The 128757-nt window shown below is 41.7% G+C and overlaps 5 protein-coding genes across 6 annotated transcripts; 2 read left to right on the top strand and 3 right to left on the bottom strand.

Moving 5' to 3' along the window:
• Positions 1 to 2764: 2764 nt before the first annotated feature.
• Positions 2765 to 31283, top strand: ccnjl (cyclin J-like). Its single transcript, XM_021624209.2, has 6 exons — positions 2765 to 3073; positions 3684 to 3785; positions 10131 to 10341; positions 26744 to 27043; positions 28637 to 28796; positions 29445 to 31283. Exons 2-6 carry the CDS (start codon positions 3717 to 3719, stop codon positions 29929 to 29931), a joined length of 1227 nt encoding a protein of 408 aa, XP_021479884.2. The 5' UTR covers positions 2765 to 3073; positions 3684 to 3716; the 3' UTR covers positions 29932 to 31283.
• Positions 31284 to 35844: 4561 nt separating this feature from the next.
• LOC110537810 (gastrotropin) lies at positions 35845 to 37334 on the bottom strand. Its single transcript, XM_021624208.1, has 4 exons — positions 37049 to 37334; positions 36619 to 36794; positions 36077 to 36166; positions 35845 to 35968 (listed from the first exon to the last, which is right to left on the bottom strand). Exons 1-4 carry the CDS (start codon positions 37113 to 37115, stop codon positions 35918 to 35920), a joined length of 384 nt encoding a protein of 127 aa, XP_021479883.1. The 5' UTR covers positions 37116 to 37334; the 3' UTR covers positions 35845 to 35917.
• A 4864-nt stretch (positions 37335 to 42198) lies between these two features.
• On the top strand, positions 42199 to 60321 carry pwwp2a (PWWP domain containing 2A). Of its 2 annotated transcripts, XM_021624206.2 has the most exons (3): positions 42199 to 43395; positions 52304 to 54230; positions 57707 to 60321. In XM_021624206.2, exons 1-2 carry the CDS (start codon positions 42254 to 42256, stop codon positions 54201 to 54203), a joined length of 3042 nt encoding a protein of 1013 aa, XP_021479881.2. In that variant the 5' UTR covers positions 42199 to 42253; the 3' UTR covers positions 54204 to 54230; positions 57707 to 60321. The 2 variants fall into 2 exon arrangements, with proteins under 2 accessions (XP_021479881.2, XP_021479880.2); XM_021624205.2 differs by lacking the exon at positions 57707 to 60321 and having other exon boundaries at positions 52304 to 56254.
• Positions 60322 to 60666: 345 nt separating this feature from the next.
• Positions 60667 to 78646, bottom strand: ttc1 (tetratricopeptide repeat domain 1). Its single transcript, XM_021624207.2, has 8 exons — positions 78559 to 78646; positions 67673 to 68261; positions 67425 to 67485; positions 67226 to 67338; positions 66703 to 66739; positions 66256 to 66404; positions 61482 to 61536; positions 60667 to 61052 (listed from the first exon to the last, which is right to left on the bottom strand). Exons 2-8 carry the CDS (start codon positions 68237 to 68239, stop codon positions 60916 to 60918), a joined length of 1119 nt encoding a protein of 372 aa, XP_021479882.1. The 5' UTR covers positions 68240 to 68261; positions 78559 to 78646; the 3' UTR covers positions 60667 to 60915.
• A 9037-nt stretch (positions 78647 to 87683) lies between these two features.
• adra1ba (adrenoceptor alpha 1Ba) lies at positions 87684 to 103655 on the bottom strand. Its single transcript, XM_021624204.2, has 2 exons — positions 102675 to 103655; positions 87684 to 88980 (listed from the first exon to the last, which is right to left on the bottom strand). The coding sequence occupies exons 1-2, from the start codon at positions 103642 to 103644 to the stop codon at positions 88439 to 88441; spliced, it is 1512 nt and encodes a 503-aa protein (XP_021479879.2). The 5' UTR covers positions 103645 to 103655; the 3' UTR covers positions 87684 to 88438.
• Positions 103656 to 128757: the final 25102 nt, after the last annotated feature.

The raw sequence follows: 128757 nt of genomic DNA, 5'->3' as shown, positions 1-128757 counted from the left end.
CTATTCCTTTTTAAATATATATATAAAAATAAACATTGAACATCTAATAGTCAAATCATAGAGTAATAGCAGGTGAGCTGGTCCTACTCTTTTTTGCAATTTTCTGGTATTTTGTGGTGGAAAACTGAGTGGGTTGAGCAAAACACATAGACCCTGTTACCCATAGATGGACAGGCTAGAAATGTTTTAACAGTTCATTTTTTGGGGTGAAGCTTGCATTCAATTGCTACTCCTTGTTGCACACAACAAGCTTCCATTCTCCCTGTCATGAGGACATTTATGGCTGATTTAAGAAGAAATCGTCAACCCTGTTACTTTATTTGGCACTTAATAGGAACTTACCATAGTCATACTTTTTTATTTAACCTCTTGAGATGGGAATACCTATTTTTATGAAGTTGAACATGTGCTATTTATGACAGAATGTTAACATTTTGTGAAATCAATTTTTTTTTTTTTTACCAAGTTACACTTCTCAAAAGGCACTGAATTGTTGGACGACCTAGAACAAGTTACATTTCTCAAAAGGCACTGAATTGTTGGACAACCTAGAACAAGTTACACTTCTCAAAAGGCACTGAATTGTTGGACGACCTAGAACAAGTTACACTTCTCAAAAGGCACTGAATTGTTGGACGACCGAGAACAAGTTACATTTCTCAAAAGGCACTGAATTGTTGGACGACCTAGAACAAGTTACACTTCTCAAAAGGCACTGAATTGTTGGACGACCTAGAACAAGTTACATTTCTCAAAAGGCACTGAATTGTTGGACGACCGAGAACAAGTTACATTTCTCAAAAGGCACTGAATTGTTGGACGACCTAGAACAAGTTACATTTCTCAAAAGGCACTGAATTGTTGGACGACCGAGAACAAGTTACATTTCTCAAAAGGCACTGAATTGTTGGACGACCTAGAACAAGTTACATTTCTCAAAAGGCACCAGATTGGCGAAACAGCCCAGAACTTTGATTTTAAGTTGATGTAATAATGAATAAATATATACGTAAGGACACATAGTGGGCACATTATAGATATATTCACTTTGATAGCTATAGTATAAAGTGTTTCTTTTTTTGCCAGTTTTGTCTTATTGACTGTTGTTGTAGCAGTGCTGCTGTGGGATCATGAATCAGCAGTTGAGAAATCCCCCTGGGTTAAATGTGTCATGGTGCTGTGCCAAACGTCCCTGCTGGGCCATGCGCCTGATGGGACACGACCATACCAACCATACCAAGAAGACAGGGAATGGACATTTGGTCCAATTTACCATGGCAGCGCCAAATAGTTTGGTGGCATGGCATTCACAGCATTTCAATGAGCTATCTGGTATTGCTGTGTGTGCTAAAGCCCCACTCTGCTAGATGTCTGTGGTGTGCATAGCCCCAGTCCCTGCAGATCAGCTGGGATCAACTGTAACACTATGGTGTTAACTTATGTGTCTGGCGTGACTGAGGGGGTCTGTATGTGGGAATGGCCCTACAGTGATGGACAGGGTATGATTACTCCTGCATTCTTCACACCTTATTAGTTTGCATGCTCTCTTGCACTCTTCTAAACAAATACAAATTTGAACACATTTCATCAAATTATGCAGACCTGGTCCAATGGAAAATGCCTGATACATAACCCTACAGATCAGAAATGTTTAGGCTTTAACAGTCACATTCTGTTAAAGGTCCCCAAAGCACACACATCACTGGGTCGCTCGTCTTTTCAGTTCGCTGCAGCTAGCAACTGGAACGAGCTGCAACAAACACTCAAACTGGACAGTTTTATCTCAATCTCTGCATTCAAAGAATCAATCATGGACACTCTTACTGACAGTTGTGGCTGCTTTGCGTGATGTGTTGTTGTCTCTACCTTCTTGCCATTTGTGCTGTTGTCTGTGCCCAATAATGTTTGTACCATGTTTTGTGCTGTTGTCATGTTGCTACCATCCTGTGTTGCCGCCTTGCTATGTTGTTGTCTTAGGTCTCTCTTGTCGTGATGTGTGTTTTGTCCTATATTTATATGTTTTTTATAAAAAATTTAAAAAGCCCAGCCCCCGGCAGGATGTATTTTGCCTTTTGGTAGACCGTCATTGTAAACAAGAATTTGTCCTTAATTGACTTGCCTAGTTAAATAAAGGTTAAATAAAAGAAATATGGCAACAGACTGTGCAATCATGGAAAATATGTATGTTATTGTTGTAGAAATCCAAACAAACCCCCCCCCCCACACACACGCACGCACGCACACGCACGCACATGAACATTTACTCAGCAATAACATGAAAGTATCTCTCTAAAAACGCAATAAAGTATGTCCAGGATGATGAAAATGGATCCATGACAAACATCGATTAGTTCATGTGCCACCTGTTGGTCAAACAGAGAAATGGCATAAGAGTCATAATGTAGAATCATAATGTGGAATCATAATGAATTATAATGCCATTGTCCTACATACATGGTCTGACTGCATTGCCACACTGATGCAGGTTTTGGTGTAATTCCTCTAGTTCACAAAAATAGGATATAGATTATTATTATTGAAACATATTATAATAAGTTTGTCCAGACATATAGGCCTACGACCTGTACCACCATCGTTCAATAGCTTAATGTATTTTCAAATAGGCCTGATCTCCCCAGAATATAAAACACGAAGTTCAAATCCTGTAACAATGTAGCCTACAAGTATGGATGTTACATAGAATATCCACCCCAATATTATTTTACTTGAGGGCGCTATCTTTATATGCAGAGACCATTCCAGTTTTTCTCCATACTAAGAGGGAGAGCGGCGTGTGGTTAGTTGTCTGACCGAGTTCCATTGAAAGCGAGGATCACATCACAGGGGGCGAATGAAGAGGGGCGTAAATAAAACCAAACATAATTCAACCACAATATCCCGGTCTTTAGGTGTGGGTTCATGACGATTAAACTAAGAGTTGGTTATTTTGCTGATATTTTCCTGTTGGGAAACTGTCGGCGAAGGATTTAATCTCAGATTGCGGCTGGTCTGAAACAAAGGGGTCGGGGACTCCGGAGTGTTGCAGTGTTCAGTGGTAAAAGCAGGTTGAAAGGTAACGTTTTAATAGATATTAGCCTAAAAATCCAACATATAACTAGTTTTGCACGTTGTGGACTAACCTTTCCAACAGTTTCCGTTGTACAGTCATGTTGCGTTGAACAATTCTCAGAAATATCCGATTGGTAGTTCATAACTTTCTAGCGGTTAGGTGAATTGCCACGCGTGGTAAATTAAGCCAAGTAACAATTTATGTGAACGAAGCCGACAATTTACATGTGTCTGAACATTAGCATACCTTTTGCAATACCGATTGTGAGTGAGGTGCTTGCTTTTTAGATTGGCTAATGTTGTAGGGTAGCCTACATATTCATTTAATTACCCAAGTGTAATAAACTGCAATCCGCTAGAGCACCTGGTGGTCTCTTAACTCGATGACTGCACACGTCCAACATACTACTATGACAGTTTGAGTGTATTATTTTTGCTGCAAAATCCAAATGGTTTGGGTACCACTGAAATAACGCATTAACTCATACAACAATTCAAGTTAAACGTGTCAGTTTTCCTACATTTGCCATGATGAATGAGATGATACCAGTGATGTAGAATCGTTTGGACAGGGATCTAATCAGTTTCTGGACACTGCTTGATGTTTTCCTCAGGGTGGACCGTGGGCACGACTCACTACTGGCAAGATGGAACGGGAGGGGCAGTGGTGGAAGAGCCAGCTCGCTGCAGACATCCACCAGTCTTTACGAATAAAGGTGAACGTCTCATTCTTATTCTTTGATGGTTCTTGAAATCTTTTTCATCCGCAGCAAACATGGTGCTTAGTTGAATTACACAAATACCATAACAAATACAATTTCCAGTAGTGAGCTCATCTATTCCTTGCTGTCTTCGATGCTAAAGTGTGAATGTCACCTCCCCCTGTAACGATTGAGGTGGTTAATCCCTGTCTGATTATCAGAACCTCTTCCACAGCATGGGACACATCTTATGTTAATGGTGCACATAGATGCATTTATCTAACTCATTGTGTTATTCTGTTTTGTAGATCAGGATTTCCACCATCCATCAGGGATTGACACTTAATCTGTGAACAATGATAAACTCCAAAACGTCTTGAAATAGAGATTATATTGAACGGTCATCCTAAATGGTAATTTGTCAAATTGACAATGTTTATTTTGAGCAAATGCTGGGCATATGAAGAGGTTTGTTCTAGGCAAACGTTGGGTTGTTGTTTGTCTGTGTTGACTGGATTATAGGGAGCACAGAGGACCTGACTACTCCACTCTGCTGCTTTTTGACTGTAACACCAGTGTGTTACACTTAAGCAATAAGGCCCGAAGGGGTGTGGTATATGGCCAATATACCACTGCGAAGGGCTGTTCTTATGCATGATGCAACACGGAGTGCCTGGATACAGCCCTGGTTTATTGGCCTTGTACCACAAACCCCCGAGGTGCCTTATTGCTATTATAAACTGGTTACCAACGTAATTAGAGCAGTAAAAATAAATGTTTTGTCATACCCGTGGAATACACTTGGGAAATTGTGTTTCCACTGTGACTGTGAGGACTTTTGTGAAGAGCAGAATCAACAACCTCAGCATAATTAAAACAGCTTCTTTGTGAGAAGGTGTAACCTCACAGTTAGCCAATGTTATGTAAATGCCAGCTGAAAAGTACCAGTGGCCTTGCTTTGGCCCCAACTTAGAGCAGGCCCGCCGGAGCTAAGGCTCAGTGAGACACGGGTGCCGGCCCGCGTAGTTCCTCAGTGGAAATGTGCCAACATGGCTCGCTCTGGCTGTTTGTGGCTGTTTATAGCCCGGCTGTATATCATGCCCACTTCCTGTAGGAACTGCTAAGTGGAAGCTCTTTGTCTGTATGTGGAGCATTTGCTTTTATCCTGATTCCAGTGCTGCTCTCTTGCCAAAGACTCAACATTATTATACTGAACAAAAATATAAACGCAACATGCAAAGTGTTGGTGCCATGTTTCATGAGTTGAAATAAAAGATCCCAGAAAGCCTTGTTCTGGGGACAATAAAAGGCCACAACACAATGCCACAGATGTCTCAAGTTTTGAAGGAGTGTGGAGTGTCCACCAGAGCTGTTGCCAGAGAATTGAATGTTCATTTCTCCACTATAAGCTGCCTCCAACGTCGTGTTAGAGAATTTGTCAGTATATCCGATCAGCCTCACAACCAGTGACCACGTGTAACCTTGCCAGTCCAGGACCTCAACATTCAGCTTCTTCACCTGTGGGATTGTCTGAGACCAGCCATCCTGACAGCTGATGAAACTGAGTAGTATTTCTGTCTGCAATAAAGCACTTTTTGGGGGAAAAACTCAGTTTGATTGGCTGGGCCTGGCTCCCAAGTGGGTGGGCCTATGCCTGGCTGCACCCTTGCTCAGTCATGTGAAATCCATAGATTAGGGCCAAATGAATTTATTTCAATTTACTGGTTTCCTTATGTGAAGTGTAACTCAGTAAAATCGTTGAAATTGTTGCATGTTGTTTTTATATTTTTGTTCAGTACAGATATGAAGTCCCTCTCGTCCTGCCTGTTATCCAATAGCTAACCTTAAACACATTGACCTAAAACAGCGACAGATAATGGGGCTGAAGTGATGTATGACTTTATGCTGACATTCCTTGTTCATCGTCATGGAATGCAATCTCCAGAGCTTTGATGTTGACACGCCACCCTAGTTTGAAAAAATCTACATGCTGGCCAGATCTGATTTTATCACCAGCTATTCAGAAATAGAATGTGACAGGCAAAACCTCACACACAGCATTTTCTTCACTGAATAAATACTTCAGCAAATGGATGGATAAGCGCTAAACCAGGTGATTTTACCACAGGGACAGTGTGAAGTAACCCATTACAACTGCTCTTGTTACTGAAATTGACTACTTTTTCCGAGTACTTGTACGTTTTTGAGGAATTTTGAAAGTCAGTCATTTTACTTGAGTAAAATTGTATATAAATAACAGTACTTCTTCTTGAGTAGGATATCTCTGTACTCTATCCGCCCTTTTTAAAAAAAAAAATTGCTTTGAATGTTTAAACCCTGTCAAACTGCAGCAACCTTGTACTTGTTCATATGAGTTATATTTTAAAACTAAACTAATTGGGGGGGGGGTCCTTTACATGTACAAAGAGACAAGAACTGCGATTGAACAATAGAACTAACAGGTCTGAGCTTGCTTTACGCAGGCTTGCATCTTGTAGGCCTTTGCATCTGTAATTGAAAAGTTACTCACACAGTATGTCATCACTATGGTGTTGATTAATTAATTCCAGTCATCAAGTCCAGTCTAGTTTGGGATTGAAAAGGCCTAGGTAGCCTAGCCACCCAAAGTTTGAATATAAACCAAATTTCATCACATTCACGTTTTCTATTAGCACAAATAAATGAGCCTGTTTTAGGCTATAATTACAGTACATCGCTTAGTCTATAAATGCATGACGTTACTGCTTCGGTTTCCCCTGGCCAGAGGGGATCAGATTACATAGGCTTCTCTAGGCTACCTGCAGCTGTGGTTTGTTATCAGTAATCTACAGTTGATCAGACTGAAGAACAGATTAATTGAGCACGAGTTGACAAATCATGAGGAAAATGTATAAAATTGAATGTGCACAAGACATCGCTCTACTGCTGTATATGTACAATTATAAACTGGGTGGTTCGAGCACTGAATTCTGATTGGCTGACAGTTGTGTTATATCAGGCCATATATCACGGGTATGACAGACATTTCTTTTTACTGCTCTAATTACATTGGAAACCAGTTTATAATAGCAATAAGACACCTTGGGGGTTTGTGGTTAAGGCCAATATACCACGGCTAAGGACTGTATCCTGGCACTCCTCGTTGTGTTTTGTGTAAGAACAGCCCATAGCCGTAGTATATTGGCCATATACCACACCCCCTCGGGCTTTATTGCTAAGGTATATCAGTCACCAGTGACTTCATCAGCTGCCTGTTGCTAGCTCGCTTCGCTGACAAACACAGGGATCAAATTTTTGCTAGCTTTCTGATGTTGTGCACTGATAAACAGCGTGTAGCTTCAGTTTGTAACTTATTTACGATAGTTTGACAGCTTGCTGATGAAGTTGTAGACATGTTCCCAGCAGTCAGTCCGTTCTTCAACATGTTTCCAAAGCACGGATCGCTACATCCTAACGTTGGTCGGCTAAAAGCAAAGTGCAGCAGAAGACTCGATAGGAGCACAGAATTTTTCCAACTTAATGACTATGACGTACAGAGTGCTTATTTATATCCGTGGCAAATCATTTTAAAGATGCACATTTCCTACTAACGTAACAGCATTGTTGTGTAAAGTTTTCTGTCAAGTTTTTATATTTCCCTTTATTAAGATGTCCGAGGCCTGCTGGTGGTAGTTCTGTGATAACTGCACTGTGATTTACGTTTTGTGGAAGAAAAAACAACTTTGTTTTTTCGGGTTAGGGGATTTTTTTCTGAAAGTTAATGTCCCAATTTTGTTGAAACGTTCATACCTGTACTCTAAACAATAGTGCTTTGTCCCTTTTTTTCTCAATACTTTTGTGTCTATTTTTTATTAAACCAAATGAAGTGCTGGGGCAGAAGACAGTTCACCACACATTTGCTGGCGGCCCTGCTGTGCTGATCTCTGCAACATGGACAGATGGAAATCGCCAAACGATTCTACAAATTAAAAAACGTATATATGTATGATATTTTGAGACAGAATCTTTACATTATTATTATTACGACATATGGGTAGGACATTTCAATACTCGTTCCACCCCTGCACAAGGGCATGGTGTTTTATGAGAGCTTGATGCACAAACCATTCTTTCCCACTGACTGTTGCTATGGAGGCCTTTACCTCTGTCGTCTACTCACCGAAGGATGTTCAATGTATTAATAGCACTTCTCTGCAAGAAGACAGTTTTTTTTTTTTTGCTGGGCTGTACACTATATGACTAAAAGTATGTGGATACCCGCTCTTCGAACATCTCATGCCAAAATCATGGGCATTAATATGGAGTTGGTCCCCCCCTTTGCTGCTATAACAGCCTCCACTCTTCTGGGAAGGCTTTCCACTAGATGTTTGAACATTGCTGCAGGGACTTGCATTCAGCCACAAGGCAATTCCTCCTCCACCAAACTTTTCAGTTGGCACTATGCATACGGGCAGGTAGCATTCTCCTGGCATCCGCCAAACCCAGAGAACTTGTTTCCACTGCTCCAGAGTCCAATGGCAGCTAGCTTTACACCACTCCAGCAGATGCTTAGCATTGCGCATGGTGAGCTTAGGCTTGTGTGTGTGGCTGCTCGGCCATGGAAACCAATTTCATTTTTTAAAATGCGCTACAGCACTTGGCAGTCCTGTTCTGTGAGCTTATGTGTTCTACCACCTTGTGGCTGATCCGTTGTTGCTCCTAGACTTTTCCACTTTACAATAACAGTATTTACAGTTGACCAGGGCAGCTCTAGCATGGCAGAAATTTTACAAACTGACTCTGGGGTAGTGGGTGCTAAGATTCTGATGGGTTTAATAACATCATCATACTTGCACAAAATGATTGTTGAATTGTGGAAGGGAATTTATTAATGAATTGGAAATTCAAAATCACTAATGTTATTGTTCCACTTGTGAACTGCATTATTGTGTCTTATTGTGTCTGTGTCTTGTGAACTGCATTATTGTGAAAATGCAATAAGCAGAGCAGCAACAAACGAAGCAACACAAAAGTAACCCCTTCAAATTAGTGGATTCGACTATTTCAGCCACACCTGTTGCGGACAGGTGTATAAAAATACGAGCGCACAGCCGTGCAATCTCCATACACAAATATTGTCAGTAGAATAGCCTTACTGAAGAGCTCAGTGACTTTCAACGTGGCACTGTCATAGGATGCCACCTTTCCAACAAGTCAGTTTCTCAAATGTCTGCCCTGCTAGAGCTGCCCCGGTCAACTGTAAGTGCTGTTATTGTGAAGTGGAAACGTCTAGGAGCAGTAATGGCTCAGCTGCGAAGCGGTAGGCCACACAAGCTCACAGAATGGGAGTGCATAGTGCGTAAAATGTCTGTCCTCGGTTGCAACACTACCGAGTTCCAAACTTCCCCTGGAAGCAACTTCAGAACAAGAATTGTTTGTCGTGAGCTTCATGAAATGGGATTCCATTGCCGAGCATCCGCACAGAAGCCTAAGATCACCATGCGCAATGCCAAGCGTCAGCTGGAGTGGTGTAAAGCTCGCCGCCGTTGGAATCTGGAGCAGTGGAAACGCGTTCTCTAGAGTGATAAACCATCTGGCAGTCCGACGGACAAATCTGGGTTTGGCGGATGCCAGGAGAACGCTACCTGCCCCAATGCCAACGGTAAAGTTTGGTGAAGGAGGAATAATGGTTGGGGGCTGTTTTTAATGGTTTGGACTAGGCCCCTTAGTTCCAGTGAAGGGAAATCTTAATGCTACTGCATACAATGACATACTAGACGATTCTGTGCTTCCATATATGTAGCAACAGTTTGGGGAAGACCCTTTCCCGTTTCAGCTTGACAAGATCGGTGTGGAAGAACTTGACTGGCCTGCACACAGCCCTGACCTCAACCCCATTGAACACCTTTGGGAGGAATTGGAACGCAGACTGCGAGCCAGGCCTAATCGCCCAACATCCCAACGCCCGACCTCACTAATGCTCTTGTGGTTGAATGGAAGCAAGTTCCCACAGCAATGTTCCAACATCTAGTGGAAATCCTTCCCAGAAGAGTGGAGGCTGTTATAGCAGCAAAGGGGGGATCATCTCCATATTAATGCCAATGATTTTAGAATGAGATATTCGACGAGCGTGTGTCCACATGCCTTTGGTCATGTAGTGTATTTCACAGAGTTTATTGAGCAATATTTTAGGCCCATGGTCAAGAATGGGCTGCAGTTTCTTGGCTGTGATTGACATTTGAAAGTGGAGTCTTTGCACATGCTCTCACATGCCTCCTGACACGGTGCTGTATTTTGTCTGTATACGCAATTCAACTCTGCAGTCTGCAATATCCTTACTCCCTCTCATCCTGTCTCCTCTCGTTTACCTGCTTTCCTCAGGAGCTGAAGTTGCCCACCTACAAGTCCCACTCTCCTCAGATCGGGATGCGGCGTTACTTTGCTGACCTGCTGGCTGTCCTCAGTAACCGCTACCAGCTGTGCCCAGCGGCTCGCCACCTGGCCGTCTACCTCCTGGATTTGTTCATGGACCACTACGACGTGGCAGTCCGCCAGCTCTACATCATTGCCCTCTCCTGCCTGCTCCTAGCAAGTAAGTCAGCTACTGAACTGCTAACAATAGATCTGGTAAAGATGGAACAGCAGTAGGAGTATCTGTGGTACGCATCAAATTATAGTGACAAGTTTCAGATACTTCAGTTATAATGTCCTTCCTTTTTTGAGTAGATTTTGGTTGTTTATCCCGCTCTTTTACAGAAAGTTATATTTAAATGTTTTCCACTACATTTTCCACTACAGATGTTTTTAATTTTTTTAAATAATTTTTGATGTGGAAAGGAAAGCAGGGAGAGTGAGCTGCACTACAGCCTATAGTGGGCTTTAAGTGGCTGTAGCTGCGTGGTTTGTCTGAGACATGTTTGGTGACAGCTGTGTGTTTAAGAGGCCATGCCCTTCCCTGGTCCCTCAGACCTCTGTCAGTCACCAAGGGAACTTATCACATGTACAAACCATGAGGCCTGCGTTACCCACAACCCTTGCCGGCATAGTAATTATAGCTGTTGGAGAGAAGAATCAAATCAAATTTTATGTCACATGTGCCGAAATACGGTGAAATACTTACTTACAAGCCCTTAACCAAAACTATTTTTTTTTTAAACGGCATTGAAGAAAATATTTACTAAATAATCTAAAGTAAAAAGTAACACAATAATGAGGCTATATACAGGAGGTACCAGTACCAAGTCAATGTGTGGGGGTACAGGTTAGTCGAGGTAATTTGTACATGTAGGTAAGGGTAAAGTGACAATGGATAGGTAATATACAGCAAGTAGCAGCAGTGTAAAAACAAAGGGGGGGGGGGGGGTCAATGCAAATTGTTAGGGTAGCCATTTTAATAATTGTCCAACAGTCTTATGGCTTGGGGGTAGAAGCTGATAAGGAGCCTTTTGGACCTAGACTTGGTGCTCCGGTTACCTCTTGAAGTGGGGTAGCAGAGTGAACACTGACTTGGGTGACTGAAGTCTTTGACAATTTTTGGGGCCTTCCTCAGACACCGCCTAGTATATAGGTACTGGATGGTAGAAAGCTTGGCCCCAGTGACGTACTGGGCCGTACGCACTACCCTCTGTAGCGCCTTATGGTCGGATGCCGAGCAGTTGCCATACCAGGCGGTGATGCAACTGGTCAGGATGCTCTCAATGGTGCAGCTGTAGAACTTTTTGAGGATCTGGGGACCCATGCCAAATCTTTTCAGTCTCCTCAGGGGGAATAGGTGTTGTTGTGCCCTCTTCATGACTTTCTTTGTGTGTTTGGACCATGATAGTTTGTTGGTGATGTGGACACCAAGGAACTTGAAATTCTCGACACGCCGAACAGCCCCGTCGATGTCAATGGGGGCTGTTCGGCCCTCCTTTTCCTGTAGTCCACGATCATCTCCTTTGTCTTGTTCATGTTGAGGGAGAGGTTGTTGTCCTGGCACCACACTGCCATGTCTCTGACCTCCCTATAGGCTGTCTCATCGTTTTTGGTGGTCAGGCCTGCCACCGTTGTCGTCAGCGAACTTAATGATGGTGTTGGAGGCGTGCTTGGCAATGCAGTCGTGAGTGAACAGGGAGTACAGGAGGGAACTAAGCAGCATCCCTGACGGGTCCCCGTGTTAAGCGTCAGCTTGGCAGATGTGTTGTTGCCTGGGGGCAGCCCGTCGGGAAGACCAGGATCCACTTGCAGAGGGAGGTGTTGAGTCCCAGGGTCCTTAGCTTAGAGATGAGCTTTGTGGAGACTTCTAGAGAATAGATGGAGTTGTAGACTTTATAACTGTCTATATCGGGGAATAATTGCCGTTGTAGTGAAACAAAATTTTTGTTGACCAAGTAATTATTATTATTAATGTTTTTTTTTTATGTTGGGGGTGGTACAGGTACATCTTTTTTTAAATTTTTTACGTTTATAAAACATGTACCCACTCACTCATGCTGCCACTCAAAAGAAGAAGAAAAAACTGCAAGAAGTGCATACAGAGTTGAAGTCATAATACATTCAGTATAAACAGGAAAAGAAAGAAAACATAAGTGGGCCTCTACCCCCAACCTCCTCCTTCTTCCACTCCCCCAACCCCACCCAGCCAACATTTTTCAATCCAACCCCCGGAAACCATGTTTCCCACCCCACCTAGCAACTAGGGTTGCTCGTCAGTCACTCCCCAGACTAGCCACCCCCTCCCGGCGACCAGAGAGAACCCTCCCCATACCACCCCTTCCCTGTGGTCCTGAACGCAAAGTAAGTTAAAAAGATTAAACTAGGCAGTGGGGGAAAAAGTACCCAATTGTCATACTTATAAAGATACTTTAATAGAAAATGTAAAAGTGAAAGTCACACAGTAAAATGCAACTTGGGTAAAAGTCTAAAAGTATTTGGTTTTAGATATCAAGAATCAAAAGTAAAATAATAAATCATTTCAAAGTGCTTATATTAAGGAAACCAGACAGCACAATGTTTTTGTTTATTTATGGATAGCCAGGAGCGTACTCCAACACTCAGACCTTATTTACAAATGAAGCATTTGTGTTTAATGAGTCCACCAGATCAGAGGGAGTAGGGATGACCAGGGATGATCTCTTGATAAGCATTCAATATGTAAAGAGTACTTTTGAGTTTCACGGAAAATGTATGGAGTATAAAGTACATTATTTTCTTTAGGAATGTAGTGAAGTAAAAATTGTCAAAACCCCCAGAAAACTATTTAAGTATACTTAAGTGCTTTACACCACTGGAAATAGGTACAGTGGCAAGAAAAAGTATGTGAACCCGTTGGAATTACCTGGATTTCTGCATAAATTGGTCATATAATTTGATCTGATCTTCGTCTAAGTCACAACAATAGACACACAGTCTGCTTAAACTAATAACACACAAACAATTATACATTTTTGTGTCTTTATGGAACACACCATGTACACATAAATAATAACGTGTTGACCCTCCTTTGGCAGCAATAAACTCAATCAAATGTTTTCTGTAGTTGAGAATCAGACCTGCCCAACGGTCAGGAGGAATTTTGGACCCTTCATCTTTACGCAACTGTTTCATTTCAGCAATATTCTTAAGCTGTCTGGTGTGAACCGCTCTCGGGGTCATGCCACAGCATTTTAAATCGGGTTGAGGTCAGGACTCTGACTGATCCCCCTCCAGAAGGCGTATTTTCTTCTGTTGAAGCCATTCTGTTGTTGATTTACTTCTGTGTTTTGCATCATTGTCCTGTTGCATCACCCATCTTCTGTTGAGCTTCAATTGGTGCACAGATAGCCCAACATTCTCCTGCAAAATGTCTTGATAAACTTGGGAATTCATTTTTCCGTCGATGATAGCAAGCTGTCCAGGCCCTGAGGCAGCGAAGCAGCCCCAAACCATGATGCTCCCTCTACCATAATTTACAGTTGGGATGAGATTTTGATGTTCTCCACAACCCCTTTCCAGCTTAATGCAAGTCAACAATTCTTAATCTTAGGTCTTCTGAGATATCTTTTGTTTGAGGCATGGTTCACATTAGGCAATGCTTCTTGTGAATAGCAAACTCAAAGTTTGTGATTTATTTACATTTTTATAGGGCACAGGTCAGCTGACTCCTGACTCCAATGAGCTTTTTTCATTAGCTTAGGGGCTCACATACTTTTTCCAACCTACACTGGAAATGTTTAAATGATGTATTCAATATAGACAAGAAAAATACAATAATGTGTGTGTCATTAGTTTAAGCACACTGTGTTCAGCTATTGTTGTGACTAAGATGAAGGTCAGATCAAATTTTCTGACTAATTTATGCAGAAATCCAGGTAATTTCAAAAGGTTCACATACTTTTTCTTGCCACTGCATGTTTGTGTTGGGCTTTATAAATGGTTTATTTGTATGTGTTAGGCTTTAGCTGAGATTATTCTTTACAGAGTCAAGTATATTTGTACAGGCCTCAATTGTTCCTTGACTAGGACCATTCATTCTCGCTGTCGATAATTTGAAAGTTATAACTTCTAATAATAAAGCTGTATTCACAGGCAAATTGGGATAGAGTGAGGTTATTGCCATCTAAAAGCTCAGACATACCGGTAGGATTGTCAAATGTTTGACTGCCAAGAGTCAATCTCTTTTGTGTTCACACAGCTAGCTAGCTAAGGACACTGTTAATTCGGCAGCTAACACAGGTAGCTGTTTCTTGGAAACTAGCTAATCCATTGTGATTTAATTATAATGTCAATACTAGTGGTTAACTAGTTGGATGAATAATTTAGTGTTGTGTGCATTGTCTGTGCACTTCGCTAGATACCATCCTGTAGCCTACATTGCATTTGAAACATGACTGGCTCATCCATAAATTTGACTGGAGTGCAGGGTGAGATTCCCAAAGGCTGAAGCGTAGACCTTCTTTGCTCCAGTAGTGCTCAGTTCACGAGCTCAGAGCATGCCCAGCCCAACATGCATTTGTAGTCTACTTGTGTGCCCCTTGCTTTAGCTACTGTCATGGAGTTTGCTAAATATTGCCATTAAGAAACTGATCAAACACACAGGTGCAAAATCAAGGTGACCAACAAGGATGAGGAGCCAGAGAGGGAGTGCGCTGATGTAATGTCCACAACTAAATAATCATTGTGAAATCTGAAAAGACGCATATCTCGAAAGCATGATGGTGTACTTACTACGCCCACTTACTGAAAGGAAGGAATGAGGTGGGTAGCTAACTGTGTCATTGTAGCAAAGTATTTATAAACAAAAAAATCTGATTTCTTAAGAATCCTTCATTTTTGTTCTATTATCTAGGCCTGGCATATTCCAACTTTCAAGGAGCTTTCCGTTTTGATTGGGTTATTTTTCCTAAAAACCTTTAGGCCTACCTATAAGGGTGTTTACCTCCACTGTACTCACATCCTACAATACCCTTGTCTGTACATTATGCCGTGAATCTATTCTACCACGCCCAGAAATCTGCTCCTTTAATTCTCTGTTCCCAATGCACTAGACAACCAGTTCTTTAGCCGTACCCATATCCTACTCATCCTCTGTTCCTCTGGTGATGTAGAGGTTAACCTAGGCCCTGTAGACCCCAGTACCACACCGATTCCCCAGGCACTATCATTTGTTGACTTCTGTAACCATAAAAGCCTTGGTTTCATGCATGTTAACATCAGAAGCCTCCTCCCTAAGTTTGTTTTATTCACTGCTTTAGTACACTCCGCCAACCATACTGTCCTAGCCGTGTCTGAATCCTGGCTTAGGAAGGCCACCAAAAATTCGGAAATTTCCATCCCCAACTACAAATGTTTCCACCAAGATAGAACTGCCAAAGGGGGTGGAGTCACAATCTTCTGCAGATATAGTCTGCTGATTTCTGTCATGCTATCCAGGTCTGTGCCCAAACAGTTCAAGCTTCTACTTTTATAAATCCACCATTCCAGAAATAAGTCTCACTGTTGCCGCTTGTTATAGACCCCCCTCAGGCCCCAGCTGTGCCATGGACTCCATATGTCAATTGATTGCCCCCCCATTTATCTTCAGAGTTCGTACTGTTAGATGACCTAAACTGGGATATGCTTAACACCCCGGACATCCTACAATCTAATCTAGATGCCATCAATCTCATACAAATTATCAAGGAACCTACCAGGTACAACCCTAGATCCGTAAATACGGGCACCCTCATAGATATCATCTTGACAAACCTGCCCTCTAAATACACCTCTGCTGTCTTCAACCAGGATCTCAGCGATCACTGCCTCATTGCCTGCATCCGTAATGGGTCCGCTGTCAAACGACCACCCCTCATCACTGTCAAACGCTCCCTAAATCACTTCAGCAAGCAGGCCTTTCTAATCGACCTGGCCCGGGTATCCTGGAAGGATATTGACCTCATCCCGTCAGTAGAAGATGCCTGGTTATTCTTTAAAAGTGCTTTCCTCACCATCTTAAATAAGCAGGCCCCATTCAAAAAATGTAGAACTAAGAACAGATATACTATTGAAGTCGGAAGTTTACGTACACCTTAGTCAAATACATTTAAACTCAGTTTTTCCACAATTCCTGCCATTTAATCCTAGTACAAATTCCAGTTAGGATCACCTCTTTATTTTAAGAATGTGAAATGTCAGAATAGTAGTGGAGAGTGATTTATTTCAGCTTTTATTTATTTCATCTCATTCCCAGTGGGTCCACTCAATTAGTATTTGGTAGCATTGCCTTTTAAATTGTTTAACTTGGGTCAAACGTTTCGGGTAGCCTTCTACAAGCTTCCAACAATAAGTTGGGTGAATTTTGGCCCATTCCTCCTGACAGAGCTGGTGTAACTGAGTCAGGTTTGTAGGCCTCCTTGCTCACACGCTTTTTCAGTTCTGCCCACAAATCTTCTATATGATTTAGGTCAGGGCTTTGTGATTGCCACTCCAATATCTTGACTTTGTTGTCCTTAAGCCATTTTGCCACAACTTTGGAAGTCTGCTTGGGATCATTGTCCATTTGGAAGACCCATTTGAGACCAAGCTTTAACTTCCTGACTGATGTTTTGAGATGTTGCTTCAATATATCACCTTGTTTTTCCTACCTCATGATGCCATCTATTTTGTGAAGTGCACCAGTCCCTCCTGTGTCAAAGCACCCCCACAACATGATTCTGCCACCCCCGTGCTTCACGGTCATTCAGACTGATCTTACTCCCTAATTTCACCAGAGGTGAAAACAGTGCCCCCTACCCTAGAGAAGTTTTAACAAGACATTTGTGGAGTGGTTGAAAAACTAGTTTTAATGACTCCAACCTAAATGTATGTAAACTTCCGACTTCACTCCAGACTTGACTGCCCTTGGCCAGTACAAAAACATCCTGTGGCGTACTGCATTAGCATCGAATAGTCCCCGCGATATGCAACTTTTCAGGGAAGTTAGGAACCAATATACACAGTCAGTTAGGAAAGCAAAGGTTAGCTTTTTCAAACAGATTTGCATCCTGTAGCACAATTTCCAAAAGGTTTTGGAGTACCTCCTCCCAGCTGCTCACTGCACTGAGGCTAAGAAACACTGTCGCCACCAATAAATTTACGCTAATCGATATTTTCAATAAGCATTTTTCTACGGCTGGCCATGCTTTCCACCTGGCTACCCCTAACCCGGCCAATAACTCTGCACCCCCCTGCAGCAACTTGCCCAAGCCCCCCCCCCCCTCCCCCCCGCTTCTCCTTCACCCAAATCCAGATAGCTGATGTTCTGAAAGAGCTGCAAGATCTGGACCCTCTCTTTCTAAAATTATCTGCCGCAATTATTGCAACCCCTATTACTATCCTGTTCAACCTCGCTTTCGTATCGTCTGAGATCCCCAAAGATTGGAAAGCTGCCGCTGTCATCCCCCTCTTCAAAGGGGGAGAAACTCTAGACCCAAACTGTTATAGACCTATATCCATCCTGCCCTACCTTTTCTAAAGTCTTCGAAAGCCAAGTTAACAAACAGATCACTGACCATTTCGAATCCCACCGTACCTTCTCCGCTATGCAATCTGGTTTCCGAGCTGGTCATGGGTGCACCTCAGCCACGTTCAAGGTCCTAAATGATATCATAACCACCATCGATAACTCTGCCAACTCCATCGATTAACTCTGTCAATCACCGCATCATCTTATCGGCAGACTCAATAGCCTTGGTTTCTCAAATGACTGCCTCGCCTGGTTCACCAACTACTTCTCAGATAGTTCAGTGTGTCAAATTGGAGGGCCTCTTGTCCGGACCTCTGGCAGTCTCTATGGGGGTGCCACAGAGTTCAATTCTCGGGCCGACTCTTTTCTCTGTATTTTTCAATGATGTCGCTTTTGCTGCTTGTGATTCTCTGATCCACCTCTACGCAGACGACACCATTCTGTATTCTTCTTGCCCTTCTTTCGACACTGTGTTAACAAACCTCCAGGGGAGCTTCAATGCCATACAACACTCCTTCCGTGGCCTCCAACTGCTCTTAAATGCTAGTAAAACTAAATGCATGCTCTTCAACCGATTACTGCCCGCACCCTCTCACCTGTCTAGCATCACTACTCTGCACGGTTCTGACTTAGAATATGTGGACAACTACAAATACCTAGGTGTCTGGATAGACTGTAAACTCTCCTTCCAGACTCACATTACGCACCTCCAATCCAGAATTAAACCTCGGATCTGCTTCCTATTTCGCAACAAAGCCTCCTTCACTCATGCTGCCAAACATACCCTCGTAAAACTGACTATCCTGCTGATCCTTGACTTCGGTGATGTCATTTACAAAATAGCTTCCAGCACTCTACTCAGCAAATCACAGTGACATCCAGTTTTTCACCAATGCCCCATATACGACCTACAACTGCGATCTGTATGCTCTCGTTGGCTGGCCCTGACTTCATATTTGCCGCTAAACCCACTGGCTCCAGGTCATCTATAAGTCTTTGCTAGGTTAAGCCCCACCTTATCTCAGCTCACTGGTCCCCATAGCAACACTCACCCGTAGCACACACTCCAGCAGGTATATTTCACTGGTCGTCCCCAAAGCCAGCTCCTTCTTTGGCCGCCTTTCCTTCCAGTTCTCTGCTGCCAATGACTGGAACGAATTTCAAAAATCACTGAAGCTGGAGACTCATATCTCCCGCTCTAACTATAAGCGTCAGCTGTCAGAGCAGCTTACCGATCACTGCACCTGTACACAGCCCATCTTCTAAAAAGCCCACCCAACTACCTCGTCCCTATATTGTTATTTATTTTTGCTCTTTTACACCACAGTGTCTCTACTTGCACATCATCATCTGCACATCTATCACTCCAGTGTTAATGCTAAATTGTATTTTTTTCACCTCTATGGCCTATTTATTGCCTTACCTCCCTAATCTTACTACATTTGCACACACTGTATATATACTTTTCTAATGTGTTATGTATGTTTGTTTATCCCATGTGTAACTCTGTGTTGTTTTTGATCGCACTGCTTTGCGATTAGCATCCCCGGTGGCTCTGCAAGCATGGAGAGGATATTCTCCGCTGCTGGCCTGCCCCCCCAGACGCCATCACATGAGCCTGAATTAATTTCTAAAAATAAATTCAAAGGCACTGTAGACTGAGTAAGGCATTTTTCGTTAATCACAGCCTATATACACAATTTATAGACTAATGATTGAATACAACAAAATGTTGTTTAAATGCTGAGCGCTTCATGTCCCTGACTTCCTACCAGCCTAGTGTGTCACACTCGCGAATGCTTCACAATGTATTTCTTTGTAGGCTATAGCCTTTAAATAATATAGCCTAAATAATTCATTTCCGTTCCTTCTTAGGCTCCTGACCTATTTAGAGTGTTTATATGCTGTTTAATGTGACGTGTTTGAAATGATGAGCGCTTCTTACCTTCACCTTCTCATGTTTTATTAAAATACTTTTCATTCATATCATATGGTTTAGTTTCAATACTTAAAAACCAAATGGTTGGTCCAGGTAGTCACAAAGATAGATGGTTGTTTGTTAAATTGTGATTTTAATGAATGGAGCGTCAATATGTTTTTCCTGTGAGTGCTGAGCGGTTGAAAAGGACGTGGAGACCCGGCCCTACCGCTCGATGAGCAGGATTTCTGACCGCTCAACTGCCCATATAATCTTACTGGGATATTATTCCATCTAATGAGATCGGATTTAATTGATTTGAGCGTTCTGTTAAAGTTTGTGCCAATGGTTTTTTTCTATGGGAGGAAATATATCTATCTACTCAAGTATTTAAAATGGGAACAATTGGGATTTCATAAGTAGAGATGGAGTCCTCACTCAGGGTCTTGAAGCAGTAGGGCTGATTTGGTTAGATTCATTTTATAACTTGATGTCCTTGAATTTTTCTATGATCATCAATGTGTTTTAGATATAGTAAAATATCGTCTGCATGTAATGATCTCTTCCCCCAAATTAACCTTTGTGAATGGCTCTGTTAATCAGTTCGAGCAACCGTGCACTTAATTGATTCCAAATGTTTAAATAGGAGGAATACCCATCCCATCCCATTTTAGTAATGCTCTCCAATGCTCTTTGAGTTCATTGAGAGAGATTTGGGCTCCCAGCGAGGTGGCTTCTGTTGAGAGATGAAGTTCTTAGTCTGGTTTTGATGTTGATTTACTATCCAAGGTGTACAGTTCTTTATAGAAGCAGGAGAATCAGATTCATTTGGGTTCTGATGGTAACTCCTCTCTTTCAGATGTAATTTCTGCTAAATCAGCTAATTGATCATTACTGCGTACCTTGTTGGCCAGTAAACGACAAAGACGATTGATTACCTTGGAAGTCTAACTCGATGGTTGGCAAATTCTGCTCTCTGTCTTATCAATAAATTATGTTCTGTCTTGACTTTGGAAAGAGTAATAGCTACCTGGAATGAAAAGTGTTTGTTGAAAACACTAATGCAGTGAACAACATTTCCAATTCTGACACCTTTTTTAATTGTGATTTATTCAACCCAGATGAAAATGCAGTTGCATTATTTTTAATCAAACCTTTGGTTGCATCCCATAGAATCCGGGGGTCATCGACTGAATTTTTATTGATGAATTAATTTAGTTTAAATTTCAAATTGATCACAGAATGTATGATTTTGTAGTAATGAAACGTCAAAACACCATATGTCGAATTTCTATTTTCTTGATTAAGGAAAGTAGAGTTGTAGATAATAGTATGAAAACAATTGAGGAGAAATGTTTTCTGCTTGTTTGAGTAGAAAGTGATCTCTCTTGCTTTCGGATTATGTGCTCGCCGGGCATCAATGAGTTTGTAATCAGAGAGTAAAGGTTATATGCTGGAGAACCTTGGTTGCGTGTGGCTTGTTGTTGGTCTTATTAGATTTGTCTTGCATGTCCAAAATAGCATTCATGTCTGTCCCAAAAAACAGATGGAATTGAGTTAATTTTAACAATATGCTGTTCAGTGAATCAAAAAAGAGTACATATTAATAAAGGACATTTGACTTCCACTATGGATACATTTAAGGAAAGTGATTCTGCCTTCTTGGTCTTCGCCTTCACCCAAGTTGGCGATTTTGAGTCTCTCTTGTATCATTGTGAATAATAATTAATAATAATAATATGTATTTTTTTTTTTTTTTTTACAAATGAAAAGCTGAAATGTCTTGAGTCAATAAGTATTAAACCCCTTTGTTATGGCAAGCCTAAATAAGTTAATGAGTGAAAATGTGCTTAACAAGTCACATAATAAATTCCATTGACTCACTCTGTGTTCAATAATAGTGTTTAACATGGTTTTTGAATGACTACCTTATCCCTGTACCCCACACATACAGATCATTGTAAGGTCCCTCAGTCGAGCAGTGAATTTGAAACCGATTCAACCAAAAAGACCAGGGAGGTTTTCCAATGCCTCTTCAAGAAGGGCACCTATTGGTAGAAGGGTAAAAATATAAAAATGCAGACATTGAATATCCCTTTGAGCATGGTGACATTATTAATTACATTTTTTGTGGTTTATCAATAAACACAGTCACTACAAAGATACAAGTGTCCTTCCTAACTCAGTCGCTGGAGAGGATGGAAACCGCTCAGGGATTTCACCATAAGGCCAATGGTGACTTTTTAAAACGGTTACAGAGTTTAATGGCTGTGATAACAGATAACTGAGGATGGATCAACAACATTGTAGTAACTCCACAATACTAACCTAATTGACAGAGTGGAGAGAAGGAAGCCTGTACAGAATACAAATGTTCCAAACCCTGTTTGCAAAAAGGCACTGAAGTAATACTGCAAAGAAATTAACTTTATGTCCTGGAAACAGTGAGTTTGGGGCAAATACAACACATCACTGAGTACCACTCTTTATCTTTTCAAGCATGGTGGTGGGTGCATCATGTTATGGGTATGCTTTTCATCGGCAAGGACTAGGCAGTTGTTTTTAGGATAAAAATGTATGGAATAGAGCTGAGCACAGCCTAAATCCGAGAGGAAAACCTGGTTCAGTCTGCTATTCAACAGGCACTGGGAGACAAATTCACCTTTTCAGCAGGACAATAACTTAAAACACAAGGCCAAATATACACTGGAGTTGCTAAACAAGATGACATTGAATGTTTCCGTGGCCGAGTTACAGTTTTGACTTAAATCAATATTAAATCTATGGCAAGACTTGAAAATGGCTGTCTAGCAATGATCAACAACCAACTTGACAGAGCTTGAAGAATTAAAAAAATAAATAATGTGCAAATATTGCACAATACAGGTGTGCAAAGCTCACAGAAAGACTCACAGCTGTAATCACTGCCAAATGAGATTCTAACATGTGTAGACTCAGTGGTGTGAATACTTATGTAAATGAAATGTTTCTGTATATAATTTGCAATACATGTCTAAAAACACACTATTGTGTGTAGTGAGGAAGGGGAAAAAATAAGATTTAATCCATTATGAATTGAGGCTGCAACACAACAAAAATGTGGAATAAGTCAAGGGGTATGAATACTTTCTGAAGGCACTGATATAAGCTCATTGATGTGTAACAAAAAAGCAGGAACCACAGGGAGACTCATCCATTGGTCGTTCCCCATCCAGAAGACCCTACTTGTAAAACCACCCCCTGCCCTGTACTGTCATTACGGAGTTGCAGCGTAATGTTGAATGGCAGCCTTACACATTGAATATTTTAAGCAGCATATTTTGTAGGTCTCAAGGTATTCAAAAATAAATCAAGTGAAACATAGGGGGTAGGTAGAAATACTCTGTAAGGTTACTGATATTTAGTTTAGCGAGACAGAAATCCCCTTGAGGTTTGTTGATGTTCTGAAGGAATTAATATGCCCACAGATCATTTTCATAATTATGTGTTCATTGGAGATTTTAGTGACAACTCTGCAATTGAGGATTTATTGAAATGTTACACAAGTCTCAGTTTGAGATGTTCCAAATGTTAGAGCGTAAGAAAGATCCCTCTTTCCCTCAAAGAAAGAAAGTACGTACTGCTGGGCCTTTTTCAGTCAATGTTTCTGGGTTGAAATATTTGCATTACAATGGAATGTTTAATGGCTAAATAAGGAAAAGTGGGGCAATTATTTTACCCCTTTTTGAAAACACACACACCCACACCCTCCACTGATCTGAGGAGGGGGCCTCTGCCTGAGTGCCCAGGACTGATCTCCAGAGGTCAGGGGCCAGGGGTTCTGCATTGTTGGAGCATCTGGCTCCAGGGGGAGATACATGAGGATTTAGCTGTGACCACCCAGTGAAAGGGAAAAGTGGGAGAGAAAAAAAAAAAAAAAAAAATATATATATATATATATATATATATATATATATATATATATATATATATATATATATATATATATATATATATATATATATATATATATATAAAAAATATGATTTTATTTTATCAAGTAAGTTGACTTACACATTCTCATTTACAGCAACGACCTGGGGAATAGTGGCAGGGAAGAGGAGGGGGATGAATGAGACAATTGTAAACTGGGGATGATTAGGTGGCCATGATGGTATGAGTGCCAGATTGGGAATTTAGCCAGGACATCCGTTTAACATCCCATCCAAAAGACGGCACCCTACACAGGGCAATGTCCCCAATCACTGCCTTGGAGCATTGGGATATTTGTTTTTTAGACCAAAGGAAAGGGTGCCTCCTATTGGCCCTCCAACACCACTTCCAGCAGCATCTGGTCTCCATCCAGGGACCAACCAGGACCAACCCTGCTTAGCTTCAGAAGCAAGCCAGCAGTAGGATGCAGGGTAGTATGCTGCTGAAAGTAGAGTCCTCCGTTGTTAATGACATATTTTTTAGCATCATGATTCCTGTAATAAAGGTGTCTTTCCTGACGCTTTACCTGATTATTATTTTTTTTTTGCTAGGCCAGGCTGATGTAATGAGCGAGCCTCTTACTCTCTTCCCCCTCGTGTATAATATTTCCAAATGCAATTGCGGGGGAAAAACTACTTTGGAAGCAACTCGTTTTCCATATTAAAGAGAAGTCTCTGCTTTCCGTGGGTATAATTTGTATTTCTCAATTATTATTATTTTTTTTATTGAGCTCCATGCACACTGTTTTACAATGAAGATACCTGATATGGCTTTGAAATACGGAGAGCGCGAAATTGCGCATCAGCCATCGCAAGTGCCCAGGCCTGATCTCCAGAGGTCAGGAGCCAGGGGTCCTGCATTGTTGGAGCATCTGACTCCAGAGGGAGATGCTTGAGGATTTAGCTGTGACCAGTAGAATCCTCAGTCGTTAATTGCATATATTCAAGGTTAATTTGTCGCTAGACCATATAGGAATGTCTTGTTTGCACGTTTACAAAATGTATCAAATCGTTTTTAATTTATTTTATTTCACCTTTTATTTAACCAGGCGGGCCAGTTAAGTTGTAATTTACAACTGTGACCTGGACAAGATAAAGCAAAGCAGTGCGATCAAAATCAACAAGACAGAGTTATACATAAACAAATGTACAGTCAATAACACAATAGAAAAATCTATGTACAGCGTGTGCAAATGTAGGGAGGTAAGGCAATAAATAGGCCATAGAGGTGAAATAATTACAATTGAACATTAACACTGGAGTGATAGATGTGCAGATGATGATGTGCAAGTAGAGATACTGGGGTGCAAGAGGATAAATAAAATGTGGATGAGGTAGTTGGGTGTGCTATTTACAGATTGGCTGTGTACAGGTACAGTGATCAGTAAGCTGCTCTGACAGCTGACGCTTAAAGTTAGAGAGGGAGATATAAGACTCCAGCTTCAGTGATTTTTGCAATTTGTTCCAATCATTGGCAGCAGAGAACTGGAAGGAAAGGCGGCCAAAGAAGGAGCTGGCTTTTGGGATGACCAGTGAAATATACCTGCTGGAGCACGTGCTATGGGTGGGTGTTGCTATGGTGACCAGTGAGCTGAGATAAGGTGGGGCTTTACCTAGCAAAGACTTATAGATGACCTGGAGCCAGTGGGTCTGGCAACGAATATGTAGGGAGGGCCAGCCAACGAGAGCATACAGGACGCAGTGGTGGGTAGTATATGGGGCATTGGTGACAAAACGGATGGCACTGTGATAGACTACATCCAGTTTGCTGAGTAGAGTGTTGGAGGCTAATTTATAAATGACATCGCCAAAGTCAAGGATCGGTAGGATAGTCTGTTTTACGAGGGTATGTTTTACGAGGGTATACTTATTTTCCACCATAATTTGCAAATAAATTCATTAAAAATCCTACAATGTGATTTTCTGGATTTTATTTTCTCATTTTGTCTGTCATAGCTGAAGTTTACCTATGATGAAAATTACAGGCCTCTCATCTTTTTAAGTGGGAGAACTTGGTGGCTGACTAAATACTTTTTTGCCCCACTGTAGGTCTATAACAGTTTGGGTCTAGAGTGTCTCCCCCTTTGAAGAGGGGGATGACAGCGGCAGCTTTCCAATCTTTGGGGATCTCAGATGAAAATTACAGGAGAGTTTTAACAGGCTAGTAATAGGGGTTGCAACAATTTCGGTGGATAATTTTAGAAAGAGAGGGTCCAGATTGTCTAGCTCAGCTGATTTGTAGGAATCCAGATTTTGCAGCTCTTTCAGAACACCAGCTGTCTGGATTTCGGTGAAGGAGAAGCGAGGGGGGGGCTTGGGTGAGTTGCTGCAGGGGGGTGCAGAGTTGTTGGCCGGGTTAGGGGTAGCCAGGTGGAAAGCATGGCCAGCGGTAGAAAAATGCTTATTGAAATGATCGATTATCGTGGATTTATCGGTGGAGACCGAGTTTCCTAGCCTCAGTGCAGTGGGCAGCTGGGAGGAGGTGCTCTTGTTCTCCATGGACTTTACAGTGTCTCAACTTTTTGGAATTATTCCTACAGGATGCAAATTTCTGTTTGAAAAATCTAGCCTTAGCTTTCCTAACTGTTTGAGTATATTGGTTTCTGACTTCCCTGAAAAGTTGCATATCGCGGGAGCTATTCGATGCTAATGCAGAACGCCATAGGATGATTTTGTGCTGGTCAAGGGCAGTCAAGTCTGGAGTGAACCAAGGGCTATATCTGTTCTTAGTTCTACATTGGGGCATGCTTTTAATGGGGCATGCTTATTTTTGTTTGAATAGAATGTGTATTATTTAAGCAATAAGGCTCGAGGGGATGTAGTACATGTCCAATATACCACAGCTAAGGGCTGTTCTTATGTACGACGCAACGCAGAGTGCCTGGATACTGCCCTTAGCCGGTGAATGTTGACAATATACCGCAAATCCCGGAGGTGCCTTATTGCTATTGGAAACTGCTTACCAATGTAGTTAGAGCAGTAAAAATACCCATGGTATACGGTCTGATTATACTACGGCTTTCAGCCAATCAACATTCAGGCCTCGAAAAACCCAGTTTATTATAAGTTATGAATTATACATCTATAAGCACTCTTCACAAACAAAATCACTCCATCTACAAAATGTGTTCAATTTTCACTCACCGTAACACCATCTCCCCTCCAGGTAAGTTTGAAGAGAAGGAGGACCGTGTACCAAAGCTGGAGCAGCTAAACTCTCTGGGCTTCATGTGTAGCCTGAACCTGTCACTGAGCCGGAAGGACCTGGTAAAGATGGAGCTGCTCCTCTTAGAGACGTTTGGCTGGAACCTGTGTATGCCCACGCCTGCACACTTCATAGACTACTACCTCCATGCCGCTGTACAAGAGGGAGAACTGCACAACGGCTGGCCCCTCTCCTCCCTCAGTAAGACCAAAGCCTTCATGGACAAGTACACACACTACTTCCTGGAAGTCTCACTGCAAGGTGAGGATGAGATTGTGGCAGTCATGACATTTTGTCCGCTGGTTATTGTCATGCAAAAGACTGCCGGTCTCACGGTTGTTGACAGTTAATTAACAGACATGTTTAGCATTTCCAGACCTCCATGTATACAAGACACTGCTGCGCGCCCTTGGAATATCCACATTTTAAAAAGTATATATCAATTCAATATACACCCTCACATTAAATCCATTATTTGTTTTAGGCAGATCTGAAAGAACATTATGATACGAAGCAAATGTATTTCAGAAGAATAGAATAAGAGTTGGCCTACTGTAGGCCTATGTTATCTGGCAATGCTCAATGCTGTGTTCATTTAGCTGACAAGATATGCGTACAAGTCCCGTTCCATGACTTTATATGAATTTATAGTAAGAAGAATATAATGGAACTTAGCTGAATCAAATAGAAAGGATATTTTTCCAATTCCGGAGTGAGGGTGCATATGAAGTGGCTATGTTGAGCGTAAAAGTGATCATTCGAAACAGGTCCGATACCCTCGATTTTAGAGTTATTTGGCAACTTCAGTTGTGAATGATAGATCCCTTAGAATGCCTTCGAAATCAAAATGTATATGGGCTGCATGATGCGACTGTAGGCTGTTGATGATTTGAGAAAGTCGCCCAAAAAAAAAAAGCTGTGTTCCTTGCCTCAGGCTTCACACACTGTTCTCTCATTAAGAGATCATATTTTCACCTCTCAGACTATTCTCAATGTAATCTTGTCTTTACTAATATGCAAAAAATAAAGCTGAGAAATACGTATAGTAGCAACTGGGATCCTCCAATTTTTTGTGGGAACCATCAAAACTCTGCTTTCACACAGGATTATAGAAATGTCTGGGCTTATAAGAACACTTATTTCACTCCATGCATCATCCACTGTTTTGAGGAGCACTATCTCACTGCGTGACAGATGATATTTCGCCCAAACTCTGTATGCCATGGGCTCTCCAACCCTGTTCCTGCAGCTACCCAGAGCTTAATTTGGGAAACCAAGTGAAATATGTTCGGGAACATCGATAGTAACATCTTTTCACAACGAAACATATTTCATTAAACGTTTGACAGGCCCTTTGTGTGCTCGTATAGGCTAGCTAGACCAATTATGTACCAAAGACATATCAGTTTCATGTTTTTCTGCCATGTGTAATATGCGTAGTATGCGGTAGGCTATGTATTGTATAATGGCACAATCATCATTTTAATTCCGTTTTTTTGTTCGGGCTTGGGCTCATATATAGGCCTATGCATAAGCTTTAATATACAGCTGGGTGTTTGAATGAATCATCACCTTAGAAAGCGCTGTCCATTCCGTTGTGTTAGGCTTTGAAACGACGTCCACATCGACCGTGTTTTTCCACTCAGTTTCAACCTGTTGTTGAACTTCTTTCTTCAAATTGATCATCACAATACAGTCACCGCAACAGCCCTGATTAGGAGTGCCCAAGAATGGATGTCCATAAAGTGACTGCAGTGGGTGGTCTAATGGGCAAGACAATTGCTCTCTATGGTGGGGCCATTCGTTGTTGAGTAAATGAGTGAGACTGATGATCTCTGTGTTTGTGCGTCTCAGACCATGCCTTCCTCGGCTTCCGACCGTCCCAGGTGGCGGCAGCCTGCATTGCGGCGTCCCGCATCTGTCTCCAGATCACCCCAAGCTGGACCACCGTTCTCCACCTGCTCACCGGATACTCCTGGGAACCCCTCACCCCGTGCATCGAGCTCATGCTTCTGTAAGACTCCACTACTGCTTTACATAATGTGCTGTACACACACATTAATCTGGTCATTAGTCGGATTCCGACTCATCTGTTTTGAGTTTACACTTCATCAGGTAGTGAAGAAGCACCAATTGAATTAGGGCTATGTATAATATTTGTGAACATAAAGGGGAAGGCCAATTCATCTCTATTAAACAAAACAATCTGAAAGTTCTGGAGTCCTGTTTTGACATACTATATATCATCTATTGTGAATTACTTTATTATGACTTTACATGATGATGACTAAAATGTATTCTGTTGTGTGATGCTGCTCAAACTTTTTGTTGTTGGGTGCCACCAACTGCAGAAGTTGGGAAAATGTTAGTCTGGAGCCCTGAACAGACAAAATATTTTGCTACGGAATCTGACTAATGAATACACCCCATGTTTACTGACATCTGCTTACACTTAGTTTATCCTCCGCCATTTCTAAACTGTGTAGTTGTATGCTTCCCATGTATGCCCCTTTCCTCCATTTTAATGCAATTTGAGGTTGAAGTTCTACAGCTTTTTCATACTGTCATTACCATTGACCCTTAGTTATTACCTCTGTGTGTTGTTTATGTCCGTCAGCTAAACGTCATTAAGTAATCATTTTCACTGTTTTTCTCCCTCTAGTGCCCATGACAACGATGTGAAACAAGCCAACAAATCCAAGTCCAACTCTCCGTCTGTCCAGAGTCCTCTCCAACCCCAGGCCCTACCCTCAACCTCCACAGTCTCTGTCTCCACCATGAAACAGCCCTTGTCTACCTCTCAGCAGCTGCTCTTCCAGACAGGTGGATACCAGCAGCAGCTCACCCAGCACTCTACTCCCCTTTCCCAGCTGCACATGCTAGGTGAGTCCCCGACTCTGGGCCCTGTCGGGTCTCGCAACTACCTCCAGGCCCACCAGAGAGGGCTCCTCTCAGGGTCGGTTTCTCAGGGAGTCTTCCCCTCCTACCCCAGCTTAGCCTCAGGGCTGCGCTCCTCCCTGCCCCTGCAGGGACCTATCTCCATGCAAGTGGCTCTAGCTGCAGAGCCCCGTCACTGCCTCCCCCTGTCGTACGGGGGAGGCTACCTGGGCTCCCATCACACCTACACAGCAGGCTGCTTCGACAGGTGACGCCAGGAGAGGGAGGACAAACAGAACCTGGGGCAGTCAGTGTCTTCCTCCATCCATTCTGACCTCATCCACTGGGGACAAAGGAAACCAAAACAAAGAAGCAATGTCAATGCAGATGTTGCGGAGGTCATAATATTGACCTAACAAAAGCCCTACCTATTTGAAATGAGACACTTTGTGATGAGCTGATTACATACAGTACATACTGTTTCCTTCACGTGACTGCTTGCTCTATACTGAGACTGTGAGGCTGGTTTAGCCACTGTGATTCTGTGGGACTGCTGTTTTTTTATATACTATTATCTTTCAATGCTGCTGCTTTAAACAAAATTCTGACTTTATGATCAGTGGAAAGTGGTCTGTCCTTGGTATTATTTACATGAACTATATAATTTCAGGGTTTGAAGTATTACTTGAAAGAATATGTATTTAAACAGCTGTGTAAATGAATTTCTTTTTTGATGTTGTGTTTTCTTTCTTTTTTCTACTGGGTAAAAACAGTGTGTATTGTAATGTAGGAGATGCCTTGCTATGATTTCTGGTCCATCTTTGGCCTTGGCTGGTGTAGAGTAGTCTCAATCTTGTTTTGCCTTTCTGGTGCCCCTGGAAGCAGATGGAGCCATGGTTCCCAGGGGAACAGCCACATCCATCCTCTCAGCACATCAAACCACAGGGGAAGAAGTGATGCTTTACTAGCTAGTCCCCAGGGGGGCAAAGCCATGCTTTCTCCTCAGATAATGTAAATTATCCTGACTGGTACCATTTCATCTGTATGTCTGACTGAAACCCAGGACAGTCACACAACCCTCACTGGAACAGCTACTGTTGCTGTCCTTGTCACAAGGACCTTGAGCAGTTAATGACACCAGGATCACGTTGGGAAGGCTTCTGCATAGGATAGCTTATAGTTCAGTTCCGCTGACATTCTCATCTGGTCATACTACTACTGATGTCCTACCTCACTCTCCAGGGTGGTTGCTATTTGTGTAGTTTTACTGTAATTTACTGTACCTGTAAAATGGACCATGCTTGATCAGATGTAAAGAGTGCCACCAAACATTTATCCTATAATATTAGCAAAAGTATAGTTGACCTTTAAAGCTGGGACCCTTAAGGGTGAAACTGCCACGTCTGTTTTGTGAAAATACAACAAAGAAGTTACTGCAAACAACAACCCACCCTCCCCCCCCCGGACACCATTGCACGTGCAATAGAACAGCTGTATAAGGTGCATTCGGAAAGTATTCACACCCCTTGACTTTGTCCACATTTTGTTACGTTAGTCTTATTCTAAAATTAATTGAAAAATAAATCTATCTATACACAATACCCCATAATGACAAAGCAAAAACAAAATCCCAAAAAAACTGAAATACTTTATTTGCACAAGTATTCGGACCCTTTCCTATGAGACTGGAAATTGACCTCGGGTGCATCCTGTTTCCATTGATCATCCTTGATATTTCAACAACTTGATTGGACATGATTCGGTAAGGCACACATCTGTGTATATAAGGTCCCACTGTTGACAATGCATGTCAGAGCAAAAACCAAGCCATGAGGTCCAAGGAATTGTCCGTAGAGCTCAGACAGGATTGTGTCAAGGCACAGATCTGGGGAAGGGTAACAAAACATTTCTGCAGCGTTGAAGGTCCCCAAGAACACATTGGCCTCCATCATTCTTAAATGGAAGAAGTGTGGAACCACCAAGACTCTACCTAGAGGTCAATCAATCAAATGTATTTATAGAGCCCTTCTTACATCAGCTGATGTCACAAAGTGCTGTACAGAAACCCAGCCTAAAACCCCAAACAGCAAGCAATGTAGGTGTAGAAGCACGGTGGCTAGGAAAAACTCCCTAGAAAGGCCAGAACCTAGGAAGAAACCTAGAGAGGAACCAGGCTATGAGGGGTGGCCAGTCCTCTTCTGGCTGTGCTGGGTGGAGATTATAACAGAACATGGCCAAGATATAATATTTAAAACATTAAAGAACAGAAGTTAAGTAACTAAGAGAGTGTACAGTCGTGGCCAAAAGTTTTGAGAATGACACAAATATTCATTTTCACAAAGTCTGCTCCCTCAGTTTGTATGATGGGATGGCAATTTGCATGTACTCCAGAATGTTATGAAGAGTGATCAGATGAATTGCAATTAAATGCAAAGTCCCTCTTTGCCATGCAAATGAACTGAATCCCCCAAAAAACATTTCCTCTGCATTTCGGCCCTGCCACAAAAGGACCAGCTGACATCATGTCAGTGATTCTCTCGACAACACAGGTGTGAGTGTTGAGGAGGACAAGGCTGGAGATCACTCTGTCATGCTGATTGTGTTCGAATAACAGACTGGAAGCTTCAAAAGGAGGGTGGTGCTTGGGATCATTGTTCTTCCTCTGTCAATCATGGTTACCTGCAAGGAAACACGTGCCGTCATCATTGCTTTGCACAAAAAAGGGCTTCACAGTGAAAGATTGCACCTAAATCAACCATTTAACTTCAAGAACTTCAAGGAGAGCGGTTCAATTGTTGTGAAGAAGATTTCAGGGTGCCCAAGAAAGTCCAGCAAGCGCCAGGACTGTCTCATAAAGTTGATTCAGCTGCGGGATCAGGGCACCACCAGTACAGAGCTTGCTCAGGAATGGCAGCAGGCAGGTGTGAGTGCATCTGCACGCACAGTGAAGCGAAGACTTTTGGAGGATAGCCTGGTGTCAAGAAGGGCAGCAAAGAAGCCACTTCTCTCCAGGAAAACATCAGAAACAGACTGATATTCTGCAAAAGGTACAGGGATTGGACTGCTGAGGACTGGGGTAAAGTCATTTTCTCTGATGAATCCCCTTTCCGATTGTTTGGGGCATCCGGATAAAAGCTTGTCCGGAGAAGACAAGGTGAGCGCTACCATCAGTCCTGTGTCATGCCAACAGTAAAGCATCCTGAGACCATTCATGTGTGGGATCGCTTCTCAGCCAAGAGAGTGGGCTCACTCACAATTTTGCTGAAAAACACAGCCATGAATAAAGAATGGTACCAACACGTCCTCCGAGAGCAACTTCTCCCAACCATCCAGGAACAGTTTGGTGACGAACAATCCCTTTTCCAGCATGATGGAGCACCTTGCCATAAGGCAAAAGTGATAACTAAGTGGCTCGGGGAACAAAACATCGATATTTTGGGTCCATGGCCAGGAAACTCCCCAGATTTTAATCCCATTGAGAACTTGTGGTCAATCCTCAAGAGGAGGGTAGACAAACAAAAACCCACAAATTCTGACAAACTCCAAGCATTGATTATGCAAGAATGGGCTGCCATCAGTCAGGATGTGGCCCAGAAGTTAATTGACAGCATGCCAGGGCGGATTGCAGAGGTCTTGAAAAAGAAGGGTCAACACTGTAAATATTGACTCTCTGCATCAACTTCATGTAATTGTCAATAAAAGCCTTTGGCACTAATGAAATGCTTGTAATTATACTTCAGTATTCCATAGTAACTGTCTGACAAAAATATCTAAAGACACTGAAGCAGCAAACTTTGTGAATATTAATATTTGTGTCATTCTCAAAACTTTTGGCCACGACGGTATGACTCGGGCTTATATGGAATATGAGCTTGATGTCTGTGTCATGAGTCATGATGCTGCCTTGACGTCTAAATCCAGGCTGGCCAGACATGCTGTTACCGATGGCCAAGTACATGTGGGTCCAGTACCCGGAATAGCTCAGGTTTGATGGAGTAATTAAATATTTTCCACTGATCACATCCTAACCACGATGCCTATCTGCTTCCCCTACTGCTTACAGAGGGCATGAAGAGGCCATGGCCCTGTCGTCTACTGGGTCTCCGATAACAAAACCATCCTCTTGCATACCTTAACTTTTACCTACCTCAATATGTAGTGATACCTATGTTTATTATTTGCTACTTTTTTCATTAGATCAAATGTATGTACATTTAGCTGACTTTAATATTTGATGTACTCATTTTTAATCATTTTTTGTCCAGTTCTTTTTTTTTCTCCGAACCGTTTTTTCCCCCCTCAGTAGCTACACATGTGCACGGGTTTGCTTCACACTGTTACAGCGTGGTAGCTACGGGACCTAAACAGCAGAGTTGAGCCTTGCTCTTCAACGCTCTTAGTAGTTGCGGAAATGTATCCACTATGCTGTTTACGTCATATCACTGACTCTACCTGTAACTTTTTTTTGTTGTTGTTGTTTTATGTGGGAATATATGAAGAGCTCAATGCACCATCAAAGACCAGTCTATATTGTGTGATATGTAGGCTACTGATTGGTCATTTTTAGTTAAGACTACTTTCAATCACACCGCCATCTTGTTTTAAAGCACACTTTCTTTTTTTTGCAAATGCTTTGTAGTACTTGTGTTAACTGCTTGGAAAGGCAGTGGATTTCTTTACCTGAATGAAAATGTTGCACATTGCAACCACCTAGAAGCATCAACTCTTGAAATCCAAATGGACCAACTATATCTACCCTGATGGATCAATAACAGCTATGTACATTTGTGCAGGAGAAGCACATATTGGGGAAGGGGAATTGGTGTTTACTCTGTCAAATGAGTTGCAAATAAAACAGTTTACAAAAGCCAGACTGACATGATCGTTTCTTCACCCTTTGTTTTTCATGTTTGTATAGAATATCCTGTAGATGTGTATAGCAAGTCTTTGAAGTCGATTAGCATACCCCCAGGGGGAATAGTTTAATATGAATGTCTCAATTCATTGCACATGAAAAGCTATTCAACGGGGGAAGAGGAGCTCCACCCTCTACCACTAACCCCCTCCCCAGCCTCCCCTGATGCTCCCTTCCTCTACAGACCTCAAGACAATGGAGGAGAACCCTATCCCTAATTTCTACCCTCCCTTTGCCACTAAACAAATAGTTAAGAAACTGGAGACTATTGATACTGTAGGCCTTGCAAAGTGTAAAGAAACTGTAAGTAATCATTGCAAATAAAAAATGTAAAACATGTTAGTCTCTCAAAATACAAACCACGGCTGAAAGACAAAATAAGGAAGTACAAGCCATGCATAGTCAAAAATATAATAACATTTGCCTTTAGAAATCTAACACTCACACTTGACCCCCCTCTTTTCTTTTTCAGAAATGGACATCTTCATTTTCAGAGGATTTCTGAGATGTGTTGTAACATCCTTTGTGTCCTGTGTTCATTCACTTCACAGATCATAAAGTTGTGCAACATTTTTCATTAGTGATAAACCGTGGGAGAGGAAAATATATTTATAATCCAATGACAGGAATGGGAGGTTATAGTAGCCCCTCCTTCTTTGGACGGATCGGTAGGGGGTACTGAAGGCAGTCCCAGGAGGTGGGAAGTGGGGACTCTGGAGTAGGCAAGGGGGGTTGGGTAATGGATCATTCTCGCTAGCTCTGTTTACAAAGCAGAGAGGGGAGGGGCTGGCTGGTTACAAAGAGAGGGGAACACTCATTCACCCCAGACGTCCCTTCATCTTGTCTATTGTTTTGTAACTATCCCAGAGAGCTTAATTGCTCTTAACTCAGTATGCATGCACATCATAAGAGAGTGTGGCACACAAACCTGTTGTTTGCTTGTTAATCTTTAATCCTAAAACCTAACAATGTACATCTATCATGGTGGAAATGGAAAATCCAACTGGTTTCCAGACTCTGTTCTACACACTGCTTAATCTTGATGTTATAGGGTATTAATCTTTCTAGCAAACTCTTGAAAACTATTCTTTCAACCTTTTATTAAAGTTGCTACTGAATTGTATTGTGTTTAAAGATAGATTGCCCCCCCCCCCCCCCCCCAATGGTTGTCCCATAATAAATGTAGTGACATTTGTCAAGAAGTTTTCCTTTACCATTATGTGGCAAACATCTTCAAGCATAGGAGAGACACAAAGACCAAGGCAGCAGGTTGGCTAAGCAGTCTTACTTTATTTACTCATTATTCCGTTTGTTTTTTTGCTAATGGCACGGTCACAATGTGTTTAGATCTTCTTGCTGGTTCTTTTCAGCACGACTGAGCCCGCGATTGAGGTCTAAGCAGGGGGAAAAATACACAAAACATTACTTGAACTGCCAAAATGAATTTTTTTCTTCTCCCCTCTAATATACACCATCTTCTGCAAAGTGCCACTTTTACTTACCTCTATCAGCTTTCCTCCGCTGATTTCAGATGTGTGGTGGTAGTTGGGGAATTTCGTGCTCAGCTTGCCCCCCTCCATTGTAACTGTGGCCTGAAATGGATGGACACAAATGCTATTTATTCACACTATAATTTGTTAAACCAACAATCTGTTCGTTTCATCTAGATTCTAGATTACAATACATGCATCTGAGTTCCCCTATTATAAATATTAATTGAACCTATATTTAACTAGGCAAGTCAGTTAAAAACAAACTCTTATTTTCAATGGCGCGGCGCCCTACGGGACTCCCAATCACGGCTGGTTGTGATACAGCCTGGATTTGTAGTGATGCCTCTAGCACTAAGATGCAGTGCCTTAGACCGCTGCGCCACTCGGGAGGCCCCTAGACAATTTTTTACTACAGTGACTATATGAGACTTTTGTCTGAGGTACTATATTACAGAAGCTTACACAACAGACACCAGGATAGGATTTTTTTTTAAACGAATTCCTGATCTGAACTGACTGAAAGTTGTATGACACATCATAGAGATTCTTACCTTGAACTTTTTCCCTCCAATAGTCTCCATGTCACATTCCTGGTCAATGACAAACTTGTTGCTGATGGTCTTGTTTGTGGGATAGAGCTGGGACCATGAGAACACATTGCCGTTCTGCACCACCTCAGTAATGAGCTTGTAGTCACGACCCTTCTCAATGATGTCATCAGGGATGCCTTGGATTACAAGAAAATATGTAGTTAGGCTAGGGGTAATGAGGCAATTGTGAATCATATTATCATGTCTGAGCACCATAGTTTGTCTATACTACTACTGCTAATCCCCATTGAATGTGCAGTGATGTGAATACATCCATTTCAATATATTGCATAAACCAATTGAATTCAAGATGTCAAGACAAAGACTAAGGCTTTCGTAGGCTTACTATTACTTTATAAAGGTGGTTATTGAACTTGAATACATGTCTTACCAAGGAGCTTGCAGAATTCATCGTATCCTTCCTGGGACTCAGTTTCCCATTTTCCAGCGAAGGCCATGGTGTACAGAAAGCAAAGGAGAGGTAAAGGAGAGGGAGAAGCAGTTCCAAGACCTGCAGGGAAGAGTCAGATACTGAGTGACAACCTGTCCCTCTTTAAATAGACATGGCAACCATCTCCGCCCTTCTTTCATTACAATGGGTACATCACTACGCCATAAACTGTTATGGTGCCATCAGAGAGTTGGTGACCATGGGGTCACTCACCTTTGGCACATAATCCCCTACTGTATGTGGGGGAAAAAAACACCTGATTATTAACAGTATTTCAATACTACATCAATGGCAACATAGAGGACGAAAATGCCATTCGAACAGAGGACATGATTGGACCATACAACCCCTCCTTTAATTTGTTAGTCAACAGTGAATTACATGGTGAGTTTACAGTCTGCCTCAGTCTGGGACCTAAGGCTGCCATACATGACACAGGTTCTGAATCAACAACAGCTTCTCCTTGTCTGTTTAGTTATCCATTAGGAGTGTTGCCATGATCTCTATGACAGCTACAGAACATTACTCTGCATTTTCCACCCTTGACCAAAGATCCTATGATGAGACCAGACATAGAACTTGGCAGCACACGATATCAGCTCATGGAGGACAGTAAGCTCGTTACACCACCGCCAAAACACCAGGGATAATCGTCAGGGGTGGACAGTCTGTTCGAGCACATCGGAAACACACATACACACACCTAGCCTCTGAGACCTTTCCAAAAAATGCACGCCCACAAATTCAGTGTTCCACTTGTACATCAAACTTCCTACGGCTCCTATTTTTAGATGCTACTCAGTGCAAGTCCCAGCACTTGCCAAAAACTATGCAGAAATACACACAACACATTTTTATATCAGCGCATTTTGAAATTCAAAAGCCGTTGGTGAGGAAGTGACACATGCAGGTCAATACCCTTAAAGTCATAAGGGTTAAACCCCACTGCTCATCCAAGAACCTCTACTAAAGAGTATGCCTTTTCAAAATGCAAGCCACAAGACTGAATACATCTCACACTTTTGCATTTCTTGTAGCTCCAAATCTCGATGTGATTAACTATGAAATTACACTGAGTGTACAAAACATTAGGAACACCTGTTCTTTCCATGACAGACTGACCAGGTGAATGCTATGATCCCTTATTGATGTCACTTGTTAAATCCACGTCAGTCAGTGTAGAAGAAGGGAAGGATACAGGTTAAATAAGGATTGAGACAATTGAGATATGGATTGTGTATGTGTGCCATTCAGAGGTTGAATGGGAAAGACAAAATATTGAAGTGCCTTTGAACATGGTATGGTAGTAGGTACCAGGCACATTGGTTTGTGTCAAGAACTGCAACGCTGCTGGGTTTTTCACAGTCAACAGTTTCCACGTGTATCAAGAATGGTCCACCACCCAAAGGACATCCAGCCAACTTGACACAAATCTGTGAAGCATTGGAGTCAACCTGGGTGCAACTCAATCCGGTCCAACTCAATATTAGGAAGGTGTTCTTAATGTTTTGTACACTCAGTGTATTTTCAGCTAAATTATACAATCCAGTGGATGAGCTATGCAGTGCTTATGGCATGGGCAGAAAGTCACAGTAAATATTGTAGACATGCTTGATGAGATGGTGCCATACGTGTTGACATACTTGAATAACTTACAGTTGAAGTTGGAAGTTTATATACATCTTAGCCAAATACATTTAAACTCAGTTTTTCACAATTACTGACGTTTAATCATAGTAAACATTTGCTGTCTTAGGTCAGATAGGATCACCACTTTATTTTAAGAATGTGAAATGTCATAATAAGAGTAGAGATAATGATTCAGATGTGTGGTGGTAGTTGGGGAATTTCGTGCTCAGCTTGCCCCCCTCCATTGTAACTGTGGCCTGAAATGGATGGACACAAATGCTATTTATTCACACTATAATTTGTTAAACCAACAATCTGTTCGTTTCATCTAGATTCTAGATTACAATACATGCATCTGATTCATCACATTCCCAGTGGGTCAGAAGTTTACATACACTCAATTAGTATTTGGTAGCATTGCCTTTAAATAGTTTAATTTGAGTCAAGCTTGTGAAGCCTTTCATAATCAGCTTCCCATAACAAGTTGGATGAAGTTTGGCCCATTCCTCCTGACAGAGATGGTGCAACTGAGTCAGGTTTGTAGGCCTCCTTGCTCGCACACGCTTTTTCAGTTCTGTGCACAAGTGTTCTATAGGATTGAGGTCAGGACTTTGTGATGGTCACTCCAATACCTTGACTTTGTTGTCCTTAAGCCATTTTGCCACAACTTTGGAAGTCTGCTTGGGGGTCATTGTCCATTTGGAAGACCCATTTACGACCAAGCTTTAACTTCCTGACTGATGTCTTGAGATGTTGCTTCAATATATCCACTTATATTGTCCTCCCTCATGATCTCATCTATTTTGTGAAGTGCACCAGTCCCCCCAGCAGCAAAGCCCCCCCCCAACATGATGCTGTCACTACTGTGCTTCACGGTTGTGATGGTGTTCTTCGGCTTGCAAGCTTCACCCTTTTTCCGCCAAACATAACGATGGTCATTATGGCCAAACAGTTCTATTTTTGTTTCATCAGACCAGAGAACATTTCTCCAAAAAGTATGATATTTGTCCCCATGTGCAGTTGTCAACCGTAGTCTGGCTTTTTACGGCGGTTTTGGAGCAGTGGCTTCTTCCTTGCTGAGCAGCCTTTCAGGTTAAGCCTTGTTTTACTGTGGATATAGATACTTGTGTACCTGTTTCCTCCAGCATCTTCACAAGGTCCTTTGCTGTTGTTCTGGGATTGATTTGCACTTTTTGCACCAAAGTACATTCATCTCTAGGAAACAGAACGCGTCTTCTTCTTGAGCGGTATGACGGCTGCGTGGTCCCATGGTGTTTATACTTGCGTACTATTGTTTGTACAGATTAACATGGTACCTTCAGGCGGTTGGAAATAGCTCCCGAGGATGAACCAGACTTGTGGAGGTCTTGGCTGATTTCTTTTGATTTTCCCATGATGTCAAACAAAGAGGCACTGAGTTTGAAGGTAGGCCTTGAAATACATCCACAGGTACACCTAAAATTGACTCAAATGATGTCAATTAGCCTATCAGAAGCTTCTAAAGAGATATCATAATTTTCTGGAATTTTAAAGGCACAAGCTGTTTAAAAGGCACAGTCAACTTAGTGAATGTAAACTTTTGACCCACTGGAATTGTGATACAGTGAATTTAGTTTATCTGTCTGTAAACATTTGTTGGAAAAATGACTTGTGTCATGCACAAAGTAGATGTCCTAACTGACTTGCCCAAACTATATTTTATTAACAAGAAATTTGTGGAATGGTTGAAAAACGAGTTTTAATGACTCCAACCTAAGTGTATGTAAACTTTCGACTTCAACTGTATGTAATAAGATCCACATTTTTATATCTAGCCTACTGTTGGCTACTATTTTTTGATAGTTCATTGAATTACGTAATGCTCATCTAAATGTAAGAAAATGCTCATGTGAAATTCTTAAAAATTGTAAATGAATAAGTAAGTAAGTTTATTCGGGTATTGGTTACTCATTGACTCATACTGTATTACCTTTGATTTCAACACTTGAGTCGTTGTTGTACTATGCCAAGATAACACATAAAACTCTTTCATGATTATTTGCTCAACAGTGTCCTTCAGCACAGAGCTAAATCATTTTATTCTCCCCCGAGGGTTGAATCAGTTTGAAGAGTGTATAACACGCTGAAACATAAACTTTTATAGTGCACCATACTACTTAAGTACCCCTTACCAATGACAAATGTCATACAATCTTTCTCTGTCAGAAGTCATTTTTGTAAGGTGATACTCTCAAAAGGGGTACTATGGTATCTCTTATGGATCATCTCTAATTCACACAAAGGACACACATGTAACACAAATGCTCTTCCTCAACTGAAAATGTGTTTCAGCTGCCTTGTCAAGTAAATACTATTATCTTCCATCCACCCCCATATAATATCCAATGGTATTTCCTGCTGAGATGCTTTGACAGTGCTTTTCAGAGTAACCACCTTAAGCTCAGGTCAAAAGTTCGCTATGAACACATTAGGCCTAGGAGTGTATGCTATAGGCCAAGATCTATATGAGGGGTGTATTTCAGACACTGCTGGTACTGCTATAAAAATACTGTAAAGTATCCATTGAATCATATGGATAAGGGATATATAGCAATGCATTTTATTTATAGAATTTATCCATTCAGATACACCTTTTATGCAGATGTAAACAGTAGAACTGATATGACCCCTCGTTTTTGGATCCTATCTTTAGAAACTGTGGTATACATAGACCTACTGGTAAGCTTGGTTTCTAAAGGAAACAACTATAATGTGAGAATGAAATAGCAATGTGCAATTGTGGCCTAAGACTTAAAGCCGTATAAAGCCTTGCACCAGACCAGTCAGCAATCGTGAAGCTGAAGGCTATGGCAAGCACCAAAGACATTAATTGTGCTTGTTGTTTTGGTCGTCTTCGTCATTTGAACTGCTACTTAGATAGATAGAGCTACAACCGGACGTTACTTTTTCGTAGCAGATTAGGAGAATTTAAGCAGCAGGTTAAGATAATTAACTTTATATGCATTTACTCTATAATGTGTTCTCTTGCCTCATATGAGACATAATGACACAGTTATACAAAGGTTATACTTGTGAGTCACCACCTGACGAATTTGAAGTGACTGATAAGTGTTAAATACAATGCATTCAGTGTTGCCCAGACAATATGTTTGAAGGATAGGGATAGAACTAGAACCAAAGACAAAAGGTCCAAAATCAATATAGGCCTACTGTAAATTTTTTAACATCTCTGCTTGAACCTCGCTGATGCTTGAAATACAATACAATATCGCCCCTTGTGGAAAAGGTTCACAAAAGGTTTATTTTTTGCCTGTTACGTTAGGTTAAGGTTAGACAAAGGGAGCCAATTACAAAAGTGTTTCCAGGGTTTCCTTTGAATGACGTGGATATTGACAACTCAACTACAACTTTATAGTTCGCTGGCCTATCAAGTGTTCTTGGCTTTCAAGTGGGCGGGCTCTAGTGCTATCACAGGGAGAGGACGGGACCTGGCCGTAGAAGCAAAGCGGAAAGAAAATGGCGGCCGTGGCTGCGGAGCCAGGAGCTGTTGCGGTATCAACAACAACAGCGGGGGACTGTGGTGAGCTCGAACCGGTGCCAGCTGTGCCGGGGGGCAAACTCGACTCTGATGCAACGCAGCAGTACGCGCCAGTAATAGACCTTGTTCACCAACTCAAGGATGGGGATGCAGTTCAGGAATGCAGCCAGGTCCAAATGGAGCTACTGAGCAGGCCAGACCAAGAAGCCGCGGGAAAAGTCCTCGCTGCTTGTGCATTGGATGAACACATCGATACAGGATGTCTCATGGTCGGCTTAGAAAATACCGATAACCATTCTCGCGGGGGCTATGGTTCGAAATACACAATGTCGAGGGCAGAACGCTTGAAACAATTTTTTTCGCCTAATGTTGATCCTGCAAACGAGCTCAGTAAGCACGAGCCCTACGCCTGCCATCAGAATAGCTCCATCTCCGATTCACAGCCATCGGTGGTCTTTTTGCATTCGTTCCCTGCGCATCCTGTGACTACGGAGGCTGGGCTGTCGTTGGCAGAGCCAGCAGAGCCCATAATCAATTACTATCAAAACACAGAATTAACCCAACCTACTATTATCGAGTGTGACTATAGAGCTTTAATTAAACCGTCCCATGAGGCTGAACTGGAGCCCGAATCAGCAGATGATGCTCTTTCTGGTACCGAGTACAAGGCCGAGTCTTTGGGAGATGCCTCTCTTGAACATCCCCAGTCCATAGAACACATCGACTCTCTGCCAGTTCTAGAGACGGAGACACTCATTGGAACACCCATGGAGACTGGATACATTTATGACTTTTCGAGCATCACAAACCAGAACTCTCCGAGTCCCGAGCTTCCTGTAATGGTAGTGGGTCAGGTTGACTCCTCGGCAGAACTTGGGGACTCGTGCTCACGACAGCGGAGTTTGGAAACGAACTTCCACGAGAGCGAGACCGTATTGAATCCCCCTCACCCCATGCCCGTTGCTGATACTGAGGAGGTACAGTCCGAGTCAATGGACAATCTGATACCTGGTTCTGAAGTTCGAGTATCTCTGGATCACATCATCGACGACGCACTGGTGGTGTCCTTTCGGTTAGGCGAGAAGATCTTCTCTGGGGTTCTGATGGACCTCTCTAAAAGGTATAGTATAATCCTTATCGGAAATGTCTCTTGTATTTTAGTTTTATACCACATTTGTTTTTCTATGTAACTTCCTAAGACTTTTCTGTCCATTAGTTTACTTCTGGAAACACACCACATCTTTTTGTTTACTACTGACATCCACTGCACATTATGCACATACAAAATTACACAACAATTCACACCTGAAAGATGTGGCTTGTCCACATTCCGACTTGTCAGCTGTCAGTAAAGGACCTTGTTCTTTGCAAACCCCTGCCTCCTGAACTAAACTGATAGTTTTCTACATTTGCCAGGGGTCGAGGGGTCAAGCTACCATGGTGATCTCTAGTTTGACAGCGTATCACAAAAATACAGAGGAACTGCTCTTATCCCCAGTTATGTGGGCAGTGCTTTCGGTTTGTCATTTCAGTTTACAAAACTAAACTTGATGTTTCTATTTACAAAGTCCAGGTATATCAGAGGTCAGCTGGAGAGGATGATCACATGCTCAGTCTGTAGTGTAAGGAGAATGCTGCAGTTGGTAGAGTAGTCATGTAGCACTATGCCACCATCAACAACCTCTCTTTGGATTCTATCTAATGTCCTTGTAATTTGTCACCCGTCTCATCAACACCTTTCCTCCAACCCCCCCTTTATCATCTGCAGGTGTAGATTTTGGGTCATAATTAAACTTGCTGACATGCCTGGGGACTATGTTGAATATCTTCATTATGTTTAGCAAAGATGACATCTGCACACACAATCAACACCTTGTTGTGTTTAGTTTCCCCTCACAAGCTGCTTACAGCTCATTGTGTAGTTGCTCTTCAGGACTTCATATCATTTCAAGGTATTCTTCTGGTGTTATACCATATGCGCTATTAATATAGGTTATCAATACATGGTATAATATGCTATAACTTGGAAGCTACTTTAGTGTAAGTTGCTTTGATAAGAGCCTGAGCAGCAGTGATCCCAAGGACAATGGCCGGTTTATTACAATGACAAGATGGAGGCCACTCAAACTTTACTGCTTCATTTTCTACAGTACTGTAGATAATCAACACCATCCCAGCTCTACAAACAAAAGACTACATTTTTAGATCCTCATTGTTGAGTCTAAGGGATCGGTTTATGGCTTTTGTTTTCCAACAGTCCCCTGAGTGCAGGCCTTGTGCCTGTGATTTGTCAGAGTGTGTTCCATAGCATAGGTCATATGGAATCATTGTTTTTCCTATTGGATGTGTGCTCAAGATGAGAGATGAGTCGCTGTCTTCGGTTCAGACTAACTCGCCTCTAGACATCGACCTGGTCCTAAAATGTCTACTCTACCCGTCCCCTACTTAGGTGTATGCATCTGGAAAGATGGAAGTTAGGACAGGTGGGTGGAATTTCCACCATATTGTTGCTATCAGAGGAAAATAAAATGTTTCTGGACCAGGCCAACCTTTTGCCTAGCTGGTGTTGATTAGGAAGGAAAAGATGGTGATTGTGTGTTAATGAAAGGTGTTGGTTGATAAGGAGGCTGCTGTGAGAAGCTGTGACGCAAATGAAAGACAGTGGTGAGGAAAGGCATGTTTCCCTCTTTCTCTTGGCTGTTTCATTCATTGTGATTAGAGTGAGACACTCGCTAATCCTTAACTCTCCAGTGCAATTTTACAGTTGGTTTTGGCTGTCAGAGGAATCTGCATATTTCTACGATTTCAAGGATGTTTATAAGTAGCAATGGAGGGGCTCATGGCCATATTAATGCAGATATAGATGTAGACTACTTGCTTATGCGCATTTCCATTGGAAAGAACCCATGAGCACCATCATGTGAAATTCACAGGAGTATGTCAAATGAAAGTTAAGTCTATATTTTGGGGAAATGAAGGCATGGTTACATTTTTTTTATTAAATTGTAAATTAGGCATAAGTAAAGGCATATGGAAAAGGGGTCTTAGAAAACATCTACCCGATAAAGTCTTAAGCTATTAAAAATACATCAAAACAAAATGTTGATGTAAAAACCCTGCCAACTAATATCAACACTTATATTTCGTTTTGGAGAAATGGTTTACCTTGTGCAAGTTTAAAAAATATTGGCATTACAAAAAATTCACATTTTTAAGATATTTTGGATAATGAAAGTTCACAGAAGTAACAAATACTGGTAAACCTACCAATTAGTATTTTACTGATATCGATTTTGTTTATGAATTAAGTCATTCAAATTGGTAACGTATTTCCAAAAAAATATGTATCGTAATTACGGCAAATTGATTGGCTACGATAGGAAATCATAATAGTCACAAACCACAGTTGGGTCACCTGCTACTGTCCTCTCTTCCACTAGCATTATAACGGTTTTCTTTCTCCTTCTGTCGTCTGGTGGTCAAACCAAGAGTGTTATAACAGTGAGTCTGGACAACCCCTGCCTCTCCCTTTTTCCTCGCTCTCTGCCCTTCTCTCTTACTCTCCAGTTAATGTCACCTCTCCCAGCTCTTACTGGCACCTACCCATGAGCCCCTTGTAAACCAGCTTCCTAAGCCATTAAGCACCGATCAACACCGGATGTCCATGGATGTTGAAAAGTAGTTAAATTTTGGTCAGTCCACCCTGACTGTGATGGTAATGTCCACAGACTGACTGGACCAATCATAGACACATGTTTCACAAGTTTGGATAGTACAGTGAGTAGAGATCACAATACAGCACAGTAGAATTACAGTCCAATACAGTAAAGTATAGTATTGTACTCTACTGAACTTTATTGCACTCTACTGAAGCCTACTCTGCTCTTTTGTACTGCAATGTACTCTACTGTGCTCTGCTGTGCTGTGATGTCCAAACTTGTTAAACATGAGAATCAGGGTTAATAGTTCAGAAATCTGCATTTTCAAAATGCAGCCCATCAAAAATAATCTGCGTTTTAAACCATATCACCTGCGTTTTATATTGGCAGTCAAGTGTTTTGCTTCAATAGAGTAATCGGGGATGTGCAACTATAGTTTTCCTTCACAGAAAATACATTTGTGCAGAAAATGGCTTCATTTTCATCAGGTAACAAAAGAAGTGCAAAGCTATTTGGCTAGCAGTCACAGGTAAATGAGTGTACAATGAAAAAGCAAGTATTTTTTGGGCAAAAACCGATGCATGGCCATTTCTAATGTTTATCATAGAACGAATGTAGCCAGCTACAGTTCCTAATGTTTTGCTTGATATTAATCTTGCATTTTACCAGAGAAAAGTAGGCTACACTGAGAAAAGTACCAGAGAAAAGTAGCTACACATCGGTCAGCGCTGTCTGCTGATAGAATGCCCATTTGTGAATTCTCTTCCAAGTGGAGAAGTGCAACTGAATCAGAGGTGGAGAAGTGCAACTGAAGCTCAAAATGAGTCTGATGCCAAGGAGAAATTACAATATGAAGCATTTTAGATCAGCATTTACAAAACACAGCAAAATAACGTATTAAGAAATAGGCCTATCTTTTTTAGTGCGACCCCTGAGAATAACATTCATATCCATAATTATGCATTTCTGGGTATTACAGATCAGGGACCCATGATGTAATTCATTTACCGGGCGTAAATCCACTTCACTTATAGACATCTTTGAAACGGGTTTGCATACAATTCTGATGGAGATTTTACCTAAATTCCGTTACCAAAGTTTGCATCTGCATCTATCCACTAAATTTGTTTTTGTAATATTTTCAGTGGAAATTGTTAAGTAGTCCTTGTGCATAGACTTATGGTTCATTAAACTTTGAAATCAATGGTTTTTGTTTGGCATACATTAAAGTGGAAAAAATGGAATCAAAGCATCATTCCGTTAACGTGGAATTGCCCTTATGTAGCCGCCAGAGAAACAATAGATTTTGAATCGCACACATCCCCTCCCATTTAAAGAGATTGAAAGTTTGAATGTAGCCTGTAATTGAGTACAAGCATCCCAAACCTCCACTTTTATTATTATGCCCTCCAAAGGCTGTAGCTTGCCACATTGTCCAGTTGTACTTTTAGCTCTGGACAGTACAAATATTACGTGGCCTGCGTTTTCAGTTTCCATAATTTTATAAAGCCAGACACATTTAACAGTTAGGCTATTGATTACAGTGCATTCTGGAAAGTATTCAGACCCCTTCACCTTTTCCACATTTTATTACATTGTAGCCTTATTCTAAATTGGATGAAATAAAAACACTCAAATCTACACACAATACCCCATAATGACAAAGCAAAAACAGGTTTAGAAATATGCAAAATTATAAAAAATACATACCTTATTTACATAGGAATTTGGACCGTTTGCTATGAGACTCAGTTGAGCTCAGGTGCATCCTATTTCCATTGATCATCCTTGATGTTTCTACAACTTGATTGGAGTCCACCTGTGGTAAATTCAATTGATTGGACATGATTTGGAAAGGCACACACCTGTCTATATAAGGTCCCACAGTTGACAGTGTATGTCAGAGCAAAAACCAAGCCATGAGGTCGAAGGAATTGTCCGTAGAACTCCGAGACAGGAATGTGTCGAGGCACAGATCTGGGGAAGGGTACAAAAAAATTCTGCAGCATTGAAGGTCCCCAAGAACACAGTGGCCTCTATCATTATTAAATGGAAGAAGTTTGGAACCACCAAGACTCTTCCTAGAGCTGGCCACCCGGCCAAACTGAGCAATTGGGGGAGAAGAGCCTTGGTCAGGGAGGTGACCACCAAATCAGGCCTTTATGGTAGAGTGGCAGGACAAAAGCCACTCTTCAGTAAAAGGCACATGACAGCCCGCTTGGAGTTTGCCAAAACACACCTAAGGTACTCTGACCATGAGAAACAAGATTCTCTGGTCTGATGAAACCAAGATTGAGTTCTTTGGCCTGAATGCCAAGCGTCTCGTCTGGAGGAAACCTTGCACCATCCTGTGGGTGTGGGGATGTTTTTCAGTGGCAGCGACTAAGAGACTAGTCAGGATCAAGGGAAAGATGAACGGAGCAAAGTACAGAGAGATCCTTGATAACCTGCTCAGAACCTCAGACTGGGGCGACAATTCACCTTCCAACATGACAACGACCCTAAGCACACAGCCAAGACAATGCAGGAGTGTCTTCGGGGCATGTTTCGGAATGTCCTTGAGTGGCCCTGCCAGAGCCCTGACTGAACGCCGATCAATCTTCTCTGGAGATTCCTGAAAATAGCTGTGCAGCGACTCTCCTCATTCAACCTGACAGAGTTTGAGAGGATCTGCAGAGAATAATGGGAGAAACTTCCCAAGTACATGTGTGCCAAGCTTGTAGCGTCATACCCAAGAACACTCGAGACTGTAATCGCTGTCAAAGGTACTTCAACAAAGTACTGCGTAAAGGGTCTGAATACTTATGTAAATGTGATATTTCAGTTAATTTTCTAAAATATATGTTTAAACATTTATGAAAAAAAAAATAAAATTTGCCATTACAGTGCCAGACATGAATCCAATCGAGAATCTGTGGAAAGAACTGAAAACTGCTGTTCACAAATGCTCTCCATCCAACCTCACTGAGCTCGAGCTGTTTTGCAAGGAGGAATGGGAAAAAATGTCAGTCTCTCGATGTGCAAAACTGATAGAGACATACCCCAAGCGACTTACAGCTGTAATCGCAGCAAAAGGTGGCGCTACAAAGTATTAACTTAAGGGGGCTGAATAATTTTGCACGCCCAATTTTTCAGTTTTTGATTTGTTAAAAAAGTTTGAAATATCCAATAAATGTCGTTCCACTTCATGATTGTGTCCCACTTGTTGTTGATTCTTCACAAAAAAATACAGTTTTATATCTTTATGTTTGAAGCCTGAAATGTGGCAAAAGGTCGCAAAGTTCAAGGGGGCCGAATACTTTCGCAAGGCACTGTATATGGTATTGTGTGTAGATTGGGGGGGGGGGTATTAAATCAATTTTAGAACAAGGCTGTAACATAACATAAAATGTGGAAAAGGTGAAAGGGTCTGAATACTTCCCAAATGCACTGTATGTCACGTCCTCTGCATCCATTTTGCTCTCACGTGTTCGGAGTTTGTTATAACCAATTTATTAATGTGATTATGATTTGCTATATATCAGGCCCCATTGGTCATGTGCATGCGATGCATACATGTGTCACAAAAAACGTAAGGGTTGCGGGAATGTTTTTCCTAAACAAATGAGGTATTTTGGTAACAGAACTTTTAAGTAAGAAATGGCAAATTATGTTGCAGCTTCAGCAACACGGACAGCACGATAAACACATGAAGTTTTGTAGTGGTTTACTGCATCAGGGTGGAGCGAGAGAGACACTGGGTGCTAGTCACAGTCGCTCACTGTCTTCTTTTTTTAACAACGCTGCAAGCCCGAGTACAATCAAATCAATTGAGGACTCCCTCTAGTAATTTCTGTCTTCATTATTTAATCAAACAGTGTGCTTAAAGCATCAGACAAGCTCAGTGCATATATTTGATTTGATTAACACACACAGGATGTGTCTACATGTGCAAAAATACATGTTTAAACATTTCAACCAATTGGTTGAAAGAACAGACTGTCGACCAACATTTTTGCTATTGTTGGGGACAGCCCTAAGGTACACAAAGGTAGAAATGTGCAAGATCCTACTTTTGCATATTTGTGTATTTTTCTACACATTGGTTATTTTTGTAATGTGCTCCGCCCCCAAACAAGACCTCATTTAGTTGGTCCGGACCAGACCAAATCTGAAACAATCATAGATGTCTTAGTTTCACAAGTTTGGACGTCACAGTAGAGTTCAGTATAGGGCCCATACCCCAAAAGCATCTTAAGGCAAAGTTCATCGTTATAACCTTCATAAGAGCATCTTTACATTTCAGAGCTGTTTCCCAAAACATCTTTATTGATTTTGCACTTGCTTGACAAATACAAACATTCTTGCTCTTATCCATAGGAATCCGCACTGTGTATGCTAGCTGTTTGATAGAGCGCACATGCGAAGACCAGAGTAGGCACATTTGCTATTTAATGCAACAGTTTGTTACAAAACTATTGGTAGATTTGAAAATGCGATGTAAACACACTGAACTTTAGATTTGTAGTCGGTACATGAAAACTTAAGCAAAAAAAACATTTTGTGTGCTCTACGTCATCACGCACTGATTTTTGGCTGGGTAAATGTGCATATTTTCTAATGTCGCCAGTTGGATGGAAACCTAGCTATTGATCCATTGTTTTGTTCTCCAACGGGGAGGAAGGGTGGTCCAGTAGAGTTAGCATTTGGTCCAGTAGAGTTAGCATTTGGTCCAGTAGAGTTAGCATTTGGTCCGGTAGAGTTAGCATTTGGTCCGGTAGAGTTAGCATTTGGTCCAGTAGAGTTAGCATTTGGTCCAGTAGAGTTAGCATTTGGTCCGGTAGAGTTAGCATTTGGTCCGGTAGAGTTAGCATTTGGTCCGGTAGAGTTAGCATTTGGTCCAGTAGAGTTAGCATTTGGTCCGGTAGAGTTAGCATTTGGTCCGGTAGAGTTAGCATTTGGTCCAGTAGAGTTAGCATTTGGTCCAGTAGAGTTAGCATTTGGTCCAGTAGAGTTAGCATGATAAATCTTGACCTGTATTTGCGCTTGATGCAGCATAGGGACACATTTACCCAAGGCCATCTATCTCTGTATAGCTCTGTCATCTCCCATGTAACATGGGGATTATTTTAGGAGGTGTTCTGGTGGGAAACATAGTTTCTAGGCTGAGATATCATATGCAGTACACGAACTCAACTAGGTCTATGTAGTGGTAGTTGAACCACTTGACATATAGTATCTGGATAATGTTCAGTAGGGTCGGCAGTTTTAAGATTTTGGTTGAGCTGAAGTTGTCAAGGTGTATAGGGGTTCTTCTGGGGGTAAAAAATAAATAAATATATATATGAACCAAAAATAAACAAATCTGAATAAGCCTATAAAAGTTTTTATAGGCTTATATATATATATATATATATATATATATATATATATATATATATATATATATATATATATATATATATATATATATATATATATATATATATATATATATATATATATATATATAAACTTTATATATATATATATATTCTGCCATGGTAATAGCCACCGCTGAAACTTTTTATAGGCTTATTCGGGTTTGTTTATTTTTGGGTTCATGGTAGCGTTGAATTTAGATTAGGACTGCTTCATGGGAAGTAAATGATAATATAGGCTATGTCTGGTTTGCTTTGCATGGCCCACATCTCTACACCTCCTGGAATTAAATTTTGAGGAACACTCAGTCAAATAGAGAAAACAAGACAGGCAGCGCAATTCAGATTTTTCTTCACTAATTGGTCTGTTGACCGATCAGATCAGGTCTGAAAAATATCTGATGTGAAAAGATCTGTGATTGGTCAAAAGACCAATTAGTGTAAAAAAATAAATACAATTTAAAAAATCTTAATTGGTCTTCCTGTATCAACGCAGCCCAATAGATGTTGAAATGTGTGGCAGTTTCAACCCAAGAGTCATTCTGATCCCAAATGCATACGGTAGGGTTTAACAAACACAGTCATGGAGTTTCTGCTGCCACCTTCACTTGTGTCTGCCGTATTAAAACATTAGTGAATTAAGTTGGAGGGTGAGCATTAATATTGTAAACAAGGATAGTTTTTTTCCTTTGTTTGTAGGGCCTTGTGCACTCTAGTTAGCTATGGTGATGTTGTGTTTTAAGCCGTGGGAGCTTCTTTGATCTTTTGCAACACTAATTTAATATTTCTTCTTTGAATGTTCAGGATTTAATTGATTTAGATTGATTTCCTAAATGTACAATGTAGGCCTAAATGAGAAACATCTTGAATTAGCATGACATCTTTAACGAATACAAGACAAAAAACAAGTTTAGAGTTGAGTTTTTATAGTTATCCACAGTTTCTAAATCCTCAAATTCTCTCTTCTCAGGTTTGGACCCTATGGAATTCCAATCACTGTGTTCCCAAAGAGAGAATACAAGGATAAACCTGAATCTATGCAGCTAAAGACAGAACCATTCCAGCCAGAGAAGGTGGAAATGCCAGTCCAGGAAAACCCTGACAGCCAAGTTGTCGCAATCCCCGAACCAAACCCTGACCCCCAGCCTAAGCCTAACCCATGGACTACAAAACCTCCGCCACTGTTTCAGGAGGGAGCCCCTTACCCTCCGCCATTGTTCATCAGGGACACCTACAACCAGTCGTTACCTCAGCCGCCCCCCCGCAAGATCAAGCGGCCCAAGCGCAGGCTGTATCGCGAGGAGCCCACCTCTATTATGAACGCCATCAAGTTGCGGCCTCGCCAGGTGCTCTGTGACAAGTGCAAGGGGACTGTCATGACTGTGGACAAGAGGGAGCCACGTAGAGGCCCTGTGTCAGACTCTAGGGGCGAGGACGCCAAGCGGAGACGCAACGACAGTGCAGCTACTGTCAGCAAGCGGCCACGTAATGACTCTCGCTCTGAGGAGAAGCGCCATGCTGCTGAGGCGTCCAAACGGCAGGCCTCAGGGATTCGAGTCTCCTCTTCCTCTTCTCTGGGCCAGGTGAAGGCCGGAGCTGGAGGGAACAGGGTTCTGAGGACAACAGCCACCACAACAACATCACCGGTCAACAGCAGCTCCAGAGTCCAGCTCAATGCCAAGAAAGTGCTACAGAGCAAAAATGTTGATCACTCCAAGGCAAGGGAGGTGCTGAAACTGGCCAAGGCGCAGAAGAGGCAGAGAGAGACTACAGTGGTCACTGGCAGCAGTGGCAACGCCAAGACGATGACGAGGGCCGCTGCCCTGCAGGAGGCCCACGCCCACCAGAAGGTCCACTTCACCCGGCGGCTGCAGCAGATCAGCGGGGTGGGACCAAGCAACGCCACCCCTCTGCCACCCAGGATGCGCATCAAGCCCCAAAGGTACCGTAATGAAGAGAATGACTCTTCTACATGTAAGCCGCCTTGCCTCGAGAAAGTGCCGGGAAGTGGCCGTTTGTCCCCTCCAAAGCCAGGCGCGCCCCGCTGCACCTCCACGCGCTCCTCCTCCTCCTCCTGCTCCACAGGCGAGGCCACTGCTGCTGAAAACCAGGGTCTAGATAAAGGGCCAGAACCTGAGCTCAGTCCTCAGACCCAATCCCAGACCCAAGTGGAACCCCTCACAGCCACGGAGCACAGCAACCCCAAGGTGGAGCCAGAGGAGCAGGGGGGGCGGGAGGAGAGGCGGGAGACGCGCGGCAGCAAGGCTGGCAACCTTGTGGTGTACATGACCCTTAACCCCAGCCAGCCTGACTCCTCTAATACCTCCATGTGCAGCGTTGATAGTGCAGATGACTTAAAGTCTTCAAACTCAGAGTGTAGCTCCACCGAGACCTTTGACTTTCCCCCTCCCGGTGATTTGCACTCGCCCCCCGCCCCCGGCACATCCTCAGCAGTCACTGACCCCTCGCCAGCACCTACGGAAGAGAAAACCCCTCGTAAATCTCAGAAAGTGTTTTCCAAAAATGTGTCTAAGTGTGTCTCTCTGGACGGCAGGAGCATTTGCGTAGGGGACATCGTTTGGGCCAAAATATATGGTTTTCCTTGGTGGCCAGCCCGCGTCTTAGGCATCCAGATCAGCCGCAAAGATAATGGGCTCTTAGTCAGGCAGGAGGCCCGTGTCGCCTGGTTCGGTTCACCCACCACCTCCTTCCTGGCACTTGCACAGGTCGCCCCCTTTCTAGAAAGCTTCCAGTCACGCTTCGACAAGAAGAGAAAGGGCTTGTACCGTAAAGCCATCACAGAGGCAGCCAAGGCTGCCAAGCAGCTCACTCCTGAGGTTCGCGCCTTGCTTACGCAATTCGAGACGTGAGGTGGTGTGCTTTGGGGAAAAGGAAAGGTAGGCAAACATGCCCCCCCCCTTCCACTCCTAGTCACCTACCATGTTCCTTCACCTTCCTGGGAGAAAGAAACTAAATATTTCAGGCCAGACAACCAGGACTCCTCTTTTTTTTTCTATGATCAAAAAGGGACTGAATGGGTTGGGGTTATACACACTACTGCATATATAAAAATGGCAGCGTTTATTTTATTTTATCATCCTTCTCAAATTTCACTTATTTATCCAAACTGGTGGAAATCTGGTCATTTCATTTAACATTTTTTTTTACAGAATGGTTGGTGATGGAAATATTCACCTTATCTTGAGGCCTTTAAGTTTCACTCTATGTGCAAAGAAGCTTATGTCATGTTCTAACACCATGGTTCATAGGTTTGCTTGATTGGCTGCCAATTGTCAAAATCTTAAGAGACAAAAAGTGTAGTTCTTTCAGTCTATGCAACAAGCGGTTCAGTTTCAGGTACTGTGAACGGAAAGTTACAGGATCTGAGCAGCAGTAAATATGATGTATCTGTGCTGGTTGAAGACATGTACTGTAGCTGTGATGTGACGAGGAAGTGGACCCTGGTGGATTTGAAGAGCGAGCAGTTATAGGGGCTTAGGTACCTGCTGTATCTCAGACACAGTCAGAGCTGACTGGCTGTGGGAACTGGCTGCCGGGCCGGTAAGCTCTTGATCACCGTGTGGCACACTGCCAGCCAGGGCTTTCCAAACAGTTGAGCTGGGCTTGTGAGGATGTGCCTGTAAGCCAAAGTCACCTCAAGTGCCGGTGAGAGGAGGATGGTGCCCTGTTTCTAATCCTCTCTGAAAACAGAGATGGTTGCGGGGCAGTAGATACTGTACTGAGAGTGTGCCCGCTCAACCGGGCAGTGGGCACATCCACCCCCCTCATACCTGTCCAGTCCCCTTGGGCCACCTCACCTCTCCCCCGTTCTCTCTCCTCATCTGACTCTGTCCTGTCTGTAGTCTCTATACCTTGTGCTCCTCAGTTAACCAAGACTGTTTTATTACTCTCTGGTCTTCCTATCTAGCTCTGTGATTTTGCATGCTGTTATACATAGAATGATGCCCAATTTGTTTTAAAATCACTGATTTGAATTGTCTGCACATCGGGACATTTTAAACAAAGATGTTTGTTGATGGAGCGACGGCGTACTATGAAAATGATAGAACCAACTAGCATTGACAGAGGGAAGCCATTTTAGTTACTCCTGTCATATACGTGTGGTATGGCACGTTACAGGGATGAACTATTTTTGCTGTTATTTTCTACAACTTTTACTATGGGTTTGCCATGTCGTGTTGACTTGTACTAAGTAGTTCAGTGATTTCTCAGAGTTCTCAGTGTTCAGCTGTTACTCAACCCTGTTTGAGTTGGAATGTGTTTGACTTTATTTGGTGCTCCTGAACTCAACCTTCTATCACTTCACTGCTTGGCTAATCTCATACGACTGCAAATCCTGATTTTATGTATTATGTACAGTACAATCTGTATCAAATTATTTTTAGTGGATTTTTATGATGAATAATGGAAAAAAGGCTTTTTTGTTTGGCTGAAGTTGGGGGAGGGTTGTGAGGAAAGGTTACCTCACCAGTTCTGATCTCTACCAGTTCTGTTCACTTCAGATTTGACCATTTCATTACCAATGACAAATGACATTTCCTAAAGATGTTTCTTCATTTACCTGCCTACATACCTATCCACTCTGACTAAATATTAAGGGACATACAGTAAGACCAACATCGCCTCACCTTTGCCCTTTTGGCCCCGAACAGGTAGAGATCAGAGGCTTATTGCTCGGTAGAGTACACTGACCTGACCATTGTTACAAGCAGAGACAAAGTGTATAATGACGGGTTGGCTCTGTTTCTTCTATTTCGGACATCATCTGTTTGCAGATCAGAGAATGCTGTATAGGGGAAAAAGCTGTTGGAAAAAGTAACAGTTGAAGAACACTTGTGTAAATGTTTTTCTGATGTTTTTAAAAAGTATTATAAATAAAATGTCAACTTCAAGAATCTTACCTAGTTGTCTTCATTTTAGTGCTCCTACTTCCATTAACACCTACAAATCCAATGCCATTTATACGGCTTCAGTTTCACCTTGAAACAAGCTGGAATAAAAACATTGGTCATTTGGAATTTGAGATATTTCTATTGTCCCCCTCGTACTAAAATGGGGGCATTTTAAGTTGACAATGACCATGCCTTTTAAATTGTGGCTTGTGGTCTTATAATAGCTACCGTTAACTGCAAATGTTTGTGGGGCTTGTATGAAATAGCAGACCTGTAGAAAACTACTTGCCAGTCAAGCCCCTGTTTACCACTTGAGGCTATTGGTACATTAACAATAATGAGAGGAAATGCCTGAATGTTGAGATTTTTGGGGGGAGTAAAATCATTCCTTTTATTGAACAGATTTTCTTACCTGCAAACAGATCTAGGACATTGACATCATATGCTAATAGAAGCCATTGTTCAATGGCTGTCAGTCAGTGTATCTGAAGCAATGCATCTTTGAATGGCATTGTAGAATTTAACATTTAGGGGGAGTTTGATGGTTCTGTCCTCTAATTGTTTGTAAATGAAATAGTACTGAGAAGTAATGTTTTGGTTTGAAATACAAATGAAAAGGCTACTTACCTTCCTAATATTGAGTTGCACCCCCGTTTGCCCTAAGATCAGCCTCAATCTGTCAGGGAATGGACTACAAGGTGTTGAAAGCATTCCATAGGGATGCTGGCCCAATGATTCCCACAGTTGTCAAGTTGGCTGGATATCCTTTGGGTGGTAAGACCATTCTTGATACACACAGGAAACTGTTGAGCGTGAAAAACCCAGCACTGTTGCAGTTCTTGATACATGCAAACCGGTGCGCCCGGCATCTACTATCGTACCCCATTCGAAGGCACTTAAATATTTTGTCTTTCCTATTCACCCTCTAAATGGCACAAATCCATCTTTAACCTGTCTCCTCTCCTTTATCTACAGTGATTGAAGTGGATTAAACCGGTAACATCAATAAGAGATATTTGCGTTCACTTGGTCAGTCTGGCATGGAAAGGGCAGGTGTTCCTAATGTTTTGTACACTGTGTATATATCCATGTTCGGGAGCAGCATACACATAACCGCCGTTGCAACATGAACAATGCACCGTTAGGTTCATTCCTGATTTCACTCAAGATCACTGGAGGCCCCTTGAAATGTTTTGTGTTGTTGGCTAACTAATGTGCACTGACCTACAGCCTTTTATTCAATGAACATTTTAGTATTCGTAGGAGTGCCCTTCCTGACATGTACCATAGCGCTGGCGTTTTCAATGTCTCCGTGCTTTGATGAAAAAGCTTTTTTTAATGGCATGCACTAAAACCTATTGAATCTGCTTTGTTGAAGCCAAATACAGAAAGAGCATGCCCTCTGATTTGGATGAAAAGATCCCTGATGTGTTCATGTCTCTCTCTGTCTTCTCTTCCAGTGCTACAACGCTGAAGGGCTGCTGATGGATCCTTTACACTGCCAGACGGAAGGACATGTCCAGAATTGGAGACGTCATCGATATAATTATTTTTATTTAAGTATCGGAAGAAGGAACATTTCTATATTTATAATGAATTGCAGACCTACTCCACCTCTGGGCCTGTCCATCATGCTGAATACCATTTGATTTCTTTGAGCAGGTGTCCATGTCCACAAGCATGTGACCTTAGTTTGAGTGAGGACATCTGCAGAGTAGACGAGCACTCTGACCATTATAGATATCTATTACATTTGTATTACATACATGTTGACAGGACACAGGATTTTGCAGGGTTTTTAGTATGTTGATCAGTGATCTTTGAAATGCAAAGACAAAAAAATGAATAAAAACAATACTATGTAAAACATTTATATTAATGCAATAAAGATTGCATGTGCTATGCTATTACAGTGCATTTGCAGAAGGCTGTGCTTTGTTGTGTTGAAGCAGTCTTGAAAAAGAATACTGGTGTCTCAAGCCCCGTTTATACCTGGTGCTAACATGCCTAACATGCGTGTCCTGATCCTGTCCACAGTCTGATTGTGCCCACATTTGAAGTGAAGTGATTGTGATCAGATCTTCCTGACCACCTCAGGAGGTAGTCAGGGACACGTATCTGGATTATCAAACATTTTAAATCGTCCCTCTTGACTCAAGGCAATATTTGTTTAATTTCTCCCCAAATTCGTGGTATCCAATTGGTAGTTACAGTCTTGTCCCATTGCTGCAACTCCCGTATGGATTTGGAAGAGGCAAACCAGGATCTCTAATGGCACAGCTAGCACTGCGATGCAGTGCCTTAGTCCACAGCGCCACTCGGGAGACCCAGCAATATTTGTGTTAACATAAAATAAAAATTAGCATTAATACGCTGAATTATACCTTTTTTGAGAAAGGTGATTGGGAGGATTAGAACCTGTGACCTTCTGGTCCCTTGCCACATCCATTGCACCAGCAGGGGGATGGTACTAGCCCAGTCTTGTCACATATTTAAAGCTGTTCAGCCAGAAAGTTAGTAGATTAGAAATGTAATAAGTTGAAAATGTTGGTTACATTTTTAAAAAGAAGTCGCAACTCAGATTCGAACTAGCAACCTTGCGGGTCGCAACCAATGATATATATATATATACACACACACGTACGTGTATTTTTCTTAATGTCTACATTTGTTTAATTCTATTAGACACCTTAATGCATACTTTCAAATTATATGTGAGCTGAACATACAAATAACAAAAATTAGAAACATTTAAAGTACTTATATCCACACTACAACAACAACATACTTAAATCAATGTAATTTTGTCCTTGAAAACAACAAAGTAATTGAAATACTGTAGAATTACATTCATTACTATTGAGGATTGCTTCTTCTGAGTTCCAATATGGCCGACCAGTGGGTTCTAAGCCTCTCATCCACCAATACATAGCATCAGCAATCTAACGTTCATATACATCATTTGTTGCAACCCGCATTTAACGCCCTCCATCCTACCTCCAAAGGCCTTTTTTTCTGTTGCTCTCACCTGTAACTCCAACCACTGATATTCTAAGTTTTGCCCAATGAACATTAGGCCTAGATTAAAACAGATCAAGCGATAGCTGACACCTGCATAACTGATGGCGGTGTCGAAGGTGTAACTGCGTTGGAGCTGTCAAATCGGTGAAAGATCAGCTATGTGGATGTAGGAGGATCACCATCAGTTATTTTGATCGTCGACACCGGTCTAAAAATGTGGGCCCAATCAGAATGTGGACGATATCAGCACCAGGTATACACGGGGATTCAGTCTGCCCCGACCTTATACCAACTCCTGTTGTCCCACAGTAAGCTACCCACTGAGCTACAAGCAGCCTTAAAGAACAGGAGTTAGCTGAACAACTCCAAATGTCTAGACTGTTCCTGGGGAGATGCAGTACTTGGTGTGTAATCTACAATTGACTGGCAGATACAGAAAATCAAAGATATCACGCTCCCCCAGTCAGGGTCCTCCTGTAGGGCTCTATTCAATCGGCTTCACTGAAGCGTAAGAAATGTAAAGGTAAATATCCTTATGAGCCGACATTATGCAGCGTTTAACGCGAATGCAGTCTCCACTAACGCGGGAACATTGCCTTTAAATTTCAATCACGCTAACGCTGAAGCCCCCTTCATCCAGCACAGATTTTTTTGATGACATGACATTTTATGTGCAAATTTAAGCGTACATGTCATTTTCCTTGCCAGATGTCCCTATTCAGTCACTCTCTAGGGTTAAAACCACAATATTCCTCCCTGACTTTCCTCCTCACTTCAAGACAAGCAGAGCCAGTTGACTGGACCGATTTTGAGGTCATAGGCTGGATTGGGGATTCCCAAAGGGAAACAAACACATGGTCAAGTCAGTCAGCAGCTGAAGAGAGCCACAGTGACTGAATCAGCTGTGGCTCATCTCTCGCCATCTCGTGTACATGTATGCGTTTTGATACAATCTATTAATGTCTTGACTTAACAGACTGGTGGATGTTGGAAATCCTGTTTTGTAATTACTGTATATCTCCTAAAATCAGTAAATCTGCTTTTTGCCTTTGTACTTGGTGTGTTTTTCTATATTGTACTGTAATTCACCATTTGACACCAATATGCATATCCTCTGAATATATAAACCAATGAAAAAGGCCTACACAGAGTAGTTCATCTTTTCAACATAATTTAACAACTACACTCTGGCCCTGTACACACCGAGGTTGTACAACTGATGTACAACCCATTTGACAAAAAGGTGTGATACCACAGATATTCTTCAGAAGTTGTCAAATGTGTTGTACATCAGTATAACCTGAGTGTTTATGGGGCCAATGACACTTTCAATCCTCACATCCTGACATCAAAGAAGTGGCAAAGGAAATAGCGCCATATAAAAACAAGGACAAAGCAGCAAAGTAACAGTCATTGATCATTTAATGGCTATACCCTTAGGAAACACAGTTGACTGTTAAGACAGTACACTCTCGCACACACACTAACATCTTATTTAACCATGAAAGACTAATTTGTCGTGTGGATTTCAAACGGATCCCACTCAGACTTCTGACACACTAGTGGAGGGTCCTGAGTGTCAGTCTCTTAGCTCTGGGGATGGAAGGCCAGCCAGGTGTGACAGCTCTCAGACTGGCTTGTCATGCTGTTATCTGTTGTTGTTATTTGGACTCTGAACAAAGTTGACGGAGTAGGATCCAGTGCCTGTATCCTGGTTCACTTGGAAGTTTGAGGTGGACAGGCCAAAAGGCCGTAGGAACATATTGCCCAAGTCCTTCAGCTTGCCTATGGACAAACAGACAGGGTAAGGCAAAATACATGAAGGCTAAATTATGACAAAAATTGTGATTAAAACAATAAAATGACCAATAACATATGAAAACATTTCTATTTAGGTCTGTATTATTAAACAACCTTTCTCCAACCTCCCAACACACTGATTTTTGGTTAACCACTCCCAGCCTAGTGAGTAACAGCTGGATCCACACAACATTATAGGTGACCATGATGGAACAGAACCACCCTAAAACTGCCACGGTATGTTGCGGCCACCCTCACTTGCGAACAATCTGATTTAACATATCACAGTGCACCGTTCACAGTTTCTTGCTGGTCAGTGAATGTACTTTAGTCTCTAGCCTTTTGAAATGTTCCCCTGGGGGTGCAATCTAATCTAGAAAAGCAGTAGGTGAAAAATACAAAAAGGTCTCATACCCATCATCTCTTCCTTCAGCTTCTCATTTCGCTCGTGGATCTGTTGTGGAAGCCGCTGTATGGAGGAGAGAGAAAGAGAGTCAGTCAGTCAAGGTGGCTGGTTACTATTCTGTGGCCCCAACATTTCACACACACAACAGTGCACATCAGATATGATTTAGCTCCCTCTGATCTCACAACCTTTACCTGTTTGGATTAGAACGTCAAGGACATGGTGTTACTACTTTACCCCCTGGTTGTCTTGACAACGTCACTGTGGTGGGACTATTGCATTAACCCCTGGACTAGAGCTAGTAACCTCAGATGTAGTGGGAAAGGGGGATACCTAGTCAGTTGTACAACTGAACACCAACTGAAATGTGTCTTCCGCATTTAACCAGAGGTGCGGGGGGCTGCCTTAATCAACATCCACGTCTTCGGCACCCAGGGAACAGTGGGTTACCTGCCTTGCTCAGGGGCAGAACGACAGGTTTTACCTTGTCAGCTCGGGGATTCGATCCAGCAACCTGGCCCAATGCTCTAACCACTAGGCCGCCCCACAGGTTTTTTCCCCTCAATCCATCACAGTAATATATACTCATTATCCACCTCAGGTCAGAAGGACCCCTTTTCTTTGCTTTGTAATTATTGGCATATTATATCTAGGGTGCTGGTCTATACAGCATGCTTCCAATGACATACAGTACCTTCAGAAAGTATTCACACCCCTTAACTTTTTCCACATTTTGTTGTGTTTGAATCGGAATTTAAAATGGATTCAATTGATATTTCTCCTCACTGGCCTACAGTGCACTCGGAAAGTATTCATACCCCTGGACTATTTCCACATTTTGTTACATTGCAGCCTTATTCTAAAATGGATTAAATAGCTTTTTCCCACTCAATCTACACACAATATCCCCTGACGACAAACCAAAAACAGGTTGAGATATTTTTGCAAATGTATTACAAAATTGAAATATCACATTTTCATAAGTATTCAGACCTTTTACTGAGTACTTTGTTGAAGCACCTTTGGCAGCGATCACAGCCTCGAGTCTTCTTGGGTATGACGCTATAAGCTTGGCACACCTGTATTTGGGGAGTTTCTCCCATTCTTCTCTGCAGATCCTCTCAAGCTCTGTCAGCTTGAATGGGGATCGTCGCTGCACAGCTATTTTCAGGTCTCTCCAGAGATGTTCTATCGGGTTCTAGTCCGGGCTCTGGCACTCAAGGACATTCAGAGACTTGTCCCTAAGCCACTCCTGCATTGTCTTGGCTGTGTGGTTAGGATCGTTATCCTGTTGGAAGGAGAATCTTCGCCCCAGTCTGAGGTCCTGAGAGCTCTGGAGCAGGTTTTTAATCAAGTATTTCTCTGTACTTTGTTCCGTTCATCTTTCCCTCGACCCTGATTAGTCTCTCAATCCCTGCCTCTGAAAAACATCTCCAAAGCATAATGCTGCCACCACCATGCCTCACCGTAGGGATGGTGCCAGGTTTCCTCCAGACGAGACGCTTTGGCATTCAGGCCAAAGAGTTAGATCTTGGTTTCATCAGACCAGAGAATCTTGTTTCTCATGGTCTGAGAGTTCTTCAGGTGCCTTTTGGCAAACTCCAAGTGGGCTGTCATGTGCCTTTTACTGAGGAGTGGCTTCCGTCTGGTCAGTCTACCATAAATTCCTGATTGGTGGAGTGCTGCAGAGATGGTTGTCCTTCTGGAAGATTCTCCCATTTCCACAGAAGAACTCCGGAGCTCTGTCAGAGTGACCATCGGGTTCTTGGTCACCTCTCTGACCAAGGCCCTTCTCCCCCGATTGCTCATTTTGGCCAGCGGCAGGCTCTAGGAAAATAATTGGTGGTTCCAACCTTCTATTAAGAATGATGGAGGCCACTGTGTTCTTGGGGACCTTATGTCCAATTGAATATACCACAGATGGACTCCAATCAAGTTGTAGAAACATCCCAAGGATGATTGATGGATGCACAGGATGCATCTGAGCTCAATTTCAAGTCTCACAGCAAAGGGTATGAATACTTCCGTAAATAAGGTATTTCTGTTAATTTATGAATTTGCAAACATTTCTAAAAATATGCGTTCACTTTGTCATTATGGGGTATTGTGTGTAGATTGATGAGGAAATGTAATACATTTTAGAATAAGGCTGTAATGTAATAAAATGTGGAAAAAGTCAAGGGGTCTGAATACTTTCCGAATTCACTATACACACACACAATACCCCATAGTGGAATTATGTTCCAATGTTTCGAGTCAATAAGTATTCAACCCATTTGTTATGTCAAGCCTAAATAAGTTCAGGAGTAAAAATGTGCTTCACATAAGTCACATAATAAATTGCATGGACTCACTCCGTGTGCAACAAGCGTTTATGATTTTTAAATGACTACGTCATCTCTGTACCCCACCCATACAGTTATCTGTAAGGTTCCTCAGTTGAGCAGTACATTTCAAACACAGATTCAACCACAAATACCAGGGAGGTTTTTCAATGACTTACAAAGAAGGGCACCTAATGGTAGATCGCAAAAAAAGAAGAAAAAAAGCAGACATTGAATATCTATTTGAGCATGGTGAAGTTATTATTTACACTTTGGATGTTGTATCAATACACCCAGTCACTACAAAGATACAGGCGTCCTTTCTAACTCAGTTGCCGGAGAAGAAGGAAACTCAGGGGTTTCACCATGGTGGCTTTAAAACAGTTAGTTTAAAGGCTGTGCTGGGCAAGGAGAAAACTGAGGATGGATCAACAACACTGTAGTTACTCCACAATACTAACCTAATTGACAGAGTGACAAGGCACTAAAGTAATACTGCAAAACAATTGGCAAAGCAATTCACCTTCTTCCTGAATACAAAGTGTTATTGGATTTTCCCCAAACATAGCACATTACTGAATACCACTCTCCATATTTCAAGTATAGTGGTGGCAGCATCATGTTATTGGTATGCTTGTAATTGTTAAGGGCTGGGGAGTTGAAGATAAAAAATAAACGGAATGGAGCTAAGCACAGGCAAAATCCTAGAGGAAAACCCAGTTCAGTTTGCATTCCACCAGACACAGGAAGATGCATTCACCTTTCAGCAGGACAATAACCTAAAACACTTGGCCAAATCTACACTTACCAAAAACACAGTGAATGTTCCTGAGTGGCCGAGTTAGAGTTTTGGCTTAAATCTACTTGAAAATCTATGTCAAGATCTGAAAATGGTTGTCTAGCAATGAACAGCAACCAACTTGACAGATCTGTGTGTAAAACTCTTAGACACTCACAGCTGTAATCACTGCTAAAGGTGCTTCTACAAAGTATTGACTCAGGGTTGTGAATACTTATGTAAATTAGATATTTCTGTATTTCATTTAATCAATCAATTTGAAAATGTCTAAAAAAAACAATTCACTGTCTTTATGGGGTATTGTGTGTAGATTGGCAGATACATATATATTGAATTAATGCAGTAACAAAATGTGGAATAAGTCAAACGGTATGAATACTTTCTGAAGGCTCTGTAACTGCTCTCATCTCACATTATCCATTCTAGACCAAACAAAGGAAATGTGGAGCTGTTGGGAGGAGTGGAGTTGATTCTTGGGTACGTGTGTGTGTGTGTGTGTGTGTGTGTGTTAGGGCCGGAGGAGATACATTAGACAGAGTGTTTGGAGACCATTTAGTGTCTGCCGGTGTAGTTTCATATGAAAATAATTGCACTATACTCCTTCCTCTCCATATTTTATCTGTCTTCTCCTTGCCTCGGTCTACTCTTCTGTTTCAGGCCATGCCAAGATGTGCTGACCGCGTTCCAAATGGGTCCTAATCCCCTATAAAGTGCACTAGGCTAGGCCAGTTGTGCGCACCCGTAGGGCGGCACACAATTGGCCCAGCATCGTCCGGGTTAGGCCAGGGTAGCCCGTCATTGTATGATAAGATTTTGTTCTTAACTGATTTGCCTAATTAAATAAAGGTTCATGTTTTTTTTTAAAGAACTGGGCAATATGGACAAAAATCCATATTGCGATAAATTGCCTGAATTGATGCGATAATGATAAATAGAACGATACATTTATAACATTAGTGTCGAGCACCAGTTATTATTATTATATTTTAAACTACTACTGGTTTGATGGTTGTAGCCAACAATTGTCCCATTAACAATAACCTATATTAGCAAACTTTTTTAATTTCAAACTTCACATTTCTCTAGTATTGGCCACAAAATGCCTGCGATAAGCGGTCGGTGTGGATCATTTTGGGTTTATCGTCCCTGCTCTACTACTTAGTGCACCATATATGTAATAGGGTGGCATTTGAGATGCAGGAGCTGTGAGCTTGTGTTGTGTAAGCCGCCTCCTCATGGCTACATTAGTAAGAGCTGCTGCTTGGCTCCTGTTGCTATGCATGGCCTCATTCAGAACAAAAAAAAACTTCTCTACCCTTGACACAGATACAGCCAACTCCAGCACAGACAGCCTCATAGAATGGAAAGATGAAAAAACCCTTTGTTCAAGCCATTTCAGTTTGCCAATATTGCAAGTTAAACAGTGATGATTAATTCAAACCCTAGCTATTGAACGAGCAAGATCAATGAAATTGTCAAATAAGTGGGTCTCATATCAAAATCTTGTTTTTTCATCCAAGGCAACTCTAACAACATGTAAAACCCAATCCTTATACAGTACTCTCCAAGTGTTAAAAATGAACTATGTGCATGTACTGAATAGAGACCGTTAAGCGCTAAATTGTTACTTTGAGTTAAATGCCAGTTTTTGCCACTAACCATGCAGGCCTCTCTGGCTGCAGGCAGGTTTGGGTCTTTCTCCAGAGCAGCCTTGTAGTCTTCCAAAGCCTCATCCAGCTTGTCTGTTTTCTCATAGAGCTCTGCCCTCCGCAGGATCGCCCGCATGTAGTTTGGGTTCAACTCTATAGCTGGAGATGAAAAAAAACAAGGAAACAAATGTTCAGAGTGCTAGTTACATAGCAATGGGTATGAATAAATGTAATTCACCCATGCACCTGGTGTTGGTGATTTTGATAATAGCAACTGCAATTTACCGGATACACCTGGTTTGGGTGAACAGAAAATATGTAGAAACATGGGGGGTTCTGGAGTGGGAAGTGTGTTTGCTACACACACCATACACTGGTAAAGTAGGACACCAGGTCCCAGACAGTTCAATCATCTGACATGGTTGAATTACAATACATACAGATTTAACAGTCTCACCTTTTGTGCAGTCAGCAATGGCTTTCTCATTCTTATCCTGTTTGCGGGGAAAAAGGTTTGATTGAAACTCAGTCTGCATTTTGTTGTGTATTTGTCTAGGTGTTGTACATCTTTTTGGGTAGATAAGTTATGAGATGACATCATCAACTCCAAATGGCCCGTTGATGTCTTGACACATAGGACTCGAATGAATCAGGCAAGAGCATAGCTCCCATTCAAACCTATAGTTACAGTGGAGTACCACTAGGTGTCACAAGAGCTCTGCGTCTTTTTGCCCCGCCACTAAACTGCGCAAATGACTTCGCAATAGTAGAAGATAGTTTACTTCGAGACAATTGTGCCATAAAAGGTACACTTTAGCCATATGTTATAATTTATATAGGTAGCCGTCTGAGAAGGTATTTTGACAAAGCAAACAGAAATGTAGGAAACCTCAGGAGGGTAATAACAATCAACTAGGTAAACTCAGACAAGTCCTCAGAATTCCCCACTTGGTTAAGTTTATTGTTGCTATCAGTCTTACCAGGTGCAGGCGGGCAGCAGCACGGTTAGAGAAGAGAATAGCCCTCTCCTTGCTGTAACACACAGGGCACACTCCCAAAGCTGCCGTGTAAGACTCCTCTGCCTCAGTGTGCTCTAGGAAGATAAAGGGTCAGTCAATTCCTATTGGACACGTTTCCACTAACAGCCGTCCTACAGCAGTTTAGCCTACAGCAGCTTACCTCCACTCTTGAACTGACTGTTCCCCTTGTCCTTTAGTGTCATGCTCTCCTCTCTGCGGCTCTATGGCACAAAGGAAACAAACATTAAACACAAAAGATGGGGAGCTTTTGCAATGTCAACTTACTAAGCACCAAATGATGGTTGTAGAGTTTCAAGTTGGAAAAAAAGCATCTTGCATTTCGTTGAGTTATTATTATAACAGAAACAGGTCGTAGGAAACTAATGTTTAGACTAGGATAAAATTCACCTCCTTTTCTTCCTCTGTCAGGACTTTCTCCACTTCTCTCAGATACTCCTCATCAAACTCAGGAGCTGGGTTCTCTTCTCCTTTCAGTTCAGTATCAGAATCTCCCCCTTCAACTGCCAAACTCATGTCTTCTTCAGTGCACTCATCCCAACTCTCTTTCTCCTCCTCCATTCCTTCACCTCTCTCCCCCTCTTTATCTTCCAATATTGTCGTTCTCACCCCTGACATCTCAGCATCTCCTAACTCTGCATTGATGTGTTCTTCCTCTGTGTTTTGTGAGTTGTTCAATCGGACTGTCTCTTTACTGTCTCCCTCTGCTCCCTGGCATAACGGTGGGGCTTCTGAACAGTCAGTCTTCCTTTCCTTGTCACCCATGGAGCCGTCTGCTCCATCCAGAGACTCCTCACAGTCAAAGAAGGCATCGTCCTCCTGCTCAGTACCCCTGTGGGCTGCTGTGCTTTGGCTGTCTGGACATTCATGTTGTTTGGATACTCTCATAGCATTGGTCAGAGAGTTGGTCATCTTGTCAAGGAGCACCTCAGACTCCTTTTCTGCTGTGGAATCCATACAATTTTCTCCCTGTACAAAACTTCACATAAGAAGAAGGCGTTGTAGTCAGTTCTACATTCTGTCAATTTAACCTGCATCTCAGTTTAATCTAAGGATAGACTATGTCACAGTGCGCTGAGATACCAGTGACCGGCGATAATATAATTCACATAGCTAGCCAGAGCAGTGGCCTCGAGCTCTCAAATCTCAGCTAGCAGGGTGATTCTCATTAAAACAGTTTTAAAATGTCTGTAGCAAATTGAGTTACAAAACTATGATGCATCCTAAAAAAATCAACTATCATTCTGAGGAATAAGATGTGTAGTTTTTGGGAAAGTGTCTTATTTTAAATACATTAACATTTAACACATTTTTTTTTTTAAATTCACCCCAAATCTTATTACCGAAATGAGTCCAGAGTAATTTCTCGGGTCATTTTATGAAATGTTTTATTTGAATAAAACAAAATACAGAGTGTACAAAGCATTATGTACACCTGTATTCTAGCTTGAAATATGTTCAGAACCTAGGGGAGAGGAGACAGGTTAAGACTTTTAAGCCTGGAGACAACTGAGACACAGATTGTGTATGTGTGCCATTCAGAGGCTGAATGGGCAAGAAAATATTTAAGTGCATTTGAACAGGGTATGGTAGTAGGTGCCAGGTGCATCGGATTGAGTCAAGAACTGCAACGCTGGTGGGTTTTTCACGCTCAACATGGGCCAGCATCAGTGTGGAACACCCTCTAGAGTCCATAAACTGACAAATTGAGGCTGTTCTGATGGGAAAGGGGGTGCAACTAAAAAACAGGAGTGGAGGCTATTATAGCAGCAAAGGGGGGGACCAACTCCATATTAATGCCCATGATTTTGGAATGAGATGTTTGACAAGCAGGTGTCCACATACTTTTGGTCATGTAGTGTATTTCTTTTCAAGGACCATCAATTTGTAATAGTTCTTATTTTGCAATTGTTTCTAGTCGCCACCAGATGGCAGGATATCGCCATTCCAAAATCATGGGTATTAATGTGAAGTTGGTCCCCCCCTTTGCTGCTATAACAGCTTTAACTCTTCTGGGAAGACTTTCCACTAGATGTTAGAACATTACTGTGAGGACTTGCTTCCATTCAGCCACAAGAGCATTAGTGAGGTCGGGCACCGATGTTGGGCGATTTGGCCTGGTTCGCAGTCGGCGTTCCAATTCATCCCAAAGGTGTTCGATGGGGGTGAGGTCAGGGCTCTGTGCAGGCCAGTCAAGTTCTTCCACACCGATCAACAAATCATATCTGTATGGACCTCGCTTTGTTCACGGGGGCATTGTCATGCTGAAATAGGAAAGGGCCTTCCATAAACTGTTGCTACAAAGTTGGAAGCACAGAATCATCTAGAATGTCATTGTATGCAGTAGCGTTAAGATTTCCCTTCACTGAAACTAAGGGGCCTAGCGCAAACCATGAAAAACAGCCCCTTTCCTCCTCCACCAAACATTACAGTTGGCACTATGCATTGGGGCAGGTATGTTCTCCAGGCATCTGCCAAACCAAGAGTTGACTGTCGGACTGCCAGATGTGCCACGTTGAAAGTAACTGAGCATTTCAGTAAGGCCATTCTACTGCCAATGTTCGTCTATGGAGATTGCATGGCGGTGCGCTCGATTTTAAACATCTGTTAGCAAAGGGTGTGGCTGAAATAGCCAAATCCACTAATTTGAAAGGATGTTCACATACTTTTGTATATATAGTGTACATGAGTGGTAAATCAGTACTGATGTTGTAATTTGAGTAGTGATGAGCAGAATTTAGGACATACCGGTGAACACACATTTCCCATTCACATTCCTAAACAATTCCAGCTGAATGATAGTATTGTACACTGAACAAAAATATAAAACGCAACATGTAAAGTGTTGGTCCCATGTTTCATGAGCTGAAATAAAAGATCCCAGAAACTTTCCATACGCACAAAAATCGTATTTTCTCAAATATTGCGCACAAATTTGTTTACATCCCTGTTAGTGAGTATTTTTTCCTTTGCCAAGACAATCCATCCACCTGACAGATGTGGCATATCAAGAAGCTGATTAAACTGCATGATCATTACACGGGTACACCTCGTGCTGGGGACAATAAAAGGCCAATCTAAAATGTCACAACACAATGCCACAGATGTCTCAAGTTTTGAGGGAGCATACAATTGGCATGCTGACTGCAGGAATGTCCAGCAGAACTGTTGACAGATCATTTAATGTTAATTTCTCGACCGTAAGCCACCTCCAACATTGTTTTAGAGAATTTGGCAGTACGTCCAACAGGGCTCACAACCACAGACCACGTGCATGGCGTTGTGTGGGCGAGCGGTTTGCTGTCAACACTAAACACAGTGCCACATGGTGGCAGTGGGGTTATGGTATGGGCAGGCATAAGCTACGGACAACAAACACAATTTTATCAATGGCAATGCACAGAGATACTGTGATGAGATAACAGTAAAATACTCTAAATTGTTGCATGTTGCGTTTATATTTTTGGATATTTGAGAATCTACTACTTAACAGCTACGAAAAAGCGTCTTGCTTCCAACGGGCAGCTTTATAGTGTCACCGGTCGGGAGAAGGGCGGGTGGACTGTGTGAGGAAAACGGCACGCGATCTGGGCTGCCGCTTGATAAAGAGGAATATCGCGGGCGCCCCTGAATGAGGAGATTGGCAAAAAAAGCACTTGAGGTTGTTTACAGAGAAAAAGTCACAATGTAGAACTGGCGCCAGAGCAGGATGCAGCGTTGTGTCTCTCCCCCTTCATGTGGCTATTCAGGGCCGATTCACCCATGCTGGCAATGTCGAAGTCTTTTTCTTTGCACTTTACACGGTGTGGGTTGGTTGAGTTCAGTGATGTAGTGGTAAAAAAAGGTGGGTAAACTATAATGAACAAAAATATAAAACAACAAGTAATACGTTGGTCACATGTTTCATGAACTGAACTAAAATATCCCAGAATGGTTTCATACGCAAAAAAAGCAGGATTGAATCTACATTTTCCCATCATTTTAGCTATCGATGTGATGTTCGGCAGCACCTAATCATTCAGTTCTGTAACTGCCTGGCTGAGTGGCAGTGTGTGGGTAGAATGAGCGAGCTCGCCTGGCAACCAGAGCGCAAAACACGTGAGGAAATAAAACTCAATAGTCTGCCGGGAAATTAATTTGCAAGACCAACATATTTTTCTAATATTTTTTTTAACATATTTGATCCTTTTCTGTTCCACTCATTTTAATTCAAGTACCAAGTTGAGAAAGTGTCTGATTTTCAAGGAATTCTAGGACTTGAATTTCAGAGTGCCAAATTAAAGTACTTTAAGCACCTTGTGCGAAACCAAAGTCAGACCTTTTCATCAGGTAAGCAATGGCAAAAAAATATTTGAAATATTGATTTGTATATTACATTTTTTAACTGTTGAGGTAATGAGAATTTTGTGAAAATGTTGGTAAAATGCATAACATCTGATTTAAAAAAAACTATAATTAAGATATAGATAAGTACAGACTAATCGCAGTGAATCAAGAGAAAATTGTGTGGGAAAATTACAAGGATTATTATTATTTTTTGACAGTTTCGTGAAAATGACCCAGCTACACTTTGAAATGGCAGTGAAATGTGAATGCGTCCATAAAGACCTTAAAGAGTAGGTAGTGTAAGGCAAGGCACAGAGAATGTTCGACCAACCTTTACTTGGAGACAAACACGTCTTCTAAACTTCCATGTGTAGTTGCAGGGGTTTATTTGAATTCAGTAAATGATCTGTTATTCAATAAAATAAAATAAAATAAACAATCCATTAAGTAATCCAACAACGTGTACTCTGCCATCTTGTATTTTTAAAATCTTCCCATTGATCGAGAGGCGAGTGTCATCATGACATGCTGCACTTTGGGTAGGACACCCGTCTCAAACAATAACAGAAGATTTGAAATAGATGAGATGACAGCGTACATATTGTTGGGTTCCTTAATGGATAAATATTTTTATTTAACTGAATAACAGAACATTTTCTAAATTCAAACAAACCCCATGCAACTACACATGGAAGTTTAGAATACGTGTTTGTCTTCCAAGTCAGCAATTGAAGAAGTAAAGTAAAGGTTGGTCGAACATTCTCTGTGCTATGCTTTACACTACCTACTGTGTAACAGCTGTATGGAAGCATTAATATACAGTGACTTCAGGAAGTATTCACGTCCCCTTTTCATTTTCCACATTTTGTTGTGCTACAGCCTGAATTTAAAATTGATTAAAATGTAGATTTTGTCACTGGCCTACGACACACAATACCCCATAATGTCAAAGTGGATAAAAAAAAGAAAAGTTTTACAAATTAATTAAAAATGAAAAGCTGAAATGTATTGAGTCAATAGGTATTCGACTCCTTTGTCATGGCAAGCCTAAATAAGTTGAGGAGTAGAAATGTGCTTAACAAGTCACATAATACGTTGCATGGACTGTGTGCAATAATAGTGTTTAACATGAGTGTTGAATGACTACCTCATCTATCTACCACACACACACAATTATTTGTAAGGTACCTCAGTTGAGCAGAAAATTTCAAACACAGATTCAACCACAAGGCACCTATTAGTAAAACTAATAAAAAGTAGACATTGAAAATGGTGAAGTTATTAACTACACTTTGGATGTTGTATCAATACACCCAGTCACTACAAAGATAAAGGCGTCCTTCCTAACTCAGTTGCCGGAGAGGAAGGAAACCGCTCAGGGATTTCACCATGATGCCCACGGTGACTTTAAAACAGAGTTTAATCGCTGTGATAGGAGATAACTGAGGATGGATCAACAACACTGTAGTTACAGTGGGGCAAAAAGGTATTTAGTCAGCCACCAATTGTGCAAGTTCTCCCACTTAAAAAGATGAGGCCTGTAATTTTCATCATAGGTACACTTCAACTATGACAGACAAAAGTAGAAAGAAAAAAAAATCCAGAAAATCACATTGTAGGATTTTTAATGAATTTATTTGCAAATTATGGTGGACAATATGTATTTGGTCACCTACAAAGAAGCAAGATTTCTGGCTCTCACAGACCTGTAACTTCTTCTTTAAGAGGCTACTCTGTCCTCCACTCGTTACCTGTATTAATGGCACCTGTTTGAACTTGTTATCAGTATCAAAGACACCTGTCCACAACCTCAAACAGTCACACTCCAAACTCCACTATGGCCAAGACCAAAGAGCTGTCAAAGAACACCAGAAACAAAATTGTAGACCTGCACCAGGCTGGGAAGACTGCATCTGCAATAGGTAAGCAGCTTGGTTTGAAGAAATCAACTGTGGGAGCAATTATTAGGAAATGGAAGACATACAAGACCACTGATAATCTCCCTCGATCTGGGGCTCCACGCAAGATCTCACCCCGTGGGGTCAAAATGATCACAAGAACGGTGAGCAAAAATCCCAGAACCACACGGGGGGACCTAGTGAATGACCTGCAGAGTGCTGGGACCAAAGTAACAAAGCCTACCATCAGCAGGGGCATTGAAGATGTAACTGTCAAAAAATGTGGCAAAGAACACTTGGATTACAGCCGAGTGTTCCGCCCTGCTCAACCCGGTGTTGCTCATTCAGCCGACAGAAACTTTCAACCGGTTCTCCCCATTAAGCAACGAGATGGAGTCAGAGGGCGAGCCCTCTCAGGTTTCTCCTCCACCCACTATGGGTCTGAGCCGCCGAAGCCCCCCACCATTAGCTCTAACAAACTGAAAACCCTAGTCATTGGCAACTTCATTACCCGCAATATTTGACTTAAAAAGAATCATCCAGGGGCCTCCCGGGTGGCGCAGTGGTTAAGAGCGCTGTACTGCAGCGCCAGCTGTGCCACCAGAGACTCTGGGTTTGCACCCAGGCTCTGTCGTAACCGGCCGCGACCGGGAGGTCCGTGGGGCGACGCACAATTGGCCTAGCGTCGTCCGGGTTAGGGAGGGATTGGCCGGTAGGGATATCCTTGTCTCATCACGCATCAGCGACTCCTGTGGCGGGCCGGGCGCAGTGCGCGCTAACCAAGGTTGCCAGGTGCACAGTGTTTCCTCCGACACATTGGTGCGGCTGGCTTCCGGGTTGGATGCACGCTGTGTTAAGAAACAGTGCGGCTTGGTTGGATTGTGTATCGGAGGACGCATGACTTTCAACCTTCGTCTCTCCCGAGCCCGTACGGAAGTTGTAGTGATGAGACAAGATAGTAGCTACTAAACAATTGGATACCACGAAATTGGGGAGAAAACAGGGTAAAAAAAAATAAAAATAAAAAGAATCATCCAGCAATCATTCACTGTTTACCAGGGGGCAGACCTACCAGCGTAAAGGCTAATCTGAAGATGGTGCTGGCTAAGGCTAAAACTGGCGAGTGTAGAAAGTATAGGGTTATTGTTATCCACGTCTGAACCAACGATGTTAGGATGAAACAGTTAGAGGTCAACAAATGCAACACATCTTCAGCGTGTAAATCAGCTAGAAAGATGTGTCGGCATCGAGTAATTGTCTCTGGCCCCCTCCCAGTTAGGGGACTGATGAGCTCTACAGTCTCAACTTTATCGCTGGTTGAAAACTGTTTTCTGCCCCTCCCAAAAGATAGAATTTGTAGATAATTGGCCCTCTTTCTAGGACTCACCCACAAACAGGACCATGGCCTGCTGAGGAGTGACAGACTCCATCCTAGCTGGAGGGGTGCTCTCATCTTATCTTATCTATGAACATAGACAGGGCTCTAACTCCTCTAGCGCCACAACGAGATAGCCAGCCTGCCAGCTTAGAGTCTGCCACTAGCACAGTCAGTGTAGTCAGCTAAGCTATCCCCATTGAGACTGTGTCTGTGCCTCGATCTAGGCTAAGCAAAACAAACATGGCTGTGTTCGCCCTCACAATCTCACTGGAATAAAGACCTCCTTCATTCTTGTCATTATTGAGAGATTGAGATCTCACATCTCAAAATAGTGTTACTTAATGTTAGATCCCTCACTTCCAAGGAAGTCAGTCAATTAACTAATCATCATCATCACTAATCATTAACTGATCATAATCTTGATGTGATTGGCCTGACTGAAATATGGCTCAAGCCTGATGAATGTACTGTGTTAATTGAGGCCTCTCCTCCTGGTTACACTAGTGACCATATCCATTGTGCATCCTGCAAAGGTGGAGGTGTTGCTAACTTTTATGGACAGCAGCAAATTTCAATTTACAAAAATGAAAATGACTGCGTTTTCATCTTTTGAGCATCTAGTCATGGAATCTATGCAGCCTACTTATAGTTACTGTTTACAGGACTCCTGGGCCGTATGTAACGTTCCTCACCAAGTTCCCTGAATTCCTATCAGACCTATCGGCAGGTAACAAAAACATTTGGACTTTAATATTCACATGGAAAAGTCCACAGACCCACTCAAAAAGTATTTCGGAGTCATTATCGACTCAGTGGGTTTTGTCCAACATGTCATCCAGACCTACTGTACTAATTGCCAGAGTCATACCCGGATCTAGTTATGTCCTGTGGAATAAATATTGTAGATCTAAAAATGTTTTTCCTCATAACCCTGGACAATCGGACCACTATTTTATTAAGTTTGCAATCGCAACAAATAATCTGCTCAAACCCCAACCAAAATCAACAAAAGCAGTGCTATAAATTCTCGGACAACCCAAAGATTCCTAGATGCACTTCCACACTCCCTCCACCTACCTAAGGATGATGGAGAGCAGAAATCAGTTAAGTACCTAACTGAGGATCTTAACTTAACCTTGCATCATACACTTGACGCAGTTGCACCCCTAAAAAAAAAAACATTTGTCATGAGAAATTTGCACCCTGGTATACAGAAAATACTCGAGCCCTGAAGCAAGCCTCCAGAAAATTGGAACGGAAATGGCGCTCCACCAAACTGGAAGTCTTCCAACTAGCTTGGAAATACAGTACCGTGAAATATTTTTCCAACCTAATTGAGGAGAATAAGAACAATCCAACATGTATTTTTGATACTGTGGCAAAGCTAACTATAAAGCAGCAGTCAACATTAGAGGATAGCTTTCACTTCAGCAGTGATAAATTAATGAACATCTTTGATGAAAAGATCATTATCATTAGAAAGCAAATTACGGACTCCACTTTGAATCTGCGTATGTCTCCAAAACTTAGTTGTCCTGAGTCTGCACAGAACTGCCAGGACCTAGGATCAACAGAAACACTCAAGTTTTTTAATCCTGTATCTCTTGACACATTTATGAAAATAGTAATGGCCTCTAAACCGTCAAACTGCATACTGGACCCTATTCCAACTAAACATCTGAAAGTGCTACTTCCTGTGCTTGGCCCCCAATGTTGAACATAATAAATGACTCCCTATCCACCGGGGCCTTCTCCTATAGAGCTCACTTTTTATTGAACGGTCAGCATATCGACATGAGAGACAAAGACTCGGTCTCGAGCTTTAAGTCTTTACTGAAGACTCATCTCTTCAGTAGGTCCTATGATTGAGTGTAGTCTGGCCCATGGGTACGAAGGTGAACGGCAAGGCACTGGAGCGACGAACTGCCCTTGCTGTCTCTGCCTGGCCGGCTCTCTCCACTGGGATTCTCTGTCTCTGACCCTATTACGCGGCCTGAGTCACTGGCTTACTAGTGCTCTGCCTTGCCTTACCTAGGAGGGGTCCCCAGTCCACCTGGTCATGTTACTGCCTGTTCTACCTGTGGCTAGGAAACCCTGACCCGTTCCCGGCTGTTTTCGACTCTCTACCGCACACGCTGTCTCGACCTCTGAATGCTCGGCTATGAAAAGCCAACTGACATTTACTCCTGAGGTACAGACCTGTTGCACCCGCTACAACCACTGTGATTATTTGATACTGCTGGTCATCTATGAATGTTTTAATATCTTGAAGAACAATCTGTCCTTAAATGGCCATGTACTCTTATAATCTCCACCCGGCACAGCCAGAAGAGGACTGGCCACCCCTTTGAGCCTGGTTCCTCCCTAGGTTTCTTCCTAGGTTCCTGCCTTTTTAGGGAGTTTTCCCTAGCCACCGTGCTTCTACATCTGCATTGCTGGGTTTCTGTATAGCACTTTGTGACATCTGTTGATGTAAAAAGGGCTTTATAAAAAAAAAAGGATTTATTGATTGAATTAACATCTTGTCCTAAATACAAAGTGTTATGTTTGGGTTAAATCCAATATAACACATTACTGAGTATCCCACTCCATATTTTCAAGCATAGTGGTGGCTGCATCATGTAACGGGTACGCTTGTAATCATTAAGGACTGAGGAGTTTTTCAGGATAAAAAAACAAAACAATGGAGCTAAGCACAGGCAAAATCCTAGAGGAAAACCTGGTTCAGTCTGCTTTCCACCAGACACTGGGAGATGAATTCACCTTTCAGCTGTACAATAATCTAAAAACAAGGCCAAATCTACACTGGAGTTGCCTACCAAGAAGACAGTGAATGTTCCTGAGTGGCCGAGTTACAGTTTTGACTTAAATTTACTTGAAAATCTATGGCAAGACCTGAAAATGGTTGTCTAGCAATGGTCAACAACCAATTTGACAGAGCTTAAATAATTTTGAAAATAATAAATGGGCAAATGTTGCACAATCCAGGTGTGTAAAGCTCTTACACTTAGCCAGAAAGACAGACTGCTGTAATCACTGCCAAAGGTGATTCTACAAAGTATTGACTCAGGGGTGTGAGTACTTATGTAAATGTAATCTTTCTGTATTTCATTTTCAGTAAATTTGATAACATTTCTAAAAACATGTATTCACTTTGTCATTATGGGGTATTGTGTGTAGATGGGTGAGAAATGTATTTAAACCAATTTGAATCCAAGCTGTAACAACAATTGCGGAATAAATCAAGGGGTGTGAATACTCCGAAGGCAATGTATCACCGCCGTTTAAGCCTCTTGATGTCAGCTCCCTCTCTAACATGAATGTAGAGGCATGGACACTTTTTTTTTTACTTCTAGCTACTACGTTCGCTACAAAACTGTTTACTTAATATTAGCATTATGTTTGCTTATCTAGCAGCAAAAAAAATGTTTTACTTCAGCGATAAAGCTAACGTTAGCTGACTAGCTAGTCAGCTAAATTCATGCGTTAGCTAGCTAGCATAATGCTACCTAACAGTTACAGACCCAAATGATACACATTTTGACATTTGAATTATGTTTTCTTTATATACATTTCAATACCTGAAGCTAAATTACTTCTTCACCATCGTAAACATATATATATTACAAAGGTTCGTTAAGGAGTATAATATTGCATATTTAGTACAGTCCTACCTCTACTCACGATGACGTTCCCTCTGTAAACAATGCTTCCGCTTGCTTATCCAATCACATAAGGGTTCCGACCCCGAGGAACTCTGGGACATGTAGTCATTAAGGAAACACTTGGCTCAAAGAATGTTTCACATAAATACTGTCTGTTTCGTCCCATAATTATTCCTTGGTTTCACCCTGAAGAAATCCATTAAAAACCGACTAATTCATGAATGAATCTTTCTCAAACGTGCCTTTCAGAAATCCAGCTAACAATTCTAGGGAGAGAAAGCGTTTTTGTAATGTTACTCTAATGTTTGAGTGTTCTATCTATGTTAGCAAGAATATTATAATATTTTGGTGTTAAAGTTAGGTGAACATTCCCTCAATGTCAAGCAGAACTGATTTAGAACGTGCTTGCAATGTTCACAGAATATACTACATCAATGTTCTAGATGTGTTATATGGGACATTACAAGAACATTCATGTGTCCAGTTAGGAGAATATTCCCTCAACGTCCCACCAAAAATACACAGGACAAGGATGCCATTGTTCTCACAATACAAGATATTAATGTTCTAGACAAGCTTCATGGAAATGTTAAAAGAACATTTATGTGTATCAGTTGTCAGGATGTCAATCTGATGGTCTCAAAGAAACATTGTCCAAAAAAGGTATGTTTCATTAAACATCACACCTTGTTACTGTTGTCAAGCACATCAAGGCCTTGATTGGTGAACCGCTGATTCATTACCAGCTACAAGTTTAGGGATACTCACACACAGTGGTGTTCATTTATTTAGTAATTATGATTTAACATGTCCTCACCTGGGCTTTGAACTCACAAACCTCTTGGTTTACAGTACTCAGATCTTCTTGCTACGCCACCATGTCTGTGTCAGTTATCAGTTAATTTGACTATTCTCTCATCATTCTCTCATTTCCTTATTTCAACCATTTAAGAGATTTCTGTATAGTTGTTTAATGGTTTTGGCACATAATAACCCGTTATAATGATACTCCTGAACCACTATGATCAACGCAAGTTTTTCTTGAGTGTACTTTGAACTGGACTCAAATTTACTTCAAAGTGCATTCATCCTATTGCTTAGACACATCAAGTTGTTTCAGACCTACAAAAGTGCATTGTTCAGGGGAGTTAGATTTTCTTCTGGACAATATTCTCCTACCCCACAGAAAAGTTGACATATAATTGCTTTTGCAACGTTCCCATGAAACATGTCTAGAACATTATTTTAGGGTTCTGAGAACATGGTAACCATGCTCTGGGTAAGTTCTATTTTACATTAAGGGAATGGACTCTTGGAAACATTCCTTGCACATCACAGGAACATTCCAATGACAACATTAGATGTATCTCGTGCTGCTCAGTTGGTAGAACATGGCACTTGCAACACCAGGGTTGTGGGTTTGATTCCCACGGGGACCAGCATGAAAATGTGTGCTCTGGATAAGAGTTTCTGCTAAATGACTTGAATGTTAATGAGACTAAGGGAACATTCTCTAAAGCTGTGGGAATGTTTGTTGTTAGCTGCGATCTGTGTAAAGATTAGCCCTCATTCATCTTATTTAAGGGCTCTGGATGAATGGGCTTGGTTGAACTGGATGGAGTGGAGAGAAGGTTATTTGACTGGATAAAACCCTGTCTCAGTCATTTCTCATTTGTGTAGCCCAGTTAGCGCTAAAACATTCATCATCAACATCCCTTTGAGATCACTTTTTAGTATTTGCTAGAAAAAGCCTGAAATATGCATAAGAGATGGTACTTGCTCTACAAATCCGAATGCTGTTATCTTGGGTACAAATTATACAAGTTGTGGGACCATTTTGGGAGGGAGAAAAGGGTATTATTGAGATCAAATGACATGGACAGATACATCCTCAAATAGTGCTTTATAGCTGAATGCTGACATAGAAAATGTCTCTCTCACATTCTCTGCTGAACATCTATTTTTATGATGTACACAGTATTCTGTATCACTGAATGGATTAGGGACATATTTGCAAAGGAGTGTGTTCTTGACCCTGATGATAAACGTCATGCCTTGACCTCTGCTGCTATGCTTTCATGCTGCCATCAAACAGACAGTGCTTAAGATCATTACTTGCATCGTTCTATAAACACTTCAGGCTACCAAATTCCACAAGACCCAGACAAGTGATGCCACACTTAATAAGGAGCTTATTTTCTGGTCCTTTATCACCTGGTGAATGCTGTTGTTCACCCACAATAAACACTGTTGATACTGGAATGTGTGATCTATTAAGTTATCCATAAATATTTGTCCCATTCCCTTAAAAGGAGGGTGATATGTATGTTATAACTTTCATTATAATGATGAAACTGAGAAATGATGAGGAACAGCCAGGAACGTTCATAAATCACGTTTATTTAACCTCTGCAATCAAAACTAAATAACAATGCACCACAAATCAGTTTATTTACACAGAAATCACCTCTGTGCTGTCTTATCTGTGTCTGCTGAACAGAATGTACAGTGATTGGTAGGAGAAATGGAGTAGTATACTGTACGTTTCCAACGGTCCGTTCTCCCTCACATAGTCCAGCTGTAAAGTAATCATTTTTGTCTGAATTAAGATTGATACATTTTAATATGACTACATATTTTCAAGAGGGCTAACATCCATTATCGTTATTAGTAGTATTTCTGAATTAAGGCATTTGATTTTACAATATCTTTCAATTTAGATCCATCTCAGAGCTTGCAAGAAAGGCATTTCACTGTACTTGTGCACATGACATTAAAACATGAAATCTGAACAGCCATAGAGGGTCTTGGTTTTAATTTCATTTAAGGTATTTATTTGAAATCTTATTCGGCATAGTTAGATTGTTACTGCACTGTCCCTCTAAATTGTTTGAGATAAAAAGCACATTCCCCCTTTAAATAAAACATTTTCTATCACATATACCGCCATCTAAATAAATAAATACAATATCAATCCCAAGTTTAGCAGATGTGAACTACAAATGCTGCAGATGTGTACAAATGCTGCAATACGATACTGTAAATCAAGATACATCACACATATATATACATGCCTTCAAACAATAAAAATTCAATATTACATTACACAGTGGCTGTTGTGGAACACTACAAATACATTCTTAAATTGAGAGAACAAACCCAAATACACATGGGGATTGATGTCAACCATGAACCTAAATGATCTCAACACAATGCTTTCAATAGCCTTTACTGGACAGCTAGCAATCAAATATAAATGTTTCACTCAACATACAAATAGAACAAATACAATATGACAAGAAGAATATGTTTCACCCTCCAAAATAGTCGAGACAATTATCTTTTATACACACTGAGTGTATGAAAGATTAGGAACACCTTCCTAAACTCAGCAAAAAAAAGAAACATCCCTTTTTCAAGACCCTGTCTTTCAAAGATAATTCGTAAAAATCCAAATAACTTCACAGATCTTCATTGTAAAGGGTTTAAACACAGTTCCCCATGCTTGTTCAATGAACCACAAACAATTAATGAACATGTACCTGTGGAACGGTCGTTAAGACACTAACAGCTTACAGACGGTAGGCAATTAAGGTCACAGTAATGAAAACTTAGGACACCGAAGAGGTTTTTCTATTGACTCTGAAAAACACAAAAGCCCAGGGTACCTGCTCATCTGCGTGAATGTGCCTTATGCATGCTGCAAGGAGGCATGAGGACAGCAGATTTGGCCAGGGCAATAAATTGCAATGTCCGTACTGTGAGATGCTTAAGCCAGCGCTACAGGGAGACAGGAAGGACAGCTGATCATCCTCTCAGTGGCAGACCACGTGTAACAACACCTGCTCAGGATCGGTACATCCGAACATCACACATGCGGCACAGGTACAGGATGGCAACAACAACTGCCCGAGTTACACCAGGAATGCACAATCCCTTCATCAGTGCTCAGACTCTCCGCAATATGCTGAGAGAGGCTGGACTGAGGGTTTGTAGGCCTGTTGTAAGGCAGGTCCTCACCAGACATCACCGGCACAAACAAACAGTCGCTGGACCAGACAGGACTGGCAAAAAGTGCTCTTCACTGACGAGTCGCGGTTTTGTCTCCACAGGGGTTATTCGCGTTTATCGTCAAAGGAATTAGTGTTACACCGAGGCCTGTACTCTGTAGCGGGATCGATTTGGAGGTGGAGGGTCCGTCATTGTCTGGGGTGGTGTGCCACAACATCATCGGACTGAGCTTGTCGTCATTGCAGGCAAATCTAAACGCTGTACGTTACAGGGAAGACATCCTCCCTCATGTGGTATCCTTCCTGCAGGCTCATCCTGACATGACCCTCCAGCATGACAAGGCCACCAGCCGTACTGCTCATTCTGTGCGTGATTTCCTGCAAGACAGGAATGTTTTCCCATGGCCAGCGAAGAGCCCGGATCCCAATCCCATTGAGCACGTCTGGGACCTGTTAGATCAGAGGGTGAGGGCTTGGGCCATTCCCCCCAGAAATGTCTGGGAACATGCAGGAGCCTTGGTGGAAGAGTGGGGTAACATCTGACAGTAAGAACTGACATGACTGGTGCAGTCCATGAGGAGGAGTACTTAATGCAGCTAGTGGCCACCTCAGATACTGACTGTTACTTTTGATTTTGACCCTCCCCCTTTGTTCAGGGACACATTATTCAATTTCTGTTAGTCACATGTCTGTGGAACTTGTTCAGTTATTGTCTCAGTTGTTGAATCTTGTTATGTTCATACAAATATTTACACATGCTAAGTTTGCTGAAAATAAACACAGTTGACATTGAGAGGACATTTCTTTTTTTGCTGAGTTTGTTATCGATTTGCACCCCCTTTGGGTGGTGGACCATTCTTGATACACATGGGAAACTGTTGAGCGTGAAAACCCAGCAGCATTGCAGTTCTTGACAAAAACCGGTGCGCCTGGAAACTACTACCATACCCTGTTCAAAGGCATTTAAATATTTTGTCTAGCCCATTTACCCTCTGAATGGCAGACACACAATCCATGTCTCAATTGTTTCAAGGCTTAAAAATACTTATTTAACCTGTCTCCTCCACTTCATCTACACCAATTGAAGTGGATTTAACAAGTGACATCAATAAGGGATCATAGCTTTCACTTGGATTCACCTGGTCAGTCTATGTCATGGAAAGGTGTCCTAATTCTTTGTACACTCAGTGTATGTTACAATGCAGAGCAGTGCAACCAAAGTCAAGACTTGGGCAAAGTTGATCCCCTTCAAGGGCCTAGTTACTGTTTTTTTTGTCACCTCGGTGCAATTTTCACAAGTATGTGGTACATTTTCACAACTCTTAGTACAAATCTCAAAACAGATAATAAAAAAGGCAGTTATTTCAGAAGTCTAAGCAAATTTTCAACTGACTAAGTGTTTAATCTAGAAATACATTTTTGACATTGCAATACATGTTCAGATAAAGTAATTGCTATTCACAATGCAATGCTCTCATTATTTTGGTATAATTCTCATCTCTTTTTTTAAGAGACATTTACTCTTACTTAATTCGACTGCTTTTAATTGATAATCACTTAAATGTATGGTAAACCTATAGATTTAACATGTAAATTGGTTTGTTAACTACAGATTTTGAGAACTACATAATGAAAATGTATGTTTGTAAAGTAGAAACATAAAATGTATGATATATGTATATATATACCAAAGTTGTAGAACAACTACTCATTCAAGGGGTTTTCTTTATTTATTTTTACTATTTTCTACATTGTAGAATAATAGTGAAGACATCAAAACTATGAAATAACACATATGAAATCATGTAGTAACCAAAAAAGTATTCAACAAATCAAAGTATATTTTGTATTTGAGTCTTCAAATAGCCATGTTTTGTCTTGATGACAGCTTTGCACACTTTTGACATTCTGTCAACCAGCTTCACCTGGAGTGCTTGTCCAACAGTCTTACAGGAGTTCCCACATATGCTGAGCACTTGCTGGCTGCTTTTCCTTCACTCTGCGGTCTGACACATCCCAAACCATCTCAATTGGGTTGAGGTCGGGGGATTGTGGAGGCCAGGTCATCTGATGCAGCACTCCATCACTCTCCTTCTTGGTAAAACAGCCCTTACACAGCCTGGATGTGCGTTTGGTCGTTGTCCTGCTGAAAAACAAATGATAGTCCCACTAAGCGCAAACCAGATGGGATGGCATATCGCTGCAGAATGCTGTGGTAGCCATGCATGTTAAGTGTGCCTTGAATTCTAAATAAATCACAGACAGTGTCACCAGGAAAGTACCCCCACACTATAACACCTCATCCTCCATGTTTTACAGTGGGAAATACACATGCAGAGATCATCTGCTCACCCACATCGCATCTCACAAAGACACAGCCGTTGGAACCAAAAATCTCAGACCAAAGAATAGAAATACTTTTTCGGTTACAACGTGATTCCATATGTGTTATTTCATAGTTTTACTGTATTCAATGTTATTCTACAGTGTAGAAAATAGTCAAAATAAACAAAAACCCTTGATTGAGTAGGTGTTCTAAAACTTTTGACTGATATATATATATATATATATATATATATACTATATACAGTTGAAGTCGGAAGTTTTCATACTCTTAGGTTGGAGTCATTAAAAAAAAAAATTCAACCATTCCACAAATGTATTGTTAACAAACTATAGTCTTGGCAAGTCGGTTAGGACATCTACTTTGTGCATGACACAAGTCATTTTTCCAACAACTGTTTAAAGACAGATTATTTCACTTATAATTCCCCGTGTCACAATTCCAGTGGGTCAGAAGTTTACATACACTAAGTTGACTGTGCCTTTAAACAGCTTGGAAAATTCCTGAAAATTATGTCATGGATTTAGAAGCTTCTGATAGGCTAATTGACATGATTTGAGTAAATTGGAGGTGTACCTGTGGATGTTTTTCAAGGCCTACCTTAAAACCCAGTGCCTTTTTGCTTGACATCATGGGAAAACCAAAAGAAATCAGCCAAGACCTAAGAAAAAACAGTTGTAGACCTCCACAAGTCTGGTTCATCCTTGGGAGCAATTTCCAAACGCCTGAAGGTACCGCGTTCATCTGTACAAACGATAGTATGCAAGTATAAACACCATGGGACCACGCAGCTGTCATACTGCTCATGAAGGAGACGCGTTCTGTCTCCTAGAGATGAACTTACTTTGGTAAGAAAAGTGCAAATCAATCCCAGAACAACAGCAAAGGACCTTGTGAAGATGCTGGAGGAAACAGGTACAAAAGTATCTATAACCACAGTAAAACGAGTCGTATATCGACATAACCTGAAAGGCCGCTCAGCAATGAAGAAGCCACTGCTCCAAAACCGCCATAAAAAAAGCCAGACTACGGTTTGCAACTGCACATGGGGACAAAGATCATACTTTTTGGAGAAATGTCCTCTGGTCTGATGAAACAAAAATAGAACTGTTTGGCCATAATGACCATTGTTATGTTTGGAGGAAAAGGGGGAGGATTGCAAGCCGACGAACACCATCCCAACCGTGAAGCACGGGGGTGGCAGCATCATGTTGTGGAGGTGCTTTGCTGCAGTAGGGACTGGTGCACTTCACAAAATAGATGGCATCGCGAGGAAGGAAAGTTATGTGGATATATTGAAGCAACATCTCAAGACATCAGTCAGGAAGTTAAAGCTTGGTTGCAAATGGGTCTTACTGCCTACTGCCAAAGTTGTGGCAAAATAGCTTAAGGACAACAAAGTCAAGGTATTGGAGTGGCCATCACAAAGTCCTAACCTCACTCAATCCTATACAAAATTTGTGGTTAGAACTGAAAAAGCTTGTGTGAGCAAGGAGGCCTACAAACCTAACTCAGTTGCACCAGCTGTGTCAGGAGGAATGGGCCAAAATTCACCCAACTTATTGTGGGAAGCTTGTAGAAGGCTAACCGAAACGTTTGACCCAAGTTCAACAATTTAAAGGCAATGCTACCTAATACTAATACTAATGTAAACTTCTGACTCACTGGGAATGTGATGAAAGAAATACAAGCTGAAGTAAATAATTCTCTCTACTATTATTCTGATATTTCACATTCTTAAAATAAAGTGGTGATCCTAACTGACCTAAGACAGGGGATTTTTACTGGGATTACATGCCAGGAATTGTGAAAAACTGAGTTGAATTCTATTTGGCTAAGGTGTATGTAAGCTTCCGACTTGAACTGTATATTTATACTCTCGAATGTACTACTTTCATGATTTTACTCCACAATACTCTTTTGGCAGTTAAGCAACAACTACTTGCCTATGTTGATTAAGGCAGCCCCCTACACCTCTCTGATTCAGAGGGGTTGGTTTAAATGTGTAAGACATATTTCAGTTGACTGCATTCAGTTGAACAACTGACTAGGTATCCCCTTTTCCTAGTGCCATGCTCTTATGCACTGAGCCATGTACAGAACCAATACAATACACGATTACAATACATTTGGAAGATGCATGAATGTCATCTCCATGAATGTAACACCCTCCTTCAGGCCATGGACGAGGCATATGATTACATCAATTCAGACCAATGTCAGGCTTAAATTTGCCTTGCCAAAAGCTTTTTCCCCAGGTGCATGAACAATGAAGATATTTACTGCAAACTAGTGCCTGTTAAACAGATGTCTTCAATAGTCACACCTTTCATCACACATGGGATAATGGACATTATGGAAATGTAATGTTCAGTCAATTTTAATGGGTAGTGCAGGTGTATTGCCTGATGTGAAAAAAGGTGTAATGTACTGTAATTTACAGTACTGTAGCATATTACATAAAAAATGCAATTTTAAACTGTTACGCCCTGATCTGTTTCACCAGTCCTTGTGCTTGTCTCCACCCCCTCCAGGTGTCGCCCATCTTCCCCATTATCCCCCTGGTACTTATTCCTGTGTTCTCTGTTTGTCTGTGCCAGTTTGTTTTGCTTTGTCTCAGCTCCTGCTTTTTCCCAGTCTCTCTTTTTCTCGCCCTCCTGGTTTTGACCCTTGCCTGTACTGACTGAGCCCGCCTGCCTGTCCACTGCCTGACCTGACCCTGAGCCTGCCTGCCATCCTGTACCGTTGCCCCACTACTCTGGATTATAGACCCCTGTCTGACCTGACCTGTCATTTGCCTGCCCCTGTTGCTGTGCTAAACATTGTTACAACAACACAGTCTGCATTTGGATCTTACCTGAAACGTGATAGAAACACGTGTCTAAGATGTTTTGCTAGTGGATTAACTGGTATTTAAAATAACTAAATTGAGAAGATATTATTATGTTTTGTTTTGATGATTAAAACAATGTATATGTCAGAGTTAACCTATATTGTGGATCAATGGTTGTGTGGTAAAAGAGGTCTACAAATGAAATAAATGGACAATGAAAGGGTTTGAATTAAGACAGGCTGCATTACAAGTGCTACCCATTTTGAGTTTTGTACTAAGAGTTTTGAAAATTCACATCAAAATTGTGAAAATAGTACCAAAACGATAAAAATAAAAAGTTGTATGTGCCAGAGCTGCACATGTTATTCTGAAAAGGTTTTGTGCAGTAGCAGAGGCCTTCAGTGTTCTGTCTAAAAGTATCCTTTAATAATACAAATAATTATTTAAAAGGACATTTGGAGGACATGGAACTACAAGCAATCAGACTTTTAGTAATAAATACTTACGGACACATTGACCATTGACCCTCTGGTGTGATGCGTAAATCTTAAATCCAGACTGCTACAGTAGTTAGGCCTTTGTCCATATTTCAGCATCCAGTATAAAATACCCACATGCACCTGGATGTAAAGGCTACCGTTGCATAAGTACAGACTATCAAACGGCATTGTCCAGGCATTTGACTGATGCTCCAACCCGCCATTACATTATTGTCTCAGGTGTTCCCCGGATTGCCCCATGCTCCACCTTTCCATTCCCACTCTGTCCATTGGCATGCACTGGCTCCCTGGCCAGGGGAGAGGCCAGGTTGACTCTGATAGTTCTGCTGGTGCTCTGGCGGACAGCCCCAGGAAGGGCCCTCATCTGGCTGGTGAAGGGGCTCCCAGGCAGAGACAGGCAGGGGGACAGGGAGCCATGGCCCCACCCAGACTCCAGGTGAGAGCCGGATCCTTTGCTCACACAGCGAGGGCTGGGGTTGACAGAGGACAGGGTCTGCTGACTCCCATTCAGGTAGGAGTTGTTGGTGGAGCCCAGGTGAGAGGAACGGTAGTTGTAGTAGGCCCTCCAGCCCTTCTGCTTTTTCTTCTGATGGCAGCGGCACTTGAGGATGCGGATGAAGGCCTGTTTGAACTCTCGGCTGTAGCAGGGGTAGATGATGGGATTCAGGCAGCTGTTGAAGTAGCCCAGCCAGAAGATCACCTTAAAGAACGTCTCCGGGGGACGCAGGTTGGCGTTGAATGACCCTGGGACATTACATGGAGAAAACGTGTCATAAATGGACAGAGATTTCCAAAAACAATATATTATATCTTATATCTGTTATATATTTTAACTTAACTTGACATTTTAAATATAAGATGTGGTATGCACTGTGGTGGTAGATATACTGTATCTGAGAAAACTATGTAAATGCTGAACCATCTCTTCAATGCATTATGTTTGGTTATCAATAGATGGCAGCATTCATCCAAATAACCTCACAGACAGTCAGTGTACCAGCAGCTACTTTATCACGGGCATCCTCCTCTTGCTCGAGACCAAGGATCTGGAAAGACGGGAAAGGTGAAATATAGGCTTGGTGGGGTTTCAATCGCTCAACTTTCCCCTTCCCAGACTTTTCAGATCAACGATCAGTGACCAAGCTGATGAGAACTTTTAGAGAGTACAAGCGGGGCTTCACTCAACGCTTTTACTACCATCTTCTGCGTCTGTCTGATGGTTTTGTTGAAGCATCAAACACTATTATCAATTGTACAACTGGCAAAATAATTTATTTTTAATCATACATTCATTCAACTATAGAGGGCATAATCATTAGTGTATGAACTCCCGTGCCTCCGGTGTATAGTGACACGGGAGTATCATACACTATAGAGATATAGAGATTGGTGGTTCTCCAATTATTACAATGTTTGCACAGTGATTCCAAGTATTACCATTTTGGTGCTGATTCTACTGTCTTGACTGTTTCCTGTTTTGGAATGTTTTAGAGAAAGATAGCATGACTCACTGACAGCACACGTCATTAGTGTACAGTACTATACTCTCCTTAAAGGCCCAATTCAGCTGGTTTTATATCAATATCAAATAATTTATCGGTCACTATTAAGTACCTTGCTGTAATAGATTTGAATTAAAATGGGCAAAAATAGCTTTTTAGCAAAAAACTATTTATCTTGCAAGAATTTTGCTAGGACTGTCTGGGAATGGTCTGAGGGGGGGAAACTGAAAACTCTTTGTTATTGGTCTATTAACCAATTACCGCATGGAAAGACAAAAATTCCCGCCCATTCAAACCTGCTGATTAGAAGGTCCTGTGTAGATTGTGTTTTCAACCAGCAATTATCAGGAAATAACACTGATCAAATGTTTTCACACTTTTTCAGTGTTAGTTTCATCAGCTGTTGTACAATATGACACAAAACACAGGAAAAACTGCACTTTGAATGCACTGGGCCTTTAATCCCTGAGGTCAACCCTACCAACCTTGCATGTGCTTCCACTGATTCTGAATAAGCTACTAAGCTTCCAATAATTTGAAGAAAAGTAGTAAAAAAAAGTTATAGGCAGGATTTACAAGCAGCCTAATTAAATATAGAAATCATTACAGTAAAATATAACACTACTGTGCCGACACTACTGTGCACTTTTTCAAGTTTCATCTTTGCTGTCTCCAGCTCATAAACAAAGGTCACAGACATCCGCCATCATTCCAAATTCTTCCCCATTTTACAGGCACACTAATCCCAGAGGCTTTCACTGCTGGGAGTCCGCTCTTTAACAAACCCTCGCACTCATCCCCCGATGCACATCGCATCCCCTTTTTTGGCCTTTTTGGACTCAGCATTGTGTAATCATCCACTTTGGTATGTCCTGCCACAGAAGCCTTGGCTGTCACGTTATTGGATGAAAACCTGAAGAGAAAGATGTTGCATTCTATCCTATTTCTCTCTTTCGGCTTTGGGATGGAGAGAGGATTAACAAGAGTTATTACAGTGTTTCCTCAGAATAGAGCCATGGCTCATAGAACCATCTAATTCAAGGACACATTTGTCATTTCCCAGCCTGTCCCTAGGAGAGACTGTGTTTACACTTTAATCATGTGCTACTGGCTGGCTTTATTGTCCAGGGCAAAGTGCCTTCATAGCCGGAGCTTCCACAACGCTATTCCACTAACTGTAACGTCCTCATCCCCCAACCTCCGTAGTCACCAGAAGCCAGGAACCCACTTTACTCTGATAGTGCTTACATGCAAAGATTTAGGATGCTTCTTCGCGCCGTGCAACTGTGGAATCCAGGCTAACAAATCACAGTGCACCCTGTCCAACTTCTCTCTCAATTCCACTTGCACAGTCCATCTCCTAGGGCTTTATTTACACATACCAGTTGACCATTTCATCTACTCGCCAAGTCTTTCACACATCCGGACAACATTGACTGCCCGTCTTATCTACAAAATGTCTGAGTCCGGCTTGACGGCTGCTGAATTCTGACAAACTAATGAGCCAACCACAGAAAGGTAGTCAATGTTGCTCTAGAGAGAAGAGGTAGTAAACAACAAAGCAAAGACTGATGCAATAAATTTGACTATGAATGGGGGGACAGTCAAACGTACAGTAGGCTTCCAGTAATGCAGAGCCCTGTGAGGCTGCTGCCTTTCAACACATCTCCTGGCTATGTCCTGAGTGCTGCTAAAAAACAGCATGCTAAAGGGAGGGGGAGGAGAACTCAGGATAATGCAGCAAACTCCTCAATCTATCATGGTTTCACAATCAATCGCCATACATAGAAATCATCTCAAATGGAATCTCTGAGTCCATGCCCTCTTCTACAAATGTGGAGGTCCTTAGAGGAACTGTATGCCCGGGCATTGATTGAGTAACATGGAATGAGAAAACAACAGTCATGTCGGCACATTAATTTCTCAGAGGTCCAGACAGACTGGGAATATTTTTACTTTTATCACTGATGCTGTCAAATTACTATTTGTGCTACGCATTTTAGCTACATAACTGGTATTTCCATTTTAGGACAGAAACATTGACTACAGATTCAGTCAAAAGGAGCAGTTAATTTTTATAGGAAGGATTTATCCATTTTCTGGTTTGGGCATATTTGCTAACACATACCTGATTATGATAGTGTAGAATCAAATCAAATAGTATTTGTCACATGCGCCGAATTCAACAGGTGTAGGTAGACCTTACAGTGAAATGCTTACATACAAGCCCTTAACCAACAATGCAGTTTTAAGAAAAAAACATTTAAAAAAATAAATCAATAATAATAACAATAATTTAGAGCAGCAATAAACAATAAACAGCCATAGCGGCAGGTAGCCTAGGGCCAGTAACCGAAAGGTAGAAATATATAAGTGACTTATACATAGATAATTAGAGAGAGCAGCAGCAGCGTAAAATAGTGAATAGGTGGTGCAGTGGGGCAATGTAAAGAGTCTAGGTCGCCATTTGATTAGATGTTCAGTAGTCTGATGGCTTGGGGGTAAAAGCTGTTTAGAAACCTCTTGGTGTAATGTTCGTCATCTTCCTCTGATGAGGAGTAAGATAGATCGGACCAATTTGCAGCGTGGTAAGTGTCCATAATTTAATAAGAAAAACTGAACATGACAAAATACAAAACAACAACGTGAAACAAACTAAACAGTCCCGTGTGGCTCAAACGCAAACACGGAAAATAATCACCCACAACTCAAGGGTGAAAACAGGCTGCCTAAGTATGGTTCTCAATCAGGGACAACGATTAACAGCTGCCTCTGATTGAGAACCATACCAGGCCAAACACAGAAATACCAAAAGAACATAGACTGCCCACCCAACTCACGCCCCGACCAACCTAAAACAAAGACATAACAAAAGAACTAAGGTCAGAACTTGACACTTGGACCTAGACTTGGTGCTCCGGTACCGCTTTCCGTGTGGTAGCAGAGAGAACAGTCTATGGCTAGGGTGGCTGGAGTCGTTGACAATTTTTAGGGCCTTCCTCTGACACTGCCTGGTATAGAGGTTCTGGATGGCAGGAAGCTTGGCCCCAGTGATGTACTGGGCCATACGCACTACCCTCTGTGGTGCCTTGCAGGCGGAGGCCGAGCAGTCGCCATACCAGGCAGTGATGCAACCATGCTCTCGATGGTGCAGCTGTAGAACCTTTTGAGGATTTGAGGACCCATGCCAAATCTTTTCTGTCTCCTGAGGGGGAATAGGATTTGTCGTGCCCTCTTATCGACTGTCTTGGTGTGCTTGGACCATGTTAGTTTGTTGGTTATGTGGACACCAAGGAACTTGAAGCTCTCAGCCTGCTTCACTATTGCTCTGTCGATGAGAATGGGGGTGGGGCTCGGTCTTCCTTTTCCTGTAGTCCACAATCATCTCCTTAGTCTTGATGTCATTGAGGGAGAGGTTGTTGTCCTGGCACCACAGGTGACCTCCTCCCTATATGCTGTCTCGTCATTGTTGGTGATCAGGCCTACCTACCACTGTTGTGTCATCGGCAAACTTAATGATGATTTTGGAGTCGTGCCTTGCCGTGCAGTCATAAATGAACAGGGAGTACAGGAGGTGACTGAGCACGCACCCCTGAGGAGCCCCAGTGTTGAGGATCAGCATGGCGGATGTGTTGTTACCTACCCTTACCACCTGGGGGCAGCCTGTCAGGAAGTCCAGGATCCAGTTGCATCCAGGATCCAGTTGCAGAGGGAGGTGTTGTCCCAGGGTCCTTAGCTTAGTGATGAGCTTTGAGGAAACTATGGTGCTGAACGCTGAGCTGTAGTCAATGAACAGCATTCTCACAAAGGTGTTCGTTTTGTCCAGGTGTGAAGGGGCAGGGTGGAGTGCAATAGAGATTGCATCATCTGTGGATCTGTTGGGGCAGTATGCAAATTGGAGTGGGCCTAGGTTTTCTGGGATAATGGTGTTGATGTGAGCCATGACCAGCCTTTCAAAGCACTTCATGGCTACAGATGTGAGTGCTATGGGTTGATAGACATTTTGTCAGGTTACCTTAGTGTTCTTGGCCACAGGGACTATGGTGGTCTGCTTGAAACATGTTGGTATTACAGACTCAGACATGGAGTGGTTGAAATTGTCAGAGAAGACACTTGCCAGGTGGTCAGCGCATGCTCGGAGTACACATCCTGGTAATCCGTCTGGCCATGTGGCCTTGTGAATGTTGACCTGTTTAAAACTTCTTGTAACTAGGGGGCAGTATTTTCATTTTTGGAAAAATAACATTCCCAGAGTAAACGGGCTATGTTTTCAGGACAAGATGCTAGAATATGCATATAATTCACAGCTTAGGATAGAAAACACTCTAAAGTTTCCAAAACTGTAAAAATATTGTCTGTGAGTATAACAGAACTGATATTGCAGGCGAAAGCCTGAGAAAAATCCAATCCGGAAGTGACTCATGTTTTGAAAGCTCTGCGTTCCGATGCATCCCTATTGAGCAGTGAATGGGCTATCAACCAGATTCCTTTTTCTACGTATTCCCCAAGGTGTCTACAGCATTTTGACGTAGTTTCACGCATTTATGTTGAAGAATGAGCGTAAGCGACTATATTGCGTAAGTGGTCACCTGATGGCTCTCAGAGTGATTCTTGCGTAAAATACAGAGGTAGCCATTTTTCCTCTCGGTCTTACTGAAAAACCAACTGTCCCAGTTGATATATTATCGAATAGATATTTGAAAAACACCTTGAGGATTGATTATAAACAAAGTTTGCCATGTTTCTGTCGATATTATGACGCTAATTTGGAATATTTTGGGGGTTTTCGTGACCGCAATTTCCGGTCGATTTCTCAGCCAAACGTGAAGAACAAACGGAGCTATTTCGCCTACAAAAATAATATTTTTGGAAAAAAGGAACATTTGCTATCTAACTGGGAGTCTCGTGAGTGAAAACATCCGAAGCTCATCAAAGGTAAACAATTTAATTTGAATGCTTTTCTGATTTTCGTGACCAAGTTGCCTACTGCTAGCTGGACATAATGCTATGCTAGGCTATCGATACACTTACACAAATGCTTGTCTTGCTTTGGCTGTAAAGCATATTTTCAAAATCTGAGATGACAGGGTGATTAACAAAAGGCTACGCTGTGCTTCAATATATTTCACTCGTGATTTCATGAATAGGAATATTTTCTAGTAATATTTATGTCCGTTGCGTTATGCTAATTAGTGTCAGATGATGACAACGATCCCGGACACGGGATGGGTAGTTAAAACAGGTCCATGTTTCAGTGTTATTATCCTCAAAGCGAGCACATAAGTAATTTAGCTAATCTGGTAGGCTTGTGTCACTGGGCAGCTCTCGGCTGTGCTTCCCTTTGTAGTCTGTAATAGTTTGCAAGCCCTGCCACATCTGACGAGCGTCGGAGCCGGTGTAGTACGATTTGATTGACCTGTTTGATGGTTCATTGAAGGGCATAGCGGGATTTCTTATAAGCTTCCGGGTTAGAGTCCCGCTCCTTGAAAACGGCAGCTCTACCCTTTAGCTCAGTGCGGATGTTGCCTGTAATCCATTGCTTCTGGGTGGGGTATGTACATACAGTCACTGAGGGGGCGACGTCATTGATGCACTTATTGATGAAGCCAGTGACTGATGTGGTGCACTCCTCAATGCCATCAGAAGAACCATATTCCAGTCTGTGTTAGCAAAACAGTTCTGTAGCTTAGCATCTGCTTCATCTGACCACTGTTTTATTGACCGAGTCACTGGTGCTTCCTGCTTTAATTGTTGCTTGTAGCAGGAATCAGGAGGATATAATTATGGTCAGATATGTCAAATGGAGGGCGAGGGAGAGCTTTGTATGCGTCTTTGTGTGTGGAGTAAAGGTGGTCTAGAGTTTTTTTCCCCTCTGGATGCACATTTAACATGCTGGTAGAAATTTGGTAAAATGGATTTAAGTTTCCCTACATTAAAGTCCCCGGCCACTAAGAGTACCGCCTCTGGATAAGCGTTTCCTGTTTACTTTTGGCGGTATACAGTTCATTGAGTGCAATCTTAGTGCCAGCATCGGTCTGTGGTGGTATGCAGACAGCTACAAAAAATACAGATAAAAACTCTCTAGGTAGATAGTGTGGTCTACAGCTTATCATGAGATACTCTACCTCAGGCAAGCAAAACCTAGAGACTTCCTTAGATATCATGCTCCAGCTGTTATTTACAAATAGACATAGTCTGCCTCCCCTTGTCTTACCAGAGGCTGCTGTCTATCCTGCTGATACAATGTATAACCCGCCAGCTGTATGCTATTCATGTCGTCGTTAACTACGACTAGGTGAAACATAAGATATTACAGTTTTTAATGTCCCGTTGGTAGGATATAAGTGCTTTTAGTTCGTCCAAGTTATTATCCAGCCAAAAGTACTGATGGCAAGGGCACATTATCCAATCGTCGGCGGATCCTCACAAGGCACCCCGATCTCCTTCCGCATTATCTTTTCCGTCTCTTTCTTCTGCGAATGACGGGATGAGGGCCTTGTTCGGGTGTCTGGAGTAAATCCCTCTCATCCGACTCATTAAAGAGAAATTATTCGTCCAGTTCAAGGCGAGAAATTGCTGTTCTGATTTCTAGAAGCTCTTTCCGGACATAAGGGACAGTAGCAGCAACATTATGTACAAAATAAGTTACCAACGGTGTGAAAAAATCTAACCAAATAGCATGGTTGGTAAACTGCCCATAAAACGGCAGCCATCTTCTCCAGTGCCATATAGTGCCGGAAAAAGACCGTGAGATCTACCGGGGAACTTAATGCCCTTGGACAGCTCCGTACACACATTAATGGACAAAAGCATGGAATAAAATATCATGTCAAAAGCCATTTTTAAAGAGGGCTTAAGATGCATGATAGTAAGTGGGACCTACTGTATGAGTGCCTTGGCATTCCCACTGCAATCCTGCCCCCTGCCCTCTAAAAGCATCAGGAAGCTATCACCATCATATCACACTCAAGGTCCAGCTCACTGGAGAATTTGGGTTGATAAATTAACTAATCTGAAACATTATGGGAAACATCTATTCAATATGGTGGCAATGCAATATCATGCATATGCATTTAACTGTAACCGTGATAAAATAGTAAATATTGGTTATGTAACTTGGAAAGCAACAATCATTGGAGGGTCAGTATCTTTAGCAGGTAATATTTTGGTTCATCTAGTGAGTTCTGAGATGAAAAAAGCATAAGCCCTCAACAGCTATACTGATCAACACCATCAGTGGTCAATTGAAAAAATGCTGTTTCCTGTTTGTCCCATAAAATCTATCCTTCTATTCTTCACCAGCTCCGCCTGAGGACAAGCCATAAAATACAGGCACAATAGGTCACAGAGCACTATAGTTTGTGGTTACTACATCATGTTGGGTGACAAAAACAAAACATGCCTTTGGCGGGTCAAGGCAGAGAGTTTTAAAATGTGTAAATTTATTCTGGCATTGAAAAGTGGAACTATTGTCACACACAATCTGCAAAAGCTCTCACAAAGATACTTTAAAATCCTGCCAGTTGCAATAGCAACAAGTCTGTCAAATATGAACACCAAGAATTCTTCACCCAGCTATTTTTTATCCAATTTGTCTAAGGGAGTGCTTTTAAGGACTACCATTCATTTCCAATGAAAACACCATCTATATTCCAATTATTACTGTTTAAATCTAGGGCTTTATTGCATAACTGAGATAATAACCACTCCCAATCTCCATACCTTCAGTAAATAATAACAGGTGATGTAACAGATTATATAGTTTTAATATAATTTAGATAATATCACTGATATACTGGTAGAGATAAAATTATTCAGCCCCTTTACTTTCAGTGCAGCAAACTCTCTCCAGAAGTTCAGTGAGGATCTCTGAATGATCCAATGTTGACCTAAATGACTAATGATGATAAATACAATCCACCTGTGTGTAATCAAGTCTCCGTATAAATGCACCTGCACTGTGATAGTCTCAGAGGTCCGTTAAAAGCGCAGAGAGCATCATGAAGAACAAGGAAAATACCAGGCAGGTCCGAGATACTGTTGTGAAGAAGTTTAAAGTTGGATTTGGATACAAAAAGATTTCCCAAGCTTTAAACATCCCAAGGAGCACTGTGCAAGCGATAATATTGAAATGGAAGGAGTATCAGACCACTGCAAATCTACCAAGACCTGGCCGTCCCTCTAAACTTTCAGCTCATACAAGGAGAAGACTGATCAGAGATGCAGCCAAGAGGCCCATGATCACTCTGGATGAACTGCAGAGATCTACAGCTGAGGTGGGAGACTCTGTCCATAGGACAACAATCAGTCGTATATTGCACAAATCTGGCCTTTATGGAAGAGTGGCAAGAAGAAAGCCATTTCTTAAAGATATCCATAAAAAGTGTTGTTTAAAGTTTGCCACAAGCCACCTGGGAGACACACCAAACATGTGGAAGAAGGTGCTCTGGTCAGATGAAACCAAAATTGAACTTTTTGGCAACAATGCAAAACGTTATGTTTGGCGTAAAAGCAACACAGCTGAACACACCATCCCCACTGTCAAACATGGTGGTGGCAGCATCATGGTTTGGGCCTGCTTTTCTTCAGCAGGGACAGGGAAGATGGTTAAAATTGATGGGAAGATGGATGGAGCCAAATACAGGACCATTCTGGAAGAAAACCTGATGGAGTCTGCAAAAGACCTGAGACTGGAACGGAGATTTGTCTTCCAACAAGACAATGATCCAAAACATAAAGCAAAATCTACAATGGAATGGTTCAAAAATAAACATATCCAGGTGTTAGAATGGCCAAGTCAAAGTCCAGACCTGAATCCAATCGAGAATCTGTGGAAAGAACTGAAAACTGCTGTTCACAAATGCTCTCCATCCAACCTCACTGAGCTCGAGCTGTTTTGCAAGGAGGAATGGGAAAAAATGTCAGTCTCTCGATGTGCAAAACTGATAGAGACATACCCCAAGCGACTTACAGCTGTAATCGCAGCAAAAGGTGGCGCTACAAAGTATTAACTTAAGGGGGCTGAATAATTTTGCACGCCCAATTTTTCAGTTTTTGATTTGTTAAAAAAGTTTGAAATATCCAATAAATGTCGTTCCACTTCATGATTGTGTCCCACTTGTTGTTGATTCTTCACAAAAAAATACAGTTTTATATCTTTATGTTTGAAGCCTGAAATGTGGCAAAAGGTCGCAAAGTTCAAGGGGGCCGAATACTTTCGCAAGGCACTGTACAATCCTTCAAACCAACAACATTTTTATTATCTTTAACAGAAGTCCCTGAGTGTCTGGATGAGGGTCCAACGACACCGACGTCTGCAGCAGTCACTTTATGCACACTCTACACACTCACTCACTCACACTCACTTACACTGACACTCCAAAACTCACACTTAATTTGCTCATACATAACACGCACACACATTCATATTGACTCTACACACACACACACACACACACACACACACACACACACACATACAACCATCATATACGCTGCTGCTACTCAGTTTATCATATATCCTGATGCCTATAGTCACCTTAGCCCTATACATATCTAACTCTACCACTCCAGTATCCCTGCACATTGTAAATATGGTATTGGCACTGACTCTGGAACTGACCCTATATATATATATATATATATATATATAGCTTACTTACTTTCTTATTTCTATTTCTTGTGTGTTTTTGTTCTACTTGACTTAAAAACATATTTTTTTTATTGTACTACTGATATTGATTACTGCAATGAGCAAGCAAGAAAGGCATTTCACTGTAGTTGTGCAATTGACAATAAAAACATGATTTGTGAACTTGACTAACTAGGCTACTACCCAAAGCACTGTCGGATTGTTCACCATCAAGTACTCTGTGTGATCTGTACTAGATGTCATCCCTCTACTCTACACAATGCTTCCATGTCCATGGTGTGGCCAGGCTAGGTCACTGCTCTGCTCAGTGCGTATATTATTGTCTCCAACTCTGTCATCCACACAGACAGTCTACATCACACCCTGAGAAGGCCTCAGGAACCAATAGGGAGCCACAATTTGACATTGTAACTGGGTAATTTAAGCAAAGCCAAAATAACCTGATTATCACCACAAAGCTGTTCATTTCTCTTATCTCACGCAAGGTCATGACTGACTGATATCACCCTTCATTCAGGATTTATTTATGTGATAGACACACTGGTTTAGTAAAAGCACAGAATAATTAGTATACCAGTAATCAATCATTGAAAATATAGTATCTCCAGGATTTATATACTCTCCCTGTGGTATAGGCCTACTGAGTTTTTGCTTTACAAAATTGAAATGAAAAATGTCCAGTTAACTGTGTGAAGTCCAGATGGAGAGAATGAAGTCTTTGGGCCTGCGATTTGGAAATGAGACTTTCAAAGAGCATGAGCATGCTACGGTATACATTTCTAAATGGACATGGTGTTTCAGGGTGGGCATAATTCAGTAAATATAGACGAATATAGAGGGCAGGGGATGGAAAGGACTCATGTATAAAAGTCTGTTTCATCTCTCTGAACTTTTCCATGTCAACAACAGATGTAGGAGGAATCCACTTTGATGTGTAATGTGTTGCTCACTTGATTTAAGAGGTGCTGGGAACATGGGAAACTCAAGATAGAGGCTTGCCGGCGCTAAAACACACACAAGAAGAGGCCAACCACCCCCATTAGCACCCACAATAAATTATTTATTAGTACACCAGATTCGTGCACCATTGCACCCTTATGCTACAACCAAGCTACCCCTAACTAGCTACCTCCATTTTCTGGTGCCACAGGCTGGGAAGTATGGTCTTTTTCTATCTTTACATTTTTGACAAGTTAACCTTTCGATAATAAAAGGAAGTTGTATTTTACTGTCATACACCACTTTCACGTTTTGGCATGGGTGTAGACCTACTGCGTCTGATTAACCCCTTTTCTGCCTAAACAAATTATTTTATTTTTGACATGACTACCATCAGACTTATGAAAACTCTATATTATTGGCATACTGTATTTGGAAAAAATAGTATCTGTGTGTGTGTCAGAGAGAGAGAGACTGTGTGTGTGTGTGTGTAAATAAAGGCCTGTGTGCTTGTGTGAGAATGATAAGCAGAGAATATCCTGTGCAGATATATGCTGTCCTCTTATGTCACACACACAGCGCCATGCACAGACCTTTCAGGGGGCTCGAAATTCATAACATACCAAAATGCCTGTAAAGATTTGTTTTATTTTTCTCATCATCACAAATTGTAAGTTACCTAGTTACTTGGTTGACATCGGTAAAAGGGAGTCGGCTATCAGCTGATCTTTGATGTTGATCTGCCAGCTAGTTTAATTAATTTTACTGATTGTGATTTCGCCTACCTCTGTCTTTTTGTCGTTATCTGCTGCGCATATCAGCCAACCAGACCGAATTATGTAGGCTAAATCTGGTGTTATCAAGTATTAATCAAATATAACGCTGTTGTGGCAGTACTGCTGATATTTATACTAGGTAGCTAGCTGCACACACTCCGACAGTGACATTTGGGTACCGGGCGTTATATGCCCAGTACAGGGCAGACTGGGACAAAGGCCCGGGCCGGGTTTCCCGAATCCCGATAGTGATGGAATTTAGGTTTACGAGGGTTTTAACGATGCATCCTAAAAATAAGATGTCACGCCCTTTTCCCAAAACACCACGCAGTGCACTTGTTACAATCTGAAACTGAACGGCCTTTACAGGAGCTGTCCCGTGCTGAAAATGACTCCAGTATATAGACCAAAGAGCTCGCTGTAGCTTTTTGTCCATTTTATGGCTTTCGAAGTAATCTTTTTTATATATCCTTTTTTTTTACACAGTACAGTTTCCAATTATGAGAAAACATGTGTTGTAGCCTATTATGTATTTAAGTGTTTGTTTAATATGTTTGCCATGTGTTATGCATTCTAAGTTTTATCGTGCTATTTTGTATGTAATGTTGGTTTATGTAAATTCTGAATTTCTCCAGTTTGTGTAAACTGTAAAAGTCGCTCATTCCCTCGTTTGCTATAGAAACTATCAATGTAACCTAAAAATAGGATATGACAATGGTTTTCGCAAATTTAGCTCAACAAATCGTTGTAGCCTAAGGGCAGGCAGGAATTGAGCTTAAAGTAGGCCTAGGGTACAGCTATTCTACAATGAAATAAATAAACAATTAAAATAATTAAACATGAAGTAGCAACGTTGACATATACCTAATATGTTGACCTTTAGGTTCTTGGTTAGGCTACAGTGAAAACTTTTAGATAATAGTAGCCTATGGGCTACTAAGAACATTGAAGCGGCTCGGATGTAGGTATATCGATTGCACGTGGGCCTACATGAAAGTGATGTCAATATTTAGCTTATATTTAGCATTCAGTTGGCTTGTTTTAAATATGAAAAAAATGTGGCATTGATTCGCTTGTTTATAACATTGCGAACTTTTTAGGCTATTAATATTCAACTATGAAGTTTTCGGCCGCCACAGAGAGACAAATAAACATCTTCATTCTATGTTTAGCTGACATTGTCTGTGTGTAAAGTGACGCGGAAGGACAAACGATCAACATGCGCAACCAACAGACTGGGTGGGGGGTGGCGAACTTGATGACTTGCGGGAAGTGGGATCCGAACAACAATGACAAAAAAAATATACAAAAATATATATTTTTGGGGAAAATAATACCACCACACAAAAGGGCACTTTGGAGACCGGAAGGGCAAAAGGTAATGTGCTCTGCCAGGGAGAGCCCTATATGTGCTCGTGCCTGGTGACCACACTCATTTTCAAGGTTTCTTTGTTATAAACAGAATGAATGCATTCAGTGTCCTGTCTATCAGTTATGTGGTTCAATTTAACCTAATGCAACTAGGGGGCAATGATGACAACAGTTTGCTCAACAAAACCCCAAACCTACCGATGGGCAGCACGAGGAAGAATGGCAGCCAGCAGAGAATAAACATGCCCACCACGACACCGAGCGTTTTAGCAGCTTTCTTCTCTCGGGAGAACTTGAGCAGTTTGACTGTTAGCGTGCTCCGTGTCTGGCCCTTGCCTGCGCCGCAGTATTCCTGTAGTTGTGCGTTTTTGCAGTGGATCCTGAGCGTGAGCTCATTCGAGTCCATGTGTTCTTTCATGACCCCCGCCTCTAAGTTCTTAGTGGTCCGTTTGGCAACTACATAAACCTGACAGTACATGCAAAGGATGACAGCCAGAGGTATGTAAAAGGAACCCAATGACGAGAACAGTGCGTAAAAGGGCTCTTCGGTGATGGGGCAAATGGTGTCGTCATTTGAGGGTGGTTGTTTCCACCCGAGCAGAGGTCCAATGGAAATGACAGTAGCGAGAACCCAAACACCGAGCATGGCCAAAAGGGCTCTTTTCTCCGTTACTATACAGGGGTACTGCAGTGGGTAGCGCACTCCTATATAACGGTCTATGGATATTACGCACAGGCTCATAATGGAAGCAGTGCAACATAGCACGTCCACTGCCGCCCAGATGTCACAGAATATCCTCCCGAATACCCAGTAGTCAAGAATCTCCAATGTTGCAGACACGGGCAGCACCGTTGTACCCAGCAACAGGTCCGCAATGGCGAGGTTGATAATGAAATAGTTTGTTGGGATGCGCAGGTGTCTGTTGCATACAACGGAAAGTATTACGAGTATGTTGCCCACGATTGCGAACAGAATGAACGCGCCCAGAACTATACCAACGGACACGGCTCGGGTAAGGTCCAGCGGATTCGTGTCTGTGTTATTGTCTGTGCCATTTGCTGTGGTCAAGTTGGAATTATTTGCAGATAATGGTCCCTGTGTCTCCGAGTACAGCTCCGAGGAACGGTTACTCCAGAAGTTGACTTCATCAGCAGTATCAAAATTCATGTTGACGACCCTGTTCCTCCATACCAGGTATGTGTAAATCCATGGATCAACACAAACTTTGTTTATTTTGTTACATCACCTGTGTACTTCATTTTCAATGGTAATCAAACTAAAACAATTACGAAGAATGAGCGCAAAACTCCGAGAAAAAGCACAATTGCCTTTTAGGGTGTGATTCCATAATCCCATGATGTCCGGAAAAATGAAGTCTCATAACACATGATTATATAACTTTAACCAGCTACTACAGTCGTCGTGACTTTCGCCTCTCACTCAGTTCCCTCCCCACTGCAGCGCTCCCACCGTGGTGATACAAACTGCTGAAACACAGCGACACCACTGAGGGACCCCTCCCGCATCCATGCGCACAAGATACAACCTTTCCTCCCCTTTCTGGATTGACCTAAACATTTTGACACCCATAAGCAATATACTGCATGTAAATACCAGCGCGCTAACAATAACTTGTTGAATTGATATAGAAAGGACAACAAATCAAAGCACTAACCTGTACTGCTCATTACTGCAATCTACACAAACTCATGGGCAATTTATTGTGAAAAAATCATTTAGGCGACTCTTTCAATATCTTTAAGGGGACCATTACAGTCTACTGATGAAAGTTAGACGTTTACAATGTGTGTTTTATTATTAGCACAACGAGTAAACATTCTTAGGTAGTAAGCTTTTGGAAATTAATTGCGTAAGGGAAGGGTCAGGCAGTCTCGGGGATCCCCTACCAGCCACTCTGGAGCCCAGCATTAAAGGATGGCAGTGTGGACAAATATTCCAGCAAATCATCCTCAATTGCATAAGGTAACTCAACACACTAGCAAATGCTATTGAAAGCAAAGAGACATGTTGAAAATGTGTACTGTACCAGTCAAAAGATTGGACACATCTACTCATTCAAGGGTTTTTCTTTATTTTGACTATTTTCTACATTGTAGAATAATAGTGAAGACATCAAACCTATGAAATAACACATATGGAATCATGTAGTAACCAAAAAAGTGTTGAACAAATTTAGATTCTTCGTAGTAGCCACCCTTTTGCCTTGATGACAGCTTTGCACACTCTTCGCATTCTCTCAACCAGCTTCACCTGAAGTGCTTTTCCACCAGTCTTGAATGAGTTCCCACATATGCTGAGCACTTTTTGGCTGCTTTTCCTTCACTCTGCGGTCGAACTCATTCCATACCATCTCAATTGGTTTGAGGTCGGGTGATTATAGAGGTGAGGTCATCTGATGCAGCGCTCCATCACTCTACTTATTGGTCAAATAGCCCTTACACAACCTGGAGGTGTGTTGGGTCATTGTCCTGTTGAAAAATAAATTATAGTCCTACTAAGCACAAACCAGATGGGATGGCGTATCGCTGCAGAATGCTGTGGTAGCCATGCTGGTCAAGTGTGCCTTAAATTCTAAATAAATCACAGACAGTGTCACCAGCAAAGCACCCCCACACCATCACACCTCATCCTCCATGCTTCACGGTGGGAACCACACTTGCGGAGATCATCCGTTCGTTCACCTACTCTGCATCTCATAAAGACATGGCAGTTGGAACCAAAAGTCTCAAATTTGGACTCATCAGACCAAAGGACAGATTTCCATTCATGTTTTTTGGCTCAAGCAAGTCTCTTCTTCTTATTGGCGTCCTTTAGTAGTGGTTTCTTTGCAGCAATTTGACCATGAAGGCCTAAGTTATGCAGTCTCCTCTGAACAGTTGATGTTGAGATGTGTCTGTTACTTGAACTCCGTTAAGCATTTATTTGGGCTGAAATTTCTGAGGCTGGTAACTCTAATGAACGTATCCACTGCAGCAGAGGTAACTCTGGGTCTTTTTTTCCTGTGGCGGTCCTCATGAGAGCCAGTTTCATCAGGGCCCATGATGGTTTTTGCGACTGCACTTGAAGAAACATTTAGTTCTTGACATTTTCCGGATCGACTGACCTTCATGCCTTAAAGTAATGATGGACTGTCGTTTCTCTTTGCTTATTTGAGCTGTTCTTGCCATAATATGGACTTGGTCTTTACCAAATAGGGCTATCTTCTGTATACCACCCCTACCTTGTCACAACACAACTGATTCGATCACATGCAGTAAGAAAGAAAGAAATTCCGCAAACAAGGCACACCTGTTAAATGAAATGTATTCCAGGTGACTACCTCATGACATCAATGCAAAGAGTAGCTACTTAGAAGAATCTAAAATCTAAAATCCATTTTGATTTGTTTAACACTTTTTTGGTTACTACATGATTCCATATGTGTTATTTCCACTATTATTCTACAATGTAGAAAATAGTACAAATAAAGAAAAACCCTTGAATGAATAGGTGTCCAAACTTTTGACTGGTACTGTAAGTTAATTCCAAATAAAATGAAAAATGTATGACTAATGTATGGCTAATTCACAGTAGGCTCACATACACACACACACACACACACACACACACACACACACACACACACACACACACACACACACACACACACACACACACACACACACACACACACACACGCACACACACACACACACACACACACACACACACACACAATATTTTAGTGTCACCCCTCGTGATGTTGCAGAGAGATTTAAGTTTTACAGTTCATTTCTTGCAATTCTACACATTTTGCCATGGTTCGTACAGAAAATGTTACAGTTTTAAACTCCCAGTGCAGTCGAAAAACATGATTTTTGTGCATTTTATACATATTTCCACACTGAGGTTGGAATAATATTGTAAAATTGGGAAGATGATGATAAAGCCCTTTTAGTGTAAGATCTGATTAAAAAAAAGCGCCTGACATTTCAGTCTGTTTTGGTGGTGCCTTCCATGGTGACATCACCATTCGGTAAATTTGTTATCAGACCAATAAGAAAGAGAGTTCTAAACCTCTCTGCCAAATAACAGCAAATGTTCAGTTTTCCCCTCCCCACTCAGAGCACTTCCAGACCGTCCTAGCAACATTTTTGCCTGAGAAATCGCTCTTTGCTTAATTTGACCAATTTGAATTGAAAACAATCACAGTGAGGTATTTAATTGTCATCCAGAAAACGTTTGATATTGAGATGGAAAATGGCTGTAATTCGACCTTTAAAGCAAGTTTTCTGCAATTCTACACATTTTTCCATGGGTGGAGAGAAAATGTGGCATTTTAGAACAAATTTCATGCAATTCTACTCATTTTGTCATGGGGACAAGATATATTTTTGACAGATTTAAAGCTCATTTCCTGCAATTATAAAAATGCTATGCTATAATATCTGAGTGAGAATGACTAACAAAATCAATTAGGGCCTGTCATGCCTAATAATGTCCCCTGGCCAAAAAAAGTGTCCCCCTCTGCATCACAATGGGATTCGATAAAATATTAGTGTCCGTTGCTATATCAACAGTGTGATGACCGAGTGATTAGAATTTTGGAGATCATTACGTTAAATTACGTTCTTTTCATAATCGCTATGCAAACAAGGCTGATTTCCGCCACAATTTCGCTGTGAAAACAAGTTTTGTTTCGCTAATAAAATGAAAACATGATTTCTAACTACTTTTGGGTACCTTGTTAACATTACAACATGACATCCATGTCTTAAACGTTGCTACGTTTCGGAAATGGCAAAGAAAACATGTAATCTGCTTGACACATTAAAGTTACTTACCTTACAGATCACGAAGTCAGCTAATTTCCACTCCATTCATATGCAAATCCGTTTGATTCATACACTGGCTTGTCTGGCTGTCATGTTTTATTTTAACCTGCCCTTCCCTTATCTACACTGAAATAATATCATTTCAGAAGTCCTCTATTATGATAAAAAATATATATATATATCTCGCCTAGCTCATTAATACACCCTTGTGGTTGAATATGCACAGTTGAAGTAGGAAGTTTACGTACACTTAGGTTGGAGTCATTAAAACTAATTCTTCAATCACTCCACAAATTTCTTGTTAACAAACTATAGTTTTGGCAATTCTGCTAGGACATCTATTTTTTGCATGACACAAGTAATTTTTCCAACAATTGTTCACAGACAGATTATTTCACTTATAATTCCCTGTATCACAATTCCAGTGGGTCAGAAGTCTACATACACTAAATTGACTGTGCCTTCAAAAAAATTCCAGAAAATTATGTCATGGCTTTAGAAGATTCTGATAGGCTAATTGACAAGATTTGAGTCAATTGGAGGTGTACCTGTGGCCTACCTTCAAACTCAGTGCCTCTTTGCTTGACATCATGGGAAAATCAAAATAAATCAGCCAAGACCTCAACATTTTTTTTGTAGACCTCCACAAGTCTGGTTCATCCTTGGGAGCAATTTCCAAATGCCTGAAGGTACCGCGTTCATCTGTAAAAACAATAGTACGCAAGCATAAACACCATGGGACCACACAGCTGTCATACCGCTCAGGAAGGAGAGGCATTCTGTCTCCTAGAGACAAATGTACTTTGGCGCAAAAAGTGCAAATCAATCCCAGAACAACAGCAAATGACCTTGTGAAGATGCTGGAGGAAACAGGTACAAAAGTATCTATATCCACAGTAAAATGAGTCCAATATCGACATAACCTGAAAGGCCGCTCAGCAAGGAAGAAGCCACTGCTCCAAAACCGCCATAAAAAAGACAGACTACGGTTTGCAACTGCACATGGGGACAAAGATTGTCGTTTTTGGAGAAATGTCCTCTGGTCTGATGAAACAAAAATAGAACTGTTGGCCGTAATGACCATCGTTATGTTTGCAGGAAAAAGGGTGAGGCTTGCAATCTGAAGAACACCATCCCAACCGTGAAGCAAGAGGGTGGCAGCATCATGTTGTGGCGGTGCTTTGCTGCAGGAGGCACTGGTGCACTTGACAAAATAGAAAATTATGTGGGTATATTGAAGCAACATCTCAAGACATCAGTCAGGAAGTTAAAGCTTGGTCGCAAATGGGTCTTCCAAATGGATAAAGACATACTTCCAAGCATACTTCCAAAGTTGTGGCAAAATGGCCAACAAAGGACAACAAAGTCAAGGTATTGGAGTGGCCATCACAAAGCTCTGACCTCAATCCTATAGAAAATGTGTTGGAAGAACTGAAAAAGCAAGTGCGTGCAAGGAGGCCTACAAACCTGACTCAGTTACATCATCTCTGTCAGGAGGAATGGGCCAAAATTCACCCAACTTATTGTGGGAAGCTTGTGGAAGGCTACCCAAAATGTTTGATCCAAGTTAAACAATTTAAAGGCAATGCTACCAAATACTAATTGAGAGTATGTGAACTTCTGACCCACTGGGAATGTGATGAAAGAAATAAAAGCTGAAATAAATCATTCTCTCTTTTATTATTCTGACATTTCACATTCTTAAAATAAAGTGGGGATCCTAACTGACCTAAGACAATTTTTACTAGGATTAAACGTCAGGAATTGTGAAAAACTGAGTTGAAATGTATTTGGCTAAGGTGTATGTAAACTTCCGACTTCAACTGTATATATCCATTGTATGTCCTAAAATACAACAATGAATAATGTGCAACAAATAAATACCATCAATGGATATCTTACAACTTACAATAATGAACACCTTGTGAAACAGCTGTGAAAACCAACTTGGCAATATTTGAGATTGTAATACATAAACGTAGATTTTTTTACACTCACATCGTAGGCTAAAATACAGAATTGTGATGTGTGGAATTTTGAGGAGGGGGTTGCTGTGTGGGTGGGTGGGAGGTTCTGCCTGTCACTTGTTCTCAACAGGCTGCCAGTCTCAGAAGGGGGACTAGAAGAGGGAGGCTGGAAAGTCCAGGCACTGCTGCTCTCTTTGTTCTGAGTGTTTGCAGTGCTAGTGTTTTTAGTTAATCTATGTATCTCACATATTATGTGCTCAGTATGATAGAGCAAAAAAACCTTCTTAGCAGATAATGACAACATGACAACAACGGTAGCTGTAGATGATGTAATGAAAAGTTGGAGGGTGGTTGGTAATGGAGGACATCAGGTGGATCCATGGGTGTTGGGCAGAACCCCTAGGTCATGCAGAACAGGAGCAGAGTTAAAGGGAACAGGCAGAGACGTTAACAAGTAAACACACAGGTTACACTTTACTGTGAGAAAATGTGATGGATTAGTGCAGTGTTATAAATGGGGGATATGTACTTTTCAACACTTTTGGAAGTTATAGCCCACCTCAAGCTGGTCCCCCCTCCGACTCAGAGCACAGAGAATCAGACTGATCCGAACTCATTGGTTCTGGTGGATGGGATACCTCCTGGGGGGTTGTTGGACCTCAAGTCATTTGGAGAGGTAAACTGAAGAACAACATTTTTATAAGCTCAGCATAACTACAATTTCTTGTCTATTGGGCTTCACCAAAGTGTAGGAAATCAGTGCTTTCAGTGGTTGACCATCCAACTGCTCCAACTGGGGAAGATTGCTGGCTTCCACCAAGGTAACCATAGGAAGACTGAGAAAAATGTCAGTGTTAGGGAAACTACAACTAGCTTCAGGTTATTTTGTGTGCAAATGCAAATAGTTATTATCTGAGATGTTTTATATTCACCTTAACAGATGGTGACCCCAGCTAGGAGTGAAAGAGCAGTGAGGTTTCCCAGGTCTCGCCTTCCTTTCGTCCTTCTTCCAAACCAAGTCATTTGCTCGAATGTCGAAGCACTTGGTCCCCTTCTTGATTCTGCTCCAGTAGCTCTCCTGTTTCTCCTACGTCTTGTTGATGTTCAGTCTTACCATGATTGATAACATGAATGAATCCAATTATATTTCATATTACAAATACATTTCTTACATGTCACTTGGAGGGCCAGAAAATAAATTAACAGCCGACAATCATTTTTACCTGGTCAAAAACCTCCACATCCTTCTCAGTCCGTGCCTGAAGGTGGCCCTCGAAGGCGTTCTGATCTGGTTCGACAACTTCCTCCAGATCAGGTGGGGTTTCAGTGATCTGAAAGTATGTTATACAAAAATAGCAATAGACAAACAACAACAACAACAAGTCAATCATGGGTGAACCGTGGGTTGAAGATGTCCATCATCGCCTTGGAGTTGGCCTCGCCAGTCTCGGACTTGATGGGTATCATACAAAACAAAAATCTATTTTTGGTTCCAAGCACCTGTTTAATGGGTTACAGAAGGGAATTTCGAGTTAAGCACGTACTCTTAATTTACTGACCTTAATGGGTATTGCTTCCACCCACTTGGTAAAGCGATCGGTCACCATCAGACACCAGCTGTTGCCATTCCTGGATTTTGTGAAGGGTCCAATGAGGTCCACCCCTAACATTTAAAGTGGTCCAATGAGGTCCACCCCTAACATTTAAAGTGGTCCGATGAGGTCCACCCCTAACATATAAAAGTGTTGGAGAGAAGATTACTTTATTCTTACCCATTACCCTTTATTCTTATCTGTGTCATACAGCATGCAGATTTTTATATTTGTAAGGATACTGACACACACACACACATTTTATGATATTGAACTCTGCTGTGGTCAACTAATGCAACCATTACAAAACAACTTATCAGGGCAAAATTTGAATTGGGACAGTGCCATGGTGATACAACTTTGATGTGTTTCAACTCCGGCGCCACAGTCATTGCCCTCTCAAACTTCTGGCAGGCTAGACAGGGTACTGACCTTGAAGCAAAAAGAGACAAATGAAAACATTGTATTCTCTCTGATATGACATTCATTGAAATCATAATAATTTCAGATATAATAGAATGTGATTGGTAAAACAAAATGTTATTTCACTTGCCCAGCTGTCCACCTCCTTGACAATTCCCTGTCAGAAGAAGCGTAGGTTGATTTTGGCAATCATGCTCTTCACTCTGAAATGGCCAGCATGCATCTCAGTCAGCACGGCCTCCTTCTCCTCAGTGAAAATCACTCTTCTGTGTGGCTGGCTATCCTTCCACCGTAGGTACATATGATTGTCTAACAAGTTGGAAGAGAAGATTTGTTGAAATACTTGAGTCTAAGTAGATTTGCACTTATGTCTTTCTCTCTCTGTTTCTCTCTCTTCAGCTCTCTCTCTCTGTATGTCCTCCACTCTCTTCCCATCTCTCTCCCTCTCTCAATTTCACCCCCCCCCCCTCTCTGTTTCTGTCTAGCAAAGACACCTAGTTAAGGGCATTTGGAATTACCATATTCGCTTACACCTATTCATTTGATTGATCAGGATTAATTTATAGCTAGATGCCTCAATATGACAGACAACTATATCAGTGGAGGGGGGGGGGGGGTCACTTTTTGGCTGGGGGACAATATTTGGCATGACATGCCCCCTGGAGGTCAGGGCCCCTGTGCACGTTAGCTGACATGGCTGAATGAGTGGCTGTCAGTGACTGACTTAAAACAAGAGAAAAATTGCTAATGCACAACCAAATTTAGAAATTGCACCTGGTGTATTCTACTATTCTTACTCTCAATAGTAAGTTAAGACGCCAACTGAGTTTTTTTCGTTGGGTGCCTCCTAGTGACCCCGGGCCCCTAAGCGACAGCTTATGTCGATTATGCCTGGAACCGGTCCCGCACACGCACACGCACACAGTCTCCCTTGGGCAGGCCAAATATTATATTTCAAAACGCTTTGGTGCTATTTTCAGAAGTAAAAAAACATACTAAACTCTAAGCTGATTAGACTTGTAATGCCCCTAGCTTATGTTCTTAATCTTTGGTTGTGCATTCTTTGGTGTTTCACACATTTTTCACCCCTGATTCATTCATGCAAAAGTTTTCCATGAAATACCACGATAAAATTTAGTTTAGTCACCAATACATCAGATAATGACAGGCTCAACATTTTGACATTTTATCTACCATTTAATCCAATAGCAAAACATACAAGCTACACATTTCTAAACTCTTCTTTTTGATGTGCTGAATAGAACGAATAGTAGATGGTAAACATAATCTTACACACAGTATTTGATTACAACTTGACATGCACATTTTTTAAACATAATTTGTATCCAATGGCAGTTTGTGAGCATGTTGAGAAATATGTCAGTCTTACAGTTTCATTATACTTATATGTAGGAGAAATCATTAGAGATAGGAGTAGCCTATTGTAAAGCAGTTGGCTATTCAAAAAAACGTAACACAGTGTTGTATGCCATTTCTGCCCCATGCAGCATTGTACAAGATCACCTTTTGTGATTTTGGTTCAGTAGTTATCCGTTTTGAGCAGTTTGATTAAGTAATAGTTCATTTTATTGTTAACAAATGACAAGAAAATCATATAAAAAGTTGTGAATATTACGTTTTGAGAAGCAGATACTTAGATTGAATATGTATCCAAATTGAAAGAGTGTTTTGGTGCAGTGAACAAGTTACTTTGTTTATTCTACTCAGTTAATTGAAAATGTGCTTAGAGTTTTGAAAATGTACCACGTACTGCAAATTGTACCAAAGTGATTAAGAACAACTTTGCTACCAAATCTTTGTTGTTTTCAGTAGCGTTAGACACCTGCCGGTGTCTGATTTAATGCAAACACCTGGGAATGCTCTTCAAAGAGTCGGAAAATAAACTACAATGGATTGTATTACAAAGTAACCATAACTGAAATGTTATTCACTGTGTGTGTAGGCCTACTGTAGTCCAGGCTTTCTATTGCAGTCATTGCAGTCTAGACCTTTTGCCTTATTCTTAGATGGCACTGCCAAACTTTCTAAGATCGATTGAATATGACAGCCTCTGCTCTAAGGCCTTGAAGCAGGGAATTTAAAGATGGTGTGTGGGAGTCTGATGCATTGACACATGAGAGATCAGTGCCGACCACAGTATAAAACCAAATCCAGGCAACATAAAGAGGTATGATGGATATAAATATTGAACACACACTAATACCTAATTTCTTCATATAACTCTTGATCTGTAGCCAAGATAAGTAACACATCGATGAGCATTTAAAGTGATTCCGTTTTCCCCCTGAACTACCTCAGGTTGATGAATGGGCGAGGGTGATTTAAGGGTATATACGAAGTCAGCAAAAATGGCTGAGTGGGATTCCATGACACAATTCTCCCACAGAGCTGAGAACTACAAAGAGGTTTGGAAACACACAGAGATGTTCATTTTATAATCCGCTGTACACACTAGACTCAAACAGTTACCGATCAAAGGATTTAGGATCAATCTAATGGTACAAAGTCCATGGGAATCACCTGTTAACTTTTTGCTCACTTCATTTATTTTACCATGTCCTAAAGCACCCAGACATTTCAGGCCTGTTGTTGGAGCTGATCCTTTTAATGGCTTTCACCGTAAGTATTAGAGAGAGAGACTCCAAAATAGTAAATATGCCCACCCCCTCTTATTAGACTTATTTATGAACACCACTGAACCACTTGTGCACCACCCACTTACAATATTTCAAATGGTAAATCTTTAAAGTATGATGTTATTTCCACAACAAAAAACAATATATTGAGTTGCAAACAGGCCATAAAGAACTGCCCATGCTATTACATTAAAGTAATAACATACGCATGCATGTATGGCTTGTAGGTTGGTACTCAAACATGAGCTTGTCATCAGATTGGACATCATTGGGAGTCATGGCAGGACTAACTGTTCTGTTGTTGACTTTTAATAAAGAACCAAAATGTTAGCAGGGAATTTACTGTAGTTTTTTTCTGTCAGGATTAACAGACTGTTGAAAAAAACAATCACACTATCTTGATACTTCAACAGGGATTCTTCCTTACTTTGAACATTAAGGTTAAATTGTGCATGCATGAGATATGAAAAGCCTGCACAAAAAAAATAGTAATGGGATGTTTACAGAATTGAGCACTATTATGAGAGGCCTGGATAATGTAATCTCGATAAAAGTCATTATAATTCATCCATCTGAACCCTGAGCAGAAAATACAGCTCTTTAAACTGAGATGTACTTCACAGAGGAGAACACAGCCATAAACATATAAACAGTTGATTCAGCACAATCAGATTGAAATAGAAAGTCCTATGGGACATGAATCAAAGTGCTATTTCTTCCCTGCCTCAAACCCATTCTTCTTTAAAGAGTTTTATGGGTAATCTTATGTTCTGTACCTGTTTTTTTTTGACAGATATGCAGGCAATCAGTGGTGTAAAGTACTTTAGTAGATAAAACAACATGAGCAGGCGCACACCCAGAATAATAGTTTGTGTGGAGGTGCTTATTAACGGCGAATAAACTATAAACTATCAAAATAAAGAAAGTCGCACACTCCATGTGTAATCTCCCAGCAATTTAATAGGTATTTACCAACATTTCGGCATCACTGTGCCTACCTCAGGGTGCCTTCCCCCTTATCTTTTTCCCCCTGAGGTAGGCACAGTGATGCCGAAATGTTGGTAAATACCTATTAAATTGCTGGGAGATTATACATGGAGTGTGCGACTTTCTTTATTTTGATAGTCTAAAGTACTTGAGTAAAAATACTTTCAAGTACTACTTAAGAAGTTTTTGGGGGGTATCTGTACTTTATTATTGATATTTTTTACAACCTTTACTTCACTACATTCACTAAATAAAATAATGTACTTTTTACTCCATACATTTTCCCTGACAACCAAAAGTTACATTTTGAATTCTTAGCAGGACAGGAAAATGGTCCAAGTCACACAATTAGCAAGAGAACATCTGTGTCACACCCTGACCATAGTTTGCTTTGTATGTTTCTATGTTTTGGTTGGTCAGGGTGTGATCTGAGTGGGCATTCTATGTTACATGTCTAGTTTGTCCAGTTCTATGTTCGGCCTGATATGGTTCTCAATCAGAGGCAGGTGTTCATCATTGTCTCTGATTGGGAACCATATTTAGGTAGCCTGGGTTTCACTGTGTGTTTGTGGGTGATTGTTCCTGCCTATGTGTTTTCACCAGATAGGGCTGTTTAGGTTTTCGGTACGTTCTTTATTTTGTAGTGTTTGTATTGATTCGTGTTTTATGTTTGGTTATTAAAACATGGATTGAAATCTACACGCTGCATTTTGGTCCGACTCTCCTTCTCACCAAGAATACCGTTACAATCTGGCAGAAGTACTAAACACACATGCTCTGTTTGTCATGCCTGCTTGCGCTCCACCTCCCTGGCGCTTGAGGGCGCCAGGTTGCCTATCATTACGCATACCTGTCACCTTCGTTGCGATCATCAGCGCTTCATTGGACTCACCTGTACTCATTCACGTTTGGATTGTCTTCCCTATATTTGTCTTTTCCTCAGTTTTATCCCTGTGTCAGAATTATTGTCATTATGTTTTCCCTGTCCAGACGCTGTCCTTGTTTGTTTCTTGACAGTTTTATTAAATATTCACTCCCTGTACTTGCTTCTTGTCTCCCAGCATCTGTCCTTACAAAATGCTGACACCACAATTTGAAGCATCAGGGAGTTTTAGTTTTTTGTTTTTGTTGGTGAAGTCGGGTCTGGGTGCCGCTGCCGATGGAACCGGGGGTGCCACAGCTGGCTCGTCGGGCTTCCACGCCTTAGCTGGCTCGAGAGGTTTCCTTGCCTAGGTTGGCTCGGCAGGCTCCCATCCCACGTCATGCCTCAGTCGGCTTGCCAGGCTCCCACGCCTCAGTAGGATCGTGAGGCTTTCACACCTCAGCTGGCTCGTCGGGCTTCTACGCCTCAGCTGGATTGTCCGGCACCCATGCCTCGGACGGCCCATCAGGCTCGCCCAGGTGGTGCACCTAGAGACGGGGGGGGGGGGGGGTACTGTCAGGCCGGCGCTCGAGGGTGACAGGTGTGCATTACGCAGTGTCCAATTTACAGTAGCTATTACAGAAAAAAGACCATGCTAATGTTTGAGGATAGTGCACAACAACAAAACACTTTTATCATGGTCAACTGGTCTGATACATTCACATCTGAAGGTAAAACATGTACTTACATTCAGTAATCTTGATCTGATTTGTCATCCTGAGGGTCCCAGAGATAAAATGCAGCATAGTTTTGCTTGATAAAATCCATTTTTATATTCAAATGTAGTTCTACAGTTTGCTGTCTCTGGCTCCACACCCACCCCGCCCGGCCATCTAGATGTGTGAAAGTTAGTGTTAGTTAATGATCCATCATGTATGACAATCCTGGGAGTGTGTGAACTTAAATAGTTTATTACCATAGCATTTTTGTATGTTCTCTATAGTTATGTACTTGAAAATGTATAAATTGACCAATTCGGCACATTTGTGCAAACTCCTGGCAGACATGATGCAAAATATTGCCTTCATAAATTTAATGAGAAAATATTGATACCCCACTTTCCCCAGGTTTACAGTATAGCCAATTATGGAAATGTTTAAACTTGAAGACATTGTGTGGTGAATGTTAATGCATTACTTTGAACCAAGCTCAGTTTACATCTGAGCAGAAATATTGTATCTCATTGGGAGGAGGGAGCCACGTCAAAGGATAACTATGGGAATGAGCCATCAGTATACACTCAATTCAACTCAGACTTTGTCCTCCTTATTTCTGTCCCTTTCCTTTAAAAATACTGAGACAAAATAACATAAAATTGTTTAAGATTAGCTTTGTAGTCTGTAACTGTAGAGAAATGGGCATTGATTGTCTAACGACCATCTTTGCTCTTTACTCTGCAATCTTTTTTGTCTAACTGTCTGAGCCTCAAACCTTAAAAGCTCCAGGGAGTGGTGTACAACTGGTTGTAGTAAGTGAAGTGATTAGCCATGCTGGTAGTAGTGCAGTTCTGAACACAAACCATTTACTCTTTCATTAATACCTGGGGAATAAAATGGCAATGGTGCCACAATGGAATTCTGTCGACTTGATGCACTTAGCTACCTTTGCCAAATCTGAGAGTCATCTGACAATTTATTTCACACTTGTGTTGGTGCAGGTCTATGCATAGGCACATACACACACGCGCGCGAACGCACACAAATGTGTATAGAGACGTGCACACACACAAACCCATACTTCTCCATCAAAGGGAGTGCCAGGGGAAATAGAAGCCAAGAGCCTCATCCTTTTACAGTCAGTAAGACTGAACAATCACACAAAGCTATTTGAATTGCATTGCATCTAAACAGGTATCAAACCAAATGATGAATATAAACAACTGAATCATCATAACTGGACGAGGGCATCTGAATAAATGTACAGGGTGTCGCTTAACAAAAATAGTATTACGTATATTCCTAAAATCTGCATTCTCCAAACTCCTTACCTAATTTCCCCCTCTCCTTTGGGAGGTCTGGTCTCATTTAGGATATTCTCCACATTGTGGGGTGTAGTTTAATGATCTGTGTTATTCTGAGGCAGCCATTTACCCAGAATGTCCTGCTGGTGTGGAACCATGAATATGATCACAGTCTGTGGCTTTATGACACACATGGAAAGGTGCCAAACGATGAGAGGTTATGAGAACTGCTCTCTTACACTGCATGTTGGTCAAATGTTACATTTTTGATGCAAAAACTAGCCAAGAATTCAGTTTTGATTTAGCCATGATGAAATAATTGATGTGCTCCACTGATTTGTGTGTGTGTCTGTAGAATGCCAAGGAAAATTTGGGACTGGGAATGTTTAAATTAGATTTGTTTTCTTTGTCAGTGGTAATTTCAGAGAGGATATCCTGCAACGGACTGGAATGGAAACAAGAAGGGAGTTTTTGCAATCACTCTTTATCTCCCTAAAACACTCCACAGAACTACACTGAACAAAAATATAAACGAAACGTGCAACATTTGCAAAGATTTGACTGTGTTACAGTTCATATAGGGAAATCAGTCAATTGAAAACAATTAATTAGGCCATAAATTATGGATTTCATGACTGGGAATACAGATATGCATCTGTTGATCACAGATACCTTAAAAAAAGATAGGGGCGTGGATCAGAAAACCAGTCAGTATCTGATATGACAACCATTTTCCTCATGCAGCATCTACTTCCCATATAGTTGATCAGGCTGTTGATTGTGGCCTGTGGAATATTGACCCACTCCTCTTCAATGGCTGTGCAAAGTTGCTGGATATTGCTGGGAACTGGAACACGTTGATCCAGAGTATCCCATACATGCTTAATGGGTGACATGTCTGGTGAGTGAGTATGTGTGCTATGCAGGGGCAATTTTAGCAAGTAAATCTTGGTGAGGCAAACTCAAAAAAAATGTTTTAGATGCATGCCAGCAAAGCCACTACACAACACAACACTAAACAAGACATTCATTGGACTATAACTGTGACAAATGGTGCCCACAAGCTGTTTGAGTCTACATAAAGATGCCCAAACCGCAGCGTCTCAACATCAGTCCCAACACCTTACCACTGTTACACCTGCCTATCAGCGGAGCCTTGTCTGGCAGTGAAACAGTTCATTCGGCCTCATTTACTGACTTAAAAAAAAACATAGCTGAAATGGTTGACTTGCTTAAACAAATGTGGTCTCTACTGACAATTGAGATGTACAAACTACGGCATTAGAGGACGATGAGGAAAAGCGGCAGGAGTCATGCTGGATAGACAGCAAGGCCAATGCTTGAATGTTAATACATTTAAGCTTGAAATAGATAACCTTAAACCCAGACTTGGACCACACATCCACTCCACTGAGTAGCAGGCTAGTGATTACTTTGCAATGCTTGCAGTTAGCCACTGATTCCTTCCGAACCACTCATTGTTGAATTTGCAATGCAGATTGCCCGTTTAGCCAATGTGCGGGAGCACTGGTTGGTCGGGCCAATTGAGGTAGTATGTACATGAATGTATAGTTACTATGCATACTAAGTGACTATGCATACATGATAAACAGAGAGTAGCAGCAGCATAAAAGAGGGGTTGGGGGGGGCACACAATGCAGATAGTCCAGGTAGCAATTTGATTACCTGTTCAGGAGTCTTATGGCTTGGGGATTAAAACTGTTGAGAAGCCTTTTTGTCCTAGACTTGTCTCTCCGGTACAGCTTGCAATGCGGTAGTAGAGAGAACAGTCTATAACTGGGGTGGCTGACAATGTTTAGGGCCTTCCTCTAACACCGCCTGGTGTAGAGGTCCTGGATGGCAGGCAGCTGAAAAAGACCTGACCTCAATCTCATAGAAAATTTGTGGGAAGAACTGAAAAAGCATGTGCGAGTAAAGAGGCCTACAAACCTGACTCAGTTACACCAGTTCTGTCAGGAGGAATGGGCCAAAATTCACCCAACTTATTGAGGGAAGCTAGTGTAAGGCTTCCCAAACTATTTGACCCAAGTTAAACAATTTAAAGGCAATGCTACCAAATACTAATTGAGTGTATGTAAACTTCTGACCCACTGGCAATGTGATGAAATAAATAAAAGCTTAAATAAATTATTCTCTATAATATTATTCTGACATTTCACATTCTTAAAATAAAGTGGTGATCCTAACTGACCTAAGACAGAGAATATTTTACTAGGATTACATGCCAGGAATTGTGAAAAACTGAGTTTAAATGTATCTGTATATGCATATGAGATGAGTAATATAGGGTGTGCAAACATTATATAAAGTGTCATTGTTTATTAAAGTGACTAGTGATGCATTCATTACATCCAATGTTGTATTATTAAAGTGGCTAGAGATTTGAGTCTGTATGTTGGCAGCAGCCACTCAATGTTATTGATGGCTGTTTAACAGTCTGATGGCCTTGAGATAGAAGCTGTTTTTCAGTCTCTCGGTCCCAGCTTTGATGCACCTGTACTGACCTCGCCTTCTGGATGACAGCGGAGTGAACACGCAGTGGATCGGGTGGTTGGCCTTCCTGTGATCTTTATTCATGTGACCTTCCTGTGATCTTTTTGACTTTCCTGTGACATCGGGTGATGTAGGTGTCCTGGAGGGCAGGTAGTTTGCCCCCGGTGATGCGTTGTGCAGACCTCACTACCCTCTGGAGAGCCTTACGGCTGTCTGTGTGGGTGGACCATTTCAGTTTGTCTGTGATGTGCAGGCCGAGGAACTTTCCACATTCTCCACTACTGTCCCGTCGATGTGGATAGGGGGGGTGCTCCCTCTGCTGTCTCATAGTAATGAACGTGTAGGGGTTGAGAGTCAGGACGAGACAGACAGGCAGGAAGCTTTTCTCAGCCAGTCGAAATCATGAATCGGCATAATTTTTTATGGATATAAACAAATAAATGTCAATAGAAAACATGTCAAATAAAACAAAATACAGCTAGTTTGCAGTTTTTCCAGCTTCAGTTTGAAGTGATTGTGTTAGCTGTGTTGTTGGCTAGGTCCTCTGAATAACAGTGTCCTGACAAGAGAGAACATTTTCTATGCCAGGAGAAATTGCATATCATTAGCTCATTGTTATGAATTTATCCAAATAAATGTCACTAGAAAAAAGGTTAAACAAATGCAAATGCAGCTACTTTGCTGTTATTCTGGCTGCACTGTTTGACATAACTTTAAGTTACAAGTAGCTGGCAAGCAAGGGATAAGAATGTTGCCAGCCAGTATGGCAATAGAACATTTAGAACAAATGACTGGGTCGCATCCATAGATACAGAACAAAAATACTTTGCGTAGATAGAACAAACAACCAGCTGGCTTGGGTAGAAACCCTAGATTAGTGCCAGGACAATAACTTGTGGAAGGATGAAAAAGTATGAATAAATTCATTGAAATAAAGTGTTTGATGGAAATACACTACATTTATTTTATTAGGCAAGTCAGTTAAGAACAAATTCTTATTTTCAATGACAGCCTAGGAACAGTGGGTTAACTGCCTGTTCAGGGGCAGAACGACAGATTTGTACCTTGTCAGCTCAGGGATTTGAACTTGCAACCTTCCGGTTACTAGTCCAACGCTCTAACCACTAGGCTACCCTGCCGCCCCATGTGATCAAAAGTATGTGAACACCTGCTCGTCGAACAATCCATGAAAAATAGCCCCAGACCATTATTCCTACTCCACCAAACTTTACAGTTGGCCAAGCCCAGATTCGTCCTTCAGACTTCCAGATAGTGAAGCGTGATTCATCACTCCAGAGAACACGTTTCCACTTCTCCAGAGTCCAATGGCTGTGAGCTTGACACCACTCCAGCCAACGCTTGGCATTGCGCATGGTGATCTTAGGCTTGTGTGCTGCTGCTCGGCCATGGAAACCCATTTCTTGAAGCTCCCGACTAACAGTTTTTGTGCTGATGTTGCTTCCAGAGGCAGTTTGGAACTCTGTAGTGGGTGTTGCAACCAAGGACAGGCGGTTTTTACGCTCTATGCACTTCAGCCCTTGGCGGTCGCGTTCTGTGAGCTTGTGTGGCATATCACTTCGCGGCTGAGCTGTTGATGCTCCTAGATGTTTCCACTTCACAATAACAGCACTTACAGTTGACCGGGGCAGTTCTAGCAGGGCAAAAAATTGACAAGCTGACTTGTTGGAAAGGTGGCATCCTATCACGGTGCCATGTTGAAAGTCACTGAACTCTTCAGTAAGGCCATTCTACTGCCAATGTATGTCTATGGAGATTGCATGGCTGTGTGCTCGATTGTATACACATTTATACACATATAGTGTAAGTCTATCATTATTTGAATATGTTGGTAACCCATTGTCGACTTTGTCTTGGGCCTAACAACACCTGTGCCAATATATCCTCCAAACACCGGCTTCTCAGGCATTATCTTGAATGTCTGTATGGGAGTGTGCTAATGTATAGAAAATCAGAGCAAGTGGTCAGTCCAGTTCAAGTGTTCAGCAGTCTGAAGGCTTGCAGATAGATAAGGGAGTGAACAGCTCGTGGCTGGGGTGTATGGGATCCTTGATGATGCTGCGGGACTTCTTCAGGCACGGTTTCGAGTAGATGTACTGAATGGGTGGGAGCACGTTCCCAGTGATGTACTGGGCCATCTTCAACACCCCCTGGAGGGCCTTGTGGTTAGTGGACAGAGCAATTCCCATACCAGGCCATGATGTAACCGGTCAGGACACTTTCGATGGTGCAACAGTAGTATTTAGACAGGACCCGGGGTGGGATGCATTTTCTTCAGCTGCCTTAGGAAGTACAGATGCTGTTGGTCCATGTCAAGTCCTCTGTGATGTGGATGCCGAGGAACTTAAAATGGCTGACTCTCTACTGCAGTCCTGTTGATGCGGATCTGGGCATGTTCCCTCCTCTGCTTCTTGAAGTCAACAATCAACTCCTTTGTTTTGCTCACATTGAGGAAGAGGTTGTTATCCTGGCACCGCAATGCCAGTTCACTTACCTCCTCCCTATAGGCTGACTTGTGTTTGTTTGTTATCAGGCCTACAATCATGGTGTCGTCAGCAAACTTGATGATGGAGTTGGTGTCATGCAAAGCCACGCAGTCGTGGGTGAACAGGGAGTACAGCAGACGGCCGAGAACACACCCCTGGGGGGCCACTGTTTTAAGAGTCTGTGTAGCACTCGCCCCGTAGCATTCACTTCTGTCATCATGAAGTGCTTTGAGAGACTAGTCAAGGATCATATCACCTCTACCTTTACCCGACACCCTAGACCCAATTCAACTTGCTTACCGCCCCAATAGATCCACAGACGATGCAATCGCCATCGCACTGCAAACTGCCCTACCCCATCTAGACAAGAGGAATACCTATGTAAGAATGCTGTTCATTGACTATAGCTCAGCATTCAACACCTGAGTACCCTCCAAGCTCATCATTAAGCTCGAGGCCTTGGGTCTGAACCCCACCCTGAGCAACTGGGTCCTGGACTTCCTGACGGGCCTCCCCAGGTGGTGAAGGTAGGAAACAACACCTCCACTTCGCTGATCCTCACCACTGGGGTCGAACAAGGATGCATGCTCAGCACCCTCCTGTTCTCCCTGTTTACCCATGACTGTGTGGCAACACACACCTCCAACTCAATCATCAAGTTTGCAGACAACACAACAGCAGTAGGCTTGATTACCAACAACGATGAGACAGCCTACAGGGAGGAGGTGAGGGCTCTGGGAGTGTGGTGCCAGGAAAATAACCTCTCACCCAAAAAACACAAGCATTTGGCTACACCCGCACTAACATCTGATAAACACGTGTATGTGACAAATAACATTTGATTTGATTTGATTTAGAGGAGGTGGTAATGCCAATTCAAACAACCTGTTGTCTGCCTGTCAGGAAGTCCAGGATCCAGTTGCAGAGGGTGGTGTCCAGACTCAGGGCTCTGAGCTTGGTGTTAAGATTGGAGGGAACAATAGCATTAAATATGGAACTATATTCAACGAACAGCATTCTCGCATAGCTAATACAAACATAGCTCTTACTAAACTGGTTAGTAGGAATCAATACACATTGAAGATCAGAGTATGAAAGAGAGAAAAAAACATTTCAGGAGTGGTGGTGGTTCTGCCCCCTCCTTTCCCTGGGATGCAGCTGAATAGGTCACTGGTAACTGAGTGGGTGGCCATGGACTGCTGTAGAGGCCATGCATCATTTAACATTGCCATGTTAAAGGAACTGCAAAGACAGAGGCGAATCGTGATTACCAATTAAGTTCATTAAGCTAGCTCGCAAAACCTTTGTTGACGTTCGTCTCTCCAACAAACCGTCGCTAATTTTGCGAAATTTAAACAAGAGCGCAAGACAACAGAGACTACCACTCAGCAGTCAGATATTTTCCAAGTTATTTGTGTACATTTCGAGAAACCATAGTTTTCCAGCAAGGGTTGTTGTTGTGTACCATGAAATGGATTGCTGATGCACGAGCTAGCAGGCGGCCTGCACACAGAGTAGAATAAGAAATGTCTTAAAAGGCCAAATGTAATTGTTCTATTTCAAGTGCAATAATTGTTTTACCTGTTGGGGGAAATAGAATAAAAATAAATCCTAGTGGATTGTAGGATATTGGAAAAAAAAGACATATATGTTATTTGTTAAATTCTGAAAACAAATTTAGTTTGCCATAACAATAGAACATAACATTTGCATTCAGTGGAACAGAAGAAAATGTGCAGCACAATAAACGGTGCAATGAACACAGACAAACAGGAAGTCAACACAGCAAACTACCAGCACAGTAGATGTCTTTAATTAAGCAACTATTAATTCACTGTACTGCAGTTATACTGCATTTCAGCAGGAGTGATTTTTTGTAAGGGCATAGTCCATTAGTGCTACTTTGTTAATTTATTATTGTGCAGTGCATTTAATCTTACATTCTGTTAGAACAAATGTCATGGAAGTGTATGTACACTTTTAAATTGAGTGCTGAACTGGAATCATCCCAAATACCATTGGCCGGAACCCAGAGTAAAACGATTCTGCCGGACTCGGAAATAGCTCGGCCCGCATTAAGCCCCGAGTCGATGCAAAGTTTCCCAGGTCTCAAACGGAATATGCCCAGGCCCACTGTGCCGACTGGGTCGCGACTCAACAGACACCTCAATTGGCCAAAAAGTTTGGGAACCCCTGCTCTAAACCACAGTGCAGAAGTGCAGTGTGATTACTTCAGTAAAATTTCACTATGACTGAAATGAAACTGCAGTAGTAACACAGTTATAATGCAAATAAACTACACTGAAAACTGCTCCATTGTTTGTTTTGTACGGTTGATACCGGCAGCTGATGACTGCGAAATGCTAACAGCCGTTTTGAGGTAATTAGATCAATACTGTTACCTTTTGTGAATTTCCTTTATTATACTAATTAGGCCTGCTTTATGGCTGTGTTTACTACTTTTGTTAGCTTGATATTGTTTGTTTGCTTGCCATGCTACGCTATGTAGCCGTTGATACATTAGCCTGCTATAGCTTCGGCCTACCATGCCACATGATATTGCACCCTGTTTCTGGCCAATCATTGTTAACTGCTGCTATATTTATGCATCGTTTTACCCATTTATATAATTATTGCGTTTGCTCATTAATTATTACCATTAACAACCAATTCATTACATATGTTCATTGCTATTATTATTTGCACCTTTCTGTTTTTCCTCGTAGATTAACCATACTCCATAGAAAGCCAACAAAGTCTCAATTCAAGAACAAACGTTTAATGTCAACAACTGTCAGTTATTCCCCGCCATGTATCGTCTCTATTACCTGAATTCTAAAACTGAACTGCATCTCTGCCTGCTCTTTAACTGGAGTCCCACAGTAGATTAGTATCACCGTAACCCTCACCTAAACCTCAATCAGTTACAATCTTGTAACTGAAGTATATTGTGTGCCAGGCTTGGAACCAACGTTTTGGTCAGTGTTTCCCTGGGCACCCTTATTAGGAAAGAACATGCAGGAAATGTATATAAAAGGACCGGTCCATTAATGCATTTCTTATTGGGCTGGAGATTCATTTGGGAGATCCATTTGTAATATCGAGGACTGTGAAGAAAGCAGTGGGAAAGCTGGATTCAGTCAAGGTGACTAGAAACGGCCTTGTTTTGGTTAATTGTGTTGAAGAACAGAAGAAGCATGCCCTGGATCTGGAAAAATGATTTACGTCAGAAGTCAAATGTATTGATCTTCGGAGCAGGGCACCTGCCAAAGGAGTTATAGCTGGAGTCTCGATGGATATAGATGATTCAATTCCTTAGTCAGAAAATCCCAGGAGTGGTCAGTGCACGTTGCCTGATCCGTATGGTAAATGGAAGGAAGGAGAAAAGCCTGTCGATATTATTGTTGTTTGAGGAGACTCTACCTGGATTTGTGAAGTGTAACGTCTGCTTCCAACTCACACTCTCAAACACGTAGGTCCCCTGAACGCAGCTCACTCTCCAGATCCCAATCACCTGAATTCTGATCACCTGTTATTATCACACACTATTTAGTTCAGTTCTTTGCACCCCGTCATTGTGAGGTATTGTTTGTTTTGTGACACACTTCTATTCGGAGCTCTGTTTTTCCCGTAATTTAATCCTCTCGTGTATGATTGTTTTTGCCTGCCTCACTAACGACGCCTTTTGCCTATTCCCTTTACTTTAGCCTATCGGATTTCCTGTTCTCAACCTATTGCCTGATCTACCGGATGACGTTACAAGCCTTTTCCCTGCCTGTACTGTTGCCTTTTTGGACCCTCTGTGTATGACCTTCTGCCTGCCCCTGGACCCAGCTACCTACCTCCTCCTGTGGTCCTTTACAAATAAACACCTGCTGCGCCCTGCGCTTGAAACCAGCTCTCTGTCTCCCATCGTGTTCATTACATGAAGCTTGGATATGTGAGGTGAGGTGAGAGAATTTGTGTCCAAACCATTACAGTGTGGAAATTGTAAAGGATATGGTCATGTGTCAAATGTTTGCAGACGGGAGAAGTATGATATTGAATAATCTATGAATGGAAAATGTTGCAACAGTGGTGAGGAGGTCGAGGTGTCAAGGATCAGGGCTGCGCAGTGGATCTCCTATGTGGAGGCGGTGAAGAGAGTCGAAGGGGCAAGAGGCCACAGTGTTGAAGAGGCGGTGGATGCATTGCCACCAGTTGCTATTCAGATTCAGATTCAGGAAACTTGGATGTCCTCAAAGAGGCAATTCATCTTGCAGCAGTCATAAAACATATAACATCGAAAAATGTAAAATAAATAGAAAAGGATATGTACGTTTTTTTTTTGCTAGTGTTTTAAGTCCATCGGGTGATCTGGATACACTCATTGTGAAGAAGGTGAATTCTGTGGCATTTATAGCCATAGTGAATAACTGTGCAGCACAGGTGTCTAAGAAGTCCAAGAAGCTGGATATCATTATATCTGCAGCCGATGCGTTTTTGGGGTTCCAAGACTTTACGGCAGAAGCACTACAAGGACTTTTGTCGCATGGAGATGTCCCGCCCTCACAAGAGGCTTCTAAACTTGTGTTGGGACTTGATTAGAATGAGGTTTTTACAGAGAACCAGGTTGATTTTTAGTTAATTTAATTTTTGGTAGTTTGTATGATATTTTGTTTATACCCAAATGTTTTTCCTTTTCTGGGATCCTAATTATTCACCCACACAGTAGGTGGGGGCATGCACAATAAAATTGTTGCGAATGCAATTATACCACAGAAGAAGAAGAAATGTACCTGGAAGGTAGTTTGTGTGAATAGGCTGTAAGGTGTTGGTGCTGTTGGTTTATTTCTGTGAGCAACCATTTTGTGACCATGATGTCTTGAATAGATTTTTGGGGTGTGGTCTATTGTTCTGAATGGTATGTGTTGAGTTTGTCAGTGTGTGACAATATTGAAGATGTTCATTATGTAAGGCCTCTGCAATAATTGTGAGGAGAGCATGACAAAGCCTATTTCCCTCAGGAGACTGAAAAGATTTGTCATGGGTCCTCAGATTCTCAAAAAGTTCTACAGCTGCACCATCAAGAGCATCCTGACTGGTTGCATCACCGCCCGGGATGGCAACTGCTTTGCCCCCGACTGCAAGGCACTACAGAGGGCAGTGCGTACGGCCCTGTATATTACTGGGGCCAAGCTTCCTGCCATTCAGGACCAAAATACTTCTTAACAGCTTCTATCCCCAAGCTATAAGACTCCCGAACAGCTAATCAAATGACTACCCAGATTATTTGCCCCCCCCCCCCCCCACACACACTCTTTTACGTTGCTGCTACTCTCTGTTTATCTATGCATAGTCACTTTAACTCTACCTGCATGTACATATTACCTCAATTATCTTGACTAACCGGTGCCCCCGCACATTGAGTCTGTATCGGTACCCCCTGTATGTAGCCTCGCTATTGTTATTTTACCACTGCTGTTTAATTATTTGTTACTTTTATTTTTTATTTATTTATCCATTTTTTTTACTTAACAATTATTTTTCTTAACTGCATTGTTGGTTAATAAGGGCTTGTAAGTACGAATTTCACTGTATTCGGCGCATGTGACAAATACAATTTGATTTGAATAATGTCATTTAGTTTTCAGTTGGTTTCTTTGGAGAGGCTTTTCTGGTTTGAAGTCCAAACAGTTTATTGACAACGCCCTCCAATAAGGTGAGTGTCTTTGAGTAATTTGTATTTCTAAAATATCTATTGTTTATGTAAATGCAGTGGTTAACTGTTCTTTATTTTCTACCATCAGAAGTACAATATTTTTTTGTCACCATTTTTGGTCATATTTTGAACTTGGTCAGCTGAATCGCTGTGAGACACTATTGTATTTCAGAAAGCTAACTAGAAGTTATTTTGGTCTACTCTTGTTAATGTGTTCT

The sequence above is a fragment of the Oncorhynchus mykiss genome, chromosome 12, assembly GCF_013265735.2.
Source record: "Oncorhynchus mykiss isolate Arlee chromosome 12, USDA_OmykA_1.1, whole genome shotgun sequence".
NCBI classification, from domain to species: Eukaryota; Metazoa; Chordata; class Actinopteri; order Salmoniformes; family Salmonidae; genus Oncorhynchus; species Oncorhynchus mykiss.
The sequence above is the reverse complement of the archived record's forward strand: the minus strand, read 5'-3'. Positions and strand labels throughout refer to the sequence as shown.

What these genes read in the sequence shown, in the direction of transcription:
- ccnjl (XM_021624209.2), top strand. Translation starts at nt 3,717, where the DNA reads ATGGAACGGGAGGGGCAGTGGTGGAAGAGCCAGCTCGCTGCAGACATC. An exon ending in CCTGGAAGTCTCACTGCAAG is followed by an intron (nt 27,044 to 28,636) that starts GTGAGGATGAGA and finishes TGTGCGTCTCAG; the next exon opens with ACCATGCCTTCCTCGGCTTC. An exon ending in TGCATCGAGCTCATGCTTCT is followed by an intron (nt 28,797 to 29,444) that starts GTAAGACTCCAC and finishes TTCTCCCTCTAG; the next exon opens with TGCCCATGACAACGATGTGA.
- LOC110537810 (XM_021624208.1), bottom strand. Translation starts at nt 37,115, where the DNA reads ATGGCCTTCGCTGGAAAATGGGAAACTGAGTCCCAGGAAGGATACGAT. An exon ending in TTGGAGGGAAAAAGTTCAAG is followed by an intron (nt 36,167 to 36,618) that starts GTAAGAATCTCT and finishes CATCCATTTCAG; the next exon opens with GCCACAGTTACAATGGAGGG. An exon ending in GCGGAGGAAAGCTGATAGAG is followed by an intron (nt 35,969 to 36,076) that starts GTAAGTAAAAGT and finishes CCCCCTGCTTAG; the next exon opens with ACCTCAATCGCGGGCTCAGT.
- pwwp2a (XM_021624206.2), top strand. Translation starts at nt 42,254, where the DNA reads ATGGCGGCCGTGGCTGCGGAGCCAGGAGCTGTTGCGGTATCAACAACA. An exon ending in CTGATGGACCTCTCTAAAAG is followed by an intron (nt 43,396 to 52,303) that starts GTATAGTATAAT and finishes CTCTCTTCTCAG; the next exon opens with GTTTGGACCCTATGGAATTC.
- ttc1 (XM_021624207.2), bottom strand. Translation starts at nt 68,239, where the DNA reads ATGGATTCCACAGCAGAAAAGGAGTCTGAGGTGCTCCTTGACAAGATG. An exon ending in TGACAGAGGAAGAAAAGGAG is followed by an intron (nt 67,486 to 67,672) that starts GTGAATTTTATC and finishes TTTGTGCCATAG; the next exon opens with AGCCGCAGAGAGGAGAGCAT. An exon ending in CTGCTGCCCGCCTGCACCTG is followed by an intron (nt 66,740 to 67,225) that starts GTAAGACTGATA and finishes CCCCGCAAACAG; the next exon opens with GATAAGAATGAGAAAGCCAT.
- adra1ba (XM_021624204.2), bottom strand. Translation starts at nt 103,644, where the DNA reads ATGAATTTTGATACTGCTGATGAAGTCAACTTCTGGAGTAACCGTTCC. An exon ending in CTTCCTCGTGCTGCCCATCG is followed by an intron (nt 88,981 to 102,674) that starts GTAGGTTTGGGG and finishes GTAATGTCCCAG; the next exon opens with GGTCATTCAACGCCAACCTG.